The sequence below is a fragment of the Diospyros lotus genome, chromosome 14, assembly GCF_014633365.1.
Source record: "Diospyros lotus cultivar Yz01 chromosome 14, ASM1463336v1, whole genome shotgun sequence".
In the NCBI taxonomy this organism is placed as follows: domain Eukaryota; kingdom Viridiplantae; phylum Streptophyta; class Magnoliopsida; order Ericales; family Ebenaceae; genus Diospyros; species Diospyros lotus.
In genome coordinates this window covers 1,442,896-1,585,682 of record NC_068351.1, presented here as the reverse complement: position 1 = coordinate 1,585,682, position 142,787 = coordinate 1,442,896, and the positions used below count along the sequence as shown (strand labels likewise).

At 36.1% G+C, this 142,787-nt stretch overlaps 12 protein-coding genes and 2 non-coding genes across 28 annotated transcripts in view; 7 read left to right on the top strand and 7 right to left on the bottom strand.

Moving 5' to 3' along the window:
• The window catches only part of LOC127789953 (tropinone reductase homolog), a 2,640-nt gene extending 2,316 nt beyond the window's left edge, over window positions 1-324 (top strand). For 2 of the 4 annotated variants that reach the window (XR_008020697.1, XR_008020696.1), the window contains one exon: window positions 33-69. Coding sequence is in view for 1 of the 4 variants with exons in the window: in XM_052319075.1 (XP_052175035.1) it covers window positions 33-185 (153 nt within the window). In the remaining 3 variants the exon portion in view is untranslated. Of the gene's footprint in view, window positions 1-32 lie in introns of all 4 variants that reach the window. The other 2 variants (XM_052319075.1, XM_052319076.1) reach the window with 2 other exon arrangements.
• Window positions 1-7,122, top strand: part of LOC127789955 (tropinone reductase 1-like) — a 30,250-nt gene extending 23,128 nt beyond the window's left edge. The window contains exons 1-5 of one of the 2 annotated variants that reach the window (XM_052319080.1): window positions 3,424-3,654; window positions 3,764-3,971; window positions 5,264-5,480; window positions 6,362-6,474; window positions 6,627-7,122. In XM_052319080.1, the coding sequence (XP_052175040.1) occupies window positions 3,569-3,654; window positions 3,764-3,971; window positions 5,264-5,480; window positions 6,362-6,474; window positions 6,627-6,794 (792 nt within the window). In that variant the 5' untranslated portion in view covers window positions 3,424-3,568 and the 3' untranslated portion in view covers window positions 6,795-7,122. Of the gene's footprint in view, window positions 1-3,423; window positions 3,655-3,763; window positions 3,972-5,263; window positions 5,481-6,361; window positions 6,475-6,626 lie in introns of those variants that run through there. The other variant, XM_052319078.1, reaches the window with a different exon arrangement.
• Window positions 7,123-31,009: 23,887 nt separating this feature from the next.
• LOC127789956 (tropinone reductase 1-like) lies at window positions 31,010-38,163 on the top strand. Its single transcript, XM_052319083.1, has 5 exons — window positions 31,010-31,231; window positions 31,342-31,549; window positions 36,362-36,578; window positions 37,604-37,716; window positions 37,872-38,163. Exons 1-5 carry the CDS (start codon window positions 31,146-31,148, stop codon window positions 38,037-38,039), a joined length of 792 nt encoding a protein of 263 aa, XP_052175043.1. The 5' UTR covers window positions 31,010-31,145; the 3' UTR covers window positions 38,040-38,163.
• Window positions 38,164-39,576: 1,413 nt separating this feature from the next.
• LOC127789952 (transcription factor LHW-like) lies at window positions 39,577-47,521 on the bottom strand. 5 transcript variants are annotated; one of them, XM_052319072.1, is made up of 12 exons: window positions 47,257-47,521; window positions 45,518-46,120; window positions 45,017-45,223; window positions 44,081-44,174; window positions 43,934-43,975; window positions 43,743-43,802; window positions 42,156-43,388; window positions 41,943-42,044; window positions 40,582-40,728; window positions 40,364-40,489; window positions 40,154-40,267; window positions 39,577-39,846 (listed from the first exon to the last, which is right to left on the bottom strand). In XM_052319072.1, exons 2-11 carry the CDS (start codon window positions 45,613-45,615, stop codon window positions 40,178-40,180), a joined length of 2,199 nt encoding a protein of 732 aa, XP_052175032.1. In that variant the 5' UTR covers window positions 45,616-46,120; window positions 47,257-47,521; the 3' UTR covers window positions 39,577-39,846; window positions 40,154-40,177. The 5 variants fall into 5 exon arrangements, with proteins under 5 accessions (XP_052175032.1, XP_052175034.1, XP_052175031.1 ...); XM_052319074.1 differs by having other exon boundaries at window positions 39,577-39,843; XM_052319071.1 differs by lacking the exon at window positions 39,577-39,846 and having other exon boundaries at window positions 39,853-40,267; window positions 45,518-46,173.
• Window positions 47,522-60,559: 13,038 nt separating this feature from the next.
• LOC127790088 (agamous-like MADS-box protein AGL104) lies at window positions 60,560-62,917 on the bottom strand. The gene is made up of 11 exons (XM_052319372.1): window positions 62,727-62,917; window positions 62,478-62,531; window positions 62,344-62,362; window positions 62,211-62,272; window positions 62,085-62,112; window positions 61,895-61,956; window positions 61,579-61,678; window positions 61,390-61,440; window positions 61,134-61,285; window positions 60,832-61,036; window positions 60,560-60,706 (listed from the first exon to the last, which is right to left on the bottom strand). The coding sequence occupies exons 1-11, from the start codon at window positions 62,915-62,917 to the stop codon at window positions 60,560-60,562; spliced, it is 1,071 nt and encodes a 356-aa protein (XP_052175332.1).
• A 3,129-nt stretch (window positions 62,918-66,046) lies between these two features.
• Window positions 66,047-70,583, top strand: LOC127789995 (NADPH-dependent aldo-keto reductase, chloroplastic-like). The gene is made up of 7 exons (XM_052319185.1): window positions 66,047-66,252; window positions 67,965-68,015; window positions 68,284-68,360; window positions 68,550-68,637; window positions 69,044-69,319; window positions 69,727-69,975; window positions 70,288-70,583. The coding sequence occupies exons 1-7, from the start codon at window positions 66,133-66,135 to the stop codon at window positions 70,372-70,374; spliced, it is 948 nt and encodes a 315-aa protein (XP_052175145.1). The 5' UTR covers window positions 66,047-66,132; the 3' UTR covers window positions 70,375-70,583.
• A 15,745-nt stretch (window positions 70,584-86,328) lies between these two features.
• Window positions 86,329-90,734, top strand: LOC127789994 (NADPH-dependent aldo-keto reductase, chloroplastic-like). 2 transcript variants are annotated; one of them, XM_052319182.1, is made up of 7 exons: window positions 86,331-86,548; window positions 88,215-88,265; window positions 88,534-88,610; window positions 88,800-88,887; window positions 89,292-89,582; window positions 89,876-90,124; window positions 90,437-90,734. In XM_052319182.1, the coding sequence occupies exons 1-7, from the start codon at window positions 86,429-86,431 to the stop codon at window positions 90,521-90,523; spliced, it is 963 nt and encodes a 320-aa protein (XP_052175142.1). In that variant the 5' UTR covers window positions 86,331-86,428; the 3' UTR covers window positions 90,524-90,734. The 2 variants fall into 2 exon arrangements, with proteins under 2 accessions (XP_052175143.1, XP_052175142.1); XM_052319183.1 differs by lacking the exon at window positions 88,215-88,265 and having other exon boundaries at window positions 86,329-86,548.
• A 1,163-nt stretch (window positions 90,735-91,897) lies between these two features.
• On the bottom strand, window positions 91,898-112,078 carry LOC127789993 (delta-1-pyrroline-5-carboxylate synthase-like). Its single transcript, XM_052319181.1, has 20 exons — window positions 111,890-112,078; window positions 110,614-110,685; window positions 110,090-110,193; window positions 108,916-109,018; window positions 108,558-108,719; window positions 97,096-97,373; window positions 96,676-96,826; window positions 96,396-96,560; window positions 96,139-96,216; window positions 95,723-95,812; window positions 94,293-94,379; window positions 94,087-94,173; window positions 93,913-94,009; window positions 93,697-93,800; window positions 93,427-93,502; window positions 92,821-92,971; window positions 92,657-92,725; window positions 92,505-92,571; window positions 92,347-92,417; window positions 91,898-92,238 (listed from the first exon to the last, which is right to left on the bottom strand). Exons 1-20 carry the CDS (start codon window positions 112,070-112,072, stop codon window positions 92,160-92,162), a joined length of 2,274 nt encoding a protein of 757 aa, XP_052175141.1. The 5' UTR covers window positions 112,073-112,078; the 3' UTR covers window positions 91,898-92,159.
• A 935-nt stretch (window positions 112,079-113,013) lies between these two features.
• LOC127791204 (PRA1 family protein A1-like) lies at window positions 113,014-119,332 on the bottom strand. 3 transcript variants are annotated; one of them, XM_052321053.1, is made up of 8 exons: window positions 118,926-119,332; window positions 117,988-118,028; window positions 117,823-117,901; window positions 116,713-116,799; window positions 116,552-116,640; window positions 116,364-116,435; window positions 116,141-116,276; window positions 113,014-113,280 (listed from the first exon to the last, which is right to left on the bottom strand). In XM_052321053.1, exons 1-7 carry the CDS (start codon window positions 119,081-119,083, stop codon window positions 116,173-116,175), a joined length of 630 nt encoding a protein of 209 aa, XP_052177013.1. In that variant the 5' UTR covers window positions 119,084-119,332; the 3' UTR covers window positions 113,014-113,280; window positions 116,141-116,172. The 3 variants fall into 3 exon arrangements, with proteins under 3 accessions (XP_052177013.1, XP_052177012.1, XP_052177014.1); XM_052321052.1 differs by having other exon boundaries at window positions 113,014-113,267; window positions 118,926-119,331; XM_052321054.1 differs by lacking the exon at window positions 113,014-113,280 and adding an exon at window positions 115,455-115,881.
• Window positions 119,333-119,342: 10 nt separating this feature from the next.
• Window positions 119,343-119,416, bottom strand: TRNAV-CAC (transfer RNA valine (anticodon CAC)). Its single transcript has one exon. It is a non-coding gene; the product is annotated as a tRNA-Val (tRNA).
• Window positions 119,417-119,728: 312 nt separating this feature from the next.
• On the top strand, window positions 119,729-134,499 carry LOC127790824 (putative receptor protein kinase ZmPK1). 4 transcript variants are annotated; one of them, XM_052320524.1, is made up of 4 exons: window positions 119,729-120,331; window positions 130,558-130,774; window positions 130,870-130,912; window positions 132,019-134,499. In XM_052320524.1, the coding sequence occupies exon 4, from the start codon at window positions 132,201-132,203 to the stop codon at window positions 134,358-134,360; it is 2,160 nt and encodes a 719-aa protein (XP_052176484.1). In that variant the 5' UTR covers window positions 119,729-120,331; window positions 130,558-130,774; window positions 130,870-130,912; window positions 132,019-132,200; the 3' UTR covers window positions 134,361-134,499. The 4 variants fall into 4 exon arrangements, 3 of the variants coding, with proteins under 3 accessions (XP_052176484.1, XP_052176482.1, XP_052176483.1); XM_052320523.1 differs by lacking the exon at window positions 119,729-120,331 and having other exon boundaries at window positions 125,158-130,774; XR_008020829.1 differs by lacking the exons at window positions 130,558-130,774; window positions 130,870-130,912; window positions 132,019-134,499 and adding an exon at window positions 120,788-121,051.
• On the bottom strand, window positions 120,580-120,653 carry TRNAV-CAC (transfer RNA valine (anticodon CAC)). The gene has a single exon. It is a non-coding gene; the product is annotated as a tRNA-Val (tRNA).
• On the bottom strand, window positions 121,948-124,172 carry LOC127790825 (uncharacterized). The gene is made up of 2 exons (XM_052320525.1): window positions 122,209-124,172; window positions 121,948-122,107 (listed from the first exon to the last, which is right to left on the bottom strand). Exons 1-2 carry the CDS (start codon window positions 123,983-123,985, stop codon window positions 121,953-121,955), a joined length of 1,932 nt encoding a protein of 643 aa, XP_052176485.1. The 5' UTR covers window positions 123,986-124,172; the 3' UTR covers window positions 121,948-121,952.
• A 2,719-nt stretch (window positions 134,500-137,218) lies between the features above and the next one.
• Window positions 137,219-138,759, top strand: LOC127790084 (uncharacterized). The gene is made up of 2 exons (XM_052319361.1): window positions 137,219-138,032; window positions 138,134-138,759. Exons 1-2 carry the CDS (start codon window positions 137,219-137,221, stop codon window positions 138,757-138,759), a joined length of 1,440 nt encoding a protein of 479 aa, XP_052175321.1.
• Window positions 138,760-142,787: the final 4,028 nt, after the last annotated feature.

Here is a 142,787-nt window from a genome sequence, read left to right as displayed (position 1 = left end):
TTTTGTCTTGTTTTTTGTATGTGTGTTATCAGCAAGAGCGCGTTATAGGTAGAGTTGGATTGGGGCGAGGAGGAGAGGCAAGCGAGGTCTCATCAGTTGTTGCATTTCTTTGCCTCCCAGCGGCTTCATATATCACAGGGCAAGTCATTGCCGTTGATGGTGGCCTTACTGTGAAAGGTTACTGAATTCTAAATACAAATTAAGTCCACATCACACACAATAATTACTTGTTAATCTCAAATTAAGGCACTGGTTATCTACTGAATGTATCTAAACTTTGCTTCCTTTGTGTCAATAAAGTTGAAGTTGTGGTTGCTAAATTAATTTACAGTGTTTAATTAGTCTGTCGGCTTAATTAAATCACTTTCTTTTCTTTTTTAATTGCATTCATTCATGAAAGTCCCATAAGATGGGGTTGATAAATAGCATTGAAGAGTTAAAAGGAGAAGAACTCCCATATCATATACCATATTAATAAAGGACCAAAAAGTAAAATTATGTCCATGGGGTTGCCCAGTGATCAGCAAAGAGTGGTAGACGATTTGGGTTTCAAGTTAAAATTCATTGTCTATGCAATTATTGTGAATTAGACTCAGATTTATCTCACTTATCGAAAATCGTGAGATCGAGCGATAAGGATCCGACAAGGAAAAGCATCCCAAAAGTAAAATGTAAGACTTGGTAAATTCCTATATGAGTACATGTAAGAAATGGTCGGGCTTATTTCCTTAGATGGTGTTTGTTAATTAAGATATATGCGGAAAAAAATATTAGATATGAGAATTATTTTGAATATTTATCATTTTCAACGTGTTTGTTAAATTTATCTAACATTATCAGCAAAAAGCTTAATGTAACTCTTATTTGAGTTTTTTCAAATAAATTTATTTAACTCCCCCTCTAAATAAATTTATTTGATATTTTACAGATAAAACTTAATTATTCATATGCCACTTTAGAATAATTAATGTCATTTAATACAATTTTTAAATTTTAAATTTATTAAGTATTATTTTTACAACAAGGTTGGTTTTAAAATAACTTATTTATTTAATTCTTATAATTAATGTCATTTAATATATTTTTAAATTGACATATATTTTGGTAATTTTTAAAATTTAAATGACATTATTTCTTTTATCGATTTTTAAAATTTAAATTTCTCTTTCTATATATATATATATATATTATCTAATACAAATTCCTTTCACCAATTTTTTAAATTATTTTATTCAATTTTATATTTTATTATTTATTATGAAAATATGTTTTGACAATTTTTAATTTTTAAAACATAATTATTTCTATTTTTTGAGTCTTTTTAGAATTTATTTTCAAACGTGAATTTATAAAATAAAACACTATTTTTAATTTTTATTTTAATTTTTGACAATTCACGTTAGTCATAAAATAATATTTTAATAATAAATTTGTTATTGATATTAACATATAGTTTTGAATGAATTTGATAATAGGAATATTTTGATAAAATACCCTTATCTCAATAATTATCATATGCATTTAATAAATATATAAAAAAATATAATTCTTAGTAAAGTCTAAAAATTTTTATAAACAGATTAATAGAAATTTTAGAATGCTTCACAGTTTTATTTTAATCATTTTATATTTTAGTCTAAAAAATATTCTAATCTTATCTTAATACTCCCATATCTTATTTATTTTAACAAACATTACTTTAATATAACATTTAACACTTAAGTTAGTTAAATAAATGACTAATAAATGCAAATAGCAATTTAAATTTGGTCATTTACATGTGAGGCTTTATTCTTTATGTAAGGAAAGTGAACCAATATACTCAAACTTATTTTCAAGATTTTCAGACTCGCTTATCCCAAACTAGCAAAGAACCTTAATAAGGATAGCATTTGACTCAATTGATAAGAGTCGAATTCTTTGTAAGTGAATTAGGATATTTAAAGTTAATTTCAAGATTCTTGAGTTAGATATCTTGGGCTGACATTGAATCTTTTAAAGTCAAAATTATCTCCAAAGCTTTTAAGTGAGAAAATTCATCATTTTAACTCTAAATCGGATAAAATGACATATGGTTACTTATCAATTAGTACACATAAGATGAGATTATATATCCAATTATAAATCTAATTATTTAAAGTTTCATAGCATCTAGTCGTCACCTTAAACAAATTTACATCATCCCCATTTGCAGGCCAAGTGAGAAAATGACAAAAAAACATGCAATTCAATGGCATATAGTCAATCGAGTTTGCATCAATCTTCATCCCCATTCCAATAATGAATGCCAAATTGAAAAATTCAATGATTAAGACCCTTGAAATTAGATAAATTCAATTTGGAACAACATGCAATTCAATGGCATATAGTCAATCGAGTTTGCATCAATCTTCATCCCCATTCCAATAATGAATGCCAAATTGAAAAATTCAATGATTAAGACCCTTGAAATTAGATAAATTCAATTTCGAACGATTTGAGTTTGCTATATGTATATTTTTGTCTTTATATTTTTATATTTTATTTATTTAATTTTTTAATTTTTTATTATTTTGATTACACATATGAAGTTAATTTTCGACTCAATTTAATTTCTTATACTTAGATATTTTTTCGTGTGATAATTTAAATTTTTTATTATTTCAATTACACATCTAGTATTTTTGAATTAATTTAACCTATGTACTTTGACTTGAATAATATAACGCGTACTTTATCATCTCACTTTATATTTTTTTTTTATAAATTACAGTATAAGAATTAAGTTGACTTGAAAATGTAGATACATTGGTGTAATCGAAATAATAAAAAATTTAAATTATCAAAAAAATAAAATATAAAGATTAAATTAATTCAAAAATTAAGTTTAGAGTATAATAGAAATAATAAAAAATTTAGATAACTACACAAAAAAAGTGAAAGTATAAGAAAAAATTCCATTTCATCCCATCCATCTAGGTTATATGGAAATGAAAATAAAAAATGATAATTTTAAAAAAAAAGTAGAAAATAAAAATATAAGAAAATGCATAAATAAAAAATATAAGGGTTTTTTTGTAAATATAATTTTTTTTATATAATTATAAAAAATAAATATTTATTTTAAAAATAAGTATAAATTTTATAATGCATTTAAACATTTGGGAAAAAAATTTATCTTAAAAACGAAATCTTTTTCATTTGTAACCCTTCCGTGGACGAAAATGTTTTTTTGATTTTTTTTAATATTATAAAATTATTTTAATTTTTTTAAAGATTATAAACATGACTTAAAAATATATTCTTGATATTTTTCGATATTTAGGTTGAAAAAATATTTAAAAAACACAAGTAGGTGCTTTAGTGCATCATAGCCACTTATTATGCCCACGTGTCTTGTTCTGGGTCAAACACCAAAACAGCTAGGGTAAGTACCCTTTCGTCAGATCACATCTAAACGCAAAATAATCCCGAAAGGCAGAAGAAGAAGAAGAAGAAGAAAAGCCAAAGCTTGTGGTGATCAATAAGATATAAAAATTCAGAAAGTAAGAAATAAACGCAGATTCTTGGGCTTTCTAGTTGGGAAAAGATGGAAATCGGCACCGGAGTTGGGGAGGAAAGGTGGTCTCTCAAGGGAATGACGGCTCTGGTCACCGGCGGCACCCGAGGCATCGGGTTTGTGCCATCATATATACATGTTGCCATATCTTCTCCTATTTCCATCACTTGCTCTCTCTATTTCTCTTGTTAATTTGTTTTGTATTGGTTGATTAATGTATACCAGGCATGCGATAGTGGAAGAACTGGCGGGACGTGGAGCCGCCGTTCACCTGTGCTCGCGAAACCAGGCGGAGCTGGAAGAATGCTTGCGAAAATGGAGAGGCGAAGGGCTCAGCGTGACGGGCTCTGTGTGCGACGTGGTGTCGAGAACGCAGCGGGAGAAGCTCATGGAAGAAGTCTCCGACGTCTTCGCCGGAAAGCTCAATATTCTTGTGAGTTTCAAAGTCATTATTATTATTATAAATAATTCAAGAGCGGACAACGCTATATCAACAACTCTCCTAGACCACTTATTTGACAACTCCTGTCAAAATTACACATCTACCCCCAAGTTGCAATTACAAATCTACTGCCCACGTTTCTTTCTCATCCTATCTACCATTCATACAAAATTTTATGTATTTTATAATTATGTTATGTATAAATAATTATATATATTTTTATGTTATTATTTATTTATATTACTAAAATTAAAAGGTTAAAAATTGTATATAGAATTATACAAAATCATAATATCATATTTTATAAGAATCAAAAATTATATGTAAAATCCTAGTATTATATTTCTCGTTAGAATTAAAAATGTCAAAAAATTATATGTAAAATTACACAAAATTATAATATCATATTTTACAAGAATCAAAAATTATAAGTAAAATTATACAAAATCATAGTATTTTATATTTCAAGCTAGAATTAAAGAGGTAAAAATTATATATAGAATTATACAAAATAATAATATCATATTTTACAAAAGTCAAAAATTATATGTGAAATTATACAAAATCATAGCAGGAGAGACGATAGTGGAGTGATGGTGGGGGGAAACGACGACGCGAGCAGCGATGGAAGGCGCGAGCAGTGACGTGAGGCTTGGGGGTGGGCACAGAGGCACACTCCACTCTTAGATAATGAGGTCCAGCTCTAGTTAGTTGTGTTTATTAATTAATATATGAATTAAAAAAAGTAAAATATAAAAAATATTTTAGATAAAAATATTTTTTTATTATATTTATTAAATTTATCTAATAATCCTTAAAAAATAACTCACATAATCTTTATTTAAAATTATTTAGATAAATTATTTTTAACTTTACGGATAAGAAAAAAACGCTTATGTGTCTCTCAATGTATTCTAAAAAAATTATCAAATAGTCTAATAAAAATATTGAAATATATACCTTATCTTACTCATTAAATATTACCTGATGAAGTATTTAAGCAAGATATGCGCTGCTAAGAGATTATACGGGCTCCAGCAAAAAGTGATATTAGGGTTAAAAACTCGAATTCGAGACCTCTCTTCATTAAGCTCCAACAAAGAGCAGGGACTACTTTTGACTATGATAATAATTACAATCACATTGTTAAACTACTAGCTAGTGTGATTTATAATATATACTATTAGATTAGACCCGCATTACATTATGATCATATGATAATGTTTTCAAAGTCCCCAATATTGAGAAAAAGATAATTTTGAGTTGTGTTTGGTGGGTGTTAGGTAAACAATGCTGGAACTGTTTTCATGAAGGATGCCACAGACGTGACTGCTGAAGATTATGCCCTTCAGATGGGCACAAATTTTGAGGCCTCTTACCACTTATCTCAACTTGCACACCCTCTCCTCAAGGCTTCTGGAAATGGAAGCGTTGTGTTTAACTCTTCTATTGGCGGTTTGGTTGCAATGCCAAAATCTTCTGTTTATGCAGCTTCAAAAGGTACATATATACATATATTGCGTGTGTAACATGCATATATAGTTGTCAAAATTTTTATTTAACTCTATGATTTTAGAGTGTCAAAAACCTCTAAATGATTTAACAAGCATATAAAATTGAAATTATATATAGGTTGTTACACGTTTGTCAATTCCATCAATAGAATTTATTGTCCAATTCTATCAATTCCATTTAGAGACTGTTTTTTCCATCTCTAACTAACATAATATTAATTTTGATTTGAGAGTTGCCCTATGCCTTTGCGAGCCCTTATCTCTCTTAAATACATTCACCACAGCCTTCTCTCATTCCCCCTTGTTGCACGGTTGCTCGATGCTCGATGCCACCATCAATTGACAACTCTAATTGCTCAGTGTTGCTATGGATTTGCAAACAAAAATTGTCAATTGATGCACTGGCAATTCACAAACACGAATTGACATTTTTTGTGCTCGCCTGCTCTCGTGTTGTTGTTTCCGTGCAACACAAAACAATTCATAGCTCCAATTACTTAGTGCCATTGTCAATTCAGCTTAAAGGATATATAGATCGTCTATTTTTCCTTTGCAATTTCTTCGTCTGTTTCTTTTGTTACAATTTCTTAGTCTGATTCAGTCATTCTTGTCCGCCACAACATCTTTTGTTTCTTCTGCGTTTGACTTCCTTAATTTGATGATTATTGATTTCCTTAATTTGAAAGGAAATTATTATTAGTTTGCTTAAAGAATTAAATATTTGTTGGTTATCTTAATTTGAAAGCAAAATTTAAAGGGCATATTTAGTTATTTATAAAATATTATGATTTTACAGTTTAATTTTATGAACCCTCGTTAATCTCACTGTATATACTCTTATTTGGATAATTTGCTTATGCTATATAGGAGCAATGAATCAATTGACAAGGAACTTGGCATGCGAGTGGGCGAAAGACAATATTCGTGTAAATTGCGTCGCTCCAGGATTCATTACAACCACTATTGTGGATCCAGCTGTAGTATGAATCTTCTCATTCTTACACTCCAATCCATTTTTACTCATCCTTTTATTACATACATACATAATAAACCCACCCGATTAGAGTTGACGCCTATAAAAATACGTCTCTCCATAGTTGATTGAACTTAATTTGTCGTCTTCTTCACACAGCAAGCACCTTTTATCAGTCGAGTTCCAGCGGGCCGGCCGGGACGGGCCACTGAGATTTCACCAGTAGTGGCATTTCTTTGCTTCCCCGCTGCTTCGTACATCACTGGGCAAGTCATTGCCATTGATGGCGGCTTTACTGCAAATGGTTTCACTGCTACTGAATACTAATTAAATACAAGGACATCATTGTTCGTCGTCAAGAGAGCTTCTTGTTGCGTGGGATTTGAGACACTCAAACCCATAATGAATTGATATGTGTCTGAACTTTGCCTCCTTTTCTTCTGCATCATCCTCTACACTTGTCATCATGTCAACAAGTTCGGTTTTCTATACGTATATGTTTAGTTTATTCTCTACATCTTTGTGGAACTTTGCATCCGTGTAAACTCAGTCGCTCCAGGAGTCATTCAGATCTTATTTGTGGATGAAGCACTAGTATGAATTGTCTCCTTCGTATATCAATACTAAAAACAAAAGTTTAATTTATTATGCCAAATTTTTATTTTTATCTATGTACTTTCATTTTGTCGGCTTAGTATAGGCTTTTACTGACGATTTTTCATATATCACAGCGGCTTCATATATCACAGGGCAAGTCATTGCTGTTGATGGTAGCCTTACTGTGAAAGGCTACTGAATTCTAAATACAAATTAAGTCCACACCACACACAATAATTACTTGTTAATCTCAAATTAAGGCACTGATTATCTACTGAATGTATCTAAGCTTTGCTTCCTTTATGTCTCACCCATCCTCAAGTCAATAAAGTTGTGGTTGCTAAATTAATTTACTGTGTTTAATTATTCTGTCGGCTTAATTAAATCACTTTATTTTCTTTTTTAATAGCATTCATTCATGAAAGTCCCATAAGATGGGCTTGATAAATAGCATTGAAGAGCTAAGAGGAGAACTCTCATATCATATACCATATTAATAAAGGACCAAAAAGTAAAATTATGGCTTAATGAGTTGTGACGATGGTATTTAGCATCAATCACCATAGCTCTATATATTTTTATATGGGTACATGTAAGAAATGGTGGGACTTATTTTCTTAGGTGGTGTTTGTTAATTAAGATATAGAGAAAAAAATATCAAATATGAAAATTATTTCAAATATTTTTCTTTTTCAACGTGTTTATTAAACTTATCTAGTCTTCTATGAGAAAAGCCTCATGTAATCTCTTATTTGAGTTTTTTTAAATAAATTTTTCTAGCCCCCCTCTAAATAAATTTATCTGATGTCTTATAGATAAACCTTAATTACCCATATGCCCTTTTAGGATAATTAATGTCATTTAATACATTTTTAAAATTTAAATTTATTAAGTCTTATTTTTACAATAAAGTTGGTTTAAAAATAACTTATTTATTTAATTCTTATAATTAATGTCATTTAATATATTTTTAAATTGCCATATATTTTGGAAATTTTTAAAATTTAAATGACATTATTTCTTTTATCAATTTTTAAAATTTAAATTTCTCTTCTATATAGATATATTTTATTATCTAATACAAATTCCTTTCACCAATTTTTTTAAATTATTTTATCCAATTCTATATTTTATTATCTATTATGAAAATATATTTTGATAATTTTTAATTATCTATGTATAATTATTGTAATTTCACCAATAATTATTTCTATTTTTTGAGCCTTTTTAGAATTTATTTTCAAGCATGGATTTAGAAAATAAAATACTATTTTTATTTTTAACAATTCATGTTAGTCATAAAATAGTATTTTAATTATAAATTTGTTGTTGATATTAATATGTAGTTTTAAATGAATTTGATAATAAGAATATTTTGGTAAAATACCCTTATCTCGATACTTATCATATGTATTTAACAAATATATAAAAATATATATATATAATTCTCAATGGATTTCAAAAAAATTTACAAACAAATTGATAGAAATTTTGGAATACTTCACAGCTTAAACATTTCATATTTTGATCTGGAAAGTATTTTAATCTTATCTTAATACTTGCTTATCTTATTTATTTTAACAAACACTATCTTAATATAACATTCATCACTTAAGTTAGTTAAATACATGACCAATAACTGCAAAGAGCAATTTAAATTTGCTCATTTTACATGTGAGATTTTATTCTTTATATAAGTAAAGTGAACTAAGATACTCAAACTTATTTTTCAAGATTTTCAGACTCGTTTATTCCAAACTAGCAGAGAACCTTAATAAGGACATAGCATTTGACTCAATTGATAAGAGTCGAATTCTTATTAATTGAGCTAGATATTTGATGATGGTTTTTGGGACCGACCACCACGTGCCACCTCTACGAATGGATCTCGGGAATTGAACCTCAGAGTTGGTGATGTCGGATATCGGTGATAGGACCTACAAGACAATGGAGTCACGGGGCTAGGGTCCCCCGAGGTAGACTCTGACGCTCAAATCAGTAGAGTAAATGCGAGTAGTAATAAATGTGAGAGCTGTAGAGCCTTTTTTATACCTGATGAGGACCTCTGCTTTTTATAGGAGAACCCGTTATGGAGTACCCGAGATAAAATCCGAGATGAGCGGGCACGACTCTTGAAGACCCGGTCAAGTTGGAATGGGTCTTGTGGTCCTGCCCGAATTTTTTGGGCTCCGCTCCGGATTGTTGACTTGCCACGTGTCAGTCTCTCAAGCCATCCACATGACGAGCGAGACTATTAGCACGTAGGGGTATTCTGGTAATTTTAGGTAATGCCACATCACTTGCCCTCCACTCTTTAAGCTGAGCTGAGAATCACATTGGGTCGAGAAATAACTTAATTTCTGAGACTATTTAACTGTAGATTTTTCTCGAGATGTGCAGGAGTGTTTTTAAGTGTGAGACAACTAAGCCCCAAACTCTTGAGGTTAGTTTTTTCCTCTCTTCTCTTTTTTTATTTTTATTTCTTCCATTGCTTTTTTTTTTTTTATATTATTTTGCTCCTTATTTGTTGCTTGTCTGTTTGCTTTTTCTTTTTTTTTTTCAGTCATCTTCTTCCTCGACCAGGCAAAGGCTTGCCTGGCCGAGGTCGGCCCTGACTCGTGACTGAGCCAGAGCTTGGCCACGCTCGGCCTCGCCAGATCTTGGCGAGGCCGAGCTCCTCGGCCATGGCCGAGCGCTTGGCTTGGCCTGGCCGAATCGGCTCGGCCATGGCCGACCTCCCTCCGAGAGCCCCTTTCCTACTTGCCTTTTTTGGGGGGGATATATATATATAAATATATATGGGCGCACATTGGGTCGGCCATGGCCGACCCTTGGGGTTTTTGCCCTTTTTTTTAATATATATAAATATATATATGTATTTTTTTTTGTTAATAATAACAAAATAAGCCTTAATTTGACTAACTCGTTTCTTTGGCTTTTCTTTGTCGCAGGTGTGGCTCGAGATTTTCCAAGGTAGGTCACGCCTATTGAGCTCCATTTGGTTTGTGCCCAGCTGTAGTTTTCCTTCTTTAACCTTCTGCATTTCTTTAATTCGAGAACGACTCAGGGTTTTTGACCCTTGGATTTTAACTACTTCCGTGAGGGTGTTGATTTCCTTCCAGCCACTAGTCTGCCTTCATCTTGGGGACAGTCTAGGGCTCTTGACCCTTGGATTGTCGCCTCTCCCACGCGAAGGAGGGTGTTGAGTTTCTTCCGGTCATTAGTCCATCTTTGGCTTGTGGACAGGCTAGGGCTATTGACCCTTGAATTGTCGCCACTCCCACGCGAAAAAAGGTGTTGGGCTCTAAATTTTTTCTTGGCTATTAGTCCACCTTTGGGGACGGCCTAAGGTTCGTAACCCTTAGATTTTATCCACTCCCTCATGGAGAAGGGTGTTGGGTTAGAATTTTTCCTTGGCTATTAGTCCATCTTCGGCTTGTGGACGGCCTAGGCCTCGTGACCCTTGGATTTTAGCCACTCCCTCGCGGAGAAGGGTGTCGAGCTAGAGTTTTTCCTTGGCCATTAGTCCATCTTCGGCTTGTGGACGGCCTAGGGCTCATGACCCTTGGATTTTAGCCACTCCCTCGCGGAGAAGGGTGTCGGGCTAGAGTTTGTCCGTGGCCCTTAGTCCACCTTTGGGGACGGCCTAGGGCTCGTGACCCTTGGATTTTAGCCACTCCCTCGCGGAGGAAAGTATCGAGCTAAAGTTTGTCCGTGGCCTGACTGCACTCTCACCCTGCAATTAAAACACAATAAAAACAAATCATAATAAAACTTTTATATTTTTTTTATTTTAGTGAGAGGTTTATACTCGCCAGTGTACGAGTGCAGTTGTAGTCCAAATTTAAATTTATATTTTCTGGATGAATCCAGGTCGTCCACTGAGAGATTTATTTATGGCAAAAGAAAAAGAATGTCACACACACGCACACGCATTTGGACAAATTGACAACAAGATTTTTTATGGTTTTGTTTTTAGACAACAGATACTAGAAAATAAAGTAAGGCAAAAATTGAAATAAACATTAAACGTAAAAATATGAATTTGAATAGTGCTTGAGTTAAGACAATTTCAGTACCAACCCGTTGATTCCCAAAGTTTAGCATAAAAGATTAGCAACATTAATTTAATTTTAGATATGAGGGTTTGTTATTAAATGCAATTAGAGATGATGATAGTTCTAGGTTAAGCAATCCCTATACATGATATGCGGGATTCTAATTTAAGCAACTACCATAAATCCAATTACAATTAATATACAAAACAACTAAATTAATCATCCGGGTTTGGGTATGATAGCGTTTCCAGTTCTAGTAACTCTCATACATGGCATGAAAGCTCTAAGTTAGGCTTATGCTCCAATCTAAACCTAGTGATTTTTTAATAATTAATACACACTCATACTGAAATTTAAATTAAGGTTACTTATTTAAAACGCAGCTTTCTTTGGGAATCATTGGCGTTGGTCACTGTCCTTGCCTTAACCCAAGATTAGATTTAGCTACTCATCTCCATTAAATTAATTGACAGGAATTTAAATGACATAATTTAAATAACAGAATTTAAATGACAGGAATTAAAATAGAAGAAACTAACCGGCCATTTAGGCGGTAGATAATTAAAATACAAGAATTAAAATTGCAAGAATTTAAAGGCATAAACTAACCGTCCATTTAGGCGGTGAACAATTAAATGATAAGAATGAAAATTGCAAGAATTTAAAGGCATAAACTAACCGTCCATTTAGGCGGTGAATAATAAAGTAATAATAAATGACATAAGAATTTAAAAGAAGAAAGAAATGAAGTAAGATCACAAGAGAAAATACTAAAGAAAATGAGAGAGAACAAAAGCAATTCTCAAAGAGAGAATTCTAAGGAAATAACTAAACTTTTATTCAAGAATAATAATCACACTTACAAATGCAATCAAGTGATCTATTTATAGGCCACAAGATGCAATACAAACCACACAATTTCAATTATTCAACTAGACATAATTATATCTAATGGGCACTCACACACTTAAAGTTAAATGGATTTTAGCTATAATACACACCTAATATTAAATGGATTTTAGCTAAAATACATACCTAATAAAGCACTCATAAAGTTAAATGGATTTTAGCTATAATATCCACCTAATAGTTAAATGGATTTTAGCTAAAAAACACACCTAATAAAGCTCTCACATAAAAAATAAAAATAGATTTCTATAAATTGGTTTTTAATCTTCATTAGGATTAAAAATAATCCTTGGGCCTTCTCCAAATAATATTTTCCATGGGTTGCTCAAATTGGACCTTAATTCTTCATGGGCTTGAATTCTTCATGGACTTGATTTCTTCATGGGTTTGATTTCTTCATGGATTTGATTTCTTCATGGGCTTGAATGCTTCATGGCTAAAAATAAAAAAAATAATTTAATATTATTAATAAATTATATATTATATATATGTATTACACATAGCACACATATATATTAGATTATATTATATATATAGTACATGCATGCATATAATGATGTATATGTATTATATATAATTTTATATATTATTATTATTTACTTTAGAACTTCATTTCATTTATCTTTCAATTTAAACTTGCATATAACCATAAAATATATATTAATATCTAATTTAAACCATATTTAAGATCGAAAGAAGGGTATAATTATAACAAAAATTTTACAAAATTAACCACTAATCATACCCCCAACTTAAACATTGCTAGTCCCTTAGCAATCAGACTATACACCTGCCAAACTTTATTCACAATAACTATATGAATGTAAAAATTTCAAATTCGAAACCAAAATGCATAAAATCGAATAAGTAATTTAGCATTCTAAATCAGATTTTTGGTTAAAGGTCATACAATCTCAGGAATAGAAATTAGGATAACCAACACACAGACTTACTCCCTCAAAGTTTTGACTTCAAATCTCACTATGAATATTCTCTCCAATAAAAAGGATTCCTCAGGTGTACACACAAGGGGGTGCACCGTTATAAGAGTAAATGCAGAACAAGTTCAAAACTCGGTGCCATCCCAAATACAAGGAACGTATTTTCATGAAAGAACAAGGAAATTGACATAACTTCATGATTGGAATAATGCTCTAGATGAGTAACTTCTGAATTTAAACATGATTCCCTACTCCAAACTCGAATTCTGAGATTACATGATTTATAGCATCAAAAAGGGACCAGAATGGGTTGTAATGGGGCTATAAGGTTAATACGGGTTGTCAAAGAAAAGGTAGAGTGTGCAAAGGGTGTGTCAGGATTTTTTTTTTTTTTTTTTTTACCATTTCTTTTGAAACAGTTATGCTGAATAGCTAAGAGAATTTTCTCCCTTTTTTCACTTTTTTTTTCCTTCTTTTTTTTTTCTTTTTTTCTTTTTTTTCTTTTTTTTTCTCTTTAAATATGAAAATAGATAAACAAACTAATTCCCAAAATCACACCAAACGAGGGTAACGAAAGAAATTGTACTACAAAATTTTGGTATGAAAATATAAATATATATATATGGTGTGCTCATTTGTTGTTTAAGTTTTAGCAGTTCACAGCAAAATGAACTTGTGGAGTTACAGGTATTCCTAACAACCCTAATTTATTACTGCAATTCAAGTTGGGGGGTGTAAGGTTTAGTTATGAATTATCTGGTTCATATTTAACTGTGAGTTTGCTATTGCTCGTTTGTAGTCTTGTGTGAATTGATTATCTTTATCTGCTCTTATTAAAAAAAAAAAAAATTGTGTTTCAAATAACGCTATTCCTAAAGTTTTGAAGTTATGCACTGATAGCCGGCTAAGTTTGCAATACGAAACATGGATGCATTGATTTCTTATTTGAAAACGTATGTGCATTAGAATAAGTAATTTGCATTCATCGGGGATTCAAAATTTAAAAATTGGTTATCGGTCATAAAGTCAAAGGTAGCAGTAATTAGCTGATTAGTACATTGTATGATCCCTCAACAGAAGTGGAGACTATTACCCAAGTGAGTGTTTGAGCCTAATAAACGTTAATTCTGAGTGAAATAACACTTACTCTAAATATGTTTTATTGTTTATCTTATCTTTTCAATGGCTTCAAAATATCAATTCGTTTTGAATGTCTAGTATGATAATGGATAAGTTTGACTGGTTTCAAACTCTGAATTAGATGACTGAGTATCATCGTTTTGTAGAAGCATGATAGAGGGATCAATTTCTTTCATTTTGAGCTTATTAAACCTTTTTCTTTCTTTAAATTAACCTCTTTTGCTATCCCATTTGAGCCATTTGTAGTACAATTTCTTTCGTTACCCTCGTTTGGTGTGATTTTGGGAATTAGTTTGTTTATCTATTTTCATATTTAAAGAGAAAAAAAAAAGGAAAAAAAGAAAAAAAAAAGAAAAAAAAAAGTGAAAAAAGGGGGAAAATTCTCTTAGCTATTCAGCATAACTGTTTCAAAGGAAATGGTAAAAAAAAAAAAAAAAAAAAAATCCTGACACACCCTTTGCACACTCTACCTTTTCTTTGACAACCCGTATTAACCTTATAGCCCCATTACAACCCATTCTGGTCCCTTTTTGATGCTATAAATCATGTGATCTCAGAATTCGAGTTTGGAGTAGGGAATCATGTTTAAATTCAGAAGTTACTCATCTAGAGCATTATTCCAATCATGAAGCTATGTCAATTTCCTTGTTCTTTCATGAAAATACGTTCCTTGTATTTGGGATGGCACCGAGTTTTGAACTTGTTCTGCATTTACTCTTATAACGGTGCACCCCCTTGTGTGTACACCTGAGGAATCCTTTTTATTGGAGAGAAAATTCATAGTGAGATTTGAAGTCAAAACTTTGAGGGAGTAAGTCTGTGTGTTGGTTATCCTAATTTCTATTCCTGAGATTGTATGACCTTTAACCAAAAATCTGATTTAGAATGTTAAATTACTTATTCGATTTTATGCATTTTGGTTTCGAATTTGAAATTTTTACATTCATATAGTTATTGTGAATAAAGTTTGGCAGGTGTATAGTCTGATTGCTAAGGGACTAGCAATGTTTAAGTTGGGGGTATGATTAGTGGTTAATTTTGTAAAAAATTTGTTATAATTATACCCTTCTTTCGATCTTAAATATGGTTTAAATTAGATATTAATATATATTTTATGGTTATATGCAAGTTTAAATTGAAAGATAAATGAAATGAAGTTCTAAAGTAAATAATAATAATATATAAAATTATATATAATACATATACATCATTATATGCATGCATGTACTATATATATAATATAATCTAATATATATGTGTGCTATGTGTAATACATATATATAATATATAATTTATTAATAATATTAAATTATTTTTTTTATTTTTAGCCATGAAGCATTCAAGCCCATGAAGAATTCAAATCCATGAAGAAATCAAATCCATGAAGAAATCAAACCCATGAATAAATCAAGTCCATGAAGAATTCAAGCCCATGAAGAATTAAGGTCCAATTTGAGCAACCCATGGAAAATATTATTTGGAGAAGGCCCAAGGATTATTTTTAATCCTAATGAAGATTAAAAACCAATTTATAGAAATCTATTTTTATTTTTTATGTGAGAGCTTTATTAGGTGTGTTTTTTAGCTAAAATCCATTTAACTATTAGGTGGATATTATAGCTAAAATCCATTTAACTTTATGAGTGCTTTATTAGGTATGTATTTTAGCTAAAATCCATTTAATATTAGGTGTGTATTATAGCTAAAATCCATTTAACTTTAAGTGTGTGAGTGCCCATTAGATATAATTATGTCTAGTTGAATAATTGAAATTGTGTGGTTTGTATTGCATCTTGTGGCCTATAAATAGATCACTTGATTGCATTTGTAAGTGTGATTATTATTCTTGAATAAAAGTTTAGTTGTTTCCTTATAATTCTCTCTTTGAGAATTGTTCTTGTTCTTTCTCATTTTCTTTAGTACTTTCTCTTATAATCTTACTTTTTTCTTTCTTCTTTTAAATTCTTATGTCATTTATTATTACTTTATTATTCACCGCCTAAATGGCCGGTTAATTTGTGCCTTTAAATTTCTGCAATTTTAATTCTTGTCATTTAATTATTCACCGCCTAAATGGCTGGTTAGTTTATGCCTTTAAATTTCTGCAATTTTAATTCTTGTCATTTAATTATCCACCGCCTAAATGGCCGGTTAGTTTATGCCTTTAAATTTCTTGTCATTTAAATTCTGTTATTTAAATTACATTATTTAAATTTATGTCAATTAACTTTCAAATAAAAATGAGTAGTTAAATCTAATCTTGGGTTAAGGCAAGGACAGTGTCCAACGCTAATGATTCCCAAAGAAAGCTGCGCTTTAAATAAGTAACATTAATTTAAATTTCAGTATGAATGTGTATTAATTATTAAAAAATCACTAGATTTGGATTGGAGCGTAAGCCTAACTTAGAGCTTTCATGCCATGTATGAGAGTTACTAGAACTGGAAACACTATCATACCTAAATCCAGATGATTAATTTAGTTGTTTTATATATTAATTGTAATTGGATTTATGGTAGTTGCTTAAATTAGAATCCCGCATATCATGTATGGGGATTGCTTAACCTAGAACTATCATCATCTCTAATTGCATTTAATAACAAACCCTCATATCTGAAATTAAATTAATGTTGCTAATCTTTTATGCTAAACTTTGGGAATCAACGGGTTGGTACTGAAATTGTCTTAATTCAAGCACTATTCAAATTCATATTTTTACGTTTAATGTTTATTTCAATTTTTGCCTTACTTTATTTTATAGTATCTGTTGTCTAAAAACAAAACCATAAAAAATCTTGTTGTCAATTTGTCCAAATGCGTGTGCGTGTGTGTGACATTCTTTTTCTTTTGCCATAAATAAATCTCTCAGTGGACGACCTGGATTCATCCAGAAAATATAAATTTAAATTTGGACTACAACTGCACTCATACACTGGCGAGTATAAACCTCTCACTAAAATAAAAAAAATATAAAAGTTTTATTATGATTTGTTTTTATTGTGTTTTAATTGCAGGGTGAGAGTGCAGTCAAATTTTGGCGCCGTGAGTGCCCATTAGATATAATTATGTCTAGTTGAATAATTGAAATTATGTGGTTTGTATTGCATCTTGTGGCCTATAAATAGATCACTTGATTGCATTTGTAAGTGTGATTATTATTCTTGAATAAAAGTTTAGTTATTTCCTTAGAATTCTCTCTTTGAGAATTGCTTTTGTTCTCTCTCATTTTCTTTAGTATTTTCTCTTGTGATCTTACTTCCTTCATTTCTTCTTTTAAATTCTTATGTCATTTATTATTACTTTATTATTCACCGCCTAAATGGACGGTTAGTTTTTGCCTTTAAATTCTTGCAATTTTCATTCTTATCATTTAATTGTTCACCGCCTAAATGGACGGTTAGTTTATGCCTTTAAATTCTTGCAATTTTAATTCTTGTATTTTAATTATCTACCGCCTAAATGGCCGGTTAGTTTCTTCTATTTTAATTCCTGTCATTTAAATTCTGTTATTTAAATTATGTCATTTAAATTCCTGTCAATTAATTTAATGGAGATGAGTAGCTAAATCTAATCTTGGGTTAAGGCAAGGACAGTGTCCAACGCCAATGATTCCCAAAGAAAGCTGCGTTTTAAATAAGTAACCTTAATTTAAATTTCAGTATGAGTGTGCATTAATTATTGAAAAATCACTAGGTTTGGATTGGAGCGTAAGCCTAACTTAGAGCTTTCATGCCATGTATGAGAGTTACTAGAACTGGAAACTCTATCATACCCAAACCCGGATGATTAATTTAGTTGTTTTATATATTAATTGTAATTGGATTTATGGTAGTTGCTTAAATTAGAATCCCGCATATCATGTATGGGGATTGCTTAACCTAGAACTATCATCATCTCTAATTGCATTTAATAACAAACCCTCATATCTGAAATTAAATTAATGTTGTTAATCTTTTATGCTAAAATTTGGGAATCATCGGGTTGGTACTGAAATTGTCTTAACTCAAGCACTATCCAAATTCATATTTTTACGTTTAATGTTTATTTCAATTTTTGCCTTACTTTATTTTCTAGTATCTGTTGTCTAAAAACAAAACCATAAAAAATCTTGTTGTCAATTTGTCCAAATGCGTGTGCGTGTGTGTGACATTCTTTTTCTTTTGCCATAAATAAATCTCTCAGTGGACGACCTGGATTCATCCAGAAAATATAAATTTAAATTTGGACTACAACTGCACTCGTACACTGGCGAGTATAAACCTCTCACTAAAATAAAAAAAATATAAAAGTTTTATTATGATTTGTTTTTATTGTGTTTTAATTGCAGGGTGAGAGTGCAGTCAAATTTTGGCGCCGTTGCCGGGGAGATTAAGGCAAAAACAAAAAGAAAAAAAATAAAAAAAAAATAAAAGAATAAGCATCTCTTGATAAAATCGGTAACTCTATTTCTCTTTTACTTTATTTTTGTTTGTACATTGTATATGAGACTGAGATCAGGTAGAATTTTGAAACAGTATTTTCATATCATTCTGAGTCTTTACATGCAATTGGATTGTCAACTTTACACTCATGTCTCAAAATTACTACAATCTGTCTGCTCAAGATACTTATCATGAAGAAAATTATCATTTTGAATCTGATTTGTCTAGACCTCTTAAGGATTATCTATACCCTCTTAGGCAAATCACTTTTGATTTGCAACCAGACACTACCCATTTGTTACCCACTTACCATGAAATTGAGGTTTGGTGTGCTGTGTGTGAGACTTCAGCTCATTTAACGGATGACTGCCCTATAATACCTGCTTTTAAGGAGGTATTGTATGGTCAATCCAGTTACACACACACACACAACTATGAGGGAATGTATTACCAGAACCATGAGGAAAACTACCATTCGGACTTTGATGCATATCACCTTAATTCACACTTTCATCCAAATTTCTCATGGGAAAATGATTTTGTAACCCAACCACATGAGCACTTCATTTCCCAGCCTCAATCATTTCAAATGAATAAAGGGTCTACATTCGATGCATATCAACCCCCTCATGGGAGTTCTTTAGAAGATACCTTCAATCTATTTATGCAAGGCCAAATAGAAATTTTTGCACAAATGTCCAAATGTCAAGAACACACCATTAGAGTTACAGAGGACATTAGGAACCAATTGACACAGCTAACACAGACTTTGAGCATGTCAGAGCCTGTCCATCCCAACTCACTCCAAATCCCATTAATAAAACCCATCATCAAAAGTGAAAGTCAGGAGCAGGACATAGGAGTAACTGTCTTAAGGAATGGAGAAATAATTGAGAAACTTGATGCCCCTAGGACAGTACACCCTTTGGTGCAAGAAGAGAGAGTGGTTGATCACAGTGAGGTAGATGTCAATGAAGCCTTGGAGGAAGAAAAAGACCAAAATGATGTAAGAAAAGAAGAAACCTGGGAGGAAGAAGAGGATAAAATTCGAGAGCCAAAATGTGAAAAAATCATAAATTTATCCACATTTACCCCTCAATTTCTATCTTTTAGGTTAGTCGATATTATTGAGGATCAAATTAAACCAAACACGTGTGAGATGTTTGTGCAAATTAATGTGCCATACGCGGATATAATAAAACCAACACCTCCGGACGATATATTTTCAAAATATATATGTGCATTCATGAGAAAAATCAATTTATATAATTTTGAAAATAACTTTAAAAGTGGTGTAGTGAATGGGAGATATTATACGATTAGGTGGGCAATCACTCATTTGATCCTTAATTGGAAGAAAAGAAAAAAAAAATTCTAAAAAAAATAAAAATAAAAATATAATAAAATAATTTTATATATACATATAAGTTGTTCCTTTTCTGCATTACTTAACTAGTGTTTCTCTATGTGCAGTCTAAATAAAATTTCTCCATACAAGTTTATGTATTGAAGACCACCAGGTATGCCTATCTTCTATCATTTTATTGCCAATTGAGGACAATGCGCAATTTAAGTTGGGGGGTAAGGTGTCTACAAAATTTTACCTAAAAAAAAAATAAAAATTAAAACAAAATTAATTAAAAAAAAAAATTGAATTGAGAGAGACAGAATTGACGCTGGTGGTAGCCATCTTTTCTTGGGCAGTGCAATCACACTGCCCTATAAAGAAAGAAGGCACACTGCCAAAGGTTGAAAACAGAGGCGCCGAGCGTTGAAAAAAAAAAAAGGCACACTGCCAAATGTTGAAAAATGAGACGCTAAACGACGTCAAGTCTGACGATGCAATTATGGCATGCCTCGAGTCGAGTGTAGAATAGTGATGCCCATTGCTCTATAAGAGACTCCATATCTGTATGAGGCAAGTCACCCCTCTTGAGCTCAATCTTCTCTCCTTTGTGTTATTCTCCGATCAGGTACTCTCATCCCTTTTGTAAAGTTTATAGTTCTTTACTTTCTTCTTAGTATAATTTTTTTTTTAAAAAAAAAATAGATCTTTATCTCTCAAAAATTCACAAGTACTATCCATCTCTCCCGCAGAATGATTTGAAAAAAATTTATGCTGCTAGGTGTGAAAGACTTAGGCTGTTGATGCGTAATAACATCCCTGAAGATATTCGTTGGCTGATCGAAGCAAAAGTTCGATTAGCTGGTGAAACTTCACCTAGTTTTAAGCATTTTCCAGGCTTATGGAAGAGTAGTTTTGCGAAGAAAAGAAGAGCAAAAAGAGTGAATGGTTGTTACAAATGTGCTCGATGGACCTGTAACACACGATGCAAATCTGTGGGGTTTACGTCCATAAATCGAGAAGATAAAATTAGTTTCATAAAGGATGGACTGAGTAAGGAGTCTTTGGATGATATCCGATTGACTCTTGAGACGCATCCATGTGGAATAGTGCAAAGAGAACTTCTTGCTTTATGGACCCAGTTTAGAAGTGACCACCAACGCTATAGTCTTGGGAATCTGACTAAAAACGACCATGTTTGCCAATCTATAAGAAAATTGGATGGGAAGCTTATCCCCGCTTCATAGAAAGAGTTTAAGCCATTTCTGGACGTAAAACCAGAGGAAGATGTGAGCCACAATCACAACTACTTATACATACGCATGATTTTTGTTTATATTTATTTCTTGTTGAATTGTTGTATAGCTACTTTTGATCGCCAAACTTCTTTTCAGGACATACAAAAGGAACAAACATGGAAGGCCAGTTAGTTCGTCGAATCAATACCATATGTGTACTTTGTGGCTCTCAACTTGGGAGCGATATTTGTTACGCACTTGCAGCGAGCGAACTTGGTAAAAAATTAGGAGAGAAAAAAATTAATTTGGTATATGGAGGGGGAAGTCGTGGATTGAATGGTTATGTTTCACAAGCTGTACATCTTGGAAATTCATCTGTGGTAGGTGTAATGCCAATCCCTTTAGCTGAACCACATATTTCCGGAATTACACGCGGTCAACTTATAGAAACGACTTCTATGTCTGAGCGCATGGCTTGTAAGATTTATCAGTCAGATGCCTTCATTGCTTTACCAGGAGGTTTTGGAACACTTGAAGAAATCTTTTGTATAATCTCCTGGGCCAAGAGTAATCTCCATACCAAACCCATTGGACTTTTAAATCTTAACCATTTTTTCGATGGGTTACTCTCTTTTCTTGATCAGGCTGTGGACCAACAGTTCATTTCTCGTTCAGCAAGAAAGATTCTCATTTCTGCATCCACCATTGATAAGCTGCTAGAGAAATTACATGCTTATGTTCCACAGTACGATCCTCATGAGCCTCGGATAGACTGGTCTAAGGCAATTAGTAACAAGCGCCAAAGGGGTCCGATTAATTTAGATTTATCACTGTGAGAAATGCTCTTTATTAAGATGGCTGAGTAAGGAGTACTTTTTGTACTCTTGAGACGCATCTAGTTATTGTACACCTTGCAGGATTTTTCTTGGCTGTGTTCTTTAAAAAAAAAAAAAACAAAAACAAAACTGTGGAATGTTGTTAGCAAAGTCTTTGATAATGTGGCTGAGTAAGGAGTACTTTTTTACTCTTGAGACGCATTTTTTTTATCTTATGACTTGCATCAATTTTTATTTTGGTATGAAAATATAAATATATATATATATATGGTGTGCTCATTTGTTGTTTAAGTTTTAGCAGTTCACAGCAAAATGAACTTGTGGAGTTACAGGTATTCCTAACAACCCTAATTTATTACTGCAATTCAAGTTGGGGGGTGTAAGGTTTAGTTATGAATTATCTGGTTCATATTTAACTGTGAGTTTGCTATTGCTAGTTTGTAGTCTTGTGTGAATTGATTATCTTTATCTGCTCTTATTAAAAAAAAAAAAAATTGTGTTTCAAATAACGCTATTCCTAAAGTTTTGAAGTTATGCACTGATAGCCGGCTAAGTTTGCAATACGAAACATGGATGCATTGATTTCTTATTTGAAAACGTATGTGCATTAGAATAAGTAATTTGCATTCATCGGGGATTCAAAATTTAAAAATTGGTTATCGGTCATAAAGTCAAAGGTAACAGTAATTAGCTGATTAGTACATTGTATGATCCCTCAACAGAAGTGGAGACTATTATCCAAGTGAGTGTTTGAGCCTAATAACCGTTAATTCTGAGTGAAATAACACTTACTCTAAATATGTTTTATTGTTTATCTTATCTTTTCAATGGCTTCAAAATATCAATTCGTTTTGAATGTCTAGTATGATAATGGATAAGTTTGACTGGTTTCAAACTCTGAATTAGATGACTGAGTATCATCGTTTTGTAGAAGCATGATAGAGGGATCAATTTCTTTCATTTTGAGCTTATTAAACCTTTTTCTTTCTTTAAATTAACCTCCTTTGCTATCCCATTTGAGCCATTTGTAGTACAATTTCTTTCGTTACCCTCGTTTGGTGTGATTTTGGGAATTAGTCTGTTTATCTATTTTCATATTTAAAGAGAAAAAAAAAGAAAAAAAAGAAAAAAAGAAAAAAAAAGAAGAAAAAAAAAGTGAAAAAAAGGGAAAAATTCTCTTAGCTATTCAGCATAACTGTTTCAAAAGAAATGGTAAAAAAAAAAAAAAAAATCCTGACACACCCTTTGCACACTCTACCTTTTCTTTGACAACCCGTATTAACCTTATAGCCCCATTACAACCCATTCTGGTCCCTTTTTGATGCTATAAATCATGTGATCTCAGAATTCGAGTTTGGAGTAGGGAATCATGTTTAAATTCAGAAGTTACTCATCTAGAGCATTATTCCAATCATGAAGCTATGTCAATTTCCTTGTTCTTTCATGAAAATACGTTCCTTGTATTTGGGATGGCACCGAGTTTTGAACTTGTTCTGCATTTACTCTTATAACGGTGCACCCCCTTGTGTGTACACCTGAGGAATCCTTTTTATTGGAGAGAAAATTCATAGTGAGATTTGAAGTCAAAACTTTGAGGGAGTAAGTCTGTGTGTTGGTTATCCTAATTTCTATTCCTGAGATTGTATGACCTTTAACCAAAAATCTGATTTAGAATGCTAAATTACTTATTCGATTTTATGCATTTTGGTTTCGAATTTGAAATTTTTACATTCATATAGTTATTGTGAATAAAGTTTGGCAGGTGTATAGTCTGATTGCTAAGGGACTAGCAATGTTTAAGTTGGGGGGTATGATTAGTGGTTAATTTTGTAAAAATTTTGTTATAATTATACCCTTCTTTCGATCTTAAATATGGTTTAAATTAGATATTAATATATATTTTATGGTTATATGCAAGTTTAAATTGAAAGATAAATGAAATGAAGTTCTAAAGTAAATAATAATAATATATAAAATTATATATAATACATATACATCATTATATGCATGCATGTACTATATATATAATATAATCTAATATATGTGTGTGCTATGTGTAATACATATATATAATATATAATTTATTAATAATATTAAATTATTTTTTTTATTTTTAGCCATGAAGCATTCAAGCCCATGAAGAATTCAAGTCCATGAAGAAATCAAATCCATGAAGAATTCAAATCCATGAAGAAATCAAACCCATGAAGAAATCAAGCCTATGAAAAATTAAAGTCCATGAAGAATTCAAATCCATGAAGAAATCAAACCCATGAAGAAATCAAGTCCATGAAGAATTCAAGCCCATGAAGAATTAAGGCCCAATTTGAGCAACCCATGGAAAATATTATTTGGAGAAGGCCCAAGGATTATTTTTAATCCTAATGAAGATTAAAAACCAATTTATAGAAATCTATTTTTATTTTTTATGTGAGAGTTTTATTAGGTGTGTTTTTTAGCTAAAATCCATTTAACTATTAGGTGGATATTATAGCTAAAATCCATTTAACTTTATGAGTGCTTTATTAGGTATCTATTTTAGCTAAAATCTATTTAATATTATGTGTGTATTATAGCTAAAATCCATTTAACTTTAAGTGTGTGAGTGCCCATTAGATATAATTATGTCTAGTTGAATAATTGAAATTATGTGGTTTGTATTGCATCTTGTGGCCTATAAATAGATCACTTGATTGCATTTGTAAGTGTGATTATTATTCTTGAATAAAAGTTTAGTTATTTCCTTAGAATTCTCTCTTTGAGAATTGCTTTTGTTCTCTCTCATTTTCTTTAATATTTTCTCTTGTGATCTTACTTCCTTCATTTCTTCTTTTAAATTCTTATGTCATTTATTATTACTTTCTTATTCACTGCCTAAATGGACGGTTAGTTTTTGCCTTTAAATTCTTGCAATTTTCATTCTTATCATTTAATTGTTCACCGCCTAAATGGACGGTTAGTTTATGCATTTAAATTCTTGCAATTTTAATTCTTGTATTTTAATTATCTACCGCCTAAATGGCCGGTTAGTTTCTTCTATTTTAATTCCTGTCATTTAAATTCTGTTATTTAAATTATGTCATTTAAATTCCTGTCAATTAATTTAATGGAGATGAGTAGCTAAATCTAATCTTGGGTTAAGGCAAGGACAGTGTCCAACGCCAATGATTCCCAAAGAAAGCTGCGTTTTAAATAAGTAACCTTAATTTAAATTTCAGTATGAGTGTGTATTAATTATTGAAAAATCACTAGGTTTGGATTGGAGCGTAAGCCTAACTTAGAGCTTTCATGCCATGTATGAGAGTTACTAGAACTGGAAACGCTATCATACCCACACCCGGATGATTAATTTAGTTGTTTTATATATTAATTGTAATTGGATTTATGGTAGTTGCTTAAATTAGAATCCCGCATATCATGTATGGGGATTGCTTAACCTAGAACTATCATCATCTCTAATTGCATTTAATAACAAACCCTCATATCTGAAATTAAATTAATGTTGTTAATCTTTTATGCTAAAATTTGGGAATCAACGGGTTGGTACTGAAATTGTCTTAACTCAAGCACTATCCAAATTCATATTTTTACGTTTAATGTTTATTTTAATTTTTGCCTTACTTTATTTTCTAGTATCTGTTGTCTAAAAACAAAACCATAAAAAATCTTATTGTCAATTTGTCCAAATACGTGTGCGTGTGTGTGACATTCTTTTTCTTTTGCCATAAATAAATCTCTCAGTGGACGACCCTTAGTCCACATTTGGGGACGGCCTAGGGCTCGTGACCCTTGGATTCTTCTTTGGCGAAGTGTTGTCTTTTGTGAAATTGCTTTTAGATGGAGAGAATTTAAAGTATTGCCATTAGTCATAAAAAGAGTACAAAGAGGTTCGGGGAATTCTCTTGCTCATTGATAAAACTTCCTTAAGTTTTGCACATTTCAGGTATGCTTCAAGGGCTTACTTTCCATGTCTTTTAGTCGATATGCCCCTGGTCTTAAGGATTCCACCACCCGATACGGTTCTTCCCAGTTTGGAGTTAGTTTATTCGCGTCCCGAGGACGACTCACGTCAAACCGTTGCAGTACAAAATCTCCTGGCATGAAACTCCTAGCGTAGACTCGTCGATTGTAGTACTTGGCGATGCATTAGTTATACGCGGCTTTTCGAATTAGCGACAGGTCTCGGAGTTCATCCATCCCCAATGGGTTGTTTTCCTTCTCTCCGGGACGATGTCCAACTTCGCTCTCGGAAGCGATCCCGAGTAGGAGACCTTCTCTTATTATCTGACTTGGACTCAACTCTACCCGAACTCACGCCTTCTTGGCCAACGAAATCTCGGAGGTAACCCCAATTGATAAACTCCTTAATCTCTTCTTTTAACTGGATGCAATCCTCTGTAACATGACCATGGTCACGGTGGAATCGACATTACTTCCTTTTGCTTCGAGTGTTGGGTGGAGACCTCAGCGGTGGAAGACATCGCAGATAATCCTTATCCTCCAATGCTAGTAGAATCTCTACTCGACTGGCGTTGAGGGGAGTATAACTCACCGGGCTGCCATGGGCACCCCCAAAGCCCAAGCGATCTTGGGTTCGAGAGGGGCGATAGTCCATCTTCTGTTCCATCATTCGCTTTTTCTTCTCCTTCTCTATTTCTTTCTTGTCAGGTTGTTCAGCCCGCTTCACCTTCATCACCTCTTCAGCATTAATGTACTTGTTAGCTCGTGTAAGGGCTTCTATGAAAGTACGAGATGGAGTCTTGGCCAAGGACTAAGCGAATGGTCCAGCCCTCAAGCCATTCTGGAGAGCCACCATTGCGATCCGCTGATCGAACTCGTCAAAGCTTAATGCCTCCTCATTGAACCTAGCCACGAAATCCCTTAGGGATTCACCCTGATTTTGCTTGATGTTCACCAGAGCCATGGAAGACTTCCAGTGGCGCTTCAAGGAAGCGTAATGGGCTAGGAAATAGGTCTTCAGCTCTCCCCAACTGTTGATGGAACGATGGGGAAGGCAGGAGTACCAAGTCCAGGCATGACCTCCCAAAGTAGCCGAAAATGCTCGGCACCACATCGCCTCAAAACCCAATTGCACTAGCATGTGAGAGGAGAAAAGTTCTGCGTGATCATAGAGGTCGGTGCTTCTGTCATAGAGCTTGATGGATGGGATACGAAACCTTTCTGGTGGAACCTCTGACATGATGCCCTTGCTCAAGGGTTGGTTAGAGCCGAGGTGAGGCAGTGATAGAGCGCATATTTTCATATTATTTAGCCCTCATATTTAGTCTTTTTGCACGTTAATTGTGTCATTTTATTCATTTTGATTTTGTTTTATTTTATTTTATAGGAATTGAGCTTCACACTATTTTATTTTATTTTGGACAGATTAGGGCTTCCTGGGTCATAAGGAATTTTGATGGCAAGAAGGGAAACAAGGAGATTGGAGACAAAGAAGCAAAAGTGTGCTAACAGATTTGACCTTCTGTGCTTCTTTCAAATTTTTGGCCAAGTTATAATCCTAGAACGTGAATGATGTCTTTAGAGATATTGTAGAGGACTTTTAGGCTTTCTGGAATGGTATGGTTTGTCCAAATCCGAGTTCGTTTGGGCCTCCAAACATCGCTTCAAAGTCGGGACCAGATAGCTGGGTTAAATTAGGAAAGCTACACTGAACACTGATTCTTTAAAAGGATAACTTGGGCGTCCGATATCCAAATCAAGTGATTAAAAATCCCAAATTCATCTACTCTTCCTGATCTACAATTTTTATGAAGGGGCCGAAGCCCAGAACGCACGTTATCCTATTCGAAATCGGCTGTGAAGTTGCGATAACCTAGGGTTTCCTCCTTAAGCTCTATTTAAGCACCTTAGGAGGCCATTAGGTGGAGAGATATATATTTTTTTGTCTCATAAACAGTAGTCATTTTTCTCTGTTTTTGTTTTCTTCTCCATGGAGGGCTAAACACTTCTAATCAGTTGCAAATCCAAACTTATTCCATAGTTTGAATCCCAAAAGCTTCTACGAAATCTGGTTTGAATTTCAATTATATTTGTTTTAAGTTTTCTCTACTTCTTTTCCGCTTATTCTAGTGCATGTTCAAGACGGTTGTATGAACATATACGGGGTGGATTTCTCTTTTCTATATTGCGGTTTTAATGTTATAGTCGGTTGATACAACACACGAAGGAAAGAAGCAGAAACAAATAACTTGGTATGGATGGTTATGGATACTAGGTTCTGGAATCTGTGTGAATGAAGATTAAAATTGGTAGACTGATTGAAGGAGGTTTTCTTTGATTTTTATATCAGCTTTGATTTGATCTCTAGACGGTTGTTGGAGATTTATTTATGCAGATTTTGGGTGTTGAAACTCGGCTAGATCTAATCTATAAGAAGGGATGATGAAAACCTGGTTTAAGGGAAAGATTTGTAACTGGTTGCGTTTGGATCCATAGACAGTTTCGTTTTTATATTTTTACTCAATGTTCATACTTTCTTTTTCATCAAAAAAACCCCCCTCGTTCAGTTCTTGTCATGACAGATTTGTATTGAGGTTCCTTTGAGAGACGACTTTGGGTTCGCACCCTTGCTATAGATCCAAAATATATATTTTTTACAATCATCGAGGTTCGACAGTCTCGATCAGGCAGCTCTTCCTTTCCCTTTTTGAGTTCCTGGACTTGCCTCTCTAGGAAACGCAGTCGCCTCTCCTGAGAAGTCTCTCTTTCTCTTGAGGGGGAAGAAGTAGATCCTGCCGCCTCAGATGGGTGGATTTCCTGACCCGATTGGTGGGATTGACGAGGCTCCCGAGTAAGAGGAGGCGACTGGTGCTCCGCTCGCTGAGAGGGCACGTGCGGACGATATTGTTCATTCTGGTGTAAGTAACCAGTCAACAACTCTGTTAACTGTTGGACCTGATTCTCCAGCCTTGTGAGTCGATCCTCCGGCATTGGATTGGCCGGAAGTGGTGGATTCTCCCCTTGTGGTGGGGCCTCTAGATTAGCCCCAGCCTGGCTTCGAGTCACATCCCTTCGGGGAGCCATGTAGGTAGTTATGGCCAGGAGTGAAAGTCGTGTGATACCTGTGGAAAGACCGAGGTCCGAGTTGAGGAGTTGAAGTCCGAAGCGTGAGGCAGAGAAAGAAGAGGCGGGCGAGTCTGGACATCGACCCCACGGTGGGCGCCAAATAATGATGGTTTTTGGGACCGACCACCACGTGTCACCTCTGCGAATGGACCTCGGGAATCGAACCTCGGACTTGGCGATGTCGGACCTCAGTGATAGGACCTACAAGACAATGGAGTCATGGGGCTAGAGTCCCTCGGGATAGACTCCGACGCTCAAATCAGTAGAGTAAATGCGAGTAATAATAAATGTGAGAGCTGTAGAGCCTTTTTTATACCTAATGAGGATCTTTGTTTTTTATAGAAGAACTCGTTATGGAGTACCCAAGATAAAATTCAAGATGAGCGGGCACGACTCTCGAAGACCCGGTTAAGTTGGAATGGGTCGTGTGGTCCGGCCCGGATTTTTTGGGTTCCGTTCTAGATTGTTGACTTGCCACGTGTCAATCTCTCAATCCATCCACATGACGAGTGAAACTATTAGTGTGTAGAGATATTCTAATAATTTTAGGTAATGCCACATTAAAGTTCATTTCAAAATTTTTGAGCTAGATATCTTGGGCTAACAGTGAATCTTTAAAGTCAAAATTATCTCCAAACCTTTTAAGTCTGAGTATTTGGTGTTATGTCAATAAGGGTCAGAATTTTAAAATTAAAATTCAAGAGTTAAATTTTATAAATTCATCATTTTAACTCTAAATCGGATAAAATGGCATATGATATCTCCCTGTTACTTATCAATTAGTACACATAAGATGAGATTATACATCCAATTATAAATCTAATTCTTTACATTTTCATAGCATTTAGTCGTCACCTTAAGCAAATTTACATCATCCCCATTTGCAGGCCAAGTGAGAAAATGACAAAAAAACATGCAATTCAATGGCATATAATCAATCGAGTTTGCATCAATCTTCATCCCCACTACAATAATGAATGCCAAATTGAAAAACTTCCAAGATTAAGACCTTTGAAATTAGATAAATTCAATTTCGAACTATTTGAGTTCACTCTATCTATATTTTTGTTTTTATATTTTTATATTTTATTTATTTAATTATTTAATATTTTTTATTATTTTAATTATACTTATAAACTTAATTTTTGAATCAATTTAATTTCTTATACTTTAATATTTTTTCGTATAATAATTCAAACTTTTTATTATTTCAATTATACATCTAGATATGTATTTTCGAATCAAATTAACCCATATAATTTGACTTGAATAGTATGACACGTATTTTATCATCTCACTTTATTTTTTTTTTTTACAAATTATAGTATAAGAGTTAAGTTGAGTTAAAAATATAAATTCATGGTTATAATTGAAATAAGAAAAAATTTAAATTATTAAAAAAATTAAAATATAAAAATTAAATTAATCCAAAAATTAAGTTTAAAATATAATAAAAATAATAAAAAAAATTAAATAACACACAAAAAAAAAGTGAAAGTACAAGAAAAAATTTCGTTTCATCCCATCCATCCTAGAAGCGAAAACAAAAAATGATAATTTTAAAAAAATAGGAAATGAAAATGTAAGAAAATACATAAATAAAAAATATGAGGGTTTGTTTTGTAAATATATTTTTTATATATAATTATAAAAAAAATAAATGTTTAATTATAAATAAACATAAATTTTATAATGCATTCAAATATTTTGAAAAAAAAAGTTGTCTTAAAAGCGAAATCCTTTTCATTTGTAAGGACGGAAATGTTTTTTTGATATTTTTTAATATTATAAAATTATCTCAATTTTTTTTTAAAATTATAAACATGACTTAAAAATATATTTTTGATATTTTTTTATATTTAGGTTGCAAAAATATTTCAAAAATTCGTGCATCATAGCCACTTATTATGCCCACGTGACCTGTTCTGGGTCAAACACCAAAACAGCTGGGATGAGTACCCTTTTGTCAGATCACATGTAAACGCAAAATAATCCCGAAAGCCAGAAGAAGAAGAAGAAAAGGCAATGCTTGTGTTGATCAATAAGATATAAAAATTCAGAAAGTAAGAAATAAACGCAGATTCTTGGGGTTTCTAGTTGGGAAAAGATGGAAATCGGCACCGGAGTTGGGGAGGAAAGGTGGTCTCTCAAGGGAATGACGGCTCTGGTCACCGGCGGCACCCGAGGCATCGGGTTTGTGCCATCATATATACATGTTGCCATATCTTCTCCTATTTCCATCATTTGCTCTCTCTATTTCTCTTTGTTAATTTGTTTTGTATTGGTTGATTAATGTATACCAGGCATGCGATAGTGGAAGAACTGGCGGGACGTGGAGCCGCCGTTCACCTGTGCTCGCGAAACCAGGCGGAGCTGGAAGAATGCTTGCGAAAATGGAGAGGCGAAGGGCTCAGCGTGACGGGCTCTGTGTGCGACGTGGTGTCGAGAACGCAGCGGGAGAAGCTCATGGAAGAAGTCTCCGACGTCTTCGCCGGAAAGCTCAATATTCTTGTGAGTTTCAAAGTCATTATTATTATTATAAATAATTCAAGAGCGAATAATGCTAGATCAACAAGTACTCTCTTAGACCACTTATTTGACACCTCCTGTCAAAATTACACATCTACCCCCAAGTTGCAATTACAAATCTACTGCCCACGTTTCTTTCTCATTCTATCTACCATTCATATAAAATATAAAATTTTATGTATTTTATATATAAATAATTATATATATTTTTATATTATTATTTATTTATATTACTAAAATTAAAAGATTAAAAATTATATATAGAATTATACAAAATCATAATATCATATTTCATAAGGATAAAAAATTATATGTAAAATTATATAAAATCATAGTATAATATTTTTCGTTAGAATTAAAAATGTCAAAAATTGTATGTAAAATTATACAAAATCTTAGTATTTTATATTTCAAACTAGAATTAAAAAGGTCAAAAATTATGTATAAAATTATACAAAATCATAATATCATATTTTACAAAAATTAAAAAATTATATGTAAAATTATACAAAATCATACTAGGGGCGACAATAGTGCGAGTGGCAATAGGGGGCGACGGTGATATGAGTAGCAAGAGGGGGGCGACGACAAGGGATTCTCGTGGCGATGGTGGGTTTAAGTGAGAGAGAGTGTGGGAAAGATAGTGAAAGAGGGAGGGGGAGAAAGAAAGTGAGTGAAATAATCTAATTTTTTAAGTTTAATTTATTGTGATATTTTAGTATTAAAATATCACGATGATTTTGTCAAAGAAATTGTCTAAAAGAGAGTTGTTCATCCAGCATTTTCTCAATAGCACCCCTCAGTCTTAGCTTCAATAATTCAAGAGTTCAGGTAGGCTTAGAGGCACACTCCACTCTCAGGTAATGGGGTCCAGCTCTATTTAGTTGTGTTTATTAATTAATATATGGATTAAAAAAAATAAGATATAAAAAATATTTTAAAAAAATTATTTTTATTATATTTATTAAATTTATCTGACAACTCTTAAAAAATAACTCACATGACTTTTTATCTGAAATTATTAAAATAAATTTATCTATTTCCTATTTAGATAAATTATTTTCAACAGATAAGAAAAAATAACTCATGTGTTCCCCAATGTGTTCCAAAAAATTTAATAAATAGTTCGATAAAAATCTTAAAATATTCATCAACTTTATTTTAATCATTTTATATTTTGATTTGAAAAATATTTTAACTTTATATTGATACAACCTTATTTTACTCATTTGAATAAATGTTACCTGATGAAGTATTTGTTAACCAAGATATGTGCTGGGAAAAGTGAGATATGAAAAATATTATAGATAAAATTAATTTTTATTGTATTTGTTAAATTTATCTAACAACACACTTAAAAGAAGTCAGGTGATTTCTTATCTATAAAAAATTAGATAAACAAATCTCCTCCTAAATTTATCTAAAATTTTACAGATGCCCACTCATCTCTTAAACTTGTATGGATGTTAATAAACAAATTTGAATGAATTTAGAAATAGGAATATTTTGATAAAAAAAAAAAAATCTTATCTCAATACTTATCATATGTCTTTTAACAAACATATAGAAAGAAAAAATGCAATTCTCATTGTATTCTAAAAAATTTAACAAATGATTTTATAGAAATCTTGAAATGTTTTTCAATCTTAACTTAAGCATTTCATATCTTAGTTTGAAATACATTTTAATCTTATTTCGATATAATTTTATCTTGCTCATTTAAACATTCACTACCTAAAACTTCATCCTTAAATTATGGTGAGAGATTATACAGGCTCTAGCAAAGAGCGATATTAGGGTTAAAAACTCAAAATCGAGACCTCTCTTCACTAAGCTCCAACAAAGAGCAGTACAGTGACTAGTTTTAATTATGATAATTACAATCACATTAGATTAGACCTCGCATTACATTATGTGTCAGGGCCCGCTCCTAGATTTTCCCGCTAGTATAGGAAATCCGAAAGAATGTCCATTCAAAATGGATACAGATACTCAAACTCACAAGAAATTTCTTTTCCGAATCTGCTCACCAATAATATGAGCCAAAATAAATCACATAACACTCATTACATCAACATCTTGGGCTTACCGCCCATACATTTTGAAAATAAAAAAGGTCACTAAGGTTTTTTAAAAAAATACAATAAGCCCTCAACTTCTTGCCCTCAACATACACTCATGGATCTTTGAAGCCGATACATCTTTGTGCACATCTAATCTAAACTCGCCCCTAAAATATCTATCTTCCATTACCTGGAATGACAAAAGAAATAACGTGAGCCACAAGGCTCAGCAAGTATATAGCAAAGGAAGTAACCATAGTATGATACATGAAGGCATGAATAATTTAGAGCCAAAGAAAGACCATTACCCAACATCTAGATACCCATTGGGTTCATACCTTCTAGATTGGACAACAACATCCTCAAAGAAATGTACTTCATTTTGGTTCATCAACCCATATTTCAAAGTAAGCCATAAAGCTCAACAAGTAAACATATATATAATACTAGAAGCACGAGTGAATTAAGGAATGGATACAAAATAGAGTACACCCGATTTCCCAATACAATTTAAACCCATTCTTCAATTTTCATAATAAAGTCATTCTATAAGCAACCATATGCTACAACAAATGAAGCGAAGCAATAGGGTTAAGGCATGGATAACTCAAAGTGAAATAAACCCTACTCCCTAAGTATGGGTAGCATTTCCCATTTAGTTCCCACCAATAAAATTATTCACATGCCATTGCCATTATGCATTTTATGCATTGATTCATTTCTCATGAATATATTAATCTTCTTACTTCACATTGGCTCAAGCCTTTTATTCACATTAGCTCTCAAAGCTATTTATTCACATGCATGAATGCATACATATAAATATAAAATCAATTTGCCACTCATTGGCTGGAGCACCGTCTACCGGGTTTATGGCCACCTCACCGTCGTCAGGCGCTCTTTTAGGATATCATTTCATTTCCCCATTTGCGGAACATAGCCGTCGTGCCAAAATAATAACAATAGGGCGCAAATCATAATGCCATGCCATGCTCATGAAAGCTCACATAAATATAACATACATGATCCTTTAAAAAAATGTACACATCATGGACATCATGCACATTTAAACATTTCAATAACATATTCAATAATGAGCCCATGCATGCACATATGCATATCTTCAATCACATCTTAGCATTTTGGAGGGTTGAGTGATACTAGAGAAAGCAATTAACAACAACTTAGGTTATCAATTAAGCTTAATTTGGATTAAGGAAAGCCTTGGCCCACTCAAATTATCACCAAAATATATGATATTATATATCAAATTAAATCCCTCGAAGTCTAGTTTATAACGCTTCAAACGGATCACAATTCCGAGTTCTACATCAAAAGTTATGGTTAAAATAGCGCAACATGCGCAGTGTTAAAAAAAAATTGATTAGTCGACTTTTGGGACATCAATAGTTGACTTATGGGCAGGCAATAATCGACTTTTGATGAGTTGATTGTGCCGAGGCTAGCACCGAAAAATTGAGAAAACAGTCTTCTGATGAGTCGACTAAGCCCCAAAAATAGTCGACTCATCAGCCATAAACACACAAAATGACCCCAAAACACCTCAAAATAATCCCAACACAAACCATGGCTAATCTCCTAACCCCCAAGTTGTCATTCCATGAAATAAAGATGGGGAAAACAAGCCCCAGCGAGACTATTACAAAGACCCGACAAAGTTTTGAAATAACAAATGGTTTGAAGAAAATATATAACCAATTCCAAAATACTTTTTAACCATGAGAAATAAAGAACCATGAAGCATTCGACATCACAATGGAAAATGAAGCAAGGTTGCACAAAATAAAATAAATGTGCAAGAGGAACTTGCCTTAAAAGAAAACCAAAGAAGCTCGCCCGGATACCAAACAATCCATCTTCTTGAAACTCCAAATATAGCAACAAAAATGGAAGAAGAAGAACAACAACAACAAGAAAGGAGGGCCATGAGAGAGAGAGAGAGAGACTGGGCGAGAAAGAAAAGTCAAAAGGAGATGTGGTCTCCCAACTATCACCCCCACAAATGACCATTATGCCCTTCACTTACACACACAACACAATATTCCATGGCCATTTTAAACTTTTGCTATTTTCTATTTTTTCTTTCAATTTTCTTTATTTAACCCCATTATGAAATTCCCTAATTGCCCTCACTTTTTTCAATAAAACAAGAATCACTTGGTCACTTTGCATTTTACATTTTCTTTCTTCTTTTCTTTTAATCCACAAAATACAAAAACACACACATATATATATAATTTCATTTATTTAATTCCATCTCTCATTATTATACACATGGGTCTAAACCCAATTCAAAAGTCCACTTATACAAATACATGGGCCCAAGCCCAACTCATTAACCCAATTAAATATGGTGACCCATTTCCATTAGCCCAATCAAAGGGCCTCAATATATCCTTTAAGTTCAATGGGTTTCACAACATTACAAAAATTAAAATATATAAAATCTCTTCTTAGGCTCAATCCAAGTTCCAAAGTTCAATCCATTAATTTAATACATAATTTATTTGCATAAATTTTGCCACATAAAAAAAAAAATATTTCTCAACATTTAATTTAATAGGGTAAAATTTTTCAATCTTCATAAATAAAATATTAATAATTTCTTAGGCCCGCTAACATGTTGTTACATTATGATAATATGATAATATTTTCAAAGTCCCCAATATTGAGAAAAAGATAATTTTGAGTTGTGTTTGGTGGGTGTTAGGTAAACAATGCTGGAACTTTTTTCATGAAGGATGCCACAGACGTGACTGCTGAAGATTATGCCCTTCTGATGGGCACCAATTTTGAGGCCTCTTACCATTTATCTCAACTTGCACAGCCTCTCCTCAAGGCTTCTGGAAATGGAAGTGTTGTGTTTAACTCTTCTATTGCCGGTTTGGTTGCAATACCGAAAGCTTCTCTTTATGCAGCTTCAAAAGGTACATATATACATATATTGCGTGTGTAAACATGCATAGTAGTCAAAGTTCTTATTCAATTTGTACAATTTTGCGTGTCAAAAACCTCTAAAAGATTTAACGAACGTATAAAATTGAAATTATTGTAGAATCGAAGCGAATCACGACTCAACTCGGTAGAATCGATAGAATTTTGAATTGGACAACGATTTTACCGATTCATCTTCTATGCACAAAAAGATTAGAGACAGAAAAAAATTCATTTAGAGACAATTTTTTCCATCTCTAACTAGCATAATATTAATTTTGATTCGAGAATTGTCCTATGCCTTTGCGAACCCTTATCTCTCTCAAACACATTTGTCACAGCCTTCTCTCGTTTTCTCTTGTCGCACGGTTGCTCGATGTTTAGTGCCATCATCAATTCACAACTCTAATTGCTCACTGTCGCTATTAATTTACAAACACAAACTATCGATTGAACCACCATCAATTCACAAACACGAATTGACATTTTCTGTGCTCGCCTACTCGGTGTCGTTGTTTCTGTGCAACACAAAACAATTCACAGCTCCGATTGCTCAGTGTCACCATCGATTCAGCTTAAAGGGGTATACAGATTCGTCTATTTTTCTTTTACAATTTCTTTGTTTATTCCTTCTTTACAATTTCTTAGTCCGATTCAGTAATTCCTGTCCGTCACAACTTTTTCTATTTCTTCTTTGTTTGACCTCATTAATTTGATGATTGTTGATTTCTTTAATTTGAAAGTAAATTATTATTAGTTTTCTTAAAGAATTGAATGTTTGTTGGTTATCTTAATTTGAAAGTAAAATTTAAATGGTGTATTTAGTTGCTTTTACAATGTTACGATGAATTGAATGTTTGTTGGTTATCTTAATTTGAAAGTAAAATTTAAATAGTATATTTAGTTGCTTTTATAATATTACGATTTTACGATTCTGAGTTTATAATTGAATTTTATGAACTCTCATTTGATCTCACTGTATATACTCTTTTTTGGGTAATTTTCTTCTACTGCATAGGAGCAATGAATCAATTGACAAGGAACTTGGCATGCGAGTGGGCGAAAGACAATATTCGTGTAAATTGCATCGCTCCAGGATTCATTACAACCACTATTGTGGATCCAGCTGTAGTATGAATCTTCTCATTCTTACACTCCAATCCATTTTTACTCATCCTTTTATTACATATATACATAATAAACCCACCCAATTAGAGTAGTTGACGCCTATAAAAATACGTCTCTCCATAGTTGATTGAACTTAATTTGTCGTCTTCTTCACACAGCAAGCACCTTTTATCAGTCAAGTTCCAGCGGGCCGGCCGGGACGGGCCACTGAGATTTCACCAGTAGTGGCATTTCTTTGCTTCCCCGCTGCTTCGTACATCACTGGGCAAGTCATTGCCATTGATGGCGGCTTTACCGCAAATGGTTTCACTGCTACTGAATGCTAATTAAATACAAGGACATCATTGTTTTGTTCGTCGTCAAGAGAGCTTCTTGTTGCGTGGGATTTGAGACACTCAAACCCATGATGAATTGATATGTGTCTGAACTTTGCCTCCTTTTTCTGCATCATCTTCTACTTGTGATCATGTCAACAAGTTCGGTTTTCTATATGTATATGTTTAGTTTATTCTCTACATCTTTGTGGAACTTTGCTACTATGAGAAAAAATCCGATATCATCGTAAGTACAAAATTAGGAATTTAAATACAAGTAACAACTATCATAAGTACAAAATTGACCCATAAGATAAAGTCAAGCAATGGGCCACCAAATTTGAAGATGAAGTTCATGCAGTTTGGGATAAGCTGAATTTTGCACTAAGTTATAAAAAAAAATTTATTAAATTTTAATTAGTAATAAAAAAATTATTAAAATTTAATTTAATATGTAATTTTAGGGTTTATAATTACTGAGAATGTTATTGGAAATATTTGATTTTTAAAATTTATATAATTTTATATTTTGTTAAGTTTAAACATTCTCAAGAATGTTAGATATTCTTTTTTGATAATTTTATACATTCTTATGTTAAATTTAAATACCCTTATTTAATTTTTTATTTAAAAATAATAAAAAAAAATTAATATATAAAATATTAAAACCCACAATTTCTTTAGAAAGTCAAAAAACATAATTTGCTTTACACATTAAGTATGTGTATATATATACACATAATATATATCTTTATATAAGAGAATAAGGAGTATTTTAATTTTTTTATTCGTTAAAAACTTTTCATAATCCATGGAATCGAAGAATTCCAATCCCTATAAAATTCTTTTTGTAGGAAAGTTGATTAAAAATAAATCATGAGAATACTATTTTCTCAATATTCTTTTTTTAAAAAAATTATATCAAATATAATAATATAAATTCTTGACCTAATATTTCTAAAAATTTAAAACTCTCTCTCGTATCAAATATCCCCTAAATTATAAAAAAATGAATGAACTTCAATTAATAGTTAAAAGATCACTGGACGTCAATTTAATATATAACTCGATAAGTACCATTACTAGCCATTAAAATAAGCTAACAAAATATTAACATTTTTATATTTTATTGTAAAGTTCAATAATCTTTTCTACTTTAATACAATCAATAACATTTTTATAATTTCATATAAAATTCAATAACTATTTATACTATTTAATTATTTATTACATCTTGTTAATATCTTTTAACGACAATTAATGATGATAATTATAAAATTATATATTAAATTAAAATTTAATAATTTTTTTATATCTTAATACAAAATTCAATAACTATTTTTATTATTTAACCAGAATATGCATGGATAATATACTTCAAAGTAGATCTAGAAACTTGATTAGAGGGAATATAATATGTTACTTTTATTACCTTTATGTAGAATAAGATAATTTGAAGATCGAGTGGCAATCGGTCTTTCAATTTCCAATCATTTTGCAAAGGCTTTCGAGGGAAAAATTCACTCAATAGTCGTACAAATCATGAGGGGGATAAAATGGCTCCTTTCCATGAACCATATGTAAAGATTTATTCGTTCTTCCAAGCCATCTACATTATCTGGTGGCTATCCAGCACAGAATGCTCTCTCTCTCTCTCTCTCTCTCTTCAATCTTAAAATTCTAATAGAATTGCGTGTTCTCTATTATGGAACACAAAGTCATTTCTTATGTTATAAAAGGTATACCGCCCAAGCATGTCACTGCGTCTTTGCCACCAAGCTACAATGCCAACCCGGTGGTATGGTCATTTTAGGCTCTACTGTGATGAGATAAACGACATCCATCATTGGTACAGAATAACCCAAAATGTTTATCTAACAACAAACATATTTGCACGTTTCACCAATATGCTTATTAGCAAACAACATATTTGCATATTGTACATGGAATATCCCTCCATTAATGCACTACTCAACATTCTTGTCGGCTAAAGTGATTGCTTTGTGACATGCAAAGATGATGCACAGATGCCGACAACTTTTAAGGTTCTGGTAAAACAGCAAGCCGAAACAAATGGAAACAGTAAACACAAAGTTCCATCTTAGCAGCCTGTTTTTCAAGCTTACCTTCTAATCAGGATTTGAGATGCATCAAATCTTGCCGGGGCTTGGCCATTGATCGTGCTGCAGTAGTTGCATTAGAGGCCAGAAGATGTCCAATCTGCGGAAGCCCCTTGGAGCCTGCATTCAAGAATAAATAAGTGGTCGGGCAAATTGTCAGGCTCGATGAGATCAGCAAGTTTGATAGAGTACAAAAGCTTTGGGATTGTCAGATACCTCAACGACGAAACGTGCCCATCTGTTGTTTGACCAGCTTTCCATCACTCCTGTCAGGATCGTTAGCTCCAAACATCGTATGACCTTGGCGATCTCCAGAAAGAGCCCATGATCCTTGCAAAGCATCTGTAACCAATCCAAATAATAACAGTCAAGCAAGTAAAACTTTAGGAATCCAAGCAAACATGAAGCCACAGACAAGCAGCAACAAAACAGACCTCTATTAGCATCTGTCCTGGGTATTCAAGATCTTCCACAACTATAGGTGATACTTGGAGATCACCTCCCAGTTCAACTGCCCAGGTTGTCCCACTCTGAGTATCACATTTAGTGCCTGAAAGTTTCACATTGTCCCGACTGCCTGCCTGTACATTTCAATCTCCCAAAAACTTCAATATACTGAGGATTAATGCTGGAAATAGCTGACTGCAGATTCATATTATAGTTCTGTTTTTCCCCTCTTTTACTAATAAAAAACTTAACATATACGCCCACAAGATTTAAGTGGCCAGTGAATTTCACACAAGTATCTGTCATAATAAAAACATGGGACACATGTTGGCCCGTGTATCTACTTGCATCTGAAGTACTTCGAGCACAAAGCTAGGGTAAGCGAAGGGATGAAGAAGTCTAGTTGAATTCATAAACCAGATATGTCCAAGTGAAACCACTGGTGCATTAACTGCCTGTCTCTGGTTCCATTTCCTCGTTGCCCACTCCATGAGAACTTATCAGTATGATACAGAATTTTGTGGTTTGCCCCATTCCTAGAATATCAGATTCCAAAAGGTGGGACAAACCAGCAAGACAGAATTTCCACGAGTAGGGATAAAATTATCACCTTCTATTTTATTCAATTAAGCGCAATCCTAAGTATTCAATCAAACACTCTATTTTCCACAATTAGAAATAATTTTGCCATCCCCCCTCCACATGCATGGACTGCCAAAATTGTCAAGTCAAAGAAATCCCAAATTTAAACTAGCAGGGTAGTAAATTGAAGTGTCACTAACCCATTATTTCATATGGACTCTTCTGAATTGGTGAAGTGCAAATGCTGACACGTAGAATTCAGATAAGATAGGGGACATGTCCAACAAAGTTAGCTGGATATGAGCTCAATAAATCTACAGAATCAGGTAAAGAAACTTTCATCCCACACATAGAAAGTTGTGCACATAACTTTACCTGAGTCCATGTAACATAGTTAACAAAGAATTTCACATTGATAACAGTTAATTTATACATGACCGAACATCTAAAATATTTTTTCCCAGAAAATATCACATTCTAGACTTGATGCTACTCTTCAATTTCTTTTTTTTTTTTCCCACCCGCCGCCGCCCCCGGGGGGGGGGGGGGGGGGGGGGGGGGGTGTAGTTTAAGTTCTCTTCTTATTTTGTCCCCAAAAGACAAAATTAAGTTATTTTTCCTGGAAAAATATAGTTGCTAATGATATGGTCATGAAAAGCCAAAAAATAATAATAATAAAAAAAAATAAAAACCAGGTCACCATAACACCGAACAAATGATAAGAACAGGAAAGAAACTTTAGATAATGCTGATGACATTTACTTACCTCCTCACGAACACACTGCCTTAGTTTATCAGCCTGATCAGTAACATCTCTTAAGAACAGCATGTGTTTTATTGTTTTATCTAGGAGGCCATCAATGCTACACTGTATTTGACATGGAAGAAAAGTAAAACATTATCACAGGAGAGAGAGAGAGAGAGAGAGAGAGAGAAGCCAATCTGAACAGCAGCCCAAGCTAATGTGAACAGCACTCACCTTTGAACCATTTGGGACAAGTTGCCGTAGTTCTTTGAGTCTATCTTGTATCAGTTGCCTATCCCTGGGTCTTGGCCTCTGGTTTTCACCAGGTCTCAGCCTTCTTGTCCTGGCGTTGGAGAGTTTTGGCCCCCTCTTACTCTGCAGGTGGCAATTAACCACCTTCTTCTGCTGCTGCTGCTGCTCAACCAATGTGCTCACCGTGCTTTCACATGGAGAAGATGGAAATCCCGTAATAGACTTTTGGCTTGGTTCACCAAGAGCAAAGTTCCTTTGAATTCTTTTCTCCATCACAAATGCACCTTCTTCAGATTGATTATGTGCTTTATTGGAAGCCACAAATGGTCCTGATGATAAGGGAGAAATCTTGACGTCCTCGAATCTGTTAGATGAATTATCAATTAAACTATCAGGCATACAGGACAATACAGCTTGCAAGAGATGTTCGGCCTCATGTATTTCACCAGACCATTCACAGGCTTCCATGTCTAATGGCTCAATACCATGGATGAGATCACTATTGAAGATCTGACCTGGGACACTATTGATGTCATCAACTGAGATAGATGGGTCCCACACTGATTCTTTAGTGTGATCCATGAAATCAGGTCCAAGTGCTTTGTGCAGCTCAGAATCCATGGGAAAGCTTAAGAAAGTATTAACATTTTCATTGCCCCAGTTATCAGCATCCTTGTCCACAAATGGCTGTTCAATCATTCCTATGTCGGTATCAGACTTTATAATAGGATTGGCATGTTCTCCAACCACATTGTAGTTGTCAGAATAAGATAAGGCTTGAAGTTCTTCATAGAGACTGGAAAATCCAACCACGATACCATCAATCATCTCTGATTCAGTATCATTTAGCAATTGATCAAGTGGTTCTGATACTCTGGTTAAGCCAATTGATTGGACACACATTTCATTTTCCCTTTTATTATTGATAGCATCTACCACACCTTTATCTGAAATGTGGCATGCTGGCATCACGATATTAGTAGTTGACAATTTTCTGTTCGTTGGTTTGGCAATGTAAACTGCCTCGAGATCATCAGACTTCATTTGGTTCAAAATGGCGGCTGAGAACTTATCCAAGTTATCCGTGGAAAAAGGCATAAGCAATGACTTTTCATCTAGAGATTCCACTGTAATGGAAGGAAATGAATCCATGCCATTCTGATAGGCATTGAACTTATCTCTGATATAAGTGACCACAGCTAGACATTCAGCAACCTGAAGTTTCAATAAGATTATAGATCACACATGGCATCAAGTTGGATAGCCAAACAGCATGCACACAGAACACAATATAAACAGATGAGAAGGAAATATGAGAAAATTGGAGAATATACAGTTTATGTCAGGAGAAACAAGCAAGAATCATTCATATGCAACATGGATAAAAAAAAAGGAATCGTGATGTTATTCACTATTATTATGATCTACAGCTTGGGCATCCTGTGATTGTTCGTTGCTTTGGTTTCTACCATCTATGACAGTTGCAGAAAGAATCTCTAACATCACTAGGGAGATGAACTAAACAATCATGTCTACCATGGACACAAGTGTTACTGTGTTGAGAATCACCTTTTCCAGTGAACCAAGTTGCAAAACTCCATGTGGAACAATAGGTACAAGCAATATAGTCTGCAAGAGCATCAGATTAAAAATCAAAGCACTATTTACCCAAAGAAAAAAATTCACGGGACAACTGGTCAAGTATATGCACTCCACTCACCCACACTCATAATAGAGTATAATGCATCAGACATAGTTACCTTGATACCTGCTGCAAATTGAAGTAGCCATTCACTTGGACACTGCCAATGGAAGCATCACAGCTAATCAATTAACTATTTACAGGATCATGGGCTACAGTTGTTTACCCTTCACATAATTTTAGTCAGTCATGCTTCAGAACTCACCTCAGGAACTTCTATACATGCAAATTCACCGGCTGACGTATTTTTGCAGAAGAACCAGCGATGATTCCCTGTAGATGCCACTTCACCAACCACCCTGCTTAATTTCAGGGTTATAATCAGTTATTGTTTCCTCCAACTTGAATATAAGTAAATCTCATCCTGAATTTTAAAAATAAAAAATCATATTCCCGCCTTTTACTACGGAAGGCAATAGCAGGCATATCAGGACTCATGGGAGCCCAAGAATAGCAATGCAACATTTTCCAGAACAAGGTGCCCAATGTCTTAGTGGTCAAATAATAAGCAAACCAAATCAGTGCAGAGCCTGTCATGATACTTAGTGTTGCAGAAAAATGATGCAGCAGCAGCTACCTTGTCATTTTAGTGCACATCCATGTGAGATCTTGCAACTCATTCATATGACACAATTACAGTTGAACTCAATTCCTATGGAATGCATAAGTAGTTCAAGTCATCTATCTTCTCTCTTATTGCAGATTTCAGATAGTGTTCTTAGCTTTGAGCCTTTGACAACCTGGAATATTTCATTCATAAGCACTTTTGAGTCATCCTATTTTCTATTTTATTGGGATTTCAATATATGTTCTTTGTTTTGACTACCTCAGGAATTGTTCATCCTGAGATGAAACGTAGAAATTCCTGTTCAAGCTTCTATCTCAGTGACAAGCTAGTATGCTCTTCATGGGCAAGCAGACAGTCAGTAACAAAGCCTAAGAAGATAACTGAGACTTCGGTTTTTGAGGCTCTTAAGAGTGATTGCCAAAATAACATTGTATGGCAATAAGTAACTGTGCATGGAAAAATCTGCATTGAATTGGTCGTAACTTAATAATTGCAACATAGATGGCTGAGACAAGTAAACAATGAGCAAGCAGGTTCAGTATTAGCATAAACAAGCCAAGCGATAGAATTTACCCCTCTCCCCATGGATACTGAACCCTGGCCAAATCTGCTACTGCTTGGCAAGCTGGATATTCACCTGAATGTCCATCATGTCTACATGAACCCCAACTACATGAAAATATCTCTTTGGATCCATTAAAAATGGAGTCATTCTGTAAGCTTTCCTCAGATCCTCCCAGCTTTAGACAATCATAGCATCCAACTTCCCATGTTAGAAGTCTGAAAGAACAGGTAAAATAAGATCAATAAAACACTAACTAGTGTAGATCGTCAATAGCACTCACCAGAAAAAGACCATCTTTAATATACACTCACTAAAGAGGGTCATTTTTAAGAAAAGGAGATTAGTCTATACTCTGTAGAAACTAAAAAAGAAAAGGGTAAACTTCAGATGTGACATATTATAGTACAACAAATACAAGTAAAAGTGTTCAAAGCAGAAGACCAAATAAGAGAATAGCTAATTGATATAATTTCTAATGTATATTTGCCAGGGGGCAACAAATAACTTACTTTTCATTCTCATGCCGCAGCTTCCAAAATACTGCATAGCTCCAAGAGCAATTGTGGCAAAGACTCTGCAGGAACTGCTGCAGATGGGTAGTCCCCATATGTTAAACTTCTTCAGAAACAAAAGAGCCCCGTTGATCAAACACATAAAACAGCCAAAATACCACTGAAACCTTAACTAACTGCCCCGATATGAACCTCGTCCTGCCTGTTTAATCCTCAATCCCGCTCTTCGTTTTATTGGTGGCCCCGGTAAGGTCAACAGCAAAGGCCCCATGGCCAAACCCCTCCCCAAGACTAAATTCCAGAAAATATGGGACAGGAGATATAAAACTGTCTACAGATAGCAAGAACTAATGGAGAAAGTTTTGAATCCAAATTTCAACATTCCCAATGAGATATCCATCAGTTTAGAACAAATAATAGAGTCCACAATTGAGTAAATACAGCCAGATTCAGAGAGACCACAATGAGCAGGCACTTAAGATCCAAATTTTTCCTTCTGATAATGACTTGACGCCGAGAGTTACTAGTCTATGCAACAAAACAGCCTCACAGATGCAAAATTCACAAGATTGCAATCACTAAATCAATTCCCAATAGCACCTGAAGCCATGAAACCATTTTTCAGATCAGCTATTTGCAACAATGAAACCATCCTGTTTAAATGTTCATAAGGAAAAAAGTTAACCTAATGTAATTAGGTTGACAGATTAGCAACCTAGTTATTTTTCAGAAACGAAAACAACATAATAATTTAAATTCAGTTCTTTTTCTTTTCCACAAAACCAAACAATTTTACCAGCAACCCTACATGCAGGTTCAAAAAAATAAAAATCAACAGATTCCACCCCAGATGTAGTGTCTCACCTCTTCTAAACACCATAGTAATCAAAATCCTATAATTTCCCTTTTATTGTACCAATTCTATCAGCAGACAAACACAATTGGGTATGAACAACCATACACCAAATTTAACCCTAGTAACTGGGGTTTGATACACGAATTCTAAATTGTCAATCTCTATCCATAATCATATCTTCTGGTAGGCCCTTTTATTTTGTCATGCCTAAGAGCTTCCACATATCATCTTTCTCTTCTGTTATACTAAATTGTCTTGGCAGCCAAAAACAGTCCAAAACAAACAAGATGAAAAGTGAACTATTAGATTAACAAGATTTCTTAAACTATAAAAAAATATGATAATTAATTAAAATCTTGTTATTTTCTCCCGCAGATTAATACAGACAAGCACAAAAGTCAAATGAAAACATTATGATGCAAATCCTCGTACTTTCTGTTGTATTCTACAAAATTTTCTCAGCAGCCAAACAAAGCCCGATGCAACGAAGTACAAAAAACTGAGACATAAAAATTAAAAGTCTTGCCATTTCCTCTTCCATTATGCTCAATTTACTTCGTAGCCAAGAGCAGTCCCACATAGCTAGAACATAAATATTAAAACGAATGAGATTTCTTATGTTCTTAACTATAACTTAAACAACAGGAAAACCAAAATCCTATAACTTCCAACAGTTCAATACAAAGACGCACAGAAATTAAACGTTAACGGCGTGATAATTTAAATTATGTAACTTTTCTTTCCGATCGACTCAATTTTCTTGGGATACCAAAAAGCAAAAAAAGTAAAAAACCTTGCGCGACTGCAATTTCTCAACTACAGCTAAAAGAACAAGAAAATCAAAATAAGCGCAAAAATCAAAATTAACCAAACTTATAACCTGTAATTGAACCGAGTTCAAATGAAAGGGCGGTTACTGAGTTCGAATTCAGTAGTCTCCATGTCTTCCGAAAGTCGCGCCAAGCCTCCGAACCGAGAAACGAAGATCAAGATCTACCTCATTTTTCAGCCAGCGAGATTGCAGTAGAAGATGATGGTGCTGAGAAGCATAAGCATGTACATGCGTATGATCAGACGAGAAATGGCCGACGATAGCGAGGGTTTTGTTCTCCCGCGGAGACGCCGTGAAGCTTTTCTCCATTAACAGCTCTTTTATATTGCAATTAGCTCTATCTCTGAAGTCGCTGACCATTGACGCTTCATATAATTAATATATTTTATTTTTAATATTATAATTTTTTTTTATTTTGTATATAATTATTTAAAATTTTCATTATTTCAATTTCAATTACACCTTTAAATATAATTTTTATATTTTAATTTTTTCATATAATAATTTATTTTTTTATTTTTTAATTATATTTTAAAATTATTTTATTTAAATTTCTATATACTAATATAAAGTATAATTTATAAAAATAAAAGATCATTTTTATTGTTTAGGACTTTTCTTTTCTTTTTTTTAACTTTAGGGGTGTTTCAGCAAATTGGAAGAAGGTAGTGAACTTAATAGCATTAAAGGCAAAGTTAGAGGGGGTTTGAACGTAATTAAAAATTTGGGTGGCCTCGCACGTCGTCCTCTACTTTTTCGGATCTCAAATCGTCCAAAGTTGGATTTGATGGGGAGGATGGGGCACAGTGGACTCGGGGCCCACTCACCTCTTCGAGTTCAAACAAAGTGGTGGAGATCGGACAATTTAATTTATATCCACGTCATCTATGGAGGGATTATTGTGTGTGTGCTGTGTATAGTAGGTCCCGTCTCACCCATCCCGCATTGCATCTCACTCGGTTCAGTTGAGTTCAAGGCCTAATTTAATTTAATTTATTTATTAAATACATTTATATTACCCACTTTACCTCCCCTCAATCTCAGATAAAACTAGTAATATGTATTCGATGAGTTTATTTATCAAATCAATATAGATATTAAAGTTATATAAAAAACTAAATAAATTAAAAAACTAGATAAACATAACATGATAAAATCATGATCCTATCTTATTTTTTATCATCTAGATCATTTGGGCATCGCCATCTACTTTTCTTGTAAGTCTCTCGCGGACCCTAATTATTGCTTCACCTGAAATCCTTCTGTTACAAGTGCTTGGAAGTTTCTTTCAACAAATGCCCTATAGGTCTCAAAAAAAAAAGCTTAGTAAGTACAAAAAAAATTGAAAAAAACTCAAAAAATAAATAAATAAACTAAATCAAACAAATCGAGAAACTTAAAAATAAAAAAATGAACAACCAGACAAAAAAACCCTAAAAATCAAAAATTTTAGTCGGCTATTATCGAAAGAATCAAAATTGTTAAATTTGATAAACAAACCAAATTGACTCTCAGTTAAAACCGAATCAATCCAACAATTTTAATCAGTTCAATTCGATTATTTTAGTTAAATCAATTTTTTAGGCACCCTTAAATAAAATTAATTAAAAGGCCAATTTCTTATCAAATAAACGATAAATTAGTAAACACCCCCCAAATCATTGGTAGATATAAAGTAAGAGCTAATGGCGCTTTGGATTCCCTTTAGACGTCTTGGATACCTTTATATGTGTTGGGCCATTGTGTGGATAATAAAATTAAATCTATAATAATTTATACATATGAGAGGTAATTGAAAATTAATTAAATTTGAGTTGGGTTTAATAAAAAAGGGATCCAAATTAAGGAAAGTTACCAACCCAGTATTATGAAATTGAAATATTCCCATAATATATTCATGGGACAATGCCACGGCCTTAGAGAGGTCAATGAGTTAAACAATAGAAAGATTTTGGATCTTAATGGAGACAATCCTAATTATTTTATTGGATGTTGGGAATGAGAAAGTGACTTGGATGGGATGGATGCGATGCACTTGTGGCAATTTCCTAGGATTTATTATACTCCAATCACAGTTGAATAATGTTTATGTATTAACAAATAAGTATTATAAAAAATGAATTTTTTCACTAAATTAATATATTTATTTTTATATTTTTTGGTATAATTTTTTAAAATTTTCTTTATTTTGATTAGATTTTTAAATTTGTATTTTGTAGTTAATTTAATTATTGTATTTAAATATTTTTGTATATTAATATAATTTTTTATTATTTTAATTATATATCACTTGAAATTATTGGCTTTACAAGGTCTCCCACTCCACGTATACTTAATTTCAATAAAAAAAGTAAATTATAGATGGAGATTTTACTTCATAGTGTAAGATAAAGAATCAGATCAACGACCTACTATTATGAATCTCAACTTATCGTAATTCAACTATTTTGTCTTATAATTTTAATTATATATCACTAGAGATGATCGTTATTGTGTGGTCTCTAATAATCAGTGTACTCGATTAAATTAACAAAATAAATTATAAATTAAATATTTAATCTTTACATAGTACAAAAATTAAATTAATAATTTATTAAATTAAGATTGATATATTATTCATCCTACTACCGTTCCATCGTAATCTTTAATTATATACCACTTGATGTGTATTTTGGTGGGCGAGTGGAATTACTCATTGGGGGGGGGGGTTTCCCTTGCCTGGGGAAACGTGTCAGAAGGCTGAGGAGTGAGGCCAAGTGGATGGCCGACAACACAAAAAAGCTATTCCGTTGCTGAATATTGTTGGTCCGGCGGCCTACTGATGCGGCAGTACAGCCACGTGGAGGGGCCCATTACCCCTCACTGGACACGTGTCGACGAGGCCAGTCCCCGGTGATAAGTCCAACCAGCCAATGATGTCTGAGATCCAGGTGACGTTAGAGAGAGCGCCGTGCCACAGTGAGCCAAGTCAGTACGGCCCCGCAAGGGCGTTTTCGTCATCTCATCTGCCTTGGGCTGATGCTGCACATATCAGGCGTGCTCCAAATTTTAATTAAGTCAAAATAATTGATATTAATCGTTTGATTTGTGGATGGACTTAATTTAATTATTTTAATTTTATTCTTTTAATCAATTGAAATGAGTTCATAAATATTAATTAAATAAAAATTATTTTTAATTAAATAATATTTACTTTTATTCGAATAATACTTATTTTTACTTGAATAACACTTATTCTCTAAATTATTTTTATATATTTATATTTTATTATTTTTAATTTTATTTTAAATTGTGTGGGTTTTTATAAAAAATAAGTAAAAAAAAAACATCAGTGTGAGTGTGACAAGCTCATTTAGCCTTTCATAAGCCCTTTATTTTTAAATCAATTTAAGCACATCATGATACTTGACCTATTATACGTTATTTGATTGAGCATGATAGGTTTGCCATGCGTGCTATAGGTTAAATTTTCTTAAAAAAAAAAAAAAATCAAACTAGATATAAGTAGATTGATAAGTCAAAGTGTCATGGTGCAGTGAAAAAAACATGGGGCGGTGTTATAAACACTTTTTATAATCATTTAATTAGAAACATAACTTTCCTACACTTGTGATGTAATAACTCTAGAAGAAATAACTATCAAGGTTGTACATCATTTTATAAAATTAGGTCAATTGATCTATCATAAAATTCTCTATTCAAATATTGTCAAAGTAAATTATTATATTTTTTTTTATAATTTAATGATACGTATAATAATTCTTCATAATACCGATCTATCATCCACATTTAGAAATTTAAAATATTTTGAAATTGTGAGTTCGATTATGTCTTGATATAAGACTCTACAAATCACTTGTGCCAAATTCGGAGCTTTATCTCGCAAAGATCTTTCTCCGTTCATCTAAGTTATAAAACAGACAAATCAAAAAATTTAGAGATTATGAAATAATCCAAGTTGAATGTCAAAGGACATTTCTATTAATCATTTATGATTTGCATGTGAATGAACATGTACAAATCTCAATTAGGGAATGGACAAAATTAATGGTACTATTGACCAAGATGGGATTGTAATATATTGGTGCAATTGAACGTTAAGTGATCTCTTAAATTTTTTTTCCCTGAGGAATTGAAAGCAAATAATAAGAAATTAAAAGAAGCGATAAAAATGTTATTTAGATATTTAATTATTATATTTTTTATGATATTCATATATTGGATTTTATTTACATTAAGATATAAAAGTCACATAACATTTGTAAATAGACAATTATGAAATACTACTTATATACTCAATTTTGATATTTAAAATAATACTTGTGTATTAGTATATTATATTTTGTGTCATTTCAATATAAATATATAATACATAAGTATTATCTTAAAAATAAAAATTGATAGTTTAGTTCTTTCTCGTTTAAGACATATCATTTGACAAACAAGATTTATGAATTAAATAAAATTTTTATTGTCTTTTTATGAAATTTGGTCTCTTTTTTTTTGAATATTTTCATTTTTTTAATTAAATCTTGATCTTTTTGAATATTTTTAGATTCTTTTATGAAATGTAGGTATTTTTTTAATTAAATTTAGTTTTTTTTTCATATAGGAGCAAATGTCAAATTTTTTAATTGTTAAGAGATCAAATGTTATGTTTATGTATTCTAATCTGATTTGTCTTATTGACAAGATAATGTGGCTTAATTAATAACATATACATTTACTTTTAATCACAATAAAGATTTAAAATAATAATTTTTAATAATTAAAATATTAAATTTTATTATTTTATATATCAAAAACTAAACGTTATAATTTTTTAATTATTGAGAGACTATCATATATTAAGCCAAAGACATAATTTATTAATACACGAAAGCGAACAAATGTAGATTGAATTAACAACACCACCATTAGAGGAAGGAATCAATCTAATGAAAGTTAATGCCATGTGAGAATGCAATGGGAAATTGGGTTCTGAAGGTAAGAGAAACATGACAGAATGGATTCTCCAAATGTATTATTATGTTGTATATATATTTATATTGATATAATATAAATTATGATATGTTAATATATAAATGTTATTTAAAAAATATCATAATAACATTTTAAAAAAGATGACAGCTCGTAATTGTACCTAAACCTCCACGACATAGGAATTATGATTTACCGACGTGTCGGTCAACAGTTAACTGTTCACAAGTAAAATCAAGACTGATTTGATGTCATGTGCCCTAAGGTTGGCAAACCATGCATTATTCCTCCGCATGGTTATTTGGTCAACCAGTTGTACGTAAACAGAAAAAGTTCGAAAATTTGAGTGGGTTCTTAAATTCTTTTGATATTTTTATTTTGTAATTAAGATTAAACATATACTTATCGTCAGACTAAAAGTTAAAATTATTAGTAAAGACGCAACGTTATATGATTATAGCGTAAATATTCATCACAACATGGATTCAATTATGACTTAACTGAACTTAATTAGCAAGAGTCAGATCCGACCCAACTTAACCTTTGGCCAATGTATTTTTTAATTTATAGGTTTACGTACGTACAAACATGCATGGGCACCCACCACCACAATATATTAGGTTATGTAGTCATGAAGAGGCTAGGGTAGGTACCCAATTAACAATGTTAATGCACGATGAATTGAAAGTACAACTCATCCATCCCGATGCCAACACGCACTCATAGCTAGCTAAGTAGTATGTGAATTGGGGACAGAATCTAAGGCGAGACTCATCAATTTCAAAAGTACTAGGCATGAGCAAAGTGGATTATTGCTGAAGGCAAGACCAATCTTCAAAAGGTTGGTAGTTTTTCTAGATTACATATATATATACATGGTCCTTAATAATGGAAGGTAAGATATGGGTAATTAATTAAAAACTGAAATATTAATCTAGCTAGGGAAAGAGCATGGTGAACTAATTAATTAGTTAATTAATTAGCTAGAGAGTTAAGGTTAAACTTAAGGCTGTGATTGCGAAGAATAAAGCGAAGGGCCACACCCAATAGAGATGAGACAGGCTATGTGGCCTTTATGAGGAGTAGTAGTGTTGGTGTGAAGGGGTTGGATTAATTGGGACCGTATTCTGAATAGCTTTAGTTCTTTATTCCAGACACTGGACAAGTGCGGAGTGAAACAGAAGCAAGCCAGCATTGAAAATACAACAAAAGGCAAAGGCGCCATAATCGTCACCATTTCGATCCCGGACCATTTTGCACTATATATATGGGGAGTCCTGATTTGTTATCTGCGTCGAACCAAAATAAGGAAGGGTGGGGCTTATGGTTGGGTCGATGCCCTTCCTCTCACTGTTGTTTATAATTTTATTTTAATACAAGCGAATGGAAAGTTTATTTTCAATATAATTTTTGATATTCAAGTATAATAAAATAAACAATAAATGTATAGCAACACCATGAATTTTGGGTATTTCCCCACAAAGAGTCCATTTTGAGGGCTAGCTAGCAGCCTCTGAACAGTTCCATTGTTCTTAATTATATAAGCTCCAAACCACCCTTTTTCATCTTTAGTGCCATGAAAACCATGCAATAATAAAACAATGCAACGCAAAGACAAGGCCAGCAACACTAGCCAGCTCTCCAGTTGGGGTCGATGGATCGATTGATCTGTCGATTGCCAGGCTTTGCAGCAATCTTCACTGATCTCTTTACATAAAGCCTGCACATGCATGCATGTATTACTGTATATATATATATATATATATATAACTTTTGGGACCATATGAGTCGACAGATGTAGCAAATATAATATTAATTGGAACCCTTGTAGGCTTGTACATACATAGATACTTTCAGGTTTATATGATCTCAACACCTAATATGCAAGTTGAAGATATATACAACTTATATTATTATTCCCCCCCACCCACCCAAATGACAGGTGACACTCCATAACGAAAGACACGTGTTGGCCTTCAATTGGTGTATTAGGAGATTAAGAGCTCTTGGTCAACCAGTTTTGTGAAAACTTATTTCAGTGGGTTAAAGGAACTGAGATTAATTGACAGTATATAGTCGAAGATGTTGATCCAATACTACATCTACTTGAGGTTGAAATACAGAAGGTCAACTGGGGCAAGCCGGCCCGGCCGGCGCTTATATCTTACAGAAAGAAAGAAAGGGTCGGGCGACTCTGCCCCGACCCGGTGATGACCCAATAGCGTTCTGTGAGCTGGATAAGCCCAAATAAGATCCCAACTCAACTTCCTACAAAAATATCTATTATCTTTTGGCTAAATTAATTATATTTTTGTCTACTTATTATTATATTTTTTTCCGTGTAATTACTTAAATTTTTTATTATTTAGATTACACCTATGAATCTAATTTTTGAATAAATTTAATTCTTATATTTTAATTTTTTTTTCGTGTGGTAGTCCGAACTTTTTGTTATTTCGATTACACTCATGAATATATATTTTGAAGTCAATTTAAGCTTATGTCTAAAAAAATAAAATAAAATAAAATGACAAAATACACGTCATACTTCATTCAAGTCAAAGTACATACACAACTTAAATTGACTTGAAAATATAGATTCATAGATATAATTGAAATAATAAAAATTTGGGTTATCATAAAATAAAAAAAAATCAAGGTACAAAGATTAAATTAACTCAAAAATATAGCTTCAAATGTGTATTTAAAATAACAAAAATTTTAAATGGTCACACAAAAAAAAAATGAAAATATAAGAACAAAAATATAGATTTGCCTATTATCTTTTAGCTTAATGATATACAACTATCGAGGAAAAAATAAATTAATAACACAAAAATCTAGATACCAGTTTGGAACAAATCCAGTCTGTTTTGGTCTTGATCTGGATCTGATTTGATTTGGATTGAATGGACACCCTTACTAACAACTGATGATCCACAAATGCCTAATTATAGTCCATTTGAGAAAAAAAAAATAAAAAAACACAAAGATTTTCTTTTTATTTTACTCAATGAATTTGAAAAAACAAAAAGAAAGTGTCAGTTTAATCAAACAAACAAAAATATCACTGTCCCATTGTCAACGGCATTTGCTGAGATATTCAAGGTTGGAAATAATTAAGACTTGGTTGCACTTGACAGGGCCATACCACCCCTTAAATTTCCTTCTACCTTTACCTAACACCCCACGGGCGGCACATTAATTTCTCTATTTGGAAGACATAATTGGAGGGATTGATCTCTTCTTTGACCCTAAGATAAATGATATAAAATTAGAGGATATGAAAGTACAAGTTTGATTTCTAAACCCCAAAGATGGTTGGAACCAACTACCAATGCCCAAATCTGTATTTTTGTCATTTTATTTTTATATTTTATTTATGATCATTTAAATTTTTTATTATTTTAATTATAGTATTCCTAAACTTATATTTTTTAATCAATTTAATTTTTATATTTGATATTTTTTTGTATAAAAATTTAAAATTTTCATTGTTTAGTTACACTCATAAATCTATATTTTTGAATTAATTTAACTCATATACTTTTATATATATATATATATAGGTAAAGTAAAATGATAAAGTAAATGTCACACTTTGTTCATGTTAAAATATAAAGATTAAATTGACTTGAAAATACAAGTTCAGAAATGTAATCGAAACAATAAAAAATTTAAATTGTTATAGAAAAAAATTAAAATACAAAAGTTAAATTGAATTAAAAATTAAATTCAAGAATATAATTGAAATAACGAAAAATTCAAATGATCACATAAAAAAATGTAAAAGTACAGAGAAAAAATATGAATTTGGCCAACTATCCATAGTTGTGTAGATATGAATGTAAGGAGAGACATTAATTTTTTTTTAGTTTAGTTTCCAATGTTTAACTCAAAAAAAGAATATTGGCAAGTAGCATATAGTAAATGAGATAAATTAATCCTAAATATTTATAGGGTCTAGCTCTTAATTTTCTTAGTTTACTTCGAACATTTTATCGTTAAAATTTAACAGTCAAACTCACTTCACTTATTTCTTTAAATTTAGATCAAATAAAAGAAAGTGTGCCATCGCATTATGGCTCAAAAATAAAAATACATGCTAAGATTCATTATTCTTGAGAGATGGTCTAATAATTTTATCATTTGGGTGTTAGCTAGTCAACCCCATTTTGCTACCCTGATGATGCAAGTGGTGACTTCACTTGCCATGGGGATAATGGATGAGAGTTGGTATGTTGATTAGGCAGGCAAATTAAGGTTAATTGGCATGCCAATGTTGTAACAATATTTTATAAATTTTACCCACCTTTTAAACACATATCTTTCAGAGGATATATCATTGGATCCACCTAGAAAATGACACAAAAAATGGATGAAAATTGTGCATATCCAACCAGTCAAGCATAATATATAATATTAATGATGTGTGGTGCACTCCAAGGCTCCCCTTCGCAAAGAAAGTTAATTATCTGGATAATTATAATTTATCCATTTACCCATTGATTTGTTATCAATTAAAATGACAGGTTAATGATATTTAACTGGTAGGGATAGCAACTACTTGTCCATCATCATCAATTTAAATACTGAAGAAATATAGTGTTCTTACAGAAAATTTGATTTACAGTACTAAATCAAAATCATCAAATTATTATATCATGCGTTGTATTTGTTGTGTCGGTGGCAAAAATTCATTAAAAGACAAAAGAAAATTAAAGTTTAAAATCCTAAAATAACTTTTTGGATTAAAAATGTGTAATTTTCTCATAATCAAGGGAGTTTCGCACAAAGCACAAGCGAGATAAACTCCAACATCCGAAAATCTCTCAAAGAACCCTATGAAAAGGATAGACACAATTCGTGAGAATCCTAATCTTAATAGATTTCGAAATATTAGGATAAATATTATTTAATAAAAATTTAATTCTAGAAAATTTATGAAAGTTAGATGCTCCTTTATAAATAAACATGTCATCATTCCGAAAAAAATATGTCTTTGATATTAATTTCAATACAATTTTCAAGTCTTCATTATCTGATTTAAGTATTGAAGATCGTTCTATTTTTTACAAACTCATCAAGCTTGATGGAGACATTTTCATTCGATAAATTCATTATTGTGCTCAAGCAACAATAATATTAATACAAATGTAGAACATTAACATAGAGTGTCGCTTAAATATAGAAATTGAGTATTCAAATATCATTTTCGCTCAACAAAACATTTGAACTCCCTAGAAATGGATTGCGGGTATGAAAATGTTGAATTGCGTTATGGTATTAAAATATTAAAAATATTATTTTAACACTTATTTATTATATTTTTGGTGACCCTCATTTATTGATGTATTACACTTTATGTCGTATTAACATGAATATATAACCATCGACAAAAATATTAAAATTAAGTATTTAAATAACATTTTGACGTATCGGTGTATATATATATATGTATACATATGTATACCTTTCATTTTGGAAGAGGAAGCGTCAATGAGAGCCTTTTTTTTCTGCAGGGACGTCGAGGCGTTCGGTGCTACTTCGTTGTCCCTAAACATGGCGACCAGCTGAAACCCTTTTCGTCTGGTCTACAAAGTGCTCGAGAGATCACTGACATTAATATATAAATCAAAACAATTAAGGCCTGTAATCTACAAGCTGCAGCTCAGCTCAGCTGTCAAAAACACACACACACATATATATGTATATATATATATATGACACAAAATAATTCAGAGTTTGAAGATATGGTTTCGCATGGCGCATTGCAATCATGCACCAATGCTCGTCGTCTCTCGTCCAGGTTAATTTGCCAGTTGCCAGCTTGCTGAAAGGTTACAGATGAACTAACCATGTACATGCACATGGCCGCCTGTCAATAAATTATTAATTAATTAATTCTATTATATATATATATTTATTTACATGATGAAAGGACACCTCAAAGGGTTCGGTTATGGAACTAATTTTAGGTATTGTTTATTAATCAAGATAAGATATGAGTAAAAAAGATCAAATATGAAAATTATTCTAAATGTTTAATTGTCCTTTCCAACATATTTGTTAAACTTATTTGGTAATCATTGAAAAAAAAGTCACATGACTTCTTTAATTATTTTGATTTTTCTAGATATACTTATCTCACTCATTCTCAAGATAAGTATATTTTAGTTCTTACAAATAAGAAAAAAATAACACTTATGTCATTTAGTACATTAAAAAAAATCAATAAACAGTTTGATAAAAATCTTAATTAAAATACTTCACAACCTTATCTTAATCATTCCATATCTTGGTTTGAAAAATATTCCGATCTTATTTTGATAGTCCTTTATTTTGTTGATTTTAACAAATCCTACCTTAGAGAACAATAAATCTCACATGTTGTGTGTTCCTCGATCTCCCTAAACTCACGTGTCTTTCCATCCAACCCAAATCCGGAAGACAAGTTAATGAATTTAAGTCTTAGATTTCAATCCCGGAGAATTTGTAACAGATATTAAAGGAGATTTATTGTTATCTTGATCTGACTCAAAAAATCTTACATCATTCTGTGAAATTTGAAAATCTCGAAAATGGCATTTGAGTATTCTATCTCACTAGCCTAGCCTATATAAAAAGCAGAATCTTATAAGTAGAGCAATTTAAAAAAAAAACCATCTTATTTTCTACATACTGACAGTCAGGAGCCGAAGTCTTAACTTATGAATTTTGCCTCGCTTCTTTTCTGCAGGTATATATATATATATATATATATATATTAATTAGACAATCATTTACCCAAAAAAAAAAAAAAATCCTTTGGTAAGGATCCTCTGCCATACATGTGTTTCACCAACCTTAGTACAGTGATAGTTGAGGAAAGCAAGAATAGTAAACAAACAATGAACGCCAAGCAAGAGGCAAGAGGACAAGCTGGTCCTTGTAGCTTCAGACTGAATAAACACAGACACTTACATATCAAGCCTTCCAAATATTATTAAAGATAGTATTAACCAAGATATATGAATATATATATATATATATATGTTAGATAGTTCCTCAAATTTGACCCTTCCTAATTAATTAACAATTTATTTCCAATGGAGGTACCTAACAATCCACAGATGGGAGTAGCAAATAGTATAATTAAGAGAGATTTGGTGAGAAGTAATTAAGTTAAAAAGTAGTTTAAACAGAGCTTTCAACCTTAGCTTTTGATATGAAGAGGGTTTGCTTCAAGTCTTCTTCACCATCTCTGAGGGCTTAGCTTAAACAGCTGGACTCCAACCCATTACGCCACGTCACTGCCCTCTCTTTTTAACCAATCCCCCCCTCGCTTTGAACCTCATTTCAACACAAACAAATTTAAATTCTTTCTCTTCTGCTATTTCGTCATCTCTCCATCCAAACAAATCCATGGAGGGTCTCATCCCGTATGTGTACAGAGCCATAATGCAATACAAAAACGGCGGGGAAGCCAGCTTCATAGACTCCTGGCTCAATGAATCTCCCTCAGCTTCATACGTGAGACTTCCCGGAGGCGACTCCGCCCACTTCCAGCCGCCTGATTTCAAGCTTTTCCGGCCAGATCGTGGCTTCTCCACCTCCTCATCGAATCCCTCTGCCACCCAGATAACTGTCTCCGCCGCGGTTCAGTCTCCCGTCCGCCGCTCAACTTCTCGCCGGACCACTGTTGCTTGACTATATCGATCGCAGGAAAATGTGTACATATCTCAAGTTTGCTCATATATGTTGGTGGGGTTTATAATTAATTAATTGTAGCTAGCTAGAGAAGTGTCTGTAAACATATATGTCTCGCGTTATTATTACTGGGATTGTATAAGCAGTGCTTCTTAATTAGCTTAATCAGTTGAGAAGGTGTGGATAACCAAAGGGACTACACGCTTCTCTGTGTTGTTAGTGTCAAGTGTTATGCAAGTGTATATTCACTGTATTTATGGTTTATGGCCAAAGGGGCCATACCATGGTCAAGAATAAATGAAACCTATCAATTGTATTTGTGTTTTAAATTTCACTGCTTGGCTTATCACTGAACCAAAAAAAAAAAAAGAACGATTAGGGCTACTTGTTATTTAACAGAAAGTATAGATCAAGAGTTTATTAATTGAATTGCAGGATGCATCCTGCTGGGGACAGAGAATTTTAATAAAGGGAATTAAGAAGGTCGCCCTTCCAATTAATTACAAAAGTAATGTAAAATCGAAAGAAACATTAATGTGCTGTTACCCTATAATATTAGTGTCTGTATATATGCATGAGTATATATTCTTTAAGCTTAATTGTCACTGCGTGGTAGAAGCACCTTAATTATATCTTGCTTGTTTAATAAGAGACCAATGGAAGTTCATTAATTTGGTTATACTCAAGATGACTGATGATCCATGTTAAGCCGAGGCCTGTTCGCCTCAAAATTTCCATCTTCTTGATCTCCATCAGATACCACTTCTGGGCAGGTCCCAGTGTGCTGGAGTTGCTCCATTGCTCCCATATTTGGCCCTGTCATATCATTCTGCCATGCATGCATAGTAAAGGGCATTAACTAATGGTCATAATTATAGACCGATCTTTGCATCAAATTTGGGCTTAATTTGTGATTAATTATATATGCAGCTTGCTAATTAGTAAATTACGTGCCTGCTGGTGAGAGAATGAGGTTGATGGGATGAGGGATGAGTATAGATCATGAGCATGCCACTGTGAGAGGCTGTGATCCTCGCCTGGGTTCTCCATGGAGCCGCCATCCACGCTGTTCGCCTCCGCCGGATTGTTCACGCCGCCGCCGGCTGCATGGCCGTGGGCTATTAGTGAATCGTAGATATTTGCAGTTGGCGAATTGGTCCTGATCATACTATATCATCACTTTAGTTTTATACTGATATCAACAATCAAGGGGAAAACAAAGAAGAATTAATTAAGGGAAACATAGGTCTCCATGCCTTAGAGAAATGCAGGAATGGTCAGTAGCACCACCAAAAATATGGTTTTGATTATTGTCTCCATTTACCCCAGTCCCCGGCAGCCAGCTAACGAAGTCATTCTGGTACGAGGCTGATGATGATGGCATCCCCTCCTGCGCCTCAAAGTACATCTGCTTTTTAATTACCCACAAAAAGCAAGATGAATTAGCAAGTTCAGATCAGTAATTTATAGGATTAATTAATTAGCAACGTCCCATATGATGAATGAATCCACCTGCATGCTTGGTGGGTCGAACGTTGATAAATGATCACTCAACAAATATTTCTGCAAAATTATTGGAGAGGAAAAAGAGGCTAAATAAGAAAGAAGACAGAGAGATTAAGAAGAATTACGAATTAATTAAACAAGCAATTAAGCACCTAATTAATAGCACGAAAGGTTCTTAATTAATGATGATACTACCTTCCTCTGTGCAACCCGATTCATTAATTCCAAGAGGTTCTTTTCACAGGCCTCAAGTTCTTCAATCGATGTAAACCCTAGAATGTCTGGTTCGAACATTCTTCACCGTGCCAAATTAAAAATTCACAAAATTAGGCCATACCCACTACTGTTCATAAAAGGTACTTTTGGAAGGTTCTTCTTATATATATATATATATATATATCCAACATCAATCAAATGTGGATTAATCCTGTACATTATTGTTAATTAATTAGCTTAACTATATATTCCGGCAATTCATTTGGCAAATCTGAAACCAAATTGTCCCTCTAACCTCAGCTGTTCCTCGGCCATCTGGAGTTGATGCTGCAAATTCCCAATTTCTTGTTGGAGTTCCTAATAGAAAACAGCAGAAAATCAAGTAATTAATTAGTTCTAAACAAACTTGAGATATGGTTCTACCATCTAATTAACTAAATTTCTTTGTAATAATGGGATGAGTTTTAATTAGATTTTTCTTTTACCTCTGAATTTGAGTTGAGTTCCGCTGGACTGAGATGAAAAGAAGGAAAAGATTAGATACTTCATTGGAATCCTCGAGTCTCAATGATCAATTGATATATATATATATATATATATATAAGGTTAACCTGGTAAATTCAAGGGCCATATCGTCTTCATCTTTGATTTTCTTTAGAGTGCTGAGCAAATACTGTGGACAAACACATAAATTTAATTCTCTTATTTAGTATTTCCATTTCTCAACATAATGTATCACCTTACCTCTCTATTCTGAAGGATCCTGCAACCATGAGATTCATCACACATTAAGAACATAACATTAATTCCCGTAAAAAACTATGAACAGATAATACATTATGCAAAACAACCCAACTTAATCGAGAACACATACGTACCCTCCTCTATCATGATCCGAAAGATTTACGTAACGACTAAGCACATCTTCAATCCTACAGTGGTTAACAAAGCTACATTAATAGTGGCAAACGGGAAAAGAACATAGTGAACGGTGCCCAAGGCTCTCGCATTATTATTAGTTCGCCCGTTGGTTGCATGCATGCATGCATCTTACTTTGTTTAGCAAAGAGGCTATTATTTAGTGTTTTTAATCGAGAGAGAGAGAGAGAGAGAGAGTAGTTTTGCACCTTCTCTTGCCGGAGAAGTGGTTGAGGCGTTGCGACGGCGAGGGCGAGAACATGATGAGAGCAATTTCGATGTCGCAGAGAACCGACAGCTCATAGGCCTTCTTGATGAGTCCATTCCTGCGTTTGGAAAAGGTAACTTGCCGGTTAGTGTTGTTCTCTATCCTCTTGATCTCAAGTTTCACACGACCCATGATTTCAGAGCTTCTTTGCTCTCTTTGGGTCTGCCCGGCCGATCTTTGAGCTAGAGGAAATCAATTAACACGAAGAATTATTCATCGACACAAAAAATATATATATATTCATCAAGCAAATGAAACATTTATATATATATATATGTGTGTGTATGTATATAGATGATGGGTTGGTTGGCATTGGAAGATCGTGAAGAGTGGAAAGATTGGTTTTAGAAGGTGGTGAAGCAACGAGATTTCCTCCGCCCCTCGCAGTTCCTCCGCCTTGACCGCTTGAAAGATCGCACTTCTGGTGTTCCGTACAAGTGCCATTTGAGGGGGAGGGAGAGGGCTCTTAATTTAATTCATAACATTTTTTAGCATCAATATAATATATAAATATTGGCTAATCATAAAAATAATTATTTTTTTTACAAATTTATAATTGTATTCAATCATTTCAACTCTGTTCATTCGGTCTAAATTGGTCAATTGGTGTAATTTTATTTTAGATATATAAAATTAATTTACATAGCCTGCGTTTATGTTGATTTGACATCTCATATATTATATAATAATAATATTTATGAAATTTACACGTACCCATAAATAAAATATATATATATAATTTGAAAAAAAAAACAAATTACGTATAATAAATTATATTTTTTATTTATATATACATGCGACTTCCACAAATACTACTATTATATGACACTTGTCATGTTAAGTTAGCATGGATATATTCTCTTTAAATTGATGGATTAAATTGCTCCCAATATATTCAATGTGATTACCATAAATTGTGTTAAAAGAAAAAAAAGAAGAAAAAAGAAAAATCAAAGAGAGCAAAAGAAGGAAAAAACTGACACAATAAATTGTTCTCATGTTCTTATTATTTTCTTTACCATTTGTGTGTTATTTTGTGATTAGTGACTTCTCAAAGTTTGTATTTTGCGACATTAGAGTTACCTTGCCTATGATACAAATGTGTAAGAATTTTTTTATCTCTAGTCGTAGTATGTTTCAAATATAAAATATATGCCAAATTTATATTTATATGTATATTTTTTTATTTTTACATTTTTTTCACGTGACTATTTAAATTTTTCGTTATTTCAATTACACTTATGAACTTGTATTTTTAATTTAATTTAATTGTTATAGACCTTTTTTTGGTGTGATAATTTGAATTTTTCTTTGTCTCGACTATAATCTTGTAATTGTATTTTTGAATTAATTTAACTATTGTACATTTACGTTAAAAAAAAGTAAAGTGAGATGAGTTAATTTAACCTATTTTTTATATATCAAAATATATAAGAATTAAATTGACTAAAAAATATAAATATATAAGCATAAATTGAAACAACGAAAAGTACGAATTACCATATGAAAAAAAGTTAAAATATAAGAGCTAAATTGATTAAAAAATGTAAATATAAAGATGTAATAAAAAAATTTAAATAAATATATCAAAAGAAATATAAAAGTATAAAGATAAAAAAATATGAATTTAACCCTAAGATATATGGTGGGTGGGTGCGAGTAGGCAAGAAGGGAGAAAAGAAAGTTATTTGTTATTAGTTAACTGGATCATGACATGTAATTAAATATATATTAATATTTATACACATAAACGACCAATTTACTAAGTTATTAAGGGATTTTGTTTTGGTGTTTATTAATTAATAAAGGGGCGTCGCTGGCTGTCTTGATGTGATTGGTGAACAGTTAATTCTGCCGAACTACTAAATTAATCCACAAAGGAATGGAATTAGCATCCAACTCTTATGCCTGGAAATGGAATCACAGCCGAAATTACTACAAATAATTAAGAGCATGAAAATGACACCCTTTGACTAACCAAAAAAAAGGAAAATGACATTCTTTCACCAACTCCAAAGAAATATGTGGGTTACTTGGCATATTTATGTGGGGTTACTTTACAGGGTCAAACACATTTGTGAAGGGATTTATTGAATCAGGTTAAAAGATCAAATTAGCCTTGTCCACAATATAAATTTGTAAGGGAGATTACTGACTTCATCTCTCTCCTTTCGTTTTTTTCATGGCCGTGACCATCGATTGCTGCTGTATCCTTTCAGCAATCGTCGTTGTATCATTCAACGATCGAAGAGGCAGGGTAGTAAGGCAATGGTAGCGAGGCAACGATAGCAACGGTCAACAATGAGGGGAGGCGAAGGCAACAGCGGTCGATGATCGCATCACGGCCATGAAAAATGAGAGAGGCGAAGGCTGAGCGAGGGCATTTAAATCTTTTCGACTCTATTCGGTAAGTCTTTCGTAACTCTCAAAAAATTTTCATTTATGTTTATTTGGATAATAGTCTATGTAGTGTACGTTATTTCGATCAATGTGAAACTTTCAGTTGTGATTCACTTTTTCTAAAATTTATGGCCTGTTATATCTTATTTTGAATAAATCAAACATGTGAATGGTGAGTCAAATCTCAAAATCTGACCTCTTAAATAGTCATAAATTATTGACAATTACAAAAAAATAAACTCTATTTCAGTAATCTTCCTATCCCTCAAACTTCCAAACATAAAAGATAAAATATATATATAGTCCCACGGGGTCGCCTCAGCGATCAGCTGGAAGAGGTGGGTTAGCTTGGTTTTGAATCCTCCCCCAACACAGTCGTTGGTGGATCAATTTCGAGTTAAACTCTTCATCACGAAAAAGAGTATTGTAGCAGAGCGTCCGTAAATGAAAGTCATTTTGAAAGATAAAATATATATATTTTAACACTTAACTTTTTATTGTTTCAATCATGCCATTGAATGATGTAATTTTAAGTTAATTGTGTAAAATTTAAGGGTGTAATTGAATTAATAAAAATCTAAAAATGTGATTAATTAGAAATTAGGTAGTTAATAACGTTACAAATATTAAATTTAAGTGTTGAAATAATGATTATGGCACAGCGGCTTTTCTTTTGTCGCTATAGAAGGGAATCAGAAGAAGTCAATTTCGTTACGGGCTTCGTTCTTTGCCGACACTTTTGAAATCATCTTTTAAAATCGAAATGCTATTTGAATGTTTCAATTTAGTATTTATAATAATAATAATTATATCACAGAATAAACACTGTGGCGGAAAAGATAGCGCAGATTCTCCCGCTATATAAAAGGGGGCCTTGCAATTGCAAGCACTGGAGTGTGACTCACTGGAACGCTCTCGGGGAAGCCTCTCTATCTACCGTCTGGAAAATGGCGAATGCTATCAGATTCTTCGAGTTGACCACCGGAGCTAAGATCCCGTCCGTAGGTTTAGGCACCTGGCAGTCCGATCCCGGTCTCGTCGGCGAAGCCGTGGCCACCGCCGTCAAGGTTGCTTCTCGTCCCGCTATTTCTCTGAACTCATCCTTAGGTTTTCTACGTTATTTAAGCTGTTTTCGCTTTTGAATTGAATTCTAGGTTTTGCACAGCTTTATTATCTTAATTTTCATCGGTCTTGATTCGGTTGTTGATGCTTGCAATTTTGTTTATGATGATGCCGTGAGCTTGATTTCCAGTTCCAGAACCGTTCTTCAAAATTTGTCTTGGACGCGTAGGTTTAGGGGGAAAGAGAAAGATGTTTTCCCGTATTATATGGATCGTCATCTTGCAAAATGAAAATTATATACGATCAATTTTTGTTTTGAAATAAAAAATCAGTCCATAAACAGAGGTGAGAGTCACAAAAGAATGCTGAAAATTGTCCCGGTGATCGTTAACAAGCCTTAATGTCACTAAGTGCGATCGTCTACTTGAACAAATTCTAGTTCTGGGGCATATCTATCCCTGGCACCAGGCTATTATATTATATTCCACATGACATGCACAAGGGTTTCCGATCATCTTTTGTTCAGTATTTTTCCCACAAAATTCTTTCACTTCATCCACCCTCCTAATTTTTAATCCAAGCAATAGTTCCATCCTGTAACAGTGCAACATTTTTTTTATTCCACTAAGTTCCTACTTCAAGTCGTAGCTTGTCACATTTAGTTGACAAATTTCTAGTTATCAGATTGCTCAAGAAAGAAGTCCAAATTTTATCATTTTCTTCCATTAATGTCTTTACCATGCCAAATGGAGTCTTTATCAAATATCAATTGTGGTGGGGAATATAATTGCTTTGGACTTCTTTAAGAGACAGCCTGTCAGAGATTACTACTACATGGAAACGGGAAGGGCAGAATCCAAACTTCAAACCCTCACTCTAATGCTTCACTTTTATGAATTTGCCACAAAAATATTTATTCTCTAGATTTTTCTAGGAATCATTCATATTTCCTTCTTCTTGTTAAAGGAAATACATTGCTTAGTGTCATTTCCCATTAATGTCCATTGTCTCCTTGCCTTGAGGCTTGAACAAAATAAAATAGATATATAAACCTTGATAATAGACATAATTGGCTATAACAATAACTCCACTCTCAAGGCTTAATCCTACTGAAGTGGAGTTGTTTACAATATTCTAGCTTGTGAATCATCTTTGTTTATGACTATATCTTCTTTAAGTTATATTCCATGTCATGCCCAAGAGTTTCTCACAAAATATTTTTTTTAGTCTTCCTCTATTTCTTTTCCTACATATTTCTTCCATTATCTCCTCTCTCCTCACATGTACATAATTTTTTTCCCTTTCCCACATGTCCGCTCCATTGTAATGGTAGATATATCTGGCTATAAAGTATATTTTCTTTTTTCTCTGTCTTGGGCATTATTTTATCATTTTTTATGTCACCATTCCATATTGTCGTCTTCAGCCTTCACGTTTTGATTTCATGTTCCTGTCAGAGTAATAAAATGATAACAGGATATGCTTTCTGTTTGCATATCCGTAATTGCTTTTTATCCATACTCATGGTTTTCACTTATACTATGCTGCACTTTTTTATCAGATAATTGTGCTCTTAGGCATGTCATATATATATATATGTGTGTGTGTGTGTGTGTATGAAAAACAATGAGATTAGCCCTCTGTTACTAATTAGTTCACTTAATTATTAATATGGCATCAGCCAGCACAAAATAAATTCTATTCTTTGTTATTGCAGGTAGGATATCGCCATATTGATTGTGCCCAAATTTATGGCAACGAGAAGGAGGTATATTTACTTGTTCCTTCACAGGCATGATCAGCAGCTATACTTCTTGAGTGGTCTCAGCATGCATAAGTTGGATATGAATAGTTTGTCAAATTTGTCATATGTGCATATTGCATTGTTGATGATGGAGAAGTAAAGGCCATTATTTGGCTTGTGACTGCCTACTAAGCGTAGTTTAGGACCTTTCTTATAACTTCCATGAACAAGAGATTGAAAATTATGGAGTCCTTAAAGTGTGATAGGTACTGATGTTTTTCTTCTCTTGTAGATTGGTTTGGTTTTCAAGAAGTTGTTTGAGGATGGTGTTGTGAAGCGTGAAGATTTGTTTATTACCTCCAAACTCTGGTTTGAATCTATATTTTGATTGAACCTACAATTAACATATTAAGAAAATGAGTAGTTTTGTTGTTATCTTTATGCTAAGCTGGCAGAATTCTGCTGCTCCATTCACTTTTTAGAGACATTTTCATCGCACCTTTCTCAAATACAATCTTCATTTAATTTTTTGCTATTGAAAACTACAATCATGTGCAGGTGTACTAATCATTCTCCGGAGGATGTCCCAGAGGCATTAAACAGAACTTTGCAAGATCTGCAGCTTGATTATATTGATTTATACCTTGTATGTATTGTCTCATAGAAACTTAAGTTTATCATTTCTATCGAGAGTTTATTGAGGAGTCCCTTTTTTTTCATTTTTTCTTCTGCCTTCAAATTTGTTCCCAAAAATCTAGTTTCCACCAGGTAAAAAACTCTTCTTCGCAGATTAAATATGTCCATTGTCCATAGTGGCCCAGGAGTTACATAGAACAGGTTATATTTGAGCAGTAGGCATCTCTCTAAAGATAACTATTATACCTCTTGAATCATGATGTCGGGTAGAAAATATGGTTGGATCATTTATCTTATCACTATGTCTAGCCTAAAACTGGCTATCAGGCTTAGATTTCAGAAATGATAGAGTATTGAATCCTTCAAGATGATACAATTTTTTTAGTTCTGTCTTAACTTAAGCACTTTTATTGAAGATCCACTGGCCTGTCCGGATGAAGAAGGGATCAATTGGCTTTAAGCCTGAAAATCTCATTCCAACAGACTTACCAAGCACGTGGAAGGCAATGGAAGCTCTATATGATTCTGGCAAAGCTCGAGCTCTTGGTGTCAGCAATTTTTCTACAAAGAAACTGAAAGATTTGGTGGAAGTGGCACGTGTTCCTCCTGCGGTTAATCAGGTTGAGTGTCATCCTTGCTGGCAGCAGTCCAAGCTATGGGAATTCTGTAAAGCGAAGGGAGTTCATCTATCTGTGAGTTGACAGTTTTATAGTTGTTCTATGTTTGCATGTGCTAATCTGTAGATATCTGGTGAGATAATTTATTCAGTCTATCTCTTTCCAGGATTCTAGATAGCTAAGGGCCTGTTCATATAGAAAACATTTTCTAATTTTCAACTCCAATTTTACAACTAAACATTCTCTAACATTTTATGTTTATTTAGGAAACGTCTTACTTTTCTTACTAAATCTTCAATTCGTGGTATAAAGTTGAAAAATTAGAAAATTGAATTTTCTATTTTCTGATGGGAGATTCAATCATTCAATAGAAAATTGAGGTTGAAAAATTAGAAAATGCGTTCTATCTTCGAACAGGTCCTAAAAATTTAGTTTTTACACTTACTTTTCTTACTTCTATCTTCAACTTCTAATTCTTCTAGGGATATTCTCCATTGGGTTCTCCTGGTACAACATGGCTCAAGAGTGATGTCCTTAAGCACCCAGTTTTAGTTGAGGTGGCAGAGAAACTGGGTAAGAGTCCTGCTCAAGTTGCAATTCGCTGGGGTATTCAGATGGGCCACAGTGTTCTTCCTAAGAGTACAAATGAAGCAAGGATCAAGGAAAACTTTGATGTCTTTGACTGGTCTATTCCAGATGATTTGTTTGCCAAGTTCTCTGAAATTCAACAGGTACGTTCCCTAGTTTAATGCCCCATTCATCATGAGTTAGTAACTTTTTCCTCTAGTCTTCTCTTTTCATTAACTAGATATTTATTTTCCCTGGAGATTCTTGCTTGCCGAGTCAGGGTCCAGTGTTGACGCTGCTCCTTCTGTTCCCCTTGCATACTTGTGTGCCTACTTCCCTTTTTGGGAGGGTGTTGGTGTAAACGTGAAGGCTTTAGTTTCCAATTGCTTTTTCTTGGCATAACATTTGTGCAGTGAAACTCCTCTGAATGTACTTCTTGGGTTAGTAACAAATGGCTACTTTTTCTAACTGTGCAGGCAAGGCTTATCCGCGGGACTACATTTGCCCACGAGACTTGTGGGCAGTACAGGTCAATCGAGGAACTCTGGGATGGCGAAATATAAGAAGACGAATGATCATGGTTTGTCGTTCTATATTACAGAGCATTATATTTCAGTAATCTTGTTGGATCTACTAAACTGAATGTTTGTTTGAGATGGTTCCCCAAATTTTCTTCCTCCTCTCGGTTAAGGGCAAGAATGGTGATGACAAATCTTTGTTTATTATGCATCTGAAGAAAACTTAAAAAGGGATGGTTTTTGCTTTGATTCAATGTTTTCTTGTTATATTTGCTTATTCTCATTGGAGATGTTGTTTTGGCACGACAAATGATTTTGCGAAAAGTCGTACATAATTTGACATAACCGGCGTTCCATTTCCAACCTACCCGTATGGGTTCCCCATTTCCTGCCATTTTCATCATTAAAAGGGGGTCAACTGCATGCCATTCATCAGCCTCTATATTCTTATTCTCCCGTTTAATTTCCCTATTCCATACCAAAGAATGCTTAAAAAGTCTTTCTTTGTTGGCTTCCATGGCTTGCACCCTTCTCCCCTTGAAATGAGCTGTGAACTTGAGTTCTTACCCTTCTCATTCAAGGAAGATGCTTTGTGTCTGCGATGATAGTGCAAGTGTCAAGTTAACAATAGCAACAAGAGCTTTACTACTCTCGGACCAAAATGGTGAGCGGGATGGAGGGGTTGTGTGCTGTGTTATATCAATTTATTGAAAATCCAAAATCTTAGCCCCTAATCCTTCTTAGGAGTTCGGATCTTTAGTCGATTTTATTTTTTAAATTCGGTTTGTAGTTATTTAGGGGCAACGATGCTCAACTTGAAAAAGAAAAAGGATAGAGAAGATATCACAAGGAAGAAAATTGGTGCTTGATTGATGCCATATTTACTTAGTGTTTTCAAAGTCTGTTTTATTTCCTCATTTAACTTCCTCTCAAGGAATTTATTCATATTCAAAAAGTTTACAAATTCCTCTGACTTTACTTATATTCTACAAATCCTTTCAAAAAATAAAAAATGAAATAGAATATTTATTTAAATACTTTTAATATAATATAAAGGTGAAATATTAATGTAATTTAATATTTTAATATAATAATTTAACTGATCTAATAATGTGATGCCTTCCAACAATGTTAAAAGTAAGGGCTAGCATGCCGTATCCTATGTTTTCGCCTGTCGGGATAGATTCGGGCGCTTGGGGACAAGTTGAAGTCAACGGGCTAGCAAGCGAGGTATGAGGTGGCCGTATACTATGTTTAGGCCTTTTACCCTAGGGTAGTCCTTTTGGTGCTTGGTCATTCTAGAAAGCTCAAGGATGGTCGTTTGTATATTATGGTTGGGATGTACACATGACACGGAGCCCGGAGTGTGTACTCATGAAGATGAAGCAACGTTTTCAAATGATGGGTGTGTCGCTTCTCGAGGAAGGGCATTCATGGAGATGAAGCGATGTTTTCCCACGTGAGGTGCATTGCTTCCCTAGGGCACGTTTGTTGGGATATTAATTACTTGGGTACGTGGCCATATTGCAATGGCGATTTTTCGCTTGCTAGATGTAGGGCATTAATGTCGAGACATGTGGCAGGATCGTATTAGGTGTAGAGGTGGACGACCTTGGGCCATTGGATGTTTCTTATTATGCCTAAAAAAATGGGAGGTTTCCACCTTATTCTTGCACACCTTTTATTCGTTCTTGGTTGTTTTTATTTTTTGGGAAGGCTTAGAGTTTGAGGATTTGAGGGATGAGATTGTTGACTCGACTCGAGGCCTTGTCGGTCGATGACAACGTCTTCATCGGTGATGTTTGCAAGGGCAGTTGAGGTGCACATAGCCAGAGTTAAGTATGTTTGGGCTAGGGTGATACTAGAATGGGTGGCCTCGATCCTCTTCTAGTTCACCTCTATCGTTCTTGCCTTCCTGTAGATCTCCGATCACCATGTACTCTTCTGGAAGCTCCCTCAGTTGGAGCATGTCCAAGAAGACTTCCAATTGATTTGGACCAGTGCAACATTCCTAATTGAGATGCATGGTGTGGTGTGTTGCGAGAGGCCTTACTTGCTTGTAGATCTGTGATCATCATGTTGGGTCGTCCCAACATTGATACATGGCAGGGTTTCTAGCTAGACGCAAATGGCTTTGTTGTGAGATGTTGCAAGAGGCTCTACCAATGGGATAGATGGAGCATGTTCAGTAGCTGCGTCTTTGTAATGTTGTAGGTTAACTATCATAGGATGGAATACTAGTTTTGCGATAATAGTTATTTTATTTGATTGTGTCTTTATAGTGTTGTAGGTTTATTATCAAAGATATAAACCTCGTAATGTAAACCTTGTAATGTAATGAAGTAATAGAATGAGCGATATTTCTAGTACCTTGTAGCTTCTGGTTTTCTCTATTCTTACTTTGTTGTAGTATTTATTCGAATACCTCGATTAATACAAGGTGTCGATTGAGCTGAGGTTGCTGGACCTATTTGATCCAAGGCATGATTTGAGCGAGACCGAGGTGACTCAAGATCTGCTAACGCCTGTTTGATACAAGGCATAGTCTGGTCGAGACCGAGGTGCACAAGGCATGGCTTGGGCGAGACTGAGGTAGCTCGAGGTCTGCCAATACATGTTTGATACAAGGCTTGATTAGAATGGGACCAAGGTTACTCGAGGTCCGCTTGCCCCTGTTTGATACAATGCATATTTAGGATGAGACTAAGGTGACTCGAGGTCTGTTGTGTCTGTTGATACAAGGCATATTTAGGACAAGACTGAGGTGACTTGATATCTATTTTTGCTTGTTTGATACAAGGCATAATTTGGACAAAATTGGGATAGACCCGAGGTCCGTCTTTTGGGATTGACTTGGGTGCTTGGGGGCAGATTGACCGCGTCGGTTTGATACTCGGAGCATGGTTGGGACCGACATGACTCGAGGTCCGGTCGTGCCGAACTAACCCCCACCCCTGTTTGATCCCAAGGATGGTAGATGGCACAACAAAAGAGAGGCAAGGTCTTGCGGTCCACTCGCTAGGATAGACCCAGGCGCTTGGGGGTAAACTGATCGCGTCAGTCTGATACCCAGAGCACAACTGGAATCGAGATGACTCGAGATTCAGTTGTACCAAATTGACCCCCTCTCCTATCTAATCCCAAGGACGATAGACGGCATGGAAAAAGAGAGGAAGGCCTCGTGGTCCGCTCGTTGGGATAGATTCGAGCGCTTTGGGATGGAATGACCGTGTAACGCCCCATAAATTTCGGGATCAATTTTAACGAATTAGTTTCAAAATTTAAATATAGGAGGTGTTAATTAACTCGTTAACGTTTTTTTCATTTCCTTGTGGTATTTAAATATTTTTAAATTTCAAGTCTAGAGAAGCGTGTTACGAATGTTTTAGGTAAATATGAGGTATAAACTTGTAACCTTCAAGAAGAATATGTTGCAGCCTGTGCTTTGGTCTTTCTTATGATTCCATGTTTTACGTATTCAAGTAGTTGGAATGACATCACAAAGAAGGGTTTTACTTTATGAGAGCACATGTTTATTTGTTGGGTGTTTGACATATAAGTGTCCCACGCATAATATTATGAACCATGCGTCTTTCACAGGTGATGATTTCGATTGTATTCCTTTTAGGGGTTTGAATAGGAAATAAAAGTACATCCATAATATAACTTGGTAATTATCACATCCAACCCTTTATCATTCTCTTGCTCCCAAACATTCCAGATAGAGAATAGTAATAAGTAAGAGTTATCTTAAGTATTATAATTACAACAACTTTGCTTATCACAAGGTAAGTAAAATGAGGGTAATATTAAGTAGCTGCTTCCTCTTGCCTTTACTTACTCCCGGGGTACCTGAAACCATTGTTGTACTTGGAACGTGGAATGTTCTAAGGGTATGAAACACCCAAGTTAGATAATGATATCGAAGTGGATAACTCAGTATTGGAGGTGAGTGCAAATGCATTATGCAATATGTCATGAAGTAACCCGATGGTAGTGATGTCAGGGCATTGCAATCACCTCTGCGGGCCATCATGTTATCAAAAGCCATAGCCATCCCTGACTTGGGATGGTGTGGTCCAAGACCACGTATATGATGCAACCCATCTAATGTCACTAGCCATGAATGTAGTGATGTATGTCCAAGTGTATCAAAATGCGAACCAACGGTATTAAATGATATGCAAACCACCAGAATGAAAGTACAACATGTAAGAGATGCAAGAGTTCAAAGAGGAGGAGTCACCAACCAAAGTTACCTGATCTAGTACTGTTTACGATTGTCGGTTAGGCTGTTCTGCATAAAACATAAGATTTCGTAAAATCAAAATGAAATATTTTTATATAGAATTGTAGGGGATAATTATAGGAATAACTGGGAAAAATTTCAGATCAAAAGGAGCCCTTACGAGCTCTCACGTGCCCCTAGAAGGGACCCCCATGCGCCCTCTACTCGCGGCCAGCAGCCACGCATGTATTACACGCGCCGTGTCGACAGCTCGATTTTTTGGGCTTTTCTCCTTCATTTTAACTCTGATTTAACCCCCGTTTGTTCCTACACCTCCCTCTTTCTTCCCTCTAAAGGATTATAAAATTAAACAGAACTTACCTTGCTGTTTTTCAGTAATTCAGGCCCAGACTCTGGCGACGCGTAGTTTTCTCGACAAAACCCGTAACTCCTTCATTTTTGGGCAAAGTTTTCTCATTCTTTGGCAAAGTTTTCCTTTCTCAAAATCTCCTTCTTTCTCCCTCGTTTGGTGCCCAAACTCATCCCCCCAAAGCCTTGTATTAATAGGTAATTTTAGAGAATCCAATCGTGCCATGTGTCGCGTTGGGATAAGAACTCATCATGAGATTTTTCATATTAAGCCACGTATTCATGGAGATTTATGCATTCACATAAAGATTTATGCTCCATCATTACACCCTTTATCATTAAGCCACGTATGCATAGAGATTTGTGCATTCACATGAGATTTGTGCTCATCACTACACCTATAATCATTACACCCCTGATCATTATAAGATTTCAACCAATCCAATTGTGACACCTAGGGGGGATACTTGGCCATTCATGATTAGCCCATGGCTGATATTTTAGGCTGATATTTTGTTACTTTTGTAGTTATTACAGTTTGGTCCCTCAAAGTTTCCATAAATTGTACTTTTACCCTTTGTAACTTTTGAAAATCTCATTTTGGCCCTCAAAATGCTATTCCTCTATTTCTAAGAATTTTTACAATCCTTCTTACATTTTTAGGTACCATTCTTGACTCTGAAATGACCTTCAATTATTTTTGAAAAATTACGCTTTTGTCCGAAATCTCTTAAAACATACTATATTTTGCCTGAAAACTACATGTTCCTTCTTGAATCCTGAACCCATCTTATCTTCTTTAAAAGAGATATCTCCTATAAAAATCCTAGGTGTTACAGACCGCGTCAATTTGATACCTAGAGCACGATTGGGACCGAGGTGATTCGAGATCCGGCCGTGTCGAATTGACCCTCGCCCCTGTTTGATCCCAAGGACGGTAGATGGCAAGCAAGGCCTCGTGGTCTGTAGATTGACCACTTTGGTTTGATACCTGGAGCACGTCTGGGACCGAGGGGACTCAAGGTATGGCCATGCTGAACTGACCCATGCCCCTGTTTGATCCCAATGATGGTAGACAACATAGAAAAAGAGAGGTAAGGCCTTGTGGTTCACCCGCCGAGATAGACCCGAGGGCTTTGGGACAGACTGACCGCATCGATCTAAGACTCGGAGCACGGTTTGAGGTACATATCAGGACTGGCTAGTAGTGGCCATGCTGTTTCTCGTGATGAGATATAGTTCGTGTGTTTGAATAAATGATAGTCCTCGAGATGAATAATTTAAGAGAGTCATTAAGATGAATGATTTTCAAGATAAGAGATATTCTTCAAGATAAAAGATATTTCGTCTGAATAATGAATGAATGGAATTGATTTAATTGACTGAACATAATTACTCAATTAAATGATACAAGCAAAAAATATTTTGAATCGTTACTTAGCTATAATGTCTTTGTAGGCTAGCTGTATTCCATGATCTCGACAGTGGCTGCCCTGAAAGCTCGCCAAGGTGATAGGCTCGTTACCAAGGTTATTAATGATCCGATAAGGGCCTTCCCAGTTGGCACCGAGCTTTCCCTTTCTGATTTGTTGCCTTGTGCTTTCTATTTTTCTCAGGACCAGGTTTTCTTCTTGAAATTTTTGGGGTCTGACCTTTTTATTAAACTTTTGGGTTACCTTTTACTTAATAGTTTGCTCGTCGATGTGGTTCTGGTCTCGGATCTCCTGGATGAGGTCAATGTCGGCTCTCTGTTCCTCGTTGTTGATGTCCTCCTAGAAATGTTGTCGCCTAGGAGTAGGCTCCCCAACTTCCACCATGATCATGGCTTTGAACCTATATGTGAGTTGAAAAAGTGTCTCTATGGTTGAGGTTTGAGCCGTGGTGTGATATGACCACAACACTATGGGAAGTTCTTCTGGTCATGCGCCCTTGGCGTGGTCGAGTTATTTCTTCAGTCTGGCCAAGATGATTTTGTTAGCGGCCTCAGCTTAGTCGTTAGTCTGCGGGTGCTCGATTGAGGTGAAAACCTGGTGGATGTCGAGCTCTTTGCAAAATTTTTGGAGCTTGTTGTTGGTGAATTAGGTACCATTGTCTGAGGTGAGCACTCTTGGTAGGCCGTATCGGCAGACGATGTTTTTCCAATTGAACCTCTTGATCTTTTCAACAGTGATAATGGCCAGGGGCTCGGCTTCGATCCATTTGGTGAAATAGTCAATCGCCACTGCTATGAACTTAAGTTGTCTTGGGGCGATCGGGAAATACCCGAGTATTTATATCCCCCATTTGTAAAACAACTAGGAGCTATTGAGGTTGTGGAGCTCTTTTAGTAGGGAATGATGCGTGCTTGCAAACATATGGCATTTGTCACAATGTTTTACATAGGCTAGACAATTATTTCTCATCGCCGACCAATTGTATCCGGTTTTCAATACCTTCGCTGCCAAGGACCGGCCTCTGAGATGGATTCTGCACACTTCTTCGTGCACCTCGGCCATGATGTATGCGAACTGGGCAGTGTCAATACATTTGAGAAATGGTGTGGAAAAGCCTCTTTTGTATAGTTGATCCCTAAGCAAGGTAAAGAAACAGGATGACTTTTTAAGTTTCCTACTTCCTCGGCACTAGCGAGAAGCATTCCATCTTGTAGGAATTGGATGATGGGGGACTCCTAGAATTCTGGTCCCGTCTCCACGGCTTGGACGTCGACTAGGTCGACGGTGAGTGAGTTCAAGACTTCTTGTATGACATACTAGTTGTTTCCAGACTTTTTTGTGTTGATGAGTTTTGAGAACAGGTCTGCTCGCTGAGTTTTGCTCCCTAGGGATATACTCAATATCAAATTATTAAAAAGATTCGGCTAAAGTTTTGATCTTGTGGAGGTATGGGCCGAGTTGAGGGCCTCTTGCTTGAAAATCACCTTTGACTTGATTGGTCACCAATTGGGAATCACTCCTTGCAGCCACCTAGACTACTCCCATTTCCTTTGCCAAATTTAGTCTGGCTACGAGGGCCTCATATTCTACTTGGTTGTTGCTTGTCTTGAAGTTGAAACAGAGGGACTGCTCGATTATTAGCCCATTTAGTCTTTCCATAATTATGTCGACCCCGCTTCTTTGATGTTGGAGGCTCCGTCGACAAATAATAACCAGGGATTAGGCTCTAGGTTTTGATCAAAAGAAGACAATTCAGTGCAGAAATCGAATAGTACCTGGGATTTGATGTGCTTGCGGGGTTCGTACTGTATGCCTGAATTTAGAGAGCTCGACTGACTGTGCGATCATCCTTCCCGAGACTTCAAGCTTCTGAAGCAAAGTTTTCGAGTTGCGGTCACTAATGCTAGTGCTAACTTTTCAATCTTCTGGTAACGTAGCTTGGGTCGTTGCTGACAAAATATACCGGCCGTTGTGATTTGCTTTCCTCCCTGACTAGTACTACTCTGAGGGATTTTTCAATAACAGAGAGGTAGAGTAAGAGTTCTTCCCTGGGTTTCGGCCTTGAGAGAATAGAGAAAGTTGCTAAGAGGCCCTTGAGCTCCTGGAAGGCAGTTTCACACTGCTCCGTCCACTGGAATTTCGCCGGCTTCTTTAAACATTAGAAAAATGGCAAACCCTGATCTGCCAATATTGAGAGAAAACAGGATAGAGTTGTTATCCTGTCGATTAGTCGTTGGACTTCCTTCACATTGATAGGGCTACGCATCTTAAGATTACTCTGCATTTATCGCGGTTGGCTTTGATCCCCCAACTGCTCAGCATGAAGCCGAGGAATTTGCTGGTTTGCACCCCAAACGCGCATTTCTCAGGATTGAGCCTCATGTTGTGTCGTTGGAGTTGGCTGAAAATCTTGAATAAGTCCGAGCAGTGATCCTAGATTTTCAACGTCTTAGACACCATATCGTCTACGTAGACTTCAATGTTTCGGCCAATCTGGTTTGCGAAACACCTTGCTCATCAATCGCTGATATGTTGCGCCCGCGTTCTTTAGTTCAAATGGTATAACCTTGGTAGGCGGTAACAGAAGTTGGCATTCTCCGTGATGAATGCCGTTTTTTCTCTCATCGTCAAGGTGCATTCGGATTTGGTTGTATCTGGAGTAGGCATCCGTAAAGCTTAAGTATCTGTAGCCGGAGGCTCCATCTACAAGCCGGTTGATGTTAGACAGCAAATACGAATCCTTCAGGCATGTTTTATTTAGATCAGTGAAGTTAACGCACATTCTCCACTTGCCTGAGGATTTTTTTCACCATGACCACATTAGTCAGCCACGTGGTATATGAGACCTCTTTGATGAATCCATCCTCGAGGAGTTTTGTTGTCTCCTCAACCACCGCATGTTACCTTTATTCTCCTAGCTTCCACTTCCTCTAAGCGGCCGATCTAGCACTTGGATCTAGTGTCAGCCTATGGCAGATAAAGGATGGATCAATTCCGGGCATATCGGTAAGTGCCCAGGCAAAGAGGTCGGCGTTTTGTTAGAGCAGATTGACTAGTCTTTCTCTCAGCTCATTTGACAACATAGAGCCGATGTGGGTTACCTGCTTTGGGCAAGGACCCAGGCTTACAGGATGGAGTTCGTTTGTGGGCTAGGGATGGCTGTCCAAGAGCTCGCCTTGTGGGTGCAACTCGGTCATATGCACACTGTGGTGTAGAGCCTAGCTGCTAGTGCTTGTAGCTTGGCTACCGCTACTAGAAGCTCGATTTCCCTCATCATTTTTAAAGGGTCAGGGGCTTTGAGCCCTGAGGCTGTCGTGGTAACACTGTTGGGCTTCCTTCTGGTTGGCGTGAACTACTCTGACCTTAATAGCTAACACTGGGAACTTCATAGCGAGGTGGGGGGTTGACACGATTGCACACAAGGTGTTGAGAGACAGGCGACCAAGGAGTGCATTGTATGGCGTCTATTAATCAATAACCATGTATCAGACACTGATAGTTTTGATAAGCAGGGTCGTCCCGAACGTAGTCAGCAGATCGATGTACCCCTTAACGCCTACCTGTTCTGTAACGCCCCGCTTTCCCGGGCGCGTTATGACTTGGGACAATTCTGGGACAATAATTTTTTTTTTCTCTTTCAAACTAATCCTAAATCACGTCATATCTCGAATTCGTCCCGTAATTCTCATTCATTAATCTCGAAAGAGAATCATTATACACATCAAATGCGGAAGCAATGATCGAAACCTGATATCTTAACATTGATCATAAATCAAATCTTATATCTTGATTAACCATAAGGATATACATCAACATTTCTCAAAACGTTCATAATTCAAAGTAGCAGAACTTAAATACATGGGTTACATAACATACATTTCATTCTTCATGCACTCTGTTAAGTGTCATTTCATGCCTCATTTATCTCGAATCTGCTACAATCTTCATCTGGAACGTTTGAATATTTCAGGGGCAAAAACCCAAATTAGATGATGAACCATCTAAGTAAGGGTACATAATGCTATATCATGTGTGTATGCAATGTCTTTCATTGTAGATGTCAATTGCACCCCTCATGCTACCTACCGTTCTTACGACCATCTCTTTCGAAGCCGGGGTGTCTAGGGGCACCTTTGGTAAAGTAGCGGTGTCAGTTCGTACTCCCTACGGCCTCAATGCAAGTGATCAATGATATCAACGTATATTTATGCATTTCATAGTCATGTCATGTATGCAATCTACGTGATGGGTACATATCAGAGTATGTTAATATGATGAAAGCATTCTCGAAGATAAATATTTATAACCGTACTAAGCTTGTAACGGTAGATTTACAAACCAAGCATTTTTCATAAAATTAAATTCAGTTGAAAAATACTACTTACCTTCTCAAGCTTATCTCGATATTCGAGCATTGCCTCAAAATACGTGCATCGTCTCGATTTGCGTGCTAACCTCAAAATTTGTATAAGCCACTTCAACTTAATCCTCAAACCATCCTAATCACCATAATTATTTAAATAAGCATCCAAAACCTATTTTTCATAATTTCTTACATTTTCATTATTTTTCTATCTATTTTTTTCTATTTTTCTTCAATAAATCTAAACTAAATATTTCTAAAATATTTTCTCAAATATTTCACTACGACAATTCATAAAATAATATTCTTGAATTTTTAGAATTTTCTAAGAAATTTTATTTACCTTAACTTAGCATCTCTGAATTCCTCGGTATGCGTGCCCTATCTTTGAAACACGTGCTCGGGCCGTTTTTCTTGCCAAAATCTTCGGAATATTACCGAAATATAATTTCCTATTTTTTGGGATTTTTTTCTATTTTTTTTCTATTTCTTTTCTTTTCTTTTCGTTCTTCTTCTTTCTTCTGCCTCCCTTGCTCTTGCAACTTACGCACAGCCTCTTTTCTTCTCTCTTTTTCTTTCTTTCTTCTTCTTCTTTTTCCCTTCTTCTTCTCTTTCCTGTGCGCAACTGTTGCCAGGGCCGCACGCCCAGCAGCTGCTCCGTCTGCCCTCCTTCATGCCTGCCACCACCATCGACCATCACGTCCACGCCGGTCGCCCTCGCTTCACCGTGCACGGCCGCAACCACTGTGATCGGCCTCGCTGCGTGCGGCCATTACTACCCACGCAGCGGCTCGGCCGTTTCTTGCTTGCGCCCCCAGCTCGCTACCGTGGCCCACCTTCCTTCTAGCTCTCTCTCTCTCTCACTCTCTCTTGCTTTGATACTTCTCAATTGGCCAAACTTCTTTGCCTATTTATAGGCAGCCATTGACGAACGTATATACATATATATATATATGCACATATAAATATATGCATTACACCTCAAATCTTGCTGACATAATCTCCCATTGTTGCGCAAATCTCGACCGATTTTGTAGAGGCATGGCTTGAATCTTGCAGGGGCGCGGCTGGTGGCAGAGCATGGCTAAGTTGCAGAACATGGGAGGTGCAGGGCATGGCCATACACGCGCACTGATACGCACACACACGCGCAAATATATATATACATATATAATTATATATATTACATCATATATTACATCTTTAAACTCCAATTTTTCTCATAATATCACTTGGGCAATTCCCTAATAGCAGTTATACCCTCAAACACCAAATTAATTTGCATTACAATACTGAAAACGTAAAATTAATAACTTTAAAATTACTCGATAATGACGATTTTGCCCCAGTGTCTTCACCGGGCTATTGATTCATCTCGAAACCACTGAAGGGTTGCTCATTATGCAAAATCGGAGCCCCCTAGGGTTCCGTTGATTTTTCGGGAGTCCCAAACGACAATTCGGTTTTACAGCCTAAATGACAGTTGTATTTTAGCTATACTGAAAATCGTTCCCGATCCAATTTCTTTCGATACCATAAATCATATCTCGGAACGCTCGTCGAAACCATATCATTTTCCTTAGACAATTTCACTCCAAAGCATTCCCTACAGTCAATTCAATATTGATGATTACTATCAAACCAATTTTTCGGTATTCTATATTTATTAAAATTATGTGGCAACCTCATACGAACATGGGGTATTACATGTTCTCCCGAAAAGCTGACCAGATTTTCATGGAACGACTTCAGCCTTTCTTTTGGGATTCCCATCTTTTTAAGAGTCGATTGATACAGCAAGTTGGCTGAGCTCTCTTGGTCAACAAGGACCTTTTTTTTCCAAAAAGTTGGCGGAGACGACCGAGACTACCATGGGGTCATCAATGTTTTGATCAATGCCCTCAAAGTCCTTGTCGGTGAAGGAGATTACAGGATGTCGAGCCATTCTTCTTAGCTTTTTCTTGGCATTACTTATCGACATTACTACTCGGGGGTGTTGCTTTCTTGCCGAGCTCGATTCTTTTCTCCCTGCGAAACCTCTAGAAATTATTTCAATGACCCCCACTATCTGTTTGGCTGGAGGTGGTCCATCATTCCGTCTTTCGTACACTCGTGGTCGCCTCTAAGGGCTGCGACTCATTCGTTTGTCTGGATTACCTTAGGGACCGTCTTCGGTTTGCCCTATAAGTGTACTGGCGGAGATGACCCTCCTTGACCAAGAGTTCGATCTGGTCCTTCAATGCGGCACATTCTTCGGTTGTGTGCCTGAACATGTGGTGATAATCACACTGTTTGTTGGTGTCAGTGTTGCCACGAGGAGGTTATTGTTTCATGGTGTCTGGGAGTAGGATAACCCTTGAGTTGTAAACCACCTAGAGAATTCGATCTTGCATGGTTGTAAGGGGAGTATAGGTATTGTAAAGCAGCTGGGGGAGGGGGGGACTTGGGGATTTGAGCTGGCTCCATTCGTCCCTTATTACGATATTTGTTTTCTCGCCTTCGGTCAGAGTTTCTCTCGAGAATGTGTTGGAGCTTGGTAGAAGGCCCCAATTGGCAGACTGGTTGTGGCTGAGCTTGTAGTTGAGTATCATTGTGTCGGGCAACTGACACCTCCTTTATGTTTATGTAACCCGTTGCCTAAGATCATCCAGGTTGGCGGGGGAAGCTAGTGAGTCGACGAAGGATCTTGGTTTTAGCCCGACCACAATAGTGTGTAGGGAAACCGTCAGGTTTAGATCTCTGATCTGAACGGCCTTTTAGTTGAACTTGTGCAGGAAAGCTCGGAGTGGCTCGTTTCCTCCTTGCCTCAGGTTGATGAGGCTTGTCGATGTTTTACGATGTGCCCGGCTGGTGAAGAAGTGGGTGAGGAAGTGTGTGGTTAGCTTGGAGAAGTCATAGATAATGTTTGGTTCTAAGGAGAACCACAACATGATTGACTTCTAAAGTGTGCTGGAGAACCACAACATGATTGGATTTGTGCTCCCGCTCAATAGCATCGCGGGGTTGAACATGGTAAGGTGTTCCTAGGGTCAATAGTGCCATCATATGGCTCCAGGGTATTAGGGAGGCAGAAACCATCCGGTAAAGGTATAGCCATGATGAAGTTTGAGAAATGATGCGAAAAGTGGGGGAACAGGGGTGTGGGTAGCCTGATGGTGTTGGTGGTGGCTACCTTCTGTGTCGTTGTTAACCCATTTGCTGCATTGGTCATGCTGCTCATTTTGGGTTAACTTAGCAACTTGGTTTTGATGCTGGGTTGGCGACGCTTCTGATTCTAACTATAGAAAGATGGCTGAGATTGGTATTCAATGTGATTGTAGCAAATTGTGTTAAAAAAAAGAGAGAAGGGAAATCCATATCCCATATTTTTACATGACATATCCCTCCCTAGTCATGGTATGTTTCAAATATAAAATATAAGCCAAATTCATATTTTTATTTATTTATTTTTATATTTTTTTTGTGTGATCATTCGAAAAATTGTTATTTAATTATACTCACAAATATGAATTTTTAAGTTAATTTAATTCATGTAGACCTTTTTTTCGTATGATAATCTGAACTTTTCGTTGTTTTGATTACACCATTGTAATTGTTTTTTAAAGTGAATTTAACTCTTATACTTTAACGTTAAAAAAAATGAGATGAATAAATTTAATTTATTTTTTTATCCATCAAAGTACATGGGATTAAATTGACTAAAAAAAATAGATATAGAGGCTTAAATTAAAATAACAAAAAGTTCGAATTGTCATACAAAAAAAAGATTAAAGTACAAAAATTAAATTATCTTAAAAATATAAGTACAAGAATGTAATCGAAATAATAAAAAATTTAAGTGAATAAATGAAAAAAATATAAAAATATTAAGATAAAAATATAAATTTGACAATAAAATATATGATGGGTACTCAGAGAATGAGAGAAAATAAAGTTATTTGTTATTAGTTGTTTACATCATGAAATGTAAGTAAATACGTATTAATATTTATAGACATTAACGACCAATTTATTGAGTTATTAAAATTTTGTATATTTGTTTTGTTTAGACTTTTCAAATAATATTTCACCTAACACATTCCATGATCAAAGTTGGAAGATAAAATATTAAGACTGCGTTTTCTTCGTTATTTTTAATTTTTATTTTTTTAAAATAATACAAATACGTTCTTTTTGCTATTTTTAAAAATAAAAAAATTAAAAAAAACTTAAAATAACAAAAAATTATTTTAAATACATCCAAAACAAACTTTAAACTCAAAACATATTTATTTATATTTTATTATTATAATAAAAAAATATTATAAAATTTATTAACTTTAAAATATATATATTTTTAATAATATATTAACATTAAATATTTTTAATTTATTGAATAATTAAATTTATTGAATAAAATATTATTAAAAAAATATTTTTAAAATTTTAAAAGGAGGCATTTTCTAATTTTTTGTTTTTAAAAATAGTTTTTTAAAATAATAAAAATGCGTTTTTAATTTTTAAAAATAAATTATTAAAATAAAAAATTAAAAATAAATTTAAAATTTAAAACTAAAAATTAAAAAGTAAAGAGAATGGAGGGATTTTGTTTTGGTGCTTATTGAGGGGACCTCGCTGGCTGTCTTGAAGTGATTATAGAACAATTAATTCTACCGAACTACTTTCTCTGACTAACCAACGACAGGAAAATGACATTCTTTGACCAACTCCAAAGCAATTTGTGGGTTTGGGTTTGTGGTCCATATACTAACCTCCCGTGGCATATTTATGTTTATTTTGGAGGATAGTCTATGTAGTGTTATGTTATTTTGATTGTGACATTATTTTTATTCATAGAATTTTTTTTATCAATTTGTAGTTTTTAATTGAAATTATTTTATTCTCTTTAAAATTTATAACCCGCTACACCTTATTTTAGATAGGTAAAAAATGTGAGTTACGAACTGAATCTCCAAACCTGACTCCTTGAATAGTCACAAATTATTGACAACCGTACAAAGACAAATTCAGTCTCATAATTTTGCGATAATTCAAAATTTTAAATATAAAAAATAAAATATATATTTTAATCTTTATATTTGTAAGTATTTTTAATTTAAATATTTAAAATTTTATTATTTTAATTATATCATTGAATTATGTAATTTTGAGTTAATTGTACAACTAATAAGAAATTTTAGGAATATAATTAAAAGAATAAAAAGTTTTAGAGTATAATTAATTCTGAATAATTTAGTAATGATGTAATAATGTTATAAATATTCAATTTAAGTGTTTAAATAATGCTTATGGCACAGCAGCCTTTCTTTCGTCGCTATCAGAAACCAATTTCGTTAGGGGCTTGCCGACATTTTTGAATAAAATCGGAATGCTATTTGAATGATTCAATTTAGTCTTTACAATAATATTTTTATTGTTTTGATGAATAAATAAAGAGTTAATATTTAGGAATAATTAATTATAATTATACGCTTAAACAGTATGATTATAAAAAATTTAACATATAAATCACTTTATCATTATTATTATTATTATGTTTTAATTTTTCGTACAGAAAATGAAATTTTATATCACAGAATAAGCAGCGTGGCGGAAAAGAGCGCTCAGAATCTCCCGCTAGATAAAGGGGACCTAGCAAATTGCAAGGAGTGGTGTGTGACTCACTGGAACGGTCTCCGGGAAGCCTCTCTACCTACCGTCTGGAAAATGGCGAATGCTATCAGATTCTTCGAGTTGAACACCGGAGCTAAGATCCCGTCCGTAGGTTTAGGCACCTGGCAGTCCGATCCCGGTCTCGTCGGCGAAGTCGTGGCCACCGCCGTCAAGGTTGCTTCTCGTCCCGCTATTTCTCTGAACTCATCCATAGGTTTCTACGTTATTTAAGCTGTTTTCGCTTTTGAATTGAATTCTAGGTTTTGAACAGCTTTATTATCTTAATTTTCATCGGTCTTGATTCGGTTGTTGATGCTTGCAATTTTGTTTATGATGATGCCGTGAGCTTGATTTCCAGTTCCAGAACCGTTCTTCAAAATTTATCTTGGACGCGTAGGTTTAGGGGGAAAGAGAAAGATGTTTTCCCGTATTATATGGATCGTCATCTTGCAAAATGAAAATTATATACGATAAATTTTTGTTTTGAAATAAAAAATGAGTCCATAAACAGAGGTGAGAGTCACAAAAGAACGCTGAAAATTGTCCCGGTGATCGTCAACAAGCCTTAATGTCACTAAGTGCGATCGTCTACTTGAACAAATTCTAGTTCTGGGGCATATCTATCCCTGGCACCAGGCTATTATATTATATTCCACATGACATGTACGAGGGTTTCCGATCATGTTTTATTCAGTATTTTTCCCACAAAATTCTTTCACTTCATCCACCCTCCTAATTTTTAATCCAAGCAATAGTTCCATCCTGTAACAGTGCAACATTTTTTTTATTCCACTAAGTTCCTACTTCAAGTCGTAGCTTGTCACATTTAGTTGACAAATTTCTAGTTATCAGATTGCTCAAGAAAGAAGTCCAAATTTTATCATTTTCTTCCCTTAATGTCTTTACCGTACCAAATGGAGTCTTTATCAAGTATCAATTGTGGTGGGGAATATAATTGCTTTGGACTTCTTTAAGAGACAGCCTGTCAGAGATTACTACTACATGGGAAATGGGAAGGGCAGAATCCAAACTTCAAACCCTCACTCTAATGCTTCACTTTTATGAATTTTCCACAAAAATATTTATTCTCTCGATTTTTCTAGGAATCATTCATATTTCCTTCTTCTTGTTAAAGGAAATACATTGCTTAGTGTCATTTCCCATTAATGTCCATTGTTTCCTTGCCTTGAGGCTTGAACAAAATAAAATAGATATATAAACCTTGATAATAGACATATTTGGCTACAACAGTAACTCCACTCCCAAGGCTTCCTACTAAGTGGAATTGTTTACAATATTCTAGCTTGTGAATCATCTTTATTTACGACTATATCTTCTTTAAGTTATATTCCATGTCATGCCCAAGAATTTCTCACAAAATATTTTTTTAGTCTTCCTCTATTTCTTTTCCTACATATTTCTTTCATTATCTCCACTCTCCTCACACGTACATAATTTTTTTTTTCCTTTCCCACATGTGCACTCCATTGTAATGGTAGATATATCTGGCTATAAAGTATTTTTTCTTTTTTTCTTTGTCTTGGGCATTATTTTATCATTTTTTATGTCACCATTCCATATTGTCGTCTTCAGCCTTCACGTTTTGATTTCATGTTCCTGTCAGAGTAATAAAATGATAACAGGATATGCTTTCTGTTTCCATATCCTAATTGCTTTTTATCCACTCATGGTTTTCACTTATCCTATGCTGCACTTTGTTATCAGATAATTGTGCTCTTCTTTAAAGTGTTGAGATTAGCCCTCTGTTACTAATTAGTTCACTTAATTATTAATACGGCATCAGCTAGCACAAAATGAATTCTATTCTTTGTTATTGCAGGTAGGATATCGCCATATTGATTGTGCCCAAATTTATGGCAATGAGAAGGAGGTATATTTACTTGTTCCTTCACAGGCATGATCAGCAGCTAAACTTCTTGAGAGGTCTCAGCATGCATAAGTTGGATATGAATAGTTTGTCAAATTTGTCACGTGTGCATTTTGCATTGTTGATAATGGAGAAGTAAAGGCCATTATTTGGCTTGTGACTGCCTACTAAGGGTAGTTTTGGACCTTTCTTATATCTTCCATGAACAAGAGATTGAAAATTATGGAGTCCTTAAAGTGTGATAGGTACTGATGTTTTTCTTGTCTTATAGATTGGTTTGGCTTTCAAGAAGTTGTTTGAAGATGGTGTTGTGAAGCGTGAAGATTTGTTTATTACCTCCAAACTCTGGTTTGAATCTATATTTTGATTGAACCTACAATTAAAATATTAAGAAAATGAGTAGTTTTGTTGTTATCTTTTTGCTAAGCTGGCAGAATTCTGCTGCTCCATTCACTTTTTAGAGACATTTTCATCCCACCTTTCTCAAATACAATTTTCATTTCATTTTTTGCTGTTGAAAACTATAATCATGTGCAGGTGTACTGATCATTCTCCGGAGGATGTACCAGAGGCATTAAACAGAACTTTACAAGATCTGCAGCTTGATTATATTGATTTATACCTCGTATGTATTGTCTCATAGAAACTTAAGTTTACCATTTCTATTGAGAGTTTATTGAGGAATGAGGAGTCCCTTTTTTTTTTAATTTTTTTCTTCTGTCTTCAAATTTGTTCCCAAAAATCTAGTTTCCACCAGGTAAAAAACTCTTCTTTGCAGATTAAATATGTCCATCATAGTGGCCGAGGAGCTACATAGAACAGGTTGTATTTGAGCAGTAGGCATCTCTCAAAAGACAACTATTATACCTCTTGAATCATGATGTGGGGTAGAAAATATGGTTGGATCATTTATCTTATCACTACGTTTAGCCTAAAACTGGCTATCAGGCTTAGATTTCAGAAATGATTGAATCCTTCAAGATGATACAATTTTTTTAGTTCTGTCTAACTTGAGCACTTTTATTGAAGATCCACTGGCCTGTCCGGATGAAGAAGAGATCAATTGGCATTACGCCTGAAAATCTCATTCCTGAAAATCTCATTCCAACAGACATACCAAGCACGTGGAAGGCAATGGAAGCTCTATATGATTCTGGCAAAGCTCGGGCTCTTGGTGTCAGCAATTTTTCTACAAAGAAACTGAAAGATTTGGTGGAAGTGGCACGTGTTCCTCCTGCGGTTAATCAGGTTGAGTGTCATCCTTGCTGGCAGCAGTCCGAGCTACGGGAATTCTGTAAAGCGAAGGGAGTTCATCTATCTGTGAGTTGACAGTTCTATAGTTGTTCTATGTTTGCATGTGCTAATCTGTAGATATCTGGTGAGATAATTTATTCAGTCTATCTCATTCCAGAATTCTAGATAGCTAAGGGCCCCGTTCAGTTATAGAAAACTTAGAAAATTGAATTTTCTATTTTCTGATGGGAGATTCAATCATTCAATAGAAAATTGAAGTTGAAAAATTAGAAAATGTGTTCTATCATTGAACAGGTCCTAAAAATTTAGTTTTTATACTTACTTTTCTTACTTCAATCTTCAACTTCTAATTCTTCTAGGGATATTCTCCATTGGGTTCTCCTGGTACAACATGGCTCAAGAGTGATGTCCTTAAGCACCCAGTTTTAGTTGAGGTGGCAGAGAAACTGGGTAAGAGTCCTGCTCAAGTTGCAATTCGCTGGGGTATACAGATGGGCCACAGTGTTATTCCTAAGAGTACAAAGGAAGCACGGATCAAGGAAAACTTTGATGTCTTTGACTGGTCTATTCCAGATGATTTGTTTGCCAAGTTCTCTGAAATTCAGCAGGTATGTTCCCTAGTTTAATGCCCCATTCATCATGAGTTGGTAACTTTTTGCTCTAGTCTTCTCTTTTCATTAACTAAATATTTATTTTCCCTGGAGATTCTTGCTTGCCGAGTCAGGGTCCAGTGTTGACACTGCTCCTTCTCTTCCTCTTGCATACTTATGTGCCTACTTACCTTTTTGGGAGGGTGTTGGTGTAAACATGAAGGCAACAGTTTCCAATTGCTTCTTTTTGGCATAACATTTGTGCAGTGAAACTCCTCTGAATATACTTCTTGGGTTAGTAACAAATGGCTACTATTTCTAACTGTGCAGGCAAGGCTTATCCGCGGGACTCCATTTGCCCAGGAGACTTGTGGGCAGTACAGGTCAATCGAGGAACTCTGGGATGGCGAAATATAAGAAAGCGAATGATCATGGATGGTTTGTCGTTCTATACTACAGAGCATTATTTCAGCAATCTTGTTGGATCTACTAAACTGGATGTTTGTTTGAGATGGTTCCCCAAATTTTCTTCCTCCTCCCTGTTAAGGGCAAGAATGGTGGTGAAAAATCTTTGTTTATTCTGCGTCTGAAGAGAACTTAAAAAGGGATGTTTTTTGCTTTGATTCAATGTTTTCTTGTTATATTTGCTTATTCTCATTGGAGATGTTGTTTGGCACGCCAAATGATTTTGCAAAAAGTCGTATATAATTTGACATAACTAGCGTTCCATTTCCAACTTACCCGCATAGGTTCCCAATTTCCTGCCATTTTCATCCTTAAAAAGGGGTCAACTGCGTGGTATGCATCAGCCTCTATTCTTATTCTCCCGTTTCATTTCCCTATTCCATACAAGAATGCTTAAAAAGTCTCCTTTGTTGGCTTCCATGGCTAGCACCCTTCTCCCCTTGGAATGAGCTGTGACACCCTTCTCATTCAAAGAAGATGATTTGTGTCTGCGATGATAGTGGAAGTGTCAAGTCAACAATAGCAACAAGAGCTTTACTACTCTCGGACCAAAATGGAGAAGAAAAGAGACTCAAGCGGGATCGAGGGGTTGTGTGCTGTGTTATAACAATTTATTGAAAATCCAAAATCTTAGCCCCTAATCCTTCTTAGGGGTTCCGATCTTCAGTCGATTTTATTTTTTAAATTCTGGTTTGTAGTTATTTAGGGAATGCTCAAATTGAAAAAGAAAAAGGATAGAGACGATATCACAAGGAAGAAAATTGGTGCTTGATTGATGCCACATGTACTCAGTGTTTTCAAAGTCTCTTTTATTTGCTCATTTAACTTCCTCTCAAATTTATTCATATTCAAAAATTTTACAAATTCCTTTGAATTTACTTATATTCTACAAATCCTTTTGAAAAATAAAAAATGAAAAAGAATATTTATTTAAATACTTTTAATATAATATAAAGAGAATGTATTCATGTAATTTAATGTTTTAATAATTTTAATATAATAATTTATCAAATAATGTGATTCCTTTCAACAATATTAAAAGTGAAAGCTAATATGTTGTCTTCCGTTAGTAACATTTATGTTCCTTGATGCGGGCTGGGGGGGGGGGGGGCACCATAGGGTCCATGCCCCTTTATCACAATTATTATGTGACAGGTAACATAATAATTTTATATTAAAAGTTATTAGAATAATTAATAATTTTTAGAACTTATTTTATTCATTTTAACTTCAAACAACATAACATAATCGTCTTGATTAAATAGTACCCTCAAACAACACAATAGTTAGTTATCTTAAGTTCCAGTAAAAGAGATCACATGAATGTGATTAGAGACTAAACAAACATACCTTAGATTGTAATCCTTTGTTATCACGGCACTATGGCTAACACTTCAACTAATTAGTAGCAAATTGAAGCATAATAAAGCAACTGAATTAAAGACCATTTTAATACTTGGTTAAACTTGAGCAAAATATGCCCAAAAGGGATTTTTTTTTTTTTTTTTTGGGGGGGGGGGGGGGGGGGGGGGTGGGGGTGTCAAGTACCAAAATTGTTGGGACATAGCTATGTCCAAATGCAATTCTATCACTTGATACTGAGGTTTCTGAAGGTATAATCCACGCCTTTGTCGCCGTTAACCACCTGCCCGCTGCCTCTTAGAATCCTGTATTTTCAATAGAAGAAAGTAACTGAGTGTATGTGCTTGTGTTGCTGTGCAAAGGTTACAAACAAACACAGATGAAATTCTCTTTTTAAAGTAATTCATTCGTACCATCGCGTTGTCACCAGCCCTTCAACTCCTACTGGACCTCGTGCATGAATCCGACTTGTACTGATCCCTACCTGTTAACCATCGAGTTGTCAAATAGAACGATGAGTTAAAGCAGGAAAACTAGCCAGCAAGATGATGGGTTTCAAGAGATCATTTACCTCTGCCCCGAGTCCAAAACGAGCTCCATCACAGAATCTTGTACTGACATTGTGAAATACTGCGGCGCTGTCAACAGAGTATATAAAAGGCGTTACCGTTACCATTACAAATGCAAGTACCATAGGTGATCTGTGAGCCAGAATTTGCCTACCTATCCACATGCTGTAGGAAGCATTCAGCAACTTCTTGGTCCTCAGTTATAATGCAGTCGGTATGGGCACTGAAAAATACATCAAACCAACAGATTGTTTGTTTCTTTCTAATAAAAATGGTATAAAAACAAACAAACAAAGATACGAAGAAACGCCAACGGACCTTCCATGGTCATTTATGTGAGCAATAGCAGCATACACATCATCAACAATCTCAATTGTGCAGGCCCCTGAACTATACTCATGGTGAAATGATTCTACCTCAGTAATACCTAATAGAGAACTTGCTCTTGCTCCCCCATATAGAGTAACACCTGCGTACAATGAACGCGTGGAAAGTTAATTACATGCAGAATATGGAATTGATTCGAGTGTTGTCATGGACAATGATCCAAACCAAGAGAAGTTGCAACATCCAGCTTTACAATGACTCAAAACAAATGATTTTTTGGCTACATCAGTTTCATATTAGGTTTTTCTGGTTAGGTAGACAATTCTTGTGACAACTCTCCTACCAGAGAGAATGTCTATGTTGATCAGCTGTTTACTGATATACCTTTAGCTACTATAATAATCTCAAAGATGGCTGCGATCCTGTCAAACATTAGATGAGTATATCATAGTAGAAGGAAGGCAATTTATCACAATGGCTTAAGAGAGGTAAATTTCTCGTGTGGGGAACAACTAGTAGGGTTAAGAAATAAATCCAATTCAAGTATTTCATACAAATCTTGCATAGGGAAATTACTTCTTATTTTTTAAGCCATACCTTCAGTTTGCATTTCTTGAACAAGCTTTTCGAGCTCACCGTTGGTCGACAAATGATGGTGCACAAGAAGTGTTTCCTGATTTAGAGAAAGAAAAAACAACAGCAACAACAAAGGTAAAAACCATGCTAAGAACAAGCACGTGAAGAGAGTGGATAATTTTGTAAAGCATTCGAGGACAGTATATGCAAAGTCAAATTTCTCAATGTAAAAATTTAGTAGGTATATTCAACACAAACAAAATCCCCAGTAAGATCGTAAGATGAAGGTACCATAGCATTGCAAGCTGCAGGATAATCCATCTTTGCATCCAAGATAATGCGCTTTGCCATGTCCATATTAGCCGACTTATCAACATATACATGACATATCCCATCTGGGCAACAAATGATACAACTTTAGTAGAAACTTTCATTTATGCTATTTGTTAAGGAAAATCAATTTCACATATAAACTAAATCTTGTACAAGAGTTGGGCAGTTCCTTACCTGCATGACCAAGAACAGGAATTTTTGTCGTACTCTTTACCAGAGAAACAAGTTTATTACTGCCTCTGGGGATCACGAGATCTATCACATCATCAAGCTGAGGAGAACAAAACCAGTTAAATATCAGAATTATCTCTGGTGCTAAAATGCATGGCACCTGATATCGATACCCACCTTGAGCAAATCGGACATTTCTTCTCTTGAAGTCACGAGTCCAATAAGTTTCTCACCAACAGTATCTGGAATGGCTGCAGTTATTACCTAGAAGAATACACAAATTTGCAAAGAGAAAATAGTTCAGTCAGAAAGTCAAGTCACAAGGCTATTGCTACGCTTCTGAATATTTGCAAAAACTGTTCCAAGGCCCCATGAAATAGGACCTTATGCAAGATTGCATTTGAGCGTGTGGCTTCTTTCCCTCCTTTCAGCAGGAGCCCGTTCCCACTCCGAATTGCTAATGAAACTATCTGTTGTCAAGTTAGACTAAAATAAGGATCAGATGGTCAAGAAAGAATGAACATACAAGGCTAAAATAAAAGGAAAAATGAATTTGCCCATAAATTTGAAGCTTAAATAGTTACTTTTGACTTACTAAAGCTAAAAAGCATTGAATCTGTTATTAAATATTAAGTTGCATTTCTGTCAAATAAAGTAAAATGATTCTATGAGAATTGTGCAATAAATATACAAACAAGAAAACACTTTTAATATATACACAACTAAGTACCTTTTGGAATATCAATTGTGCATATCAACACAACGAAATAACAAATGAGTTAAAACAAACCATAAATTACAAAGTAGTAGTCAAAGTTCTATTCAGACAAGTTATTCTTTTGGCACATAAACTAAGATGATCAACTAAATCAAGAAATTCTTCTCAAGAACATGATATGCAACAACCTAAATCAAGTAGATTGCAATCTACTATTGTAATAGGAAATAATCACATGGATATAAGACATCAAGTAGCATGCTAAACAATAAGAATCATGCACTAGATATACCTAATTCAGTAGCAAATATAATTCAATGAAATCAAAATAACAAATTCAGTTATGCTGTGTGAGATCATGAATGATATTGGACATAACAATTGATGACCACTGAAATACGAATTCGAAAAGTATATAAAATGTTATTTGGTTAACTTATAGTAAATCTAGTGCACCTTTCATTGGCTTGGAACCGAAATACATGTGCCTGGGGGATTTAATGTGCCTCAATAAAGGTCTCGCCACTCTTTCCTGGTTTAGCCAACACAACTTTTCCCATGCCTGCACAGGCCATGAGCAGTTTTGCATCCTAGGGCATCTATTGCAGTGTTGGTTACTAAATCATGAGCTTTCGTTTCAAGAGATGGTAAAGGGAATATTATAATCAAATAGAGAAGATCTTAACATTGATTTCCCAACAGATCATATCATCCAGTTTTGCATACCAAGTGGCAGCACTCTATTGTTATTAGGATCATATTGCAGTTCTAAAGGTTTACATTTAGGAAGTTTATTTCTTTTTTAAGCTTTGGTCCACCTAGGTAACTTACAGAGAGAATTACTAACTTGAATAACAAAAATTAGGAAGACATGCAGCTGCATAGATATATACAAATGTGCTTGAAGAAATGGCAAATTTAGATCTGATAGGCAGCTAACATCCCATAACCCATACTCATAATTTAAAAACAGAAAGGTTAATCAAAAGAAAACCAACTGTACTTCCTCACTAAATAATAACTTTTGTTAGCCATCAGGATCATTCTTATGGGAGAATTATGCAGGACTCAAAAAGACGAGGCATTCTTTGTTACCTGAACTAGTGCATCTGGTCGAGACTCGAAAACAACCAACAGAACACCCAAAGGACATGATGTCTTCTCTAAGATTAGTCCATCAGCAATCTGGACACAATAATAGTTAGTTGAAGTGCCAGAAAGCCAGCTCAAAGTTTCATTATGCTTGCCACACCTTTTTACAAAGATTTGGATCTCCAATGATGCTACCTATAATTTGAGCTGTAATTCTAAATACACAAACAAAAAATTTCCATAAAGAAATTTACTTAATTTTTCTGACATGACAAAAAAAAAAAGTGAGTTATCCTGGTGTTCTTGAGATAGAATTGTACTGCTTAATCCATGTTAAATATTTAGACAAAGTTTTAGGAGCCAATCCTAAATCCTTGCTTCTGAAAATCTTAACAGAGTTCAATATGAAATCTCCTTACCTCTGTTTGCTTCAAGATACAACCAATAGGGTCTTCCATGCCTGCAACTACACGAATAGATTTTGCAAGTGCAGCTATCTGCAAACAATGAACTCTATCATGAAGGTAAATCAACCACCCAACATCCATAAAACAGCAAGGCTTGAGACACAAAATAACATTCCAAAAATTATGAACAGAGGAAAAATGTCTTGATACTTAATTTGTTTATAATGAAGAACAAACTAATGTTCAAAATGGAAAGAAATATTTCTTGCCTTTCCAGGCTTCAGGGCCAAACGTGATACTAATGACTTGTCATATCCAATACTCTCTGCATTTGCAACATCAGCTGCATTCTCAGTCATGATTATATCTTCATTTCCTTCCAGTGCATCAGCTACCTTCAACAAAATTTTTTCCCTTTCTTGTGAAGATAGACCCTGCATTTCAAAAGAGCCCAATGAGATCGTTCTAGCTGAAGCCCATTGGAAGAGGTGTACATCTATACATGCTTCTCGATGCCATTTGATTTCAAACAAACATGAGGCTACTAACCTGAAGTTTTCTGGAAGAATCACGTGCTCCAACTGCCATCTCACGTGAACCAATCTCGGTAAGTGGAAGCCAAAGATGTGCATCTTTATGGAAGAGAGTACCAACACGTTCCCCATTTATGAATCTTTTGATGTTGTCAGCAACAAAACCACTACCATAAAGATGGAAATAAGATAAGTAACAAGACCCATATAAAGAATGAGTATTGTTTTAGATAGGGAACCAATAGTGTAGAACTCATCATGAGTTATAGAAAATTGTTGTATCATTATAGTTGACTATTTATGTTTTAAATTTGTTTTGTTTTCAATTGGCTGAGTAATATCCCTGGCATGTATTATTGAACACTCAAAAACAAGATATAAGATCATTTGGTCTAAATTTGATAATCCTGACATGCTTAAGTGTTTTGAACTCTACCTGGCAATGATAACAGGGACACCAGCATCAGCTGCACTGAGAGCAGCTTTTACTTTAGCATTCATACCCCCTCTTCCCACTCTGGACTTCCCTCCAAATGTAATTGCTCCTTCATGTTTTTCTTTTATGTATGTATGGATCAACTTTGATCGTGGATCACTTGGAGGGCCACTAAAAAGACCATCTACATCACTCAGCAAGACCAGAAGGTCAGCCTTCAGTTCATGAGCCAACAGAGATGCCAAACTGTCGTTATCCCAAAATATACCAGAAGAATCCTGCAATTAGTTATTGCAATCAAAATTAAGCAATAAATTATCAATGACCACATCAATAACCGGTACTAGAAACAAAAATGTATCAGCTGCATGGGTTTCATGTACAATCAAATTTCAGGTTAGGTCCGGTCTTACATAATATACATATTGTCAAAGTAGACTACCAAAGAGAGTATAGTGCTGGCTGTCAAAGCCAATAAGGAGTAAAACTGCAACATCATACCATACTTGGAAGATACTGTAGACGTAGCATATGTCAAATATGCATCTCAGACGACTAAAAGTAATTATTTATATTGTATTAAAGAGCAATGCTGTCATTTTGATATAGAAAGAATTTCCAGCAACCGTTCTCTAATGTGTTTGCTAGTTGCAACCTAAGAAACATAAGAATTATGTCAATCACATTATCTCATAATACAAGTTTATTAGTGTTAGAATTAGTATATTATATATAGTGTTGTACATATATATATGTGTGTAATATATATATATATATATAATAGAGATAGGGTTGTACCTAGTGCTTTAGCTAGTTGTACCTTATTGGTATATATAGATATACCACATTGTGAATAAAAAAAACACAACATTTTTCTCTCAAAACATCACATGGTATCAGAGCCACAAACTCTCTAAACCTAGCCACCATTGTAACAACCTGCCTTTCCTAGGTGTGTCATTATTTCGAGATTTTTTTTTTATTTATTTATATATATATATTTTTCTCACAACACCATCTCTAAATTCTCAAAATACCATATTTAAAAATCCCTAAAACATATATATTTAGCATTTCAAATGATAAACTAAAGAATGGCAAATTAAATACTTGAGGAAGCAGAATCGAAACCCGATGGGATATTATAATCGCAAATGAATTTAAACCATACAATATTATTTTCAACAACCATAAAAATTACAATATCAGCAGACAAATTAATATATAAATAACTGTAACATGCCATCTATTATCAAGATTCTCACAATTTGTCCTAGCACGAGTGTAAGACTTATTACATGACTACTAGTATAATCACATCTCAACAATTTCCTTTCCTTTCCCACTGCTCGTCTCACCTAGCATGTTGAATATTCCAGGGACAAAGTCCAAATTAAAAGATGAATATTCTAAAAAGGGTAAAAATAATTTTCATGAATGTGTGATGCGTGGACATGAATCAACCAACACCCTAAGGTAGCTTTCGTTAGCATTCTATCCTCGGCACGGAACCCTCAACAGTCATCCTGACAATCACACATGATACGAGATACTTTTACGGTCATTTCTACAAAACTCACTTGGGGAAATGTAGGTCACGCCACTAAGGCAACATCCCATCCCACGCTGGTCAAAAAGGATGACACAATTATCGACATGCCAATAATTTCATGCCCAATGCAATATCACAATTTTCGAGGCAACATAACATGCATACATATGACAAGATGCTCATAAATTACATATATTTTGGCAAACCCTCGTGAAATTCGCGCTCAATGTTCACACTGCTATTTGCTTTCAAGTCCCTCAACTCTTACCTTCTTTCACTTTGGCCCCTTGCCCTCAAGTCCTCAGGTTTTCAAAAATAATACTTTAACCCCATAACTTTGAAAAATTACACTTTTCCCCCAATAACTTTGAAAAAAATACACTTTTACCCCAATAAAAATTACACCTAAGTACACAAAATTTTTTGGGTATTACAACCACCACTAGCATCGGACACCCTCGACAGTCAGATTTCCACCATCAATTAGTCCTTTCCATCGCAGTTGCTGTTGGGCTTTCCATCATCATCGGTCGACGGCCTCTTCTCCACACCATCACCGCCGTTGTTATCTCTCTTGGTCGTTTCTCAGATCTTGCTCGTATGGTTGTTCGGTTCTCAAATTTGGAACATCTCATGGCCGTTTCATCTTCCATCACCAAGATCCGCGCCAAACTCTCTTAGATCCGGCCGTTCCTGTCTAGATCTGGCCGCTCCCATCCAGATTCGGCCACTTCCGTCTTAGATCTCGCCATTGTTTATCAGATTTCATGGCTGGTTTCACAGATTTGGCCACTCTCGTCTCAAATCTCACGGCTGGTTTCACAGATCCGACTGTTCCTGTCTAGATCCGGCCACTCCCGTTAGCTGGTTTCTCAGATCTTCTCATTCCGATCCAGATCCGGCTGCTCATATCCAGATCCAGCCACTCGCATCTCAAATCTCGCGACCACTTATCAGATCTCGTGGCCGGTTTCTCAAATCCGACCATTCCCATCCAGATCCGGCCGCTCCCGTTCATATTCAGCTTCCAATTTTTAGATCTGGCCATTATTTCTCAGATCTGGTTGTCAATCTATCAGATCCGACCGTAATCCCTCAGATCTGGCCCTGATCTGCTTCCTCCTGTGATGATGACCACAGATCTGCTTCTAGCCAGTCGCCTTCTTCACTTTCATGGAAATCTATCAAACCATTAGCCCTAGATCTGGGTTTTATAGTTTCAGATTTGATTTGTAGTAACTTTCTCTGATTTTAGATCTGGGCTCCACAATTTTAGATATGTTTCAAATCTGATTTGTAGTCTCGTTTCACAGTTTCAGATATGATATCTCTTTGCAATCTCAGATCTAGTTTGGTTGGGCTTGGTTCTCACTATGGCCTCTTCAAATCCTAAAGTTAAGAGCACCCCTTCACCTGATGTTGTGAGTTTCTCTTCACCTGTGTCTATTCATGTCCTTGTATCGTCTTTATTTGGTATTACAACCATTACTACTGATGCGGTCACCAATCAAGACTCGGTCCAAAGCTGACCCGATCACGCCGGAATAATATTTTAATACTTCTTAAGTTTTAGAATTCTACTTGATTTAGGATTCAATTTCATGTTTCTACTTGATTTAGGATTTTACTTCATGTTGGATTAAGATTTATTTCTATTAGGATTTTAGTTGGATTTTGTTTACAAATATTAGATGGATTTGGATTAGCCAAATACTATAAATATGCCTAGGATCTAGAGTTTGTAATCAAGTTTTTCTTAATCAAATTTCAGCAACTTATTTGAGTTTTCTTAGCAAAATAGTCTTGTTTTTGCGTCTTCTTGAAAGCCAAGCTTCGGCCATTGAAGTTTTCTCTTTCAAGGATTTATTTTGGTGTGTTTTTTCACACACGCGCTACACGCTGCGTTAGGTGGTATCAGAGCGATTAATCAACCAATCAGATGGCCAATCTTGAAGGTAACGGTAGCAACCAACCTTGTGATGGTGATCAGGGGTTGTCCGCAGTTTGGAGAGCAATCGAAGAACAACGGGAAGTAACTCGTACTATCCAGCAGCGATTGGAGCAACTTAGCAACCAATTGGGCACCTTACTACGAGTTGATGATGACAAAAACCTGAATAATGGGATGAATCAAGCTGGAGCGGGAAGACCACCCATTAATCATGTCCTTGTTAATCCTAGAAGATCAGTGATTGAAGATAGCGATGAAGATGATGATTTTGGTCGAGCAATAGCTAACCCTGGTGGTAGAAGGGTTAGGAGGAATGCGCATTAGCACAACCATTGGGGCAACGATGAGTATAAACTAAAAGTTGATATTCCTACCTTTAGTGGAGATCTTGATATTGAAGGGTTCCTGGATTGGATCACTGAGGTTGACCGTTTTTTCAAATACATGGAGATCCCAGATGAACGACAAGTAAAGTTAGTGGCTTATAGGTTGAAGGGCGGTACATCTGTTTGGTGGGAGCGATTAAGAAAAACGACATTGAGGGAAGGTTGACAGCCAGTTCAGACATGGAGACGAATGAAGTAGCTGTTAAGAGGTAGATTTTTACCCCCTGACTATGAACAATATATGTTTGAAACTTGTCAAAGATGTGCACAGGGAATGAAGAGTGTGAAAGAATATACCTCTGAGTTTCTGCGATTAGCGAAGAGAAACCAATTGTCAGAAAGTGACAATCAACAAGCAGCTTGTTACTTGAATGGATTGAACCCTGCTATTCGTGATAAAAGTGGGGTTCAGATGGTTCTGAGTGTGCAAGAAGCAAGGAACTTAGCTTTAAAGGTTGAGTTAATGTTAAGTGAGAGAGCTTATAATGATAACTATCGTCGGTATAGTGGGAATGAAAATAAACAAGTAGCTTTTAATAAAGGCTTTTCGGTTCAGGGAGCACAACCCTCAAATCCACCCCATACGGTCAACCCTAATAAGGTTACAACGGGGGGAAACATTCGAGGTACTACTTCTAATCTTCCAAAATCCCCTAATCCTTATGCAAAGCCTATTCTTCTAAAATGTTTCAAGTGCAATGAGGTTGGGCATCGATCTAGTGATTGCCCAAGGAGAAAAACAGTTAACATTGTAGAAAGGGAAGAGGAAGATGTTGCTGAAGAGTAAGTATATTGCGAGCTTGATGGGGAGGATGACGAAGAAGATTATGGACATGGGGAATATACCTATGTAGTGAGGAAGTTAATGCTATCTCAAAAGAATGAAGATACTACTCAACAGCATAAGCTTTTTCACACGAGGTGTATGGTGAAAGGAAAAATCTTTGAGTTGATTATTGATAGTGGAAGTCAGGAAAACATCATAGGAAGAGACATGATGGCAAAGATGCAATTAACTCCTGAAAAACATCCAAGCCCTTACATGATTGGATGGATCAAAGAAGTTGGTGGCATACATGTGGATGAACGCTGCAGGGTGCCTTTCTCTATTGGTAAGTACTACGACGAAGTCTATTGTGATATTGTTGATATGGATGCTTGCCATATTTTATTTGGGAGGCCTTGGCAATTTGATGTGGATGCTAAGCACTCGGGTAGAAAGAACACATATCAGCTTGAAAAAAAGGTGTGCATCCCTTGCACATCTTTTTGTGAGAAAATTATTCGGGATTTGCATGGTGGTGGCTTAGCAGGGAGAGATGTTTCTATTATTATGGCGAGGTGTTATATATGTCAATCAGCTAAGGGGCACTCTTCTAACGCCGATCTCTACATGCCATTGCCTATTCCCAATGCTATTTGGGAAGATTTGTCTATGGACTTTGTGTTGGGTCTACCGCGAACTCAACGAGGTATGGATTCTGTTTTTGTAGTGGTTGACAGGTTTTCCAAGATGACGCACTTTCTCCCATGTAAGAAGACGGCAGATGCAGTAGCTACAGCCAAATTGTTTTTCAAGGAGATTGTTAGACTACATGGAGTCCCTAAAACTATTACTTCGGATCGTGATACAAGGTTTTTGAGTCACTTCTGGATTACCTTGTGGAGAATGTTCGATTCATCTTTGAATTTCAGCAGCACAGCACATCCCCAGACTGATGGACAGACAGAGATGGTGAATCATACCTTAGGAAATCTGATTCACAGTGTTTGCAAAGATAAGCCAAGACAATGGGACCTAGTCATAGCTCAAGCGGAATTTGCCTACAACAACGCCGTGCATAGCTCAACAGGAAGATCACCATTCTCTATCGTATACATGAAAGTTCCTAATCATGCATTGGATTTGGTAAAATTGCCAAAGGTATCAGGTTTCAGTGTTGCAGCTAGTGACTTAGCCTAACACGTTTAAGCAGTTCAGGAAGATGTCAAACAAAAGTTGCACGAGGAGAATAAGAAGTACAAGGCAGCAGCTGACAAGCATAGGAAGCACAAAGTATTTACGGTTGGAGATGAAGTCATGATATTCTTGAAGAAGGAACGGATTCCTGCAGGACAACAGAACAAGCTCAAGCCAAAGAAGTATGGTTCTTACAAGATTACAAAGAAGATCAATGATAATGCTTATGTTGTGGATTTGCCAAATCATATGGGTATTTCCAAAACATTCAATGTTGCTGATCTTTCTTTGTATTTGTTGGACGTTGAGTTGTCATACCCAGATCATAATTCGAGGACGAATTCTTCTCAAGTGGAAATGAATGATGCGGTCACCAATCAAGACCCGGCCCAAAGCTGACCCGACCACGTCGGAACAATATTTTAATACTTCTTAAGTTTTAGAATTCTATTTGATTTAGGATTCAATTTCATATTTCTACTTGATTTAAGATTCTACTTCATGTTGGATTAGGATTTATTTCTATTAGGATTTTAGTTGGATTTTGTTTACAAATATTAGATGGATTTGGATTAGCCAAATATTATAAATATGCCTAGGATCTAGAGTTTGTAATCAAGTTTTTCTTAATCAAATTTCAGCAACCTATTTGGGTTTTCTTAGCAAAACAGTCTTGTTTTTGCGTCTTCTTGAAAGCCAAGCTTCGGCCATTGAAGTTTGCTCTTTCAAGGGTTTATTTTAGTGTGTTTTTTCACACACGCGCTACACGCTGCGTCAACTACTGACAAATTGAATGGCAAGAACTATATGTCTTGGTCAGCATATGTTTGAATGCGGTTTCATGGGCATAGTGTTAGTGACCATTTGACTAAGAGGCTTTCTGACATTGCTGAAGCAGATAGGACTGTATGGGATTGCATCAATGCATAGTTGGTTACTTTGTTATGGAAATTGATAGATGTTGATTTAATCCCCTTATTTTGTGTCTATGATAACTGTTTCGATATTTGGTCTCGTGCTTAGCAGCTATATACTAATGATATCGTGCGTTTATACACTATCATTAGTAATTTATTTAGTATTACAAAGAGAGACTCAGATGTGCCTACTTACTTGGGTCGTATCCAGTATGCTGTGACAGATTTTAATGCTACGCTCCTAGTTACAGCCGATCTTAATGAATAGACGAAGCAAAGGGACAAGTTGTTTATGGTACTTACCCTAGCAGGCCTAGGGCTCGATATGGAGGGCGTTCGCACTCAGATCTTGAGTAGTCCCACTATTCTTATCATGGAAGAGGTGTTTGCCCAGATCCTTCGTAGTACACAAGCATTTTTTGAGGCTTAAGTTGGAGAGTGATCTATACTTACCTCTCAAACTCCTGGATCTTCCTCTGTGATTGGACCTAGAGGTGGTTATGGTCGAGGTGTTGGGTGTGGTTGTAGTGGTAGGCGCCCTTATTGTAATTACTGTCATCGCCCTGGTCATTATAAGGATACATGTTATGCACTCCATGGTCGCCCTCTTAAGGCCAATGTTGCAATTCTTGAGAGTAAGGACACACAGTCTGTGGTACCTGATATCTCTCACACTGAGCGACCAGCCTCTACATATACAATCTCTACTGAGGAGTTAGCTAAGTATCGTCAGCTTCGGGCAACTCGGCAGGCCTCATTTCCCGTAGCTTCTATTGCCCAGGGATCTACCTCTTCTGCATAGTCATCTAATGGTACTCCTCATATTTGCATTAATCATTCTCAGCTTAGTCCTTGGATTCTTGATTCAGCCGCTTTAGAGCTTATTTCTGGTAATAAGTCCTTATTCTCTCATTTTGATTCCTCTACGCCCCTTCCTCCTATCACTGTGGTTGATGGGTCGTAGGGCTAATCCACTTCCGTCTATTTCTCTTAATTCTGTTTTACACGTCCCTAGTTGTCCATATAGTCTCATTTCTATTCGTCGTCTCACTCGTTCTTTGAACTGTCGTGTTATCTTTGATTTTGATTCTATTCTTGTGCAGGATCGGGGTACGTGATGAATGATTGGCACTGAATGTGAGTTTGAGGGACTTTACCATCTTCCCTGTCGTCCTCTACGACATCTGCCTGTGCTACTACAGGGGCATCTCCTCTTCAAATTCATTCGCAGCTTGGTTATCCTCAATTATCTACTCTTCGACAGATAATTCCTTCATTGTCTTTGTTGATTGTTCTAGAATGCGAGTCTTGTCAATTAGGAAAACATGTTCACTCTTTGTATCCAAGTCGTCTTAACAAACAAGCTGATGCTCCCTTTGATCTTGTCCATTCAGATATTTGGAGTCCTAGTAGAGTTAAGTCTAAACAAGGTTTCTCCTATTTTGTTACATTCGTTGATGATCATTCTCGTTGTACTTGGCTTTATTTAGTGAAAGATCGTATTGAATTGTAATCTTTATTCACTTCCTTTTGTAATGAAATTTCTACTCAATTTGGTTATTCCATTCGGATTCTTCGCAATGATAATGCCAAGGAATATTGTTCTCATACATTTCAAGCTTTTCTCTCATCTCGGGGTATTGTTCATTAGTTCTCTTGTCCTTATACTTTGCACAAAATGGGATGGCTGAATGTAAAAAATGTCATCTCATTGAGACTGCTCGAACACTTCTCCTTCACATGCATGTTCCTCTTATCTTTTGGGATGTCGCTTTTCTCACTTCTAGTTATCTAATCAACCGGATGCTATCTACAATTCTGAATGGGGCCATTCCACATACTTTACTTTTTCCTCGTGATCTCATCTATCCTATCCCTCTTCGTGTCTTCGGATCAACCTGTTTTGTCCATCTTCTTTCCCTTGGTCGTGATAAATTATCTCCTCGCTCGATCAAGTGTGTGTTCCTAGGCTACTCTCGTCATCAGAAGGGGTGTAAGTGCTACTCCCCTAAACTTGGTAAATACTTTCTCTCTTCTGATGTCACATTCTTCGAGTCTACACCTTTTCCTCTTCTTTGTTTGATGGGTCTTCTTCCTCTCTTCATGAGGTCTAACCTGTCCCTTATTTTCCTTCTCTGGTCCCAGTACCTGTTTCTATTCCTCTCCAAACTTATCGGCATCGTTCTAAGCCTCCATCAGTGCCTTCAGCTCCTGCTCCTCCTATCACAAATGATGGCATTTCTCCAAACTCATGTCTTCCTCTAGATGGTGCCATTATTCTGTCTCCCCTGACTCTGCCCAAGTTCTCGTTCACCGTGGTACACATTCCACTCGCAATCCTCATTTGATTTATACCTTTGTGAGCTTTCACCGTTTATCACCTGATTATTCTGCTTTTGTCCCTGCTCTTTCATCTGTTTCTATCCCTAAGATAGATGTTGAAGCTCTTTCTCACCCTGGGTGGAGACATGCTATAGATGAGGAGATGTCTTCCTTGTTAACTAATGAGACATGGGATCTAGTTCCTCTTCCTCCGTGGAAGTTTACTATTGGTTGTCGATGGGTGTTTACAGTTAAGGTTGGACCGCATGGTTTTATTGATTGTCTAAAGGCTCGGTTGGTTGCTAAAGGCTATACTCAAATTCTTGGTCTAGATTATGTTGATACATTCTCTCTTGTGGCTAAGATTGCTTTTGTTCTTGTTTTTCTTGCTATAGATGTTATTCAGCAATGGCACTTTATTAGTTGGATGTTAAAAATATTTTTCTTCATGGCGACTTTCAAAAGGAAGTGTATATGGAGCAACCTCCTGGTTTTGTTGCTCAGGGGGAGTCCCAACTGGTATGTTGCCTGAAGAAGTCCTTATATAGTCTGAAGCAATCTCCTCGATGCTGGTTTGGTCGCTTTAGTTCGGTCATCCAATTTTTTGGTATGAGTAGAAGTGAAGCTGATCATTCTGTTTTCTATCGCCATTCTCCTGGTGGAGTCATATTATTGATAGTGTACGTAAATGACATTATTATCACAGGGGATGATGACATTGGTATTGGGCAATTGAAGACTCACTTGCATTCTTATTTTCAGACCAAAGATTTAGGCATGTTGAAGTATTTTCTTGGCATTGAGGTAACTCAATCTGCTCATGGTGTGTGCATCTCTCAAATGAAGTATGCCTTAGATATTTTGGAAGAGATTGGTATGCTTGATTCCCGGCCTATAGATACTCCTATGGATCCTAATGTTAAGCTTGTACCAGGAGAGGGGGAGCTATTGGAGGATCCTTGGCGATATAGGAGACTGGTTGGGAAGCTTAATTATCTCACCATCACACAACCAGACATCTCTTTTGTTGTTAGTGTGGTAAGTCAATTCTTGGACTCTCCATGTGATAGTCACTGGCACGCTTTAGTGCGTATCTTGAGATACATTAAAAGTGCTCCTAGCAAAGGCTGCTTGTTTGAGAACAAAGGATGTAAACAGGTTGTTGGATATATTGATGCAGATTGGGCTACTAGTTATCCCATAGATAGGTGCTCTATCTTGGGCTATTGTATTTTCTAATTGGAGGAAATTTGGTGTCTTGGAAGAGTAAGAAGTAGAATGTGGTGGCTAGATCTAGTGCAAAAATGGAATATCGGACTATGGCTTTAGCCACATGTGAGTTGATTTGGCTCAAGCAATTTCTTATGAAGTTGAAGTTTAGAGATTCAAGACCCATGCAACTTATTTGTGATAATCAGACGGCTCTTCATATTGCCTCTAATCTAGTTTTTCATGAGCGGACTAAACACATAGAGATAGATTGTCACTTTGTGAGATAGAAATTGATTTCTGGAGAGATTTGTACGTCATTTGTTGGCTCTAATGACCAGCTGGCTGATCTTCTTACCAAGTCGTTACAAGGTCCATGACTTGCCTATATTTATACCAAACTAGACACATATGATATATATGTGCCCCGCTTGAGGGGGAGTGTTAGAATTAGTATATTATATACAATGTTGCACATATATATATATGTGTAATATATATATATATATAATAGAGATAGGGTTGTACCTAATGCTTTAGCTAGTTGTACCTTATTGGTATATATAGATATACCACATTGTGAATAAGAAAAACACAACATTTTTCTCTTAAAACATCACAATTAGTATTGTTCTATTCTTCACCTAGTCAAAATTATAATGTTTTTCAAGGCATAAGAATTTCACGTGCTGTATTTTTTCTCTGCTTTGCAGCATGTAATATCCAGTTATTTAATGCAGAATTTGTGAAGCAATCCATAAGAATGAAATGCTAGATGTAATTGTGTCTTCAGAATAGGGTAACTCGTCTCCACATTAAATTAATTAATTATCTCACAAAACAATGACTAACAGTATGAAAATAGTAAACTCTCCGAGGTCATTTGACCAATTGTTCAATAGTTAAAAGCTTGGATCTTTCAAGATAAGAAATCATCCATGGTACTTGGTAGATGCTCAGTGGATGAACTGCATAGCAATAGCTAAATATATGAAAGAAAATAATGTGAGAAGCAAACAATAAGCCATCTGGAAATAATTTTGGTCACTTGACTCCTTATTCCCTTTCCCGAATACGTGAGAAAAAATAAAAAAAAAATGAGAAGAATATAAATGGTAGAATCAATTAAAGTCAAAGGCATAGGCGAGATAGAAGAGCTTAGTACCGCATATGGTGCTCTCCTGGTACTTATTGCATCATTTTCATTAAAAATAGGAATACTCCTCAGAGCTAACAACGAATTCACTGTTTGAGATAGTTGTGATCTGAATTCTTGGGACTTAAAATCATTATCAGTCACAAGAAGTTGAGAAGATGTCACATCAAGCTGCATAAAAGTTACTACATGAGAATAAGCAAAAAATAAATAAATAAATAACAAGACAGATAAGGAAAATTCACCAGACCGAGCAACATACAGCTCATACCTTGTCAAGAAAAGTGAGTAATCATAAATTCACATAATGAAAAACCTAAATTCTACTACAGTGTCCATAATGTATAACAAGTAAATTAATTAGCACCTGACTGAACAAATTGTCATAAAGTGCCATGAGACCATTCTGTCCGACAGATGCGCAAGCCTTCCCATCAAGTTCAACTTGTGGTTTTTGGAGATCAGCAAAACTGCAAGAAAGCATAGGTTTATTTAACTCAGGTAATGCACTCACTCTCCAGCTCAATCTCTTCATTTACAGTCCTTATCTTGGTAAAGGAAAAAACACAGAAAAAGTTCAGATGATGATGGCGGTGGTAAGTGGCTCTCTAGAGTCTCTACCAGTTTTTTTTTTTCCTGTTTTCACTATGAAGAGAGAAGGAAGACACAGGGTAGATGGTGATGGACCTCTACCATATGTTTTGACCAGTATATAATCTAGTTTATATGCTTGAAGTTCGATTATTAAACTGTAACACTGTTTTAAGTAGAATTCAAAGGGCTGTAAAGGTTCTTTTGCCCTCATCTTTTGGTACATTAGATCTGAAATCATTTTCACTCCCATAAGTAGAATGTGAGGCACTTTTGTAGTGTTATTCAAGGTCGTAATTATATAGCAGCTCTGTTGGCATGCATTGGAGATGTAATTGATATTCTTTCAAACTAGAAAGCATTCAATAAAGTAATAGAGTAGAAACTTGTTTTTTGTCCGCTAGGATGAGAACAATAATTCTGAGAACAAATTACCAATATCATTTAGACTCCATGCTTGCTGTCTTATCCTAGTTCACAATGGCCTTGGGAACTAAATGTTGATTATTATAAAAGAAAATCTACTTCCAAAGGCCATCAACAAGAAACATTTGCATTTCCTTAGTACAACAGTTCTATAAAGGAGTATATAATGTTTTAGCACAAGAAGTGCTCTTCAAACATCAAGAATCCAGAGAACAATGAAGCAAACAGTGTCAGATGTTAGATATGATTAAGTGAAGATATGGGTTCCAAAACAACGAAGGTTACGTTTACTAGAATTATTTCCCAATGCAAACAAGGTTGGAACACCTATAAGCATGAACAACAAATTATTAAATACTGTCAGATGCAAGCATATACTTAAAGAATTAAATATTTATACTTCCAAGATAACTAAACAATTGATTATATGTGGTTTTTTTATTAGTAATATAAAACTGAAATTGATATTCTCTATGTATAAAGGAATAATATGCAACCACATAAGCAAATGAAATCAAGAGAACCTGCTGTTGATTAATTTCCTGTATTTAAGCCTTTGGCGGCCAGCACCAACAGCTCCTGAAGTCACTAAAATTATTTCATAACCTTGAGAATTGAGTCTTTCAAGCTGTAAGCAAACCATTGAAAACACAATAATTAGCATAATCAACCATAACATATTAGATATGGGATGCACAAAGATCTATAACCACGAAAACAGACAAGATACAGCTGATAGGGTAAAATCTTAACTATTATCTGAAAATTTTGAAAAAGGAAAAAGCTATTGTCTCAAATATGGTAATGCATGTAACTTCCATTTTTAATTCATGAAAATTAGATGCCTATACAACAAAAGCTTCAACTAGGGGCTTTTGAACAATCAAAAGCCTTTATCCAGTTGGATGGGGTCAGTTACATGAATTCTTAGATTTCTAATTATCACTCTCATTAATGGCCGCTTGATATGCTTCAATTAATACAAATATTGAAAAAAGAAAAATGCTTCCTATGACTACCAACAAATTTCGTAACAAGCTCAACATACTTGCTCAAAAATAGCGCCAACTCTACCAACTGCCAATCTTCCATCATCCCTCGTGACAACAGCTGTTCCTACCTGAAATAATCCATATACAAGACAGATAAAACAAGGACTTGTAAACATAATGAGGTTCCAAGTAATATTTATGGAAAGCCAACATATGATCAGGAAAAGGCAAGGTTTGTATATGGGACAAATATACATTTTAGCACGTAAAATAGATCAAAATAATACATCAATATCAAATAAAAATTCTTCTACACAATCCCAAGTATAATACATAAACACAATTATAGAACCCATTCAGTTCTTTCTCTCCTATTGGTTGTTTGAACTTAACAATTGTCCCTGAGGTTGTTCGATCGTGCTTCTGCCCACAAGGCATGATAATTTAGCATAGGAGTACACAAGGTTACAAATTGATACAAAGCATTCATTTCACAGCCATAGTTTGAAAATTACAAACTAAAACCAGGAAAAAAATAAAATAAAAGGTTGTGGGTGAGTTTAAAAATTGTACAATCTTCAAAGAGGAAAAAATAACACTCAGATTCTCAGAGCTGATATTCAAAAATTCAGCTGACCAAAACGTGATCACCCAAGTGTCAGGTAACTATTTGAGGCGGGCCATACGAGAGCAGCAGCAACAAAAAATAATGGACGGTGTCAGTCCCATGTGATCGTTCGATCACGGGGCTAAGTGGGTAAGACACCCACTTTAACTCATCCAACGCAGTCGGACAACTGCATCGAACTGAAAATCATTATACTTAAACAATTCATCTCAAGGAAAAAAATAATTGTTTATCATTCTCTTCCATCTTCCACTATTTTATTCAATAAAATGTCAAACAACAGCATAACAATCTTAAATCCTAAATCCTATTTGCTGGGGTCAACCATATAGATTTTAGCTCCTCAATTAGTCTATAATTCGTGTGGTTTGATCCAAAAAGTTTTACATAATGACACATGTATAGAGAGAGCCGTTTCCTTCGTTTTTCTTTGTTTTCCTTTTTAACACACCGTATTTTGATGCACGCAGTCCCAGATAATCTGTACAAAGATATTTTCTCGGTATTTCGAGATCCGTAATACTTCGAGAAAACTAGTATATATATATATAAAACAAATGAAATATGAAAGGAGAATAATGTGATCAATCGATGACCTATTTGGAATGAGAAACTTGACTGAAACTGTACATGCAAATGCATATACATATATAGAAGAACAAAAAATTGAAACAGATGAGAAAAAGGAAGGTGAGATCGATTGCCTTGAAGACGATACGCTTGATGTTCTTGACGAAACTTCGAGTAGGATCCATGAATTTGAGTGGAAGGGGAGCGAGTTCCGGCGGGTCGACTCGTCGTGGGATGGGTTTAAAACGGATGTGAGTCAACTCGGAAATGAACGGCTGGAAAGAGAGACGGCCAAAGGGTGACTGACTCTCTTCCATTTTATAATGTCCATTGTTCAGCCCTGCCACGCACTCTCAATTCTCAAATATAAATATTTTTACAATTTCATTTTTAAATAATAATAATAATAGGATCTATATCTATATACATAGTAGATAGATAGATAGATAGATTAGATAGATAGAATTTAAAATAATGATAGTGATAATTAGAATAAAATCATATATAATTCACATAATATTTAGTAAACATGATGAATGTAACACATAAATGATGGCAATATTTATGTATGATTAAGATATTGCTCCAAATTAAACTTAATTATAGATGTTGAGGATAAATAACACACACACACAGATATATATATATATATATTTGTCCTGCCATTTGTTTGGATCTAAATTCTAAAGGAAATAGAATTATTATTTTTTGGGTAATCAGAAAAATAGGAATAATTGATAAACAAATTAAGATTGCATCTGGGTATGGCAATTTGTAATTTGAAATATTCAATCATTTGGATAAATAAAATACCCAATTATTTTAAATTAAGTTTATGGTATCAATTAATATATAATATATATATATGTGATAAGTGAGATTTACAAAATAATAGGTACTTGAAAAAGTCAGCGAAAAGTAAGCTTAATCGTTTGTAATTGAGTTTGTTTGAAGCACAAATAATGGTGACAAGATGATGCATGGTGTTCACTTGAGGAAACAGAAATGCGACCAGTATTGATGCATGGCACTCTAGTTTGGGCTTTTTTTAGTCTTTTTTGGTAAATTATAAATCTTGCATAGTTTGTGAGCCATTTATACAGAGAGATTCTCTGTAATTTATATATAAGTTTGAAGGTTCCCGTTATCTAATTTTGTTGCCAAAAAACCCCTTCCATTAATAACATTGTTAGTTAAATAATAAATAAAATTTTTAAAAAAAGGTCGGCTAAATCTATCGCTTCTAGCACTAGAAATATTACCTAAATTGCATCAACATCACAAGAAAAACCTCCAGTATCACAGTGGTCAGTGGTGCCTACATTTGGCAATGTGACCAAAACACATAAGAGACAACACTTAACATGAAAGCTGAAACTGCGGCCAAGGCTTGTGCCCAACTCAGGAAATGGGTCATCTTCTTCACCTCCCGTTCCTTGCACTCAAGCCACAGTAGGCCAATCATAGCCTAAATTGTTTCATTGGATTGCCTTTAGATGATGCAAGCCGTACCTGTATCAGTAATCTTTTATGTAGTCAATATTCAGTAACAAGAGGTGTCTAAAATTTTTCAAGCACAATCTAGATTCTACTCAAAGATAAAAAGGCAAAAAATTCAATTTGGGTTCTTTTCTTTACAGGTAAGGAGTCCGACCACATACAAAAACCGAACTTAGCAAAGTGAGGAATCTCAAGCACCGAAAAGGCCTTAATCATCAAATAAAATGCCTCTTCCATTTTTTTCATAACAGATCAGCATTTTTTGTAATAAATATGCCAAGCATGATATGTATGATAAACTCCACATCATGGTTTTTTTTCATTCTGTGCAACCACTTGCTTTCTTATGCAATCCATGGTTAGTAAAACATATCAAGCAAAATAAAGAGTCTTCTTGGTACAGTATAAGCATATATATGGATCATCATCTACCAGTATGATAACAAGATCAATTACCCAAAACAACAAACCCGAAGTTACAGACTTGGCTGGTATTTGCTCAAACAACTAATACTTTGAAGAGCAATACAGGAACTTGTCAAGAGCTAAAGTTGCAGTTTTCCATGCAGGCTCAGGAATTATTCAACCGTCCATGGTTAATTTCACCTAAGAATTCCGAAGTTTTCTTCTTAATATACTAAAAAAGCTTCCATCACGAGTTAGTGCTACATTTAGAACAAGATTTGTGAGAAGAAAAAAATAAGGAAAAATAAAAATTCTTCGTGTGCATGGAAAAATCATTACTCTTTCCATTGAAAGAGAAGGGGGGGGGGGGGGGGATCCTTCTTCCAACGTATCCTAAAAGTAAAAGTATCTCAAACAATGTAAGCTCCCAGCTTTTCACTCTGACAATAAAAAATTTTAACACCCACAGAGTGCCAAACTTGTACTTACTGAGGACATGCACACAAAGGCTTCACACCAGCTGCACCAGTCTAACTAAAACAACTAAGATGAGATGGTTGACTGAGAAATATAAAGAAAAAAGTAACTGGTTATGAGGCAGTGTTCAAAAAAGTACACTTTAAGCGCAAAGCATGAAGCGCAGCATGCTTGGGGCTTTTTCTGTGTAAAGCTCAGCAACTTTAGTTAAGCGCAATTAAAGTGCACTTTTACCTAAGCTCCGAAGTGCAAAAAAGCTCATGTTAGAAATACACTTGGGTGTTTTTTTATCAAACAATATGAATGATTGGATTTGTTTGAATTTTTGCAATAGTGTGGCTGCTTGTATGAAATCTTTACCCAAAAAAAGCTATTATCTGATCTTAGAAAGATCTAAATAAAATCATATATACGTTTATTTAAGAAAAAAACAAGACTTGGATGTATTTATCAAGAAAAAAATATTGAAGCAAACATGTAATTAGGTGTAAATTAGGGGTTGCTAATTTATTCCTAATTGTTGTAAATTAGGGATTGATGATTGATTCTTGATTGTTGTAAATTAGGGATTGTTGATCAATTGCAAATTAGGGATTAATTGATTATGGATTGTTGTAAATTAGGGATGATTTTTTTTCTTTATTTTTCTATCCCATCTTCTATATAAATCGTGATAATGAAATAGAATGGGTCTTTTTTCCAAACTTTTACAAAAAACAAAAGAAGACTCGCCAAAATAAAAAATTAAAAAAGAAGAAGTCCTAGCATATTTAGATCCTTTCAACCGAGAGTTCAAACCAATTTGACTTCTAAGTTCCATGAAGACCAGCAAATGACCAACTTGTAACCCTTTATATGTCTCTTATGTGTTCTTGTTATGATTGCATGAACTTGTAAACTGGTATAAAATATAAACGAAAATGGTATCTTATCTTTTGTTAAATTTGCAGCCCTCATTCTTATTTAGTTTTTTTTAATAATTGTTTCTTTAATAATTCATATTTTTTTTGCTTATAAGAGTTTATACTCTTTATTTTATTTATACGCGCTTCACTTTGCTTAAGTGTGCACTTCACTTTGCGGTTTCGGCTTAAACTCTATAGGCCTTTTGCGCTTAAGTGTGCCCAGCGTTTTTCAAAACACTGTTATAAGGGCATTATCCCATCCACTACAAGACTTTGTAAAATGCAATGACTTGGCTTCTGAACCAATTATATGTGTACAAGTTATAGGAGAATACAGTTTATTTTCTTTACAAAATTGCATAGCACGCAAATTATAATACCATATACAAGAAAATCAATCAGTGCGATGAAGTAGCAGCATAAAAACATTTTGTTATAGAAAGAGTTGAGAACCAAAACATTCAGAACTGAACCAATCCCTGCTAACCTAATAAATGGAAACACAAAATGCCTGTACTAACAAAACAAGAATTGTCAATATGACAAATAAAAAAAATACTAAAAAACAGCACATGGAAGATAGGAAAACATTATTATCACCATATAAAGGTACATATTTCTCAGAGAGCTTGCAACTTCCATTTTCTCTTATCTCTTCAATCTCCTCACTTAAAACTTTTTCCCATGGCAGATGAACGGGGAGGATGGATTATGCATGCTAGCAAAGGAGTTCCTATGTCCTTGTTTAGTATGCTTTTTCTTCATTTTTTGAGAACATTTCCAAAGTATCATGCACTTGGCTCACTAGAGCTTTATCATTCACATTTCTCAGAAGATGGCTTCATGCAACAACAACAATAGCAACATATAAGGCCTTTATCCCACTATTTGGGATTGACTATTGAAGACGGCTTCATGCAAGTAGTTAAAAAGTAGCGTACAAGATATATTTAAACCAAGGGGAATAAACCATCAGGCTATGTTAGCCCACAAGAAAAGCTGCCTGATGCAGTTGCTATGTCAAACAATAAGTTGTGAAAGACTTGCAAGGATTAATAAGATTAGTGAAAGACAAGAATAAAGTGGATGTTAACTCACAGTCTCATATCTAAGTCTTTCTACAAAGGAAGCTACAGCTCACTACAGTTGCGCCAAACTGCACGAAATTCCTCACGGAAGGTGTTCAAACGTGCTTTCAGATTAGGTGTTCTGAAGCTTGCATGAAGAATGGTGGCTGAAAAGAAAGACAAAGAACATTAGATAGAACAATTGCAAAATTTCAGAAGATAAGCTTCATTAACTTACATAAGGGGTAACATACCAAGAAGGCTAATGGAAAATGCCCACAGGACAGTTAAGAGGCCACAAGAAACAAACCAAAGGAAGAAACTTGCTATAGAAAAAAGGAGAATAGGAGTACTAGTCAGTAAATATTTTGAATAAATCTGTAAAATAAAGTTACAGCCCAGGAAATTCTGCAACTGAATTCCTCAAGAAGTTATTCCTTACCAACAGAAAATATCACGACAAACACCCAACGAGGACGCCCACATATATAAATGGCTCTTTTAGCTGATGGACGTCCACGAAGAACAGGTCTGAACATTTCATACAGTTAACAAGAAGCAGTATGAAATGGTTGGTGATCACAGCAAGAGCTATAAACTTACGTAAGAGGAGGCCTCATCTTTGCTGCTAAATGGGGAGAGAACTGCCTCACCATTCTTGTTACCTTCTCATTAAAAGTACCAGCAAAGCTGTGCCAACAATCAGCAACAAGTAAGCCATAAAAACAAATAGGATCTTACCAATTAAAGGATGAAACATCTAAGACCTAGACAGAAGCAGCACATAATTGATAACTGATCTGCTGCAAGTAGAAAACAGTTAATCGAGAACAACTCCTCTTCCTTGCATTACAGAGGCCACCTATGTAATAAGTGCAACTAAGCCTCTTCCACATGGACAAACTTACTAGCACTGTAGAGTACCAAGTCAAGCACTAAACGGGTATAGCTTTTAAGTAAAACCTGAATTGCTTCTGGAATTGCATATATAACTATAGGATTCCTTTAGTTAAGACGCAATTAGTTAAGGCCACATAGAGGAAAAAAGTCAAAGATGGAGAATCAAGAACCGATCCAGTTCCAAAATTCTCGGACAACCAAATCCTAGACTAGTGACATTAAAATATTTTTGAAATTAAAAAACTAATTGCTTAATGGAACTGCTACAGATAAACCACCTGCAAGAAAATGCACACAGATAAATATACAAGAAAGTATGCAAGCACATGTCATTTTGGTGAAGTATAAAAAATAAAGAAGACCATTTTGCTATGGATGTCACAGAGTAAATTGTTCAGTTGTTTTTAGGCTAAATACCTAACTGATTGATAAGTACCCACATCTCTAAATAACTAGCACATGGTCGCAGAATGCATAACAAAATTTCTAAAGATAATAGTTACTGAAACACATAACATAAAATGCTGTTAAGCTATATATATAACATAACACGCACACAAACACGCGCACGCACATATATATATATATATATATAGAGAGAGAGAGAGAGAGAGAAGAGAGAGACTTAAAAGCATAACATAACATGAAATGCTGGTGGGCAAATATATATATATATATATATGCATGTTTAAAATTTTAATCCCTTTATGGTGGGCTCAATCATGGGCATAACATAACATGAACTAAGCAATCCCAATTCCTATCGACAAGAAAAATAATAACAGAAGTAATGCAAGACAAAATCAAGTATACCTGTCATTTAAGAAAGCAATAGTAAGAACTGTCAATGTAGCAGCAACAATAGCAAGTGGCCTCCTCAGAAATCCTAAACCTGGAAGATCAAAATGTAGAGGATTTCTATACAAATACACAAGTAGAATACCATATAACAAAGATGAAATTCATCTTTTAGCTTACCCAGAATGAGAACAATCATGATGAAATAATTTGTCCGATAGCTGCAAAAAGTAATAAACTAAATATAACCCTTATCACTATAAAAACCCCCCTCAAACCTCTGTATATTGGGTTACCAAGAAACTAAAGCAAAATTAAGAAGCAAAACGTTTAACTGTTATATCTTCTGCTGTTGAAAACCTCATAAATGAGAAAACTCAATTCTTGAGCTTCATAATAATAGTATCACATTTAGTTAAATTGTGATTCTGTAACCAAAAGAAAGAACAAAAGTTGAGTTTCAAAGTTCATGAATCGTATAAATTTATCCACAAGCAAGCTCCACATTAAATCCAATGATCAGTACCAACCTTGATTAAAGCTATGAAGCAATTAAAAACACATTTGAAGAAACTAAACATAGCCATTAATTATGACTAAGAAAAGTCCTTTGTACTATTTGGCTCCAATAAATCTAAGAAAGAAACAAGTTTTTTGTGCATTAAATTTTCATAAACCAAAACATTGCCAATAGTGTACTGAGCTTCATACTAACCATAAAACATGATTCAGTCAAATTATATTCCTATAACCAAACGCCAAAACAGTATTGCCAACTTCCAGTTCCGCACAATTTTGTTTCTTTTTTGGGGCAACCAAACAGTAGAAGGAGAAAAAGCTCACAAAAACAAAATTCAAAGAACCTGCAAATAGCTCTTATAACTTCTGTCGTCACCTGATAAACTCAAAACCAATCAACAACAGAAAACACAACTCTATCGAACTGCTATAAACTTAAGATAGTTAATTTTGTCTGGAATCAAAGAAGGGTGGAAAATATAGTCTCAATTTTCAAACTCTACGTTTCCCATAACTTCCCTCACCAGCAAAAAGTAAAAGAAATCAGAACTAATAGAAAATGATAAAACAGACAGGAAAGGTGGGGAAGATCGTAGTACTAATAGAGATTGCACTTGAGGCGACTGTTCCATCTGGAGTGTGATCGGGGGACGGTGAATCGGGAGAAGAATTCGGAGAGAGGGCGAGGAGGCGCCGACCAGTCCACTTCGCGGAGAGCTTCGATCAGATCTTCGGCAGTCACATTGCCCCAATCCATTTCCAGCGGGTATCGAACAACACTGAGTGGTGCAAGAACCCTAGAACTAGAGAGGGAAAAGGAAACAAACTGTGCGTCAGCTCAGATGGAGCAATGACGTTTTCAATGAGATTGAGGAAACGTGCAGCAAAAGAGACGACGATGATGAGATGATAATCAGAAGTTTCTGACGAAAGAATTCTGTGAATATGGGTGGCGACGAATATTCGGAGCTCTCTTTGTTGGAAGTCAAACTATCAACTGCCAAAACTGAAATCTTTGTCTGAGCCCGGGTTCGAACCGGGGACCACTAGTGTGTGAGACTAGCGTGATAACCAACTACACCACCCAGACACACCGATTCCAAGACTCGCCAGTAATAGTAATGTTCGTTCATTATGATGCAAACCCATATTTTTATCTTAATTTTTATGTTCTTTGTATGACTTTCCAAAATTTTTATTATTTTAATTATAACCATAATCTGTATTTTTCGAGTCAATTAATCTTTATATTTCAAATTTTTTTTACCATAACAATTCAAACTTTTTATTATTAAAATTATACTTTGTACCTATAATTTTTTATTCAATTTAACTCTTCAAGCACAAGCTGTTGGTTTATGGTTCCTTGGACAAAATCCTGTTCTCTGACTCATCCAAGACCTTGAGTTGGGACCAGAGATATAATATTGCTCTTGGGACAGCTAAAGGCTCATCCTATATACATGAGGGATGTCTGGATTTGGTACTCCATTGTGATGTAAAACCTGAAAACATACTACTAGATGATGATCTTGAACCCAATTAGGTGACAGATTTTGGTTTGTCAAAGCTTTTCAAAGATAGCCTTGATTCTAGGTTTTCTAGAATCCGTGGCACTAGAGGGTATTTAGCACCCGAATGGATGATGAACTTGAACATTAACGCAAAGGCAGATGTCTACAGCTATGGAATTGTGTTGCTGGAACTATTGAGTGGAAAGAGAGCATCAATTGCATGCAGCTTGAGGAGAATTGAGTATAACCATTTGGTGCAATGGGTAACCGAAAAGATTGAGCAGGGAAGACTGGCAGAAGTTATTGACCCAAGGCTGGATCGTGAATACAATGATGGAAAACTAGAAGATGGGCAAGAGTTGCCTTGTTATGCGTGGGGGGAGATCGCGATTAAGGCCACCTATGAGTAAAGGCGTGGAACTTCCAAGTAGATACGAGGAATCCAGTGGAGACAAGCACACACATGGGTATCCGATTGCAATTTGCAAGGGGTTAGTTTCTTTATCCTGTGTTTTTTCCCAATATTTAATGTGGATTGTGGTTATTGTGTTCATAATTAAGGAGCTTCTTTACCATCAGTGCCTGTCTATACTAATGGGTGCATACCCACCAAGCAAGCTAAAAAATAAATGGATATACGTTTGGTTGATGACTCTGTCATACAGTTTTGATATATACCAGTATGGTTGGTTGGTGCAATTTTGGTACTGCCAATATATAATAAAAAAATAAGGAAATTTGTCTGAGCCCGGGTTCGAACCGGGGACCTCTAGTGTGTGAGACTAGCGTGATAACCAACTACACCACCCAGACACCTTGCTCAACATGACCCTCTTTGTTACAACATTTTATGCAAAAGAGAGCAATTACTGTAGGCCCGTTCAAGACAAAAGCCAGAGGTAATATTTGATTTTGATTTTATTTTTTGGTATTGTACTTCTATGAAGCTTCAAATCATTGCGTTTGGCGGAGGGGCTGGAGGGTCTTTTCGGAAACCCTCAGTGCTACCCAAAATGACAGCGTTTTTGGGCCTCTGAGTGGATGGCCGAAATGGCAACCAGCTGTGCCGTTTTGCTTGGCGTACTTCCTTGTCGTCTTATCTGCTGCTTGCCCGATCGTTGATGTTCTATTGTGCCTTTATTCATCCCGATTGCCACCGTTGGAGCCTCCTTTATATCCTCTACAGTGGCCTCGAGATCAGCAGCGCGCACAGCCTCCGATTACCTTCCTCTTGTTTGGTTTGATCTGATTATTCTCTGTAATTCATTTCTCTCTCTGTATAGTTTATGTATGTTTTCTCTCCAGGGTTTGGCCTCTGACCTTTAGTTATGTGGTTATGGGGCCGATTTAAAGGTGAGCAGTGTTCTAAAAGGCGCTAGGGGCTAGTCGGGCGCCCGACTGGGGCCTAACGCCTAGGCGGGGCCTAGGCGGCGACTTGGAAAATAGTGTTTTTTTTTTAAATTTTTTGATGCAATTTGATATCAAGTAAACCAAAGTTGGAATAATAAGTGAAATAATGAATTTAAACATTAAAAAACTTTAAAAACAAACTGTTGTAGATTAGAACTGAGGTCAAGATGACAAAAACAACAATAATACAACATAAACATTAAAACATATATGAAGAATCTAAGTAATATCTAGTTATCTTAGTGGATTTCTTCTTCTTCCTCTCCATATTCTTCTAGCACACGATCTTCATCAGACTCAAAATCAAATTCATGATGCTTTTGTTCATCTTCTTCTTCTGATTGAAAATCATCTTCATGAAGTTCTCTCATCCTAGAACTTCTTTGAGATTGAAGCATGTCGTCTGCTCCAGAAGCTTCACCAACCATTTCCCAAGTGAGCCCCATACCAGGCTCAATTTCTTCATCATCTTCTCCATCAACGATCCATCTTTGTGCATTACTAGCATCACTAGCAAGTAGCACATCAACATTCCTCTCCTTCTCCCTTTTTTGCTTGTTCATCAGTTTTGCATTAAATTGGACAAAGACTAGATTGTTTAATCGATTAACATCTAGTCTATTTCTTTTCTTCGTATGTATCTACATGAAGAAAATGAAAGCAATATCAATAATTCAATATAAATGATAGATAACTAATTGATTAAAATATTGAAAACACTTTAAAATATGCACTAACCCCTTCAAAAGTACTCCAATTTCTTTCACAACCTGATGAACTACTAGTTAACGAGAGGATCCTTCTCGCCATTCGTTGCAAGTTTGGTGTTTGATTTCCATAAGTCATCCACCATTTAACTACATAGGTTAAACAAATTTGAAATTTATACACTAAACTAATATACGATAGAAACTAAAAAAAAAAAAAGTCCTAAGGATTAAAGGAAGGAATTTTATACCTGGGTTATAATTATCATCATTTGTTGCACACCCTTGAATTGCCCATGACTTTCCAAAAACTCCTTTGCAAGTATATTTTGGCAACTCAACATTTAAAATATGCCCTTGCATGCGATCATCACCATAAAAAAACATCTCCACAGCATTAAAAAACCCATCCATCAGTTCATTATCAAATTGCATATCCATATCTTTGAACAAATAATATGGATTCAAAAGGTAAGCCGCAAAATGCAATGGACTATCTAGCCTATCTTTCACTCTTGCATCAATAATTTCCATAATAGGCAAATAGTTCTTTTCAAGATTGTTTAGGGCCTCCTTAATATCCTTTTTTGCCTGATTAATCTCTCCATATAAAAAGCCCATAGAAGGCTTCTTATCTGCATCAACAATTCGAAGCACCTTCACCAAATATGCAAAAACCTTAAGACATATAGTCACACCATTCCAGAAAGCAATGCTTAACACAGTTGCATAGGCTGCTTTCCCTTTAACAGTCTTTGACCACTTGCACTCCTCCCACTCAGAGCTAGTAAACATTGCCCTCAATTGGCTATTTTTCTCCATTAAACTTTGTAGAGTAAGGAAAGAAGAAGCAAATCTAGTGACACCCGGTCTCACTATATCCCTCTTCTTTGTAAATGACCTCATTAAGGATAAGGTCTTATGATGTGCATAAATAAAGATTGTCAAACTCTTGGCTTGATCAATGACTTTTTTGTACCTTGGCAGTTTTCCAATGCTTTCAAGTATTAAATTGATGGTGTGAGTAGCACATGATGTCCAAAAGATATTGGGTCTCTTCACCTTCAATAACTTTGCCGCTCCCATATTGTTGGCAGCATTGTCAGTTACCACTTGGACAACATTTTGTGGCCCAACTTGCTCAATGCATTTGTCCACATACTCAAAAATGAGTTCACTTGTATGTGCCTCCTCTGAAGATTCTTTAGAAGAAAGGAAAGCAGTACCTGCATTAGAATTAACACATAAGTTCATGATGCTCCTTTTTCTATCACTCCAAGCATCTGTCATAATAGAGCACCCATTTCTTGCCCACTCTTCTTCATGCTTCTTTAACAAACCTTTCATCCTGTCAACTTCCCCCTTTAGCAACGTTTCCCTCAACTGGTATTGACTAGGAGGATTGAAGCCTAGCCCAAATTGACCAACTGCCTCAACAAACAACTTGAAACTGTCATTATCAATGGCATTGAAAGGAATATCGTGCTCATAGACCCACCTAGCACAATATTCACGGACTGTTTGTGTCCTCTCTTTAAAGAGTGCTTCATTGATATTTTGTTGTCTTTGTGTCATTTTTACACTTGAACCAGCTTCAGGGTTGATGGAGCTTGCAAATTTATCCATAGGGCCAAGTGTGCGGGGTGGGTTATTACTCCCTAATTCTTGCAATTTATCATCGCCATTCCCTTCCCCCTTTTCAGAAATATTGACTGTTGATCTCATCAGATCTTCTTCCTTTTTCTTATTCTTCTTTTTATTCCTTGCCTCCTCAATTGCATTCTTGCATTTGGCTCTATCATCTGGAGAAGCTTTTGGACATGCAGACACATTTCCAGAAATGTGGCCAATGTGTTCTTTAACTCGGTAAACACCGCCAGACATCACCTTACTGCATAACTTGCATTTGACTTTGTCCATATTCTTGGGATCAATTAGCATCCCATACTCCCACCCCACATCATTTGACTTCCTTTTAAGAATTGAGACGGTAGCGGACGATGCTTCCGTACTCCCCGTTCCAGACATCACTTAAACTGAACAAAATCAAATCTGAAAATCATGTGGAAGTCAAAATCAAATTTGAAAATCATGTGGAAGACAAAATTTGAAAATCAAATCTGAAAATCATTGCTAACAGCCTAACACAAATCTGAAAATCAAAGCTAACAACCTAACACAAGAACTTAACATTGCTAATAGCCTAACACAAATCTGAAACTGAAAATCAAAATCATGTGGAAGATAAAATCTAAAAATCAAATCTGAAAATCGCTAACAGCCTAACACAAATCTGAAAATCAAAGCTAACAGCCTAACACATGAACTTAACATTGCTAATGCTAACAGCCTAACAGATTCCAAGTAGAATCATAATTAGGATGATCTTTCCAATGGACTAAGAACTTTCAAACCTCTCCATCCCTGGTAAAATAATCAGCAAATAGCATTAATTTTATCTTTGTGCACTGAATTTACTGGTAAAGGTAATGCAATGTAAGTTTGGGTAATGAAGTCTAGTTTGTGTTAAGGAGGTTCAATAAGAATCAATGAAAGGATCATTAGGTGACTTATCAAGGAAAAGAAAAAAAGAGAGAGAGGCTAACACAAATCTGAAAATCAAAATCATGTGGAAGACAAAATCTAAACATTGCTAGTGAAAGACATGGTTAATAAATCTGAAAATCATAGATGATGGTTAATAAATAGTTTTAAATACATAGTACATACTGTTAGTGATGCTTGAAGGCGGTGGATTGAGAGAGAAAGGGGCTCGGCGGTGGCAGAACACAGAGAAGAGGCGGTCGGCGACGAGGGACGCGGTCGGCGGCCGGTGAGAGAGGCGGTGCGGTGGCCGGTGAGAGAGGCGACCAGAGAGGTTGCTCAGTGAGAGAGGTGGTGTGGTGAGAGAGGCGGCCAGACAGGTTGTCGTTCCAGCGAGCAGCGACGGTGGGTCCGGCGACGGCAAGGAGGGCGACGCACCAAGATGAGACAACGAGAGACGAGAGAGAGAGGAGGGGGGGAAATCTGAAAACAAAATGAAATGTAAACCCTAAAAACGATCTACGCACTTAGCTGAAGAAAAGTGTGGGGGGCGGAGGCCTAGGCAGTGGCCGCCTAGGGCTGCGACTGGCGGCTAGGCGGCTGCCTAGGCGCACCTAGAACCGCCTAGTCGGGGGGCCGCCTAAATGGGCCACCTCCCCCAAAAGCGCCGCTGCTGGCGGCCGCCCAGCCCGAGTTTTAGAACACTGAAGGTGAGAATCGTTTTGTACAGTGAGGGTTGAGAGTGAATCTATGTATACTGAGGTTGTAATTGTTTTTGTTCTGATAGTGGAGTGAGCTCTTTTTGCCGGAGCTCTACGTGGATGTAGCCCTCATTAACGGGTAAACCACAGTAAATCTTTTGGTGTTTTGTGTTTGATTTATTTTGATTATTGCGTGCTTACAGTATTGAATATTCTGTATTTGTTGCTTTGAGTGTTTGGTCGAGGCTTATCTTTGCATAACAGTGGTATCAGAGCCATTTCTCTGGTATTCGCCGTTAGGGTTTTCGGAGCCTGTGCTATTTCATCTGCCGAGTCATATTTTTCTTTTACTTGTGTTGGTCTAAGGCTCTAGGGTTTGCTGTGTGAGTCTCTGTCGGCATCTAGGATTTTAGGGTTCCTTCGTGCAAAGCGAAGATGACATCAACCCGATATGATATCGGTACATTTGACGGGAAAAATGATTTCGGTAGTTGGAAAAAGAAGATGAGAGTCCTGCTCTCTCATCACAAAGTGCTTATTGCACTTGAGCCTGACGACAGAAAGTGGTCAGCAGATCAGTTGGCTAGAACTGATGAGGTAAGAGAAGAAGCTTTTAATCTTATTTTCTTACACCTTGGTGATAGTGTTATTCGTAAAGTTGATGGCATAAATTCTCCTATTGAACTGTGGAACAAATTGGAATCATTATATTCTGTATTGTCTGCTCCTAATTTAGTTTATTTAAAGGGAATGTTATTCAACTTTAAAATGAATGTTTCTAAATCTATGGATGAAAATATAGATGAATTCACCAAGCTTGCTTTATTATTAAGAGAAACAGATCAAGCCCTGGGTGATACCAGTGAGGCTATGATTCTTTTAAACTCATTGCCAGAAGAATATAATGTAGTCAAGTATGCTCTTCAATATACTGGAATTGTACCTAGTCTAGATTTAGTCATATCTGGAATTAAAGCTAGGGAACTTGAATTGAATACATCCAAGAAGCCTACTAATAACTTGTTTGTGAAAGGCAAATTAGAAAAGAAAAACAACTTGGGTAATGGAGATCAATCTAGGGGTTTTGGGAATAGGGGTAAAAACAAAGAAAAGAAGGGCAAACAAAAACCTAAATGGAAATGCTATCATTGTGGGAAAGAGGGACATATTAAAAAATATTGTTATGACCTTTTACGAAAACAGAAACAAAGAGGTAATGCAACCATAGCTGCAAGTAATTCAAACACTTTAGCTGAAGTTCTGACTGTGTCTGATGAAACTGTAACTAATGAATGGATTATGGACTTTGGGTGTTCTTTCCACATGTGTCCTAATATTGCATAGTTTCAAAACTTTAGTGACAAAGAATCTGGCACTGTTTATATGGGCAATGATCAATCATGTAGTATAAAAGGAATAGGAGACATAACCCTTAAAATGCATGATAACAAAGTCAAAATGCTCACTAAGGTCAGATATGTGTCTGGTCTAAAACGAAATTTAATTTCTCTTGGTACTCTGGATGAATTAGGCTATTCTTATACTGCTGAAAATGGTTTCATGCATGTGTTTAAAAATAATAACCTAATCCTAACTGGTACCAAAAGGCATGGCTTATACGTGTTAGATGGTTGTTCTTTTTACGTTGTTTCTTCTGCATGTACTGTTAAAATTGATAAGACAGATCTCTGGCATTTGAGACTTGGTCACATGAGCCAGAAAGGTCTGCAGGCACTGTCTTCTCAAGGTTATCTTGATTCAGTGTCTGCAGAGTCCCTAAACTTTTGTGAGCTTTGTACTCTTGGCAAGCAACACAGACTGAGTTTCCATAGAGGAACTCACCTAGCGAAGGTATGCCTAGAGTACTTGCATGCAGACCTATGGGGTCCCTCTCAAACACCAACTCTTGGTGGCAACAAGTATTTCTTATCCATTGTTGATGACTTTACTAGAAAAGTGTGGGTATTCCCTCTTAGGACTAAAGACCAAACATTAGAAAAATTTAAGGTATGGAAGGCCTTAGGCGAAAATCAGACAGATAAGAGGGTTAAATTTTTAAGAACAGACAATGGGTTAGAATTCTGTAATAGAGATTTTGATGAATTCTGTAATTCACAAGGTATCACTAGACATAAGACTGTTAGGAACACACCCCAATAAAATGGGGTAGCTGAAAGGATGAATAGGACTCTCCTAGAAAATGTCAGGTTTCTAATGTTTATAGCTGGCATGCCTAAAACCCTTTGGGGAGAAGCCCTGTCCACTGCTGCCTACCTGATTAACAAGAGCCCTTCAATTGTTTTAAATTTCATATGCCCTAAAAAAAATGGCTAAGCAGAAAATTGAATTTGAATCATTTAAAGGTCTTTGGGTGTCAAGCATATGTTCATCAATCAATAGGAAAGCTAGACCCTCGGTCCTCAAAGTGTGTCTTTGTAGGATATCAAGAAGGAACTAAAGGCTATAGGTTATGGGACAAGAGCTCTGGAGGAGTTAAAATAATCATAAGCAGGGATATTATATTTAATGAAAATGTTTTCCCTTGCAAACTAGAGAATATAGAAACAGAATCTAAACCTAGCATCACAGAAGACTTTGTGATAGGATCTAATACCCACTTTCAGGTGGAGCAGCCATCAGGAATGCCTAAAGTGCCAGCTACCTCAACCCCTGTCATTCGCAACCCTAGTAGTGACTCATCCTTTGATCATGAAAGTGATCAGGAGGAACTAACTGAAGTCCCTGAGGCTGAGGTGGAGCATCATGACTCCCCTCAACAAAACCTAAGGGACTATCAGTTGGCTTAAGATAGGAGTAGGAGATCAGTCAAACCCCCTGCTAGGTATGCCTATTCAGACCTTGTTTATTGTGCCTTGGTGGTAGGCATGGAATTGAGAGGCAGTGAGCCTACCTCTTATGAGGAGGCTGTTAGCTCTCAAGATAGCTCTAAGTGGCAATGTGCTATGGATGAAGAAATGGCATCCTTGATAACCAACAACACTTGGGAATTGGTCCCAAGACCTTGACTGCACTCTCACCCTGCAATTAAAACACAATAAAAACAAATCATAATAAAACTTTTATATTTTTTTTATTTTAGTGAGAGGTTTATACTCGCCAGTGTACGAGTGCAGTTGTAGTGTAAATGGCTATTCAAAATCAAAGAAGGTATGTTACCCTCTGATCCTCTTAGATTTAAAGCTAGATTAGTTGCTAAAGGTTTTACACAAAGGGAAGACATTGATTATACTGAAATATTTTCACTTGTTGTTAAGTTTAAAACCCTTCGTTTGATACTTGCAATAGTAGTTCAATATGATCTAAAATTAGAACAGCTTGATGTTAAAACTGCCTTCTTACATTGAGACTTAGAAGAGATCATCTATATGGAACAGTCAGTTGGTTATGTTAACAAAAAACATCCAGATTTTGTTTGTTTGTTGAAAAAGTCACTGTATGGTCTAAAACAATCCCCACGTCAATGGTATAAAAAATTCGATAATTTTGTAATTGGGATTGGTTTTGTGAGGAGTGAATATGATAATTGTCTTTACTACATTCTCTCTGATATCCTTGTATATTTGCTGCTGTATGTTGATGACATTTTATTGATTAGCAAATCTAAGTCTAAGATTAATGAACTAAAATCAATGTTGAACACAAACTTTGATATGAAAGATTTAGGATCTGCTAGGAAAGTTTTAGGGATGGTAATTGAGAGAGACAGAAGTAAAAATTGTCTGAAGATTCACCAACATGATTATTTATTAAAGGCTGTACAGAAATTTGGAATGTCAAATTGCAAACTAGTAAATACACCTTTAAGAGGTCACTTTATTTTGTCTAAAGCCCAATGTCCAACATCAGATTTTGAAAGGTTAAACATGGAATCCATTCCTTATGCCAATGTAATTGGAACCATCATGTATTCCATGATCAGTACCAGGCCAGATCTTGCTTTTTCAATCTTTTTACTTAGTAGATATATGTCTAACCCTGGGAAGCATCTTTGGGAAGCCCTAAAGTTTTTACTGAGGTATATTAACGGCTCTTTAAATGTTGGTTTGAATTACATGAAAAGAACTGATACTCTTGATTTGGTAGGGTTTGTAGACTCTGATTTTGCAGGTGATCGAGACTCAAGGAAGTCTACTACAGGTTATTACTTTACCCTAAGTGGTAATTGTATAAGTTGGAAGTCTCAATTACAGCCCCTGGTGGCTCTGTCTTCTACTGAGGCTGAGTATGTTGCTGTAACTGACACTTTCAAGGAAGCCATCTGGCTTCAAGGTATCCTTACAGAAATCCAGATGTTACAAGGTAAGATGATAGTCTTTTCTAATAGCCAAAGTGCTATACATTTATGTAAGAATCCCGTTTACCATGAAAGGACAAAACATGTAGATGTAAAATACCATTATGTAAGGGACCAAGTGGCCAAGAGAAAGGTAATTATCCAAAAGGTCCCTACAGAAAATAACCCAGCTGATATGGGTACAAAAATTGTGACTACAGCTAAGTTCAGACACTATCTGAGCTTGCTGCATGTCACGGTTGGTTGAAGGAACAACCAACAAGAGCTATGAAGGCAAAGGTTGTAGCATGCTCCATTGTTGTGGACTTTTCCCTAAAATGTTAAAGCTTCAAGGTGGAGATTGTTGTACTTTTATGAAGCTTCAAATCATTGTGTTTGGCGGAGGGGTTGGAGGGTCTTTTCGGAAACCCTCAGAGCTACCCAAAACGGCAGTGTTTTTGGGCCTCTGAGTGGATGGCCGAAATGGCAACCAGCTGTGCCGTTTTGCTTGGCGTACTTCCTTGTCGTCTTGCCTGCTGCTTGCCCGATCGTTGATGTTCTACTATGCCTTTATTCATCCTGATTGCCACCGTTGGAGCCTCCTTTATATCCTCTACAGTGGCCTCGAGATCAGCAGCGCGCACAGCCTCCGATTACCTTCCTCTTGTTTGGTTTGATCTGATTATTCTCTGTAATTCCTTTCTCTCTCTGTATAGTTTATGTATGTTTTCTCTCTAGGGTTTGGCCTCTAACCTTTAGTTATGTGGTTATGGGGCCGATTTAAAGGTGAGAATCGTTTTGTACAGTGAGGGTTGAGAGTGAATCTATGTATACTGAGGTTGTAATCGTTTTTGTTTTGATAGTGGAGTGAGCTCTCTTTGCCGGATCTCAACGTGGATGTGCCCTCATTAACGGGTGAACCACGGTAAATCTTTTGGTGTTTTGTGTTTGATTTATTTTGATTATTGCGTGCTTACAGTATTGAATATTCTGTATTTGTTGCTTTGAGTGTTTGGTCGAGGCTTATCTTTGCATAACATTTGGGTTTAAATCATGTCTAGAAATGAGAAGATTACATTTTTGCAAATAAGAAGTTACTGCAGAAGAGAGTAATTACTGTTGCGTTGGTTGCTTATCTGGTGAGGGTGGTTTGTGAGCGAATGTCGTGCGTTATAATCTATCTAGTGCATGTTCGAAGGGTAGTGGTGACTGGTTTCTGTGAAAAGAGAAAAAGAAGAGGAAGTTGCCAGTCTTCTTCTTTTGCCATTTTGGAAGAAGGTATGCTTTTTTTTGGCTGTGAAAAGGAATTTCTTTCTTCTTGTTTGAGCATTCAATTTCAGTTCTTCTGAGTGAATGAATGGTCATTACTTCAGGGGGTGTGTGAAAGTGGCCAGGCAGAGGCAGGCACCTAACCAGGTTTCAGCTTTCAAAGTTCTCTGATTTATCATTTTGATTTCATTAGTTTAACGAAATTTTGGTGCATATTGCTTCCTTACAACTTAGTGAGAATTCAATTGTTGCCTTGTTGGTGATGTGGATTGTGGACAAGACTGGTGGAATGGCTCCACCAGATGCACACTATGATCTCAATCAGAAGTTTATTTACAACAACAAAAGCACAATATGATTATAATCAGAAGTTTATTTACAACAAAACAAAAGCACAATATGATTATAATCAGAAGTTTATTTACAACAAAACAAAAGCAATGTGACATGTTATTAAAGAGTTGATTCACAACAAAACAAAAGCAAAAACAGATGTTAATTGGTTTTATTCTGGTGACATGTTATTAAAGACAAAAGCAATGTGAACTTGGCCAAATAGATTCTTTTATGAAATTCACGGAAAACACTTCCTAGGTTCTTGAAACTGTGCATTTTAAGAAATTTTCTGAGAAATTTGAAAGTAGATTTAATTAGATTTGGAAGAAGAAACAGACTTTGGAAGTTTAAGCCCCCGTCCCCGTTGACTTCCTGTGCATTGCAACTATATAATATATATAGATATATATTGGTCAGCAAGATACACTAAGGCCACTTGTAATACTTTATTTGCTGTGTTAATGAATCAATTTAATCATGATGTCAAGGATAGTAGAAATACTGGTAAGCTCAAATTTATGATTATTAATTCAAGACCAATTAATTAATTAGGTCATGAATCCTTGGATTGTGGAAGATTGTTCCCAGTTTCCACTAAAACCATCCAACAGTAATACAATTATACAAAGTCTTAGCCGCCCCTAATGACCTGACGATGTAAAGTGATCTGGGAAAACAGTTAATATAGATGTCTTCTTCTTCTTGTTGCAATCAACTTGAAGCAGCTGCAAGGTCTTGAACTAGGATATTGTCAACAAAAGCAAGTCGTAGATACTGACACATCATCTTTAAGATAGCAAGTCCACTATCTCATATTCCTTATCAACTTTCTGGTTCATTTTTCTTAGTGTGAATCTTTTGTTGAGCCCCCATGGATATCTTCAACCTGTTTGTTGTTCTGTTATATGCACTTGCAGAGGCAAGGACAGAGGTTAGGGGATTGACAAGCTTAAGATCCGGAAGGTCCTTGTCTGTGAAGAAAGAGAGTGACTTCTTGATTTCTCCAAATGGGACATTCTCAAGTGGCTTTCGTGAAGTGGGTAGAAATGCTTATTGCTATTCAATCTGGTACACCAATTCTGTCAAAACAATTGTCTGGATGGCCAACAGAGACAGGCCAGTTAATGGAGAACGGTCTAAGCTAGTGCTCCACAGAAATGGCAACATGGTCTTGGCTGATGTTGATGGTTCAATTGTGTGGTCAACCAACACATTCTCTGAAGCACATGTTGAAGCTCGGCTTCTTGAAACTGGAAACTTTGTATTGATCAACCAAGGAGACAACATCATCTGGGAGAGTTTTAATTTCCCTACAGACACTCTCCTTCCAGGCCAACCACTTGTTAGGAACACAACCTTGGTATCTATGAGGGGTGAAGGTACATACTTATCTGGATACTACAACTTGAAATTCAATGATAATAATGTGTTAGCCCTTGCCTATAACGGTCCTCTAGTTTCAAGCATGTATTGGCCAACTGGAGCTCAAACTGTATTTTACTTTGGCAGAATACCATACAATAGCTCCAGAATAGCATTTCTAGATTATTTAGGAATGTTCAGATCAAGTGACAATTGGACGTTCAATGCATCTGATTATGGTGCTGGTCCAAAAAGGCGTTTAACATTAGATTATGATGGGGTGCTGAGACTCTATAGCCTGGATGAGTCAACCGGGCTTTGGGAAATGTCATGGTTTCCTAGCAGGGTATGTCCCTGCAAGGTTCATGGGTTGTGCGGACCATATGGTATTTGCAACTACAACCCTCTACCTACATGCTCTTGCCCTCATGGGTTCTTCAGGAATGATCCCTCTGATTGGTCCAAAGGATGCTCGCCTCTGTTCAATCTGACTTGTAATCAAACTGAGCTGGACTTCGTCATTGCTCGAAACACAGATTACTTTGGGAATGACATCAGCTACGGCACAGGCATGAGCCTTGAAACATGCAGGAACATCTGCCTGAATGATTGCACATGTCAGGGCTTTGGATATTCACTGGACGGAAAAGGACTGTGCTATCTGAAAGGGAATCTCCTAAACGGATATCACTTGCTGTTTGTTGCTAGGATAACGTACATAAAAATTCCAAGAAGGATAGTAATCTCTCGGACCGAACAAGGGCAAGTCAAAGCGGATATGCTGAACTGCTCAGCTGCTAAAGTTGTGCTCTTTGGTGGTGCTGCTGGTGGAGAAGATACGAAAGGAAATAGATGCACGAAATACCTAATTGCATTTGTGGGTTCTATTGGTACTATTGAAATTATGTTCATTGGTTTTGTGTGGTGGTTTGTCTTGAGGAAGCATGTTCGTGAGGAGCTGGTAAATATGAGCTACATCGTTCTAGCAGTGGGTTTCAAACGTTTCACTTTTGCTGAATTAAAAAGGGCAACTCAGAACTTCAAGCAAGAGATAGGGAAAGGTGGCTTTGGGACTGTATACAGAGGAATTCTGAATAATGAGAGAGTCATAGCTGTGAAGAGATTGGAAGGCATTTTGCAAGGAGATGCTGGGTTCTGGGCAGAGGTGAGCATCATAGGAAAGCTCAATCATAGGAATTTGGTGAAAATATGGGGCTTCTGTTCTGAAGGGAAGCACAAGCTATTGGTTTATGATTATATGGAGAATGGTTCCTTGGACAAAATCTTGTTCTCTGACTCCTCCAAGTCCTTGAGTTGGGACCAGAGATATAATATTGCTCTTGGGACAGCTAAAGGCTTATCCTATATACATGAGGAATGTCTGGAATGGGTACTCCATTGTGACATAAAACCTGAAAACATACTACTAGATGATGATCTTGAACCCAAGGTGACTGATTTTGGTTTGTCAAAGCTTTTCAAAGATAACCTTGATTCTAGGTTTTCTAGAATCCGTGGCACTAGAGGGTATTTAGCACCCGAATGGATGATGAACCTAAACATTAACGCAAAAGCAGATGTCTACAGCTATGGAATTGTATTGCTGGAACTATTGAGTGGAAAGAGAGCATCTCGGTTCCAGTTGCATGCAGTCGAGGAGAATGAGTACAACCATTTGGTGCAATGGGTAACGGAAAAGATTGAGCAGGGACGACTACAAGAAGTTGTTGACCCAAGACTGGATCATAATTACGAAGATGTAGAACTAGAAAGATTGGTAAGAATTGCCCTGCTGTGCGTGAGGGAAGATCCTGCTTCAAGGCCCCCTATGAGTAAAGTTGTGGAGCTTCTAACAGGAAATAACAAGTCCAGCATAGGCAAGGACACGGATGATTAGATTGTAAGGGTTAGATCTTCAAACTGCTTTCCCAGTTTTATGTATCTACAATGACACTGTTAGATATACTCAATGTGGATTGTGGTTGTTGTCATGAACAAAGAATTTGTATTGTGTTCATAATTAAGGAGCTACGATACTACCTTTGTCTGCCTATCTGATGTGTCCATGGCCACTGATCAAGCTTAAGAAAATAGGTATGCCCTTGTCGGTTTGAATACGTTTTTAAGGAAGAAGAAAGTAGGCAGAATTGAGGCAAAAACATGACTTTCATTCATCAAGAACAACTGTATACATACATGGTCATAAAGCACAAAACACGCTTGCTTAAAAGTCTGAAACCTAACCACCTAATTTAACCTGATTTCCTGCTCCTCCACAAACTACACATCATTCTAGAATTGTCCAGCAACTTTCCACAAATTAATCTAGACTTCAAACCAAAAATAAGCATTACATTTGACCATCAACAGAAACAGCAAAAGTTTCAACCTTCAACAGCTCTGCACAATAGAAATATGATTTTCTTTCATTTTTCCTAATATTTTTGTTGACGACTCTACCCTAGAATTTGGCAAATAAATGTGCTATATATATGTATATCACTATGCTTAGTTGGTACAATTTTGACAATCTCTTTAGTTGCTGCTCTACAGAAGCACCGAAATGATTTTGCTGTGGGAGATGTATTGGAACAAATTATCCATGGAAAACCCTATACAAGATGAATTTTTTCTGAAAGAAAAAAGTTATTAATATATTGGGAAAGTAACAGAATACTAAAAGTGGCAACAATGGATATTTAGCCTGCAAAGTGTTTCCATGGCAATAGATCATGCAGCTGCGAAGTATTGTAACAAGGGGGTACTTTTGCGTGATTCTTGGATTGGCTGAGATAAACGCAATAAAGGAGGATGAATATGAAATGTGAGAATGAGAGTTTTCTGGTATAATGTCTGCATCTATTCTTTCTTCTTCCTGAAAGAAAATAAAAACTAAAAACATCACTGTTCATTTATCATTTCCATTTGTGTATTACAATAGTTCTTTAGATTTCCAAATATATCGTTGCTTTGTAGGAAAGTGCCACAACCCACAAACACAATAAAATAATTTCTCAACAAAGTTAGTAAACAAGTTTTTCTTTTCAGTTTTTGTTTTCAAAAACAAGAAAACACGGCCACTGAAGAGTTTAGCATGATACAAGAAAAAACCTACTTTAGGTGAACTCCAATATAGAAGTGTGAATTTGTGCGAACATCTTCAGTTCCCCTTCAAAGCAGGAGTTTACAATTTAATTCATCAATAATGTAAAAGGTACCTTCTTCATTCTTCTAGTTGAGGCTTAATGAGCGACTTTTCTGGTTTCGTGTTGAAGGTTGAAAATTTTGCTGTTTCTGTTGATGGTCAAATGTAATGATGATTTTTGGTTTCAAGTCTAGCTTAATTTGTGGAAAGTTGCTGGACAATTCTAGAATGATATGTAGTTTGTGAAGGAGCAGAAAATCAGGTTATATTAGGTGGTTAGGTAGCTAAGGAGGCATGTTTTGTGCTTTATGACCATGTATGTATATAGTTGTTCTTGATGAATGAAAGAAAAAGTTTTTGCCTCAATTCTGCCTACTTTCTTCTTCCTCAAAACTTATTCAAACCAACACCTGGTTGGGTTTTCAGTTGAGACTAAGTGTTGCTGATGTGGCACCACCTGAAATTATCAAAATACCCCCACGCGCCAATAGTCTTACCTGCCACGTGGATCGCTTGAGAGACTGACACATGACAAGTCAACAATCCGAAGCAGAACCCGAGAAATCTGGCCCGGGCCGCAAGACCCGTTCCAACTTGACCGAAATCCTCGGGAGTCGTGCCCCCACTCATCACAGGTTTATCCCGGGTACCCCATAACGGGTCTGCATATAAAGGACAAGAGCCCTCACCAGGTAGGCCCAAGTTCCACAGCTCTTACATTTATTACGACTTGCATTTATTCTACTGATTTGAGCGTTGGAGTCCACCCCGGGGGACCCTAGCCCCACCACTCCGTTGTCTTGCAGGTCCTATCACCGAGGTCCGACATCGCCAAGTCCGAGGTCCGATTCCCGAGACCCATTTGCAGAGGTTGCATGTGGTGGTCGGTCTCAAAAACCATCATCATTTGGCACCCACCGTGGGGCTGACGTCCAGACTCCCCAGCCTCTTCTTTCCCTACCTCGCGCTTCGGACTTCAACTCCCCACCTCGGACCTCGGTCTTTCCACAAGTATCACACGACTTTCACTCCTGACCATAATTAACTACATGGCTCCCCGCAGGGATATGACTCGTAGCCAAGCTGGTGCTAACCTAGAGGCCCCACCGCAAGGGGATAATCCACTACCTCCGGCCAATCCAATACCGGAGGACCGACTCACTAGGTTGGAGAATCAGGTTCAACAGTTAACTGAGTTGTTGACTGGTTATTTACACCAGAATGAACAACCTCGTCCACATGTGCCCTTTCAACGGGCGGAGCACCAGTCACCTCCTCCTACTCGAGAGCCTCGTCAATCCCGTCAGTCAGGCCAGGAAATCCACTCCTCTGAGGCGGTGAGATCTACTTCTTCCCCCTCACGAGGAGGAGGAACTTTGCAGGAGAGGCGATTGAGTTTCCTGGAGAGGCAAGTTCAGGAACTCAGAAAAGGAAAGGAAGAGCTGCCCCACCTTGGCTCTAACCAACCCTTGAGCAAGGGTATCATGTCGGAGGTCCCACCAGAAAGGTTTCGTATCCCATCCATCAAGTTCTATGACGGAAGCATAGACCCCTATGATCACGTAGAACTTTTCTCCTCTCACATGCTGGTGTAATCGGGGTCCGACGCGATGTGGTGCCGGGCATTTTCAGCTACTTTGGGAGGTCATGCCCGAACTTGGTACTCCTGTCTTCCCCATCGTTCCATCAGCAGCTGGGAAGAGCTAAAGACCTGTTTCCTAGCCCATTACGCTCCCTTGAAGCGCCACCGGAAGTCTTTCATGGCTCTGGTGAACATCAAGCAAAACCAGGGTGAATCCCTAAGGGATTTCGTGGCTAGATTTAATGAGGAGGCATTGAGCATTGATGAGTTCGATCAACGGATCGCAATGGTGGCTCTCCAGAATGGCTTGAGGACGGGACCATTCACTCAGTCCTTGGCCAATACTCTACCTCGTACTTTCACAGAAGCCCTTACACGGGCTAATAAGTACATCAATGCGGAAGAGGTGATGAAGGTGAAGAGGGCTGAACAGCCTGACAAGAAAGAAAGAGAGAAGGAGAAGAAAAAGCCGATGGTGGAACAGAAGACGGACTACCGCCCCTCCCGAGCTCTAGATCGCCCGGGTTTTGGGGGTGCACGAGGAAGCCTGGTGAGTTATACTCCCCTTAATGCTAGTCGAGCAGAGATACTCTTAGCACTAGAGGACAAGAATTATTTGCGACGTCCTCCCCCGCTGAAGTCTCCACCTAACACTAGAAGCAAAAAGAAGTATTGTCGTTTCCACCGCGACCACGGCCATGAGATAGAGGACTGCATCCAATTGAAAGAAGAGATACAGGAGCTTATCAACAGGGGTTACCTCCGGGATTTCGTTAGTCGAGGAGGTGTGAACTCGGGCAGGGTAGAATCCCAATCGGAGCACAGAAGGAGGTCCCCTACTCGTGATTGCCTTCAAGAAAGAAGTCGAACACCGCCCCGAAGAGAAGGAAAACACCCCGCCGAGGAGGGGGACAAAAGTTTATCTTATACACATTGGTGGCAGGAACAGTTCCAGGGCCTCACTCAACTGCTCCCAAGAGCGTGGTAAAGGAAAAGGTGGTCATCACATTCTCCGAAGAGGATCTTCCGAGCTACCCCAACTATTCAGATTCGTTGGTGATCACTACTCAAGTAGGAGAGTGGGAGATGAGGCGAATCCTCGTGGACCCGGGTAGCCCTTCGGAGATTCTTTACAAGAGGGCATTCCTAGGGATGGGGTTCACTCTCGATCGGCTGAGGCCAGTTCGTGTCCCCTTGGTGGGTTTTGATGGAATGGTGATTCACTCTGAGGGGTTGATCTGGCTACCCCTGACAGTCGGTAGTGGCTCTCATAAATCCCAGGTGACGTTGGATTTTTTGGTTGCTGATGTGCCCTCGGCATACAATATGGTCCTTAGTAGGTCCGGGCTTAGTGCCTTGAGGGCGATACCAAGCACATATCACATGGTGTTGAAATTCTCTACTCCGGGAGGGATTGGCAAGGTAAGAGGGGACCAACGGCAGGCTAGGGAATGCTACGTAGCCTCTTTGAGTGCCACTATAGCCAAGGGGTCAGAGTCAGACTCAGACTCAAGGCTGAACCAGGATGCTATCCCTCAAGACGGTCAGGGCCAGATGGAAACGAAATAGGGAAAAGCCTTAAGTATAGGAGCAGATCAGAGATTGGTAAAGGGGGAGGGACAGAGTTCTGCCGCTCCTCCCATGGTGGTTACTAGTTTCATCTTGGAAGGTCCGGAGGAGCCTAAGACCTTGGAGCCGGTGGACGAGCTCGAGGAAGTCTTGCTAGGGGAAGAGCCCGATTGGACAGTACGGATCAGTTCCAAGTTACAGGAGCCCTTGCGGTCCAAGGTCCTTTCACTCTTGCGCCGATATCAAAACGTGTTTGCTTGGTCTACATTGGATATGCTGGGGATAGACCCGGCTACCATGACCCATCGCTTGGGATTCTACCCTGATTACGTGCCGGTGAGGCAAAGGAAGAGGAAGTTTGCCTCGGAGCGGGCTAAAGCTATAGAGGCTGAGGTGGAAAAGCTTATGGAGGCTAATCATATTCGGGAGGTCGACTATCCAGAGTGGTTAGCCAACGTGGTCCTTGTTTCTAAGGGGTCGGGAAAATGGAGGCTTTGTATTGATTTTAAAGATCTTAATAAGGCCTGCCCCAAGGACAGTTACCCTCTGCCCAAGATTGACGCGTTGATTGATGGAACAGCGGGATGTCAGCTGATGAGTTTCTTGGATGCATTCCAGGGGTACCACCAAATCCCATTACACCCTGAGGATCAGGAAAAGACTGCCTTCATCACAGATAAGGCCACCTATTGTTATCGAGTCATGCCCTTTGGGTTGAAGAACGCCGGAGCTACATATCAGAGGTTAGTCAACAAGCTGTTCAAGGCTCAGCTCGGTCGAAACATGGAGGCTTACGTTGATGATATGTTGGTCAAGAGTCTCTTGGCTGAGCAGCATCCAAACGACTTGGAGGAGTGCCTCCAGACCTTGCGCCAGTATCAGATGAAGCTCAACCCGGCTAAGTGTGCATTCGGGGTGACAGCTGGTAAATTCTTGGGGTTCATGGTGCATTACCGGGGTATTGATGCTAACCCCTCAAAGATAAAAGCCATTCTCGAGATGCCTCCTCCTCGTAGTATCAAGGAGGTGCAGAGACTAACCGGGAGGATAGCGGCATTAGGGAGGTTCTTGGCAAGATCTACGGAGAGGCAATTGCCATTTTTTAAGGCCTTGACTCGGGTCCAGAATTTTGCATGGACAGAGGAGTGCCAAGAGGCGTTTGAGCAACTGAAACAATGTCTGGTCTCCCCCCCAGTCCTAGCTAAGCCACAGCCGGGAGAGTCACTATACATTTATCTGGCTGCCTCGGATGAGGCCGTCAGTTTGGTTTTGGTACGGGAGGAGGACAAAGTTCAAAAGTCGGTCTACTATGTGAGCAAGAGATTGGCTGGAGCCGAGATTCGTTACACTCCAACAAAAAAGTTGGCCTATGCCCTAGTCATCTCCGCTCGAAAGTTGAGGCCCTACTTCAAGGCACACCATGTTATTGTCCTGTCAAGTCAGCCATTGAGGCATGTGTTGGGAAAGCCGGACTTGTCAGGGAGGATGCTCAAGTGGGCGGTGGAGCTGAGTGCCTTCGACATCGACTATCGACCTCGGCCGACCATCAAGGCACAGGCTCTTGCTGACTTTATCGTGGAGGGCACCCTACCAGTAGAAGAGGACAAAGGGGTTTCCCAAACTTGGACTCTCTCTGTGGATGGCAGCTCCAGTGTCGGAAGCAGTGGTGCTGGATTATTGCTCCAGGGCCCCGACGGCCAGGCCATATGCCCTCCACTTCGAGTTCAATGCCTCTAATAATGAGGCTGAGTACGAGGCGCTCATTGCCGGGCTCAGACTAGCGGAACAGATGGGAGTCAGGGATTTAGAGGTATATTCTGACTCGAACTTGATTGTGCAACAGGTCATAGGGGAGTTTGAGGCCCAGGAGGACGCCATGGCTCAATACTTGGCAATAGCCAAGGATCTTATGGCGCGGTTTCAAGCGGTGAAAATCAATCATGTCCCACGTGCGCAGAATGCAGTGGCGGATGCTCTCTCGAGGATAGCTGCTTCTTCCTTCCCCAGAAATTCCCGAGCTGTCTACATGGAGTCGTTGCCTCAGAGGAGCATAGAGACAGAAGTAGAGCAGCTTTGCCTAGATGGGGTAGAAAATTGGATAGATCCGATTGTAGCATATCTAACCAATGGATGGCTACCAAAGGAGGAACAAGAGAGTCGAAAACTCAAGCGTCAGGCTGTCAAGTTTCTTCTAATCGGATCAGACCTTTACAAGAAATCCTTCACTCAGTCGCTGCTAAAATGCGTTGGGCCCGTTGAGGCCGACTACATCTTAAGGGAAATCCACGAGGGGATTTGCGGCAGTCACATCGAAGCTCGATCTCTTTCCCAAAAGGCACTTCGGCAGGGGTATTATTGGCCAACAATGATGAGCGACGCTATGCAGTTGGTCCGGACTTGTGAGAGATGACAACGAACTTCCAACCTAGTTCATACCCCGGCAGCTGAACTCACCCACCTAGCTTCGCCTTGTCCATTTGCCAGGTGGGGAGTGGATATCCTCAGGCCCTTCCCGCTAGCGGCTGGACAGAACAAGTACCTGATAGCGGCCATCGACTACTTTACTAAGTGGGTGGAGGCCGAGCCTTTGGCAACTATTACAGGCTGGAGGGTAAAACAATTCCTCTGGAAATCCATCATCTGCCGGTTCGATATTCCAAGGGTAATAATAACAGATAATGGCACCCAATTCGAGGACCGATCAGTGCAAGACTGGTGCCGCGAGTTGGGGATTAAGCAGCATTTTACCTCGGTGGCCCAACCTCAAGCTAATGGGCAGGTGGAGCTGACAAACAGGACCATTCTGCAAGGACTCCGAGCTCGAGTTGAGAAGGCGGACGGCCGATGGGTAGATGAGCTCCCCAATATACTATGGTCCTATTGAACCACGTCGCGAACGGCTACAGGAGAATGCCCTTTTACATTATGTTATGGCTCGGAGGCTCTTATCCCGGTCGAGATTGGGGTGATGAGCTACCGAGTGGAGCATTTCAATCCGGAGGTTAACGAGCAAGGGCTAAGGTGCAACTTGGATATGATGGATGAGCTCCGAGACCTGGCACGAATTTGACAAGCCGCGTATAACCAGCGCATTGCTAGGTACTACAATCGACGAGTCCACGCTAGGAGTTTCATGCCGGGAGATCTTGTGTTGTGATGGTTCGACGTGAGTCATCCTCGGGATACAAATAAACTAACTCCGAATTGGGAAGGATCGTACCAAGTGGTGGAATCCTTAAGTCCGGGGGCATATCGACTAGAAAACATGGAAGGCAAGCCTTTGAAGCATACTTGGAATGTGCAAAACTTAAGAAAGTTTTATCAATGAGCAAGGGGATTTCCCGAACCTCTTTGTACTCTTTTTTATGACTAATGCAAGACTTCGAATGCAAGACTTCGAAACCTTTCCACCTAATAGCAATTTCAAAAAAGACAACACTTCGCCAAAAAGAAATCCAAGGGTCACGAGCCCTAAGCCGTCCTCAAAGGTGGACTAATAGCCACGGAAAAACTCTAGCCTAACACCCTCCTCCGCGAGGGAGTGGCTAAAATCCAAGGGTCACGAGCCCTAGGCCATCCTCAAAGATGGACTAATGGCCACGAAAAAATTCGAGCCTAACACCCTCCTCCGCGAGGGAGTGGCTAAAATCCAAGGGTCAGGCCGTCCTCAAAAGTGGACTAATGACCACAGAAAAACCCTAACTCAACACCCTCCTCTGTGAGGGAGGGGCTAAAATCCAAGGGTCACGAACCCTAGGCCGTCCTCAAAGATGGACTAAGGGCCACGGAAAAACTCTAACCCAACACCCTCCTCCGCGAGGGAGTGGCTAAAATCTAAGGGTCACGAGCCCTAGGCTGTTCCCAAAGGCGGACTAATGGCCAAGGAAAAGTTACAGCATAACACTCTCTTGTTTGTCGACATCTAGAGAGTCGGGGGTCGGAGAAGCCCTCCTCGACTATGCAATGGATCGGGGTTCAACTAGTGTCTTGACCCATATGTCCACAATCAAGAAATGAGGAGTCAAAAT

Excerpts from the sequence above, each read along its gene's own strand:
- LOC127789956 (XM_052319083.1), top strand. The coding sequence starts at position 31,146 with ATGGAAATCGGCACCGGAGTTGGGGAGGAAAGGTGGTCTCTCAAGGGA. Across the intron at positions 31,232-31,341 it reads GGCGGCACCCGAGGCATCGG|GCATGCGATAGTGGAAGAAC; the intron begins GTTTGTGCCATC and ends AATGTATACCAG. Across the intron at positions 31,550-36,361 it reads CCGGAAAGCTCAATATTCTT|GTAAACAATGCTGGAACTTT; the intron begins GTGAGTTTCAAA and ends GGTGGGTGTTAG.
- LOC127789952 (XM_052319072.1), bottom strand. The coding sequence starts at position 45,615 with ATGGGGACTACCCATCTGCAGCAGTTCCTGCAGAGTCTTTGCCACAAT. Across the intron at positions 44,175-45,016 it reads CAGTATCCATGGGGAGAGGG|GGTGGTTGGTGAAGTGGCAT; the intron begins GTAAATTCTATC and ends GAAATTAAGCAG. Across the intron at positions 40,268-40,363 it reads GGGCACGTTTCGTCGTTGAG|GCTCCAAGGGGCTTCCGCAG; the intron begins GTATCTGACAAT and ends TCTTGAATGCAG.
- LOC127790088 (XM_052319372.1), bottom strand. The coding sequence starts at position 62,917 with ATGGGTCGTGTGAAACTTGAGATCAAGAGGATAGAGAACAACACTAAC. Across the intron at positions 62,532-62,726 it reads CACTTCTCCGGCAAGAGAAG|GATTGAAGATGTGCTTAGTC; the intron begins GTGCAAAACTAC and ends TAACCACTGTAG. Across the intron at positions 61,679-61,894 it reads ATGGCCGAGGAACAGCTGAG|AATGTTCGAACCAGACATTC; the intron begins GTTAGAGGGACA and ends GGCACGGTGAAG.
- LOC127789995 (XM_052319185.1), top strand. The coding sequence starts at position 66,133 with ATGGCGAATGCTATCAGATTCTTCGAGTTGACCACCGGAGCTAAGATC. Across the intron at positions 68,361-68,549 it reads TTTATTACCTCCAAACTCTG|GTGTACTAATCATTCTCCGG; the intron begins GTTTGAATCTAT and ends AATCATGTGCAG. Across the intron at positions 68,638-69,043 it reads ATTATATTGATTTATACCTT|ATCCACTGGCCTGTCCGGAT; the intron begins GTATGTATTGTC and ends CTTTTATTGAAG.
- LOC127789994 (XM_052319182.1), top strand. The coding sequence starts at position 86,429 with ATGGCGAATGCTATCAGATTCTTCGAGTTGAACACCGGAGCTAAGATC. Across the intron at positions 89,583-89,875 it reads CGAAGGGAGTTCATCTATCT|GGATATTCTCCATTGGGTTC; the intron begins GTGAGTTGACAG and ends TAATTCTTCTAG. Across the intron at positions 90,125-90,436 it reads AGTTCTCTGAAATTCAGCAG|GCAAGGCTTATCCGCGGGAC; the intron begins GTATGTTCCCTA and ends CTAACTGTGCAG.
- LOC127789993 (XM_052319181.1), bottom strand. The coding sequence starts at position 112,072 with ATGGAAGAGAGTCAGTCACCCTTTGGCCGTCTCTCTTTCCAGCCGTTC. Across the intron at positions 96,561-96,675 it reads ATTCTTCCAGAAAACTTCAG|GGTCTATCTTCACAAGAAAG; the intron begins GTTAGTAGCCTC and ends TTTGAAATGCAG. Across the intron at positions 92,572-92,656 it reads TTCCTACAGCATGTGGATAG|CGCCGCAGTATTTCACAATG; the intron begins GTAGGCAAATTC and ends CTCTGTTGACAG.
- LOC127791204 (XM_052321053.1), bottom strand. The coding sequence starts at position 119,083 with ATGGATTGGGGCAATGTGACTGCCGAAGATCTGATCGAAGCTCTCCGC. Across the intron at positions 117,902-117,987 it reads CATGATTGTTCTCATTCTGG|GTTTAGGATTTCTGAGGAGG; the intron begins GTAAGCTAAAAG and ends TTGATCTTCCAG. Across the intron at positions 116,800-117,822 it reads ATTGCTTTCTTAAATGACAG|CTTTGCTGGTACTTTTAATG; the intron begins GTATACTTGATT and ends TTGTTGGCACAG.
- LOC127790824 (XM_052320522.1), top strand. The coding sequence starts at position 120,304 with ATGGGTATCCGATTGCAATTTGCAAGGG. Across the intron at positions 120,332-132,018 it reads CCGATTGCAATTTGCAAGGG|AGGCAAGGACAGAGGTTAGG; the intron begins GTTAGTTTCTTT and ends ATGCACTTGCAG.
- LOC127790825 (XM_052320525.1), bottom strand. The coding sequence starts at position 123,985 with ATGTCTGGAACGGGGAGTACGGAAGCATCGTCCGCTACCGTCTCAATT. Across the intron at positions 122,108-122,208 it reads TGATGATAATTATAACCCAG|TTAAATGGTGGATGACTTAT; the intron begins GTATAAAATTCC and ends TAACCTATGTAG.
- LOC127790084 (XM_052319361.1), top strand. The coding sequence starts at position 137,219 with ATGTGGTGCCGGGCATTTTCAGCTACTTTGGGAGGTCATGCCCGAACT. Across the intron at positions 138,033-138,133 it reads CAGAAGGAGGTCCCCTACTC|GAACAGTTCCAGGGCCTCAC; the intron begins GTGATTGCCTTC and ends CATTGGTGGCAG.